Raw genomic sequence first — 123,499 nt, 5'->3', positions numbered from 1 at the left:
TCTGGGGCTTGTGGAATTTTCAGTAAGGACTAGGAATGCGGGTATCTCTTGATGGATTGTGGGAGAATGCTTGTAAATGTGATGTAATTCAATGCCTTAATTTCCAAAAACACAAAACAAATGCAAATAATATGCACGAGAAAGAATTTGGGCAAAATTCGGAAGAGAATACCCGAAAAAATTAAACGTGGGAAAATATGAAAATATATTTTTTCGCTTGTAATCCTTCTTATAAGCCGGGGAATAGTGGACAATGAACCAGGGACAATGGAGCAGTGTGAAAATATTTATTCCCCAGATGTAAGCCCATTAACAGAACAGCAAGACCCACACCTGACCTCAACTCATTTGACCCGACCTGCGTTTGTTTGGACAGATTAGTGAGCCAAGCTACTTAGCCAGCAATCGGGAGATCACTTGTCCAGGCGATTGGGTATTGTATTTAGTCCCGAATTTCGGTGAGTGTTTCGAGCTGAGCCTTAACATTTCAATTTCCCATTTTCCGGACCCACTGGCCGCTGTCCGCTATCGAGGGCCTGCGATCTCCCCTGTTTTTAGGGCCCCATGCGGAGTGTGAAAGGTATTATCGCTTTGACTCGATCTATAGTTGTTGTCGTTTATGTTTTCAGTTTCATTTATCAGTTTGTGGAAATGCCCGGCGAACAATGAGAAATTATGAGACTTGCTTTAAATCATTTACCATTTAACATTGCCATGATCCGATCCTGGGACTGGTACACAGGACTCGCATAGGGTTGTTCTAAGTTCCTCATTGGCCATCTTATCGCATCGTTGGGATCTGGCATTAGGATTTTCTCGTCGTTAGTTGCCAATTGAATGATTTCCTATATGCGGTTTTAATTGCGGCAGTACCAAGTTGACTTTTTCTATCCTCCAACTTTCCAAAGGGAAGTTCCACTTAATTAGCTTCGAATTGTTGTACGACTGCGAGACCGAGATGTCCGATGGTTGATAAGCTTCCGGACTGAAGGAAAGCGGAAAACTTTCTCTGCTCCCGGCGAGAGAGGGGTTGTGTTGAAATAAAACTGCGTAATGATCTGCCAGATCGATGACTACCAGTCTTTATGATGGGTATTCGAAAGTATCCCCTAAAACATAGCTTATATACATAAAATGTATATTCATAATATCTTGGTTGGAGGGTTTCTAGAAAAATTATTTAAGTTTTCGAAAGTAGTAGTAAAATGTAGATATCGAAATAAAAAAATGTTTGGGAAGATACAGTATATAGAGGTCTTCAAATGTTGATCCTAAAATGTAAACTTATCTTTAATAATATTGTCATAAAAATTAGAAAATAAAACGACTGTGTTCTGAATTTCACTCAGTCAACAAATCTTTTGAGCACTCACATATTGTGACTAACCAGCCATGTGTTTGGCAATCGTGATAATCCATGCCCAAATCCCTTCAGACCAGAAGATCCAAGATTCTAACTGCCAGGGGCGTAACTTCCCACGACACCGCAGACGGACAGGGTAGATGCCGAATTTACGATGACATTTATGCGTAATTTTTGCTTCAATTTTATGGCCGCAATTGGACTGGGAAGAGAAAAGAGTTTGCCACCGGCCCCCGCGGAGAAAGTGTCAAATAAATTTGTTGGAAAGTGATCTCTCGTAATTGAAGCGGAACAGTTAATTCCGGGCATCATTAAAGGGCCACACCCACCTTGATCCAAGGGAAATCTGGAACCAGGTAGGATTCAATATTCATCCGCCTCATAATATGCAACGTCATGACTTTCTTCCGTGTCAACGCCCCTCGATCCTCAGTCGGCGCACCCTTTCCCATTGTCCATCGTAATCCTTTGAGTTCCTATCGCGTGCTACGATCCTGATCTTTGGGCGACTCCTTGGCAGAAAGGCGCCGCGGGTTGCTCGCTCAGTTCGTGTCATAATTGCATGGCTTTCGGGTCGTCGTGGAAGTGTGAAAATTATGGAGTTTCCTCCTCACCCTTTCGGCATTTTAATGATTATGTTTGTTTCCTTTATCTCTGACTTGAGATCGCCGAGGGGCCCAAGGAATTTGTTTGCCAACTTTGCTTCATTCATATGCGTGAGTTATGGCATTCGATTTTGGGTTTCTAGGGGTTGGTTTTCCTCTAAGGGATTTCATCTTTTAGATTTCCGTTTTTTGCGTGCTAAATTGTGTTTTACGATCACCGTTTTCCCTGATCTCATCTCGGAGATATCGCAGGGAGCTCGACATGTCGGTTTCTTTTTTTTGCAATCGCTTAATTTTTTATCGCTTTCGAGATCGTGAGAAGTAGTTCCGTTAGTAATACTTTGCCAAGTAGGAAGTCTATAAGCATATAATAAATGTTTCCATTCTATACACCAAAAATGTTCAACTTAAAATTATTATAGTACAGGACGAATTTCCAATATTTGAAATTAGTACCAAAATGAATAACAATAGTTTAAATTTCTTTAAGAATGTCAAATTTAGGAATTTATTTTATTGAAATCACCATCTTATCTTATAATGAAATGTATCTTAAGATCTAACAGCATGCGTAGATATTATATCAGAAAACTGTAGACCTATTTAAAAAAAAAATTTTAAAGGAATGTTCAATAAAAGACTGTTTAAAGCTTCTATGTTTGTTTCGAATTTGTATTAAAGTCTTTGATTGGGGTTTTGTCAATGCTTTTTCATATCCAACTCCATTTTGTTTCGAGCTCATGTTTGCCCTCCAACCATTTCACTTTGGTCCCCATTCCGACGTTCCCCATTCCAGTACGAGAGTAAATAGGCCCGACCACTGCCATCTGCCGGCGATGGTCGCCAGGTGTACCCATCAGAACTCATGCCATCCAGCAGATCCCCATCCCCATCCCCATCATCATCCCCTTCCACCGATGTTGTAAACTTTTTTCAGAACTTAATTAGCTTTGACTGGGGTTGGGGGTCTTGTTCTTTGCCATCGAGTGCCCCGAACCCCTGGTTTTATATCGTACAATTACCCAGTGGAGCGCGTGCTGCAACCGCAGGTGCTAGAGCAGCACAGCACTCGGTTCTCTGCCCATTTGGCAGTCGCCAGTTTCCAGCTCCCAGTTTCCAGTTTCCAGTTCCCAGTTCACAGTTCACAGTTCCCTATTCCATTCTCCATCTCCAGCTGCCGGTACTACCAATCAAACCTGCTCGGTGGCTCTCCTCGTTTCCAAACTCGAGTGCCTCGGATAAGGCGGATAAAACACATACAAAGGCAACCGAAACTGGAAGTCGGCGAACCAATGGGCAGGCCGCATTTATCTCGAGCAACCCTCGTGCGATTCGACCGCTGGCAACTTAACAGTGCTGCGCAGAGCGGGCCCAGTTAGTCAGCCTTGCGCAGTCGATGCGAACGGACGCGTCGCTCCAGAGAAAAAAGAATAGTAGAGAAAAAAAAAGATAGTTAGGAAAACCCATAGAAAGGGAAAACGTGTACTAAAAGACACCGCGTGTGACAATCCAAAAAAGAAAACATTTAAAAACAAATCAAATATGGTCTTGAACGGCATGCCCATCAATATGCCTGTGGCCATACCAGTTCCCATGCCCGTGCCCAGTCCACCGGCCACCAAATCCCGCCTGGCCCTTGACTGGGACATCAACGACTCCAAGATGCCGTCGGTGGGGGAGTTCGACGACTTCAACGACTGGGCCAACGGACACTGCCGGCTCATCTATTCCATCCAGAGCGATGAGGCCAGGAAACATGCCAGCGGTTGGGCCATGCGCAACACCAACAATCACAATGTGAACATCCTGAAGAAGAGCTGCCTGGGAGTGCTCCTCTGCAGTGCCAAGTGCAAGTTGCCCAATGGAGCCAGTGTTCACCTGAGACCCGCCATTTGCGACAAGGCCAGAAGGAAGCAGCAGGGGAAACAGTGTCCCAATAGGTGGGTTGGCAACATAAAAATTGATCAATAGGATATTTTAAACTAACTCTGTGCTTTATTTATTTAACAGAAATTGCAATGGACGCTTGGAGATCCAAGCCTGCCGCGGCCACTGCGGCTATCCAGTCACACACTTCTGGCGAAGGGATGGAAATGGCATCTATTTCCAGGCCAAGGGAACCCATGATCACCCCAGACCCGAGGCAAAAGGATCAACGGAGGCCAGACGTCTCTTGGCCGGAGGAAGACGTGTGCGCAGCCTGGCCGTGATGTTGGCCAGGGAATCGGCTCTTAGCGATAAGTTGAGCAGCCTGAGACCCACAAAACGACAGGCCAAGATGCAGCCAATGCAGGAAAGCAAGCGCAGGAGAATGGGTGACCCAGAGGTGACCCAAACCAACCAGGAGTTGATGGGATCAACCGGCTATCTGCCCACATCGACGCCCACACACAGCACTAGCTATAATCAAACTCAGGGATCATATGCCTCGACGGGATCGGCACAAGGATCTGTGGCCAGTCAGTGGAACGGAGAGATCTACTACGAACCGGAGGAAACGTCCTATGCCAATGGAATGTACGCCTACGATATGCTCCACTCGCCCCTTTCCGCGCACAGCTCCACGGGCAGCTATTACCAGGAGAACCTCCCGCAGCAAGTGCCACATCCTCATCCGCAGCAGCAGCAACTATCCCCGCAGCAACATGTGCCAGCTAGCTACGATCAGACGATCCCCTCGAGCTTCCAGTGCGGAATGCCCCTGTACGAGAGCTGCGATGACACCTCCAGTTTGACCAGCAGTTCGGGCTACAGCTCCGAGGATTACAGCTACTTCAATGGATATCTGCCCAACTCCCTGGACGTGAGCAATGTGAGCCAGAGTCAAAATCCCAGCCAGGAGGCAGGTTTGTACACCACCAGCTCGGAGATCTTCAGTGTATTTGAATCGACACTGAACGGAGGAGGAGGAGGTGCCAGCGCAATGGATCTTCTCTATGAGGGAGCCACAGCCTACAGCCACAATCATCAGCCACAGGAACAGGCCAGCTTCCTGCCCCTCGCCAGCTACCAACAGGAGCCGCAGGATCAGCTCCAGTCCGCCGATTACTTCTACAGCAACTCGGGAGTGGACAACGGATGGAACATCCAAATGGACCCGACATATCCAGCCACCAGCACGGATCCCGTCTACTGCTAGGTGGTTTGGGGATAATAGGGGGTGTTGCCCCCGAAGGATCTCTCATCGCAACTACTATTACTGAGCCACTCAAGCGTTGTTCTAGTCCCTAGTTGATTTCCACTCATGTTCCCATTGCTTGTTGGTCCTATTATTATGTATGAAATATTGTATTGAACGTTTCTAGTTTGTACTCTTGTACTTGTTTCCCAGCTATTCCAAAGTTTTAGAGCATGTAAGAATAATAATAATAACTTTAATCTGTAAGCACATAGAGCGTTAAGTCACATTTCCCACCTATTTATGAATTTTTGTGTAGTAATAAACATTTTTCAACAAAAACTAAATCAAAGTAGCCTTTTTCGACTTGTGTCACACATGGAGAAGGGAGTCTGGAACAATAGTCAGTATACTTTCTGTAACGACACGAGTAACATCTAAAGTACTTCTAAAACAAGAAACAGTAAAATTTGCTGGTCAACCAAAGATTTTTAAAATGAGCCGTAGAGGAGGCAGAAACAATATACCTTTTTTTGTGAGTAATAAATGTGAGTTTTTTTTGAGCCCATTAAAACGCCTAAATTTTTTGAATAGCATCGGCAAGCAGCCGCTTTGATCAACAGTCGAGCCATGCAAAACTTTTTAAGTCGGCAGCGTTTTCAAATTGTTCCTCCGGGAGGATATCGCAGATCAAGGATAAATGGGTCCAGGCGATATGCGTCTGCTAGTCAACGCGGTCGGAATTCTACTAGTCGAAACAGGGGGAATTCGCGTAGAAGGAATGGTCGTCGTCGACGGGCCCGTAGATCCCAGGCGGAGTTGCCGGAAAGAAACATTACAATCAACATTGATCCTATGAATCTGCTCTCGGCTTTCGATGCAGTTATTTCATGGTGCCGTGAGCCAACTTCGGTGTCGCTACAGGTCGAAACAACAGAAGAGAACTGTGAGATCCATGTAGTTTTCAAAGGGAAATAAGTGTGTTAATAAACCTCTTACAGTGAATTTTATTTTTACCCCAGATGGGGTAGCTCAGAACGAAGATGACGAAGAACAGAACTCCAATGATGGTACTGATGATCAGGACACTGAAGATGCCAATGAACAAAATCCACGTCAGCAAGATCAGGACATCGGTGAAAGTGCCGATGATCAGGAGACTGATGAAGGTGCTAATGATCAAAATCCAGGACAGGAAGTTCGGGGCTCCAATGAAAATACTAATGATCAAAATCCACGTCGGGAATTAGGGCGCTCCAATGAAAATACTAATGATCGAAATTCACGTCAGGAAGGTCTGGGCTCCGATGAAAATGCCAATAATCAAGAAGACCACTAAGAAGATGAATATACCAATGATGAACATCGGGAAAGTACCTAAGAGTACAATTACCATTTATTAAATCAATATAGATCTGTTAAATTTGCAACGAAAGCACATGTATCGATTGTACATTGTAAACTTTTGTAACAATGTTGTCTCCCCAAGCATTACCCAAATTAACTCTCTGAAAGGAAGCTTTAACTAATACAATTTTTAAAATTGTTATAATTTAATTTTGTACGTTTTTATTTATTTTGCAAATGGTTTTTCTTTTGGGTACTTAGCTTTAGTATTCGTTAAGTTTTCTCTTATAAATTTTTATGAACCTCAAATAAAGGATTGTCAATTATATTTTTTCCTACCAAAGGGTGTATAAAATTAAATTTCATATTCAGTCGATTTAAGGGCTTACCTCCTGTCAGAGGCCACTCAAACATTTGGATATTGTTTCTGAATTTTTTTTAAACCGATTATAAATAATTAAAAATATAAAAAAGGTCGCTTCAGGGAAGGGGTTGCGTTTGGAATCGTTCAAGAAGTACTCGACCCTAATGGGGGTTTGAGATCGACCATAAACAAAACGCCCATTAGTTGTCATGTCGGATGGGAAGTGTGCCGCTGACGCGTGCGACCTTCAAGGATATTCGCACACTCGCAGAGCAGAAACAAAAATGAGGAATGACTTTGTTTCAAACGATATTTGCATACATAATTCGAGTCGAACCCCCTTGCCTAAATGAAAACATTTAAAATGTTTTGATTTCATTTATGTTAATTTCCAGCCATAAATCACAACAGAGCGTGTGCTTCCTGTCGAGCCAGCCTTCCTTCGTCCTGCAGCAGTATTTGTCCTTGCTGTTTGATTAGCCCTTAACCCGAACCCTCGCATGCAAATGAGAACTCTTTGGAGTCGCTGACTCTGATGCTCATTTTTTGTTATCCTTGGGTGCCGAGGGGAGGAAGCCGAGATCACAAAGGTATTATGCAAATTTGCTGATGCTGATCCCATTGTTGCCGGTGTAATTCAATATTCGCGTGAATAAATGTGCGAATCCTTTGCCCAAGTCCTCATAGGCTGAGGTTTCGCAAATTCACATTTGCAATTCCAGAAACTAATTTCAAATGCAGATACGATTCGGTGCCAATTTGTTAATGCAGATTTTCGCACACTAATGAAGGCATTAGAGGTCTCAATTTGGGGTTAGATACCATACATATATTGCAATATCCCTTCGGAAATCTGTATAAAATATTCTATGATCTTGTGTTTAAGGAAATATATTGAAATGTCTTATAATTTTACATAACTCATTAAAATTTTACTTACCTGTGAGTTATCACAGTTCTTTATATAAAGCAAACTACTATGTTCGTAAAAAAAATAAATAATTTCTATACCTTAAATAATTTATTTAAAATATAAGATGTTTGTCCGAACTGTCCTGTCCTTTTATATTATATTGTATTAATGCTTTCCATGATTATTCTCCACATTTGATAAGCCCGCTGATTGGAAGGTCAGGACAGTCATTCAGTCACTCAGCCGTCTACCAGCATTTGACTGACAGACTTTTGCAGTTGACATTAACCGACGAACTCGAGTGTGACTTTTTTGACTCTTCACACATCAGAGGCGGATCAACCTAGAAATCAAAACCGGCAGCTGCAGCTTCGGGGAAAAACGATTAACTATTTATTTTATAATACATGCCACATAAAACGGCTGCGTCAAAGGCCACAAAGGCGTGTTGCCACAATAAAGCGCACGGCAATGTGGCGAAATCTCATCCGAACCTATTTAGGAGTGGCCACTTGAAAGGACAATGGTATCAGAGCAAATGAGGCGCGTTTAATGCGTCCTCAATGAGTTCTGGATACGAGGAAGCGACCTGAAAAATTCGATTGACAAGCGTGTCCCACGGCCTGTTAATGGTCTAACCTCAAGCGGGGTGGGTCAGCGTGACAAATTCCCGAAAACAATGTCAGTGGAAGAGTCCTAGAATTCGGCACTAGTATATTGAAAAAATGTAAAGTAAGTTCTTTTTTTGTTTTTTAAACCAACACAGCTCCTCGGTTACCGGGAATATTAAAGATGATCTTAATATCCTTAGTATCCTAGTTCAGCCACAGAAAAAGTTTTTAATCGTATTTAACTTACCAAACTGGATAGTACACTCTGTACTCCCCAAAAGCATTACCCTTTGTAAATATTTATGATTAATTTTTTAACTTTGAGATAATAACAGACATCGTTTAGATGTTTAGTAAATTAATTGTTTTGCTGGTTATTTCAACACAATCAGATATAACAGATCATGTTCTCCTCGATAAAGTTTGAATTCCCAATTTATTTTTAAGATTTTACAGTCAGAGTTTAAGCCATAACCGCGGATCAGCGGAAACCAAACTTCAACCCATTGAATAGTACTTAACGATTCCGGTCACCGGGGGATTACTCATAGTCGATAACTAGGCATAGAACCGTAGCATTAGGATAAGTTGTGAAATCTTAATTTCCATCTGTACGCGTAGTGTTAAAGCGTTTTCTCATTGTTTTTCCCGGCAAATAAATTATGAATCATGTTGATTTGTGAAAGTAAATAAAATTTCAAAAATAACAATTTCAAACGGATTTTCAAGGGAGGTTCTGTAAACCAGATGTAGAGGTCGCCCTGTGTAAGACAGTTGTGTAAAATGTATGTAAGATACTGTAGATAACAAATGTTTGAAGTTGTTCCCAGCGGTTTTAAGAGGCGCCCCCTACCCATCCCGCACTGAACCACTGCAATTCACCATAGTCCGTTTACTTATGTTTAGGGTCATAACCATTATTAGCGCCACTTAGTTTTGAAGAGCCCTTTTTGGGCGACACCTAGTGAGTGTGTTTTAATTTATACAACCCTGACATGGATTGTTATAATATTGGTATTTTTCAGGCCGGGTGGTATTTTGAAAAGGCTTGGGCGCGGTCACACTGCCAATGTGCAACAAGTCGAATTGCCGCATCGTTTTTTATAGCGAATCGCGACCACATAACTAACGGTGCAAGATCAAAGTTTGATTCGTATAATCGTTAAATAGATAGCTAGTAAGCGAAAAGTGAAAACCCCATAGAATCGAACTGAGAGTGTGCAATGTCGGCAACGAGATTTCTGAGTGCCGTTGGCCAAATTTCACGACAGCAATTGCTGCACAATAAGTGCACGAGAGGTGGGTAAATTGATATCTTTTCCACGGAAAGGGAAAGTAAAGATTGCAATAGTAATACCAGAGTGGAATTTGGCCTCTTGGAAGTGGTACCGCTCTAGCGGTATCTCTCCCTCTCTCCAAAATTTCTTTGGTGAGCCTCCCCCGATGCCGCATAACTGGACTTTGCACTTTGTACTCTCTCTTGACGTATAGCCCCTGTCTCTCGCTTTCTGTTTTTTGTTTTCTGATTTCGAGGGCCCTGAGATAATGTCCACTAATCACGACAACCGATCTTTTAACCCCACGCAGCCCTGCCCATTTCGGCCCACCTCCTCCAGAGCCGCCGCCTGATGTCCACGAATCCGGCCCCGGTGGCCAGTGCCAACAAGCACCTCCACACCAAGGTGGTCAACGGTGTACTGGTGATCAAGATAGACTCCCCCAATGCCAAGGTCAATTCCCTGGGCTCCGAGGTGAGCGATGAGTTCGAGCGCGTCATCAGGGACCTGGAGACAAATCCTGCCGTCAGCTCCGCCGTCCTGATCTCTGGTAAACCGGGATGCTTTGTGGCCGGAGCTGATATCGGGATGCTGGAGGCCTGCCAAACGGCGGAGGAGGCCACCCTGATCTCCCACGGCGCCCAGCTGATGTTCGACCGAATGGAGCGCAGCAAGAAGCCCATTGTGGCCGCCATCAGTGGCGTCTGTCTGGGCGGAGGACTGGAACTTGCCCTTGCCTGCCACTACCGCATAGCCACCAAGGACAGCAAGACCAAGCTGGGTCTGCCGGAGGTCATGCTGGGTCTCCTGCCCGGCGGTGGCGGCACTGTGCGCCTGCCCAAGCTCACGTCCGTGCCCACGGCTCTGGATCTTGAGCTGACCGGCAAACAGGTGCGCGCCGATCGCGCCAAGCGACTGGGCATCGTGGATCTGCTGGTGGAACCCCTGGGTCCTGGACTCCAGCCTGCTGAGCAGAACACCATCGAGTACCTGGAGAAGACCGCCGTGCAGGTGGCCAACGACCTAGCCAGCGGCAAACTTCGCGTAAGACATTTTAGTTTACAACCATTAAATATTTACACATTGCATCAAATTGCTGACTTACTTATTCTTGTTTGTCCCGAACTCGATAGACACTCACTGCTTATATATTTAAGCGTTTTATATACATTTGTTTAAGGTTAACAAACCCAGCATTTGGAGTGTTTAAATATCTTATTATTATTGAAGAATTTAATTTGACTTTTTCGTTAAAAAACCGTATTTGCTTATGTTTCGCACAGGTAAATCGTGAAAAAGGAGGTCTGGTCAACAAGATCCAGTCCTTCGTCATGGACACCGACTTTGTGAAGAACAAGATCTTCGACACTGCCAGGAAGCAAGTGCTGAAGGCCTCAAATGGTCTCTATCCCGCTCCCCTGAAGGTTCGATATAAGGCGACTCTTCCCTAAATACTTACCTTACCCTTGTGTTCAAACAGATCCTCGATGTGATCCGTGCTGGCGTGGATAAGGGAACCGATGCAGGTTACGAGGCGGAACGCAAGGGCTTCGGCGAGCTGTCGGCCACCCCGGAGTCCAAGGGTCTGATTGCCCTCTTCCGTGGCCAAACGGAGTGCAAGAAGAACCGATTCGGCAAGCCAGAGCGTCCAGTTAAGACTGTGGGTGTTCTTGGAGCTGGTCTGATGGGCGCCGGCATTGTTCAGGTCTCCGTCGACAAGGGCTACCAGGTGGTGATGAAGGATGCCACTGATGCGGGTCTGGCTCGTGGTATTGGCCAGGTGCAGAAGGGACTGGAAACAGCTGTGAAGCGGAAGCGCATCTCTGGACTGGAACGCGATCAGACTCTTGCCAACCTGCGTCCCACTCTTGATTACAATGACTTCAAGAACGCCGACATCATCATCGAAGCGGTGTTCGAGGACATTAAGGTCAAGCACCGCGTTATTAAGGAGTTGGAGGCAGTTGTTCCCGAGCACTGCGTCATTGCCACCAACACCAGCGCCATCCCCATCACCAAGATCGCTGCGGGTAGCTCGCGTCCCGAGAAGGTGGTCGGCATGCACTACTTCTCACCCGTGGACAAGATGCAGCTCCTCGAGATCATCACCCACCCAGGCACCTCCAAGGACACCATCGCTCAGGCTGTGGCCGTCGGTCTTAAGCAAGGCAAGGTCGTCATCACAGTTGGTGATGGACCCGGCTTCTATACCACCCGCATTCTCTCCACCATGCTGTCGGAGGCCATAAGGTTGGTGCCGGCTTCAGAAAAGATTAAAGCCATACTAATAATTCCATTTAATTTTTAGACTGCTGCAGGAAGGCGTGGACCCCAAGGATCTGGACCAATACACGAAGAAGTTCGGTTTCCCTGTGGGCGCTGCAACCCTTGCCGATGAGGTTGGCATCGATGTTGGTTCCCACATTGCCGTGGACTTGGCGAAATCGTTCGGTGAACGCTTCAGCGGTGGAAATTTGGAAGTGATGAACGATCTGGTGCTGGCCGGTTTTCTCGGACGCAAATCCGGAAAGGGCATCTTCCTGTACGATGGCCAGAAGCGAGGCACTCGTCCAGTGAACAACGATGCCGTGGAGATCGTCAAGCAGAAGTACGCTCTGGTATCAAAGGGAGCCAATACGCCCGAGGATTTGACGCTGCGAATGGTGTCGCGTTTCATTAACGAAGCTGTGCTGTGCTTGGAGGAGAAGATTTTGGACAGTCCCCTGGAGGGCGATGTCGGCGCTGTATTCGGCCTGGGCTTCCCGCCATTCTCCGGTGGACCCTTCCGCTGGGTTGACCAGTACGGAGCAGGCAAGCTGGTCAGCAAGATGCAGTCCTTTGCCGAGTTGTACGGAGCTCCCTTCAAGCCCGCTCAGACTCTGCTGGACATGGCCAAGGACCCGGCGAAGAAGTTCTACCCCAAGACTGGCTCCTCGAAGTTGTAGATCCGATCCAATCCGATCCTAATCTCCGATAAAGCCGCAAACGAAATTTAGCTTTTAGTGCGAAGACAGGGACAACCTGTGTCCTTGTGCATTTCTCTCAGAAAGGATGCCTTTTGTAGAGCACCCGCTCCGTAGAAAGTGGGGCAAGGCCCTGCCAAAACACCCTCTGTTGAAGTTGTCGAGATTTAAATTAAAGTTTACCATGTAATTTTCCATACTCTCACTTGTTTATTATTTTACACAGCAATTTGATTTCCTTCCTTCTCTTTGTTTGACTTAACTGGGAACAGCTTTGTACATCGATTCTATAGTTTAAGCTTTAGCAGCAGCATATATACAGTTTCTTAAACCTAGTTCTTTTGCTCTATACGAAGCTGTCAGGAATACCCCAAAACAGTACGTGTCATTTTTGTAGTTTCGGGATAGTTAGACTACTTCTTATAGAGCTTAATGGCTTATCAGGAGACCTTATAATTCCAAGTTCGTTAAAATGTGTTCGATTTCGATATGAACAGTGCCGTTATTTGTAGAAAAACTTTTCAAATGAAACCCTCTAAAGTTTATCAACGTTTTTATAAAAACTATAATAGCGGACGACTTGTTCTTATCGATAAGGAACCCAAATCGTGAATGTAAAACCATTTAGGGACATTTACTTACTCATCTGATTGAGCGTACACAACACATGAACAGTGAGCAGACTGGAGTTAGCCTGGATACCGATTAGTAACCTCTCCAACTGCAGTTTCACCTTAGACTTCTAACTAAACTTATCATATTTCTAGTTAAGGATTAGTGACTTTCCGCTCCTCCTCCCATGCCTTCATTGTTTTCGCCAATCGCGTCCAGAGCTGCGCCTCTGATGCTTCACGGATCCCCCGTTGCTACTACTTCCTCCACTGCCATTGACCACGCCTGATACAGCTCCTCCGTTGCAGTGCTCCTGGGCGGGATAGCGGGTTACGACGTCGTCAATCAGCTCCAGGATGCCAATCTTGAACTTGCGACGCTGCTGGGGAGTCAGAGCCGCAAGATCTGGCAGGATGCTGCGGAAGAACTCCATGTCCGCCAGTTCCGAGGAGCTCAGACCGCCGTAGAAACTTCCTGCATTCGTCATCGTGCTGGTGGCCTCGCATTCCGTTTTGATTCTCTTGGTGCTGCCGGGTTCAAAGGAAGAATGATGCTCCATCGCCAAGGACAAAGGATGTGGATGCGAGTGCGGGTGGTAGTGCAGGGGCGGTGGTGTGCCATGTCCACCATCATTGTACATGAGTTGCGAACCGCTCTCGGCCAGCTGCACATCCGGAATGAAGTTCTTCATGCTGTCCGCACTGGCCGTATCGCTCCTGGCAGGCGAGTCACCTCCGCCCCTTTGGTGGGCGGAACCGTGAGTGGGCGTGGACGGAGGACGCTTCAGACCCAGCGAGTTGGTCACCGCCGGATCGAAGGCATCGATAGTTTCCTCATCGTCCTTCTCGGATATGGAGTACTTAAGCTCCGGGACCTCATCGCCGATATTGCTGATGCTATTGTTATTGTTAATGTTGGTGCTGGCGCAGTATTTGTGCTCCTCGTGCGCATGGATGGCTGGGTGGAGGAGATATGGCTGGTGGTGCTGCAGGTGCTGCTGGGACATCTGGTACAAGGTGGCCAGACTGTTGTTGCCTTCCAAGGAATTTCGACTGGACTTGAGGAAGGGCAGCAGGAAGGCCATGTGCTCGGTCAGGTAATACGGCTTATGCTGCGGTTCCGATCCGGATTGCTGCTTTATGTAGCGGGACAGGCAGGCGCGCAGGTTCCGCCATCGCTCCTTGCAGTGTATTACTAAAAGGGAGATAGAGTATCTTTAATAATAGCGGCTTATGTTTTTGTTACACCGATTTTAGCTTACCACTTTCACGCGTCTCCTTCGAAATAAGGACCCACGCCTTCTCTTGGTTGTCCCTGAAAAAAGAGTTAAACATAATTTTAAATATTTATGATAGATGATTTGATATTAGTATATGGTAAAAAGAATCTTTTAATCTATCAAAAATCTTGAATGTCTATTTTTGTAACTGATTAGTTCCGCAATCACTACATCTACTTGTATACTTCGACCCCGTTGTCTAATAATGATGACTATGATTTTTTGTTCTGTAGCCAAGAAGATACATCCCATATGGGATGACCATATTCTGACATATGAGCTGAAGAATTCGTGGTTTCATTTGTGTTTTTATATGAAAAGAAAGCAAGGTCCTTTGATTATTTTTAAAAGCTTTAGTTGACCCTGTGATTGTTAGAGAATACCATACAATCAGCAGATTCTCCAGAACACGATTGACAATTCAAGTTTTAACAAAGATATCGCGGTTTAGTTTTGGAGTACAGTATAGTACTGTACAGTGGGTAGTAAGTTTGAATAGATTCATGCAGGAGTCTAGTAACAATAGAGGAGAGGAGACTGTAACTTAGTTCGTGTGACTTTCAGAAATTGCTTATTTGATTTTCATTGAACACTATAATTCTTCGCCATAATATTGTTTTTATGGAGAAACCAGACAAGAACAGATATTCTTTAAATGAGTAATTAATGAGTATTTCTAGAGTTCATCTCGTGTATCCAAAGAAGTAATGTGTATTCCTTTATTATAAATAGTATGGTGTTTAACAAATTAAATATCGTAGGGCAATATTTCAGATGTTAAATACCACAATCAGGGGGATTTCCCACTCACCTGTTGCGGTATTCCGGCACCTTCTTGTCGTATAGACATTTGTGGGTGCGCACCAGGTTGACAAAACGAATGTTGAAGTCCTCGTCCGCCTGCATCACTCGATTCGTGGATGCGATGGTGGCTCCTGCGGTTCCGGATCCCGATCCTGTGGGGCTGTGGTGGTTGTAGGTGGTGGTGCTGCCGCTGTCGTTGTGGGGATTATTGGTGCTGTTCGTATTGCTACTGCTGCGCGTTGAGGTTGTCATATTCGAAGGTGGTTTCGTCCCTCACACAGCCTGTAAAAATAGATTTTAATAACTTTTAATTAGAAAGTAGAAAATTATGATAAAGCTAACCCATTAGAACCGAGACTTGCAAAGGAGTAATGTACATTGTATCTGCTGGCACATCTAGACTTTAAGAATTAGAAACTTGACGTTTCGTTAGCCACTCCAATATTTGATTTTTAGACTTTCCTATCCATATTCCTATTTATCTACGAGCAGGCAAACAAAGAGCCTTCTCTTCGACTCTTTTTTTAGCTTTTTCGCTTTTATTTTTCTGGGGTTTTGCGTTCGGTTTCTTTTCGCTTTGTCGTGTTGTTTGTTTGTGTTGGTTTCAGTTCTGTTCTGTTCTGTTTGCTGTCTCAGCAAACGACGAATAGAGCTTTTCGCTCATATATATTTCGTGAAACTTAATAAAACATTGCGGACGACTTTGTTGTTGTAGTTGTCGCTGTAGTTGCCATTATTTTCAGTACAGTTTTGCGAGCTGGAAAGCAGCGACATTTCGATGTTGTTGTAAACACAACGGCGAAACGACGACAGCAACTTTGTTTGCTTTTCATATTATTATAGCCACAGCAGCAACAATGGCAGCGGCCATAAAAACAACAGGCTGTCTTGTTGTCGCCGAAAGCTGAAAGCTTTTGCCTGCTCCACTGATAACAGCAACAGCAACAGCAACAGCAACTGCTGCAACGGCAAGCAGCAACACATTGCATTGCAAGGTAGTGCATCAGCAACATAGTGCAAATGCAACTGCAGCAATGTTGTGTTGCAATATCCGAAAACATGTTGGCCAAATGCCTCGAATAGTCACGAATGTGTGTGCGAGTACCCACCGCACTCACTCACTCACTCACTCATTCGCAAAACGATTCGCTCTCGCACCTGCGACTACCTGTTTCGATTCTAATCAGCCCACTCACCTGTCCTCTCACTCGGCAACCACCCCCCGCCACCACCCCCTCCCATCGCGGCGACACTCTTGGGCCGCTCTTAAATCTTCAACAGTTTTCCCGCCACTTTCAGCACCTTGCTAGGCCCACCAGTTTGGCACAGCGAAAACGTGCGCACAGTGGACTGAAAGTAGAGCAAAGTCTGTGCTTCCATTTTAAGCAGCCACTCATACAAATTTACAACAATTTTGTAAAAATTTAAATGACATTTTGTTTTCATTATCAATATCAATCTACATGCTAAAAATCGTTTAAATCGTATTATTCATTAAAAAGTTATAGGCAAATAAAGTGGGCAATATTAAGAACAGTCACTTTGCTACTTGCATATTTCCATCTCCCTCGCTCTTCCTTTACCTGAGTAACGGGTATCTGGCAGTCGATGACGAAGATATGCTTGTTTCACTTTACAGAAATTTTTTAAGCCGCTTTGAAAATTGTTAAATTTACTTTATCGGAATAAATTTTCTGGTTTTACAAATTCCTAGCAACATACCAAAATTATGAAAAATAAGTTTATTACCAAAGAAAATATTAACATAATTCATGACAAGAGGCATATGGTGGTCAATGACGTCAGTGCGAAACATCTAAGCTTATTATTGATTACTGAAGATTAAAGTGATTTGTATTTTAACGTGAGTTAGTTCTGGGTAATCCTTATCAGTAACATATTTTCAATGCATTGCTACAAAACACAATTTTGAAAACTTCGAAAGCATTCTAACAATCATGGTACAATACAATATGGTATCTACAAATATTTTTGCATAAGAAGAACCATATAATTGCCCATTCATCGTTTAAAATCATACATTTGGAAGATTTGTACATAAATATTCCGATAGTTCCTATGACAGTAGTAGATATACCCGTTACATTTTTAAATTGAATCATTTGTATGCGACCTATACGATATATTGGTCCAGTCCGCAACGTTCCGACTTATATAGGTACTCCGTGCAATAGAAGGAAGACTTTTAGGAAAGTGCCGAACCTTTAAAACTGATAAACTAGTTCGGGTAGAAACGGACAGACGGACGGACAGACGGACATGACTATATCAACTCGTCTAGTGATCCTGATCAAGAATAAATATACCTTTTGGGGTCGGAATGGTCTCCTTCACTGCGTTTTAAAATCTTACTGAGATCTTAATACCCTCTGCAAGGGTATATATATGAACCATTCTTATGAGCATTTTCGTGACATTTTCGTCCCACTGTGCGTTCGCAGCATTGTTGTGTTGTTTGGACAGTCATCATTATTATCAACGAACATCATTATCAAGGCGAACGTTGTTCGCGTGTTTCGCCCGTTGTTGTTTTCGTTAATGTTATTGTTGGACTGTTAGGTACCATGTGGGCGGGGAAATGGGAAGGTGCTGAAACCGAGCAAACCGAGCAGAAAAACAACTAACCTGGCTATGGCAATATTTATTGTATTACGTCTATTTAACATAAACATATCAGCCTGAGCGTTTCGATGTGTATTTGTACTTATTCTTTCGGAAATGTTCATGTTTATATATTAGCAGCGGGGCACAAAAAGTACAGCTACCGCCTCTGAGCAACGAACAAAATCGAAAAACACAAAAACAACACAGAACCCAACAAAAACCAAAAAACAAAAAAAAAAAGAATATATTTCTAAAGCTAACAAAACACACAGAAAACTTGCAGAAATCCCCGGCGCGCTCTTTGTTTCCCCTTCCAACAAATATACATATATTGTATTTTGCTCCGTGGCCCAATGACAACAAAAAAAGCAATAACTTTGTTAGATAGACTACAACAACAACAACCACAATAGACACACTCACACACAGACAATCCGCATACAAGGAAACAATATGGCATATAGAATTTTTCTTGCTACTGCTTATCGGGGGTATTATTTGTTGCTAACTTGTGATGTTGTGCGTAGAAGATTTCTTTACCTTTTCGAATTCTTGTCGGTTATTCGGTGGGCTGTTGATTCCGAAAACTCCTGGCTCGAATAGGCGAAGTCAAAACGAAGAAAAGTAGCCTGCTGTTAGCTGGCAGATATGGCGATTTCAAAACGCAACACACACGGCGCACAAATAAAACGGCGCCAAAAATATTTTTGTTGCTGCTGCAACTGACGTAACGTTCAAAAATGTTGAATTCGAAAAACTCGTGGTCGGCGGTGCACGGTGCTCGGGAATTGGCGGCGGACTGTTGGAATTGTTGGCAATGTCGTATGTTTCGCGTTCCAAGCGACGAAGGCGACTAAACACACAGCGATACAGGCACAGACACAGGCACAAATGCGACTGCCAGCCAGCAGATACGAGAGCGAGCGGTGCACTGAGAGAAAAGCTGCACAGCTGGCAAATTTAGTTCAGGAATTTAGAAATACATTTTGACCACGAGTCCCTTTACTTATTTGATAATAAGGTATAAGGAATTTCAAATCAAAAATTTAAAAATTAATTACTTTTAATCTAAATTATTTATGCGAAAATATATTAAATTGGGTGACAGTATGAATCGAACACAACACACAATTCAAACTCGCCAACAATATTGGTTTATAATAAGTTTTAACGGCATTTCACCAAACAATTTAATAGAAATTCAATAAATAATTAATACTGAAAATACAATTTTCGTACAATTTACTTTAATTTTGTAGTATGTTTCTTATTTACAATTTTAAACCATAACTTCGAAAAAAATTGGATGCGATTAGAACTCAGCACACACCTAAAGCGGCATTAAGCAAGTAGAGCTTTCTTCTTTTTCTTTGGAATAAACGGATTGTTTTAATAATTTTGATAAATAATTGGGGTGGTCTTTTCTAAATTTCCTCCCCCTGGAACATCGACGTATCTACTTGATCCGCAAAAAAACATTAAACTAAATAAACATCGAACTAATTTTTTTCCGTGTGCACCCAGTATCTATCGGCTACGTAGAACACTGAAGCAACAACACGACACGAGCGGACGGCGAGCAAACAGAGAACAACGCACTAAACCCCGCTCTCCGCCGCTCACACAGATACTCACACGGACATACACCAGTGCGACAATACAAACACACACAGCTGGCGTTGAGCAGCAGGCAACTTTTTATTGTTGTTGCTTCCAACGAACAACAAATAAGACAAACAATGCACACACACATGCCGAGTGTTTTTGAGTCAGAGAAACGGCAACTGCGCGGTACGAAATGCAAAGATACAGATACAAAGGGGGTGGGGTGAGGTGAGGAGGGTTGGACGAGGGGATTGAAACGGCACAGACCAACAAAATTTGTTGCACAGTGAGCCGAATGTTGCATGTCGACTAAGGCGGCAAAGTCACCCCAAAAGAATCGCACTAAAGATATTTTCCGAGTACCTGCAGGACTTTATTATACTACAGCGACAGGTTTAGTAAAAAGTTGAATCTTTCAAAAACATTTTGACTTTCTACCATTATGAATATTCCATTAAGAGACTTTCGTCTTTTTTTCTTATGATGACTATATATTTTTAAAAATCTTTTAGTGTTTTAAAACCATTTTTCACAAAAATATCTTTAATCGAATATTTATAAAAATTCTCAGTTATACTTTAGATATTTGGATTTAATGTTACTTGCCTCCAAGTAAATTGTTTCCATACTTTAAAAGTTTTTATCTTTAAAAGATATTTTTCTAACAGGTGGCTGTGTCAATCCATTATTTTTCCAAATCGTTCTTTGTATTTTTTCAGACAGTAATCCCCGGACCAAAAAAAAAACAAAGTAGCAATAAACCCGAGAACCGTCTTACCTGTAAATTTACCTGGGAATTACCTGCGATCTTCGTTTCAGTGTGCGCCTGCTTCTTCTTCTTCGTCGCTCTAACTCTCAGGAAACATTGAAACAACAACAGTTGCTTACTCAGCCACCTGCACACTTGCACACTGGCACACTGCTCTCACAATACAACAATACAACAGCTGCCGCAAAAAGAGCTTAACGATTTCTCGCTATTTTTGTTGTTGCTTCCCGTGTTTCCAACAAGCTTTCCAACAACATTTGTTTACCTTTTCAATTTATTAGGCGAGCTTTTGCCAAATGTTGAAAACGAACATTTGAAAAAGTTTCGTTGGCTGAACGCTAGGTGGCGCATGCTACTTCCGGTTTGGGTTTTCTAAAGTTTTAAAAAAGAAAACGTTGTTCAAGTAAATTTAAAAATTACAGGAAATTTATAAAATGTAATAATTAAAATAGGGTAAACTACACATACGAATTCAATTTAAATCAAAGATAATACAAATTATAAACAAACGCCATCTTTGGTGTTATTAAAATAACTTTCAAAGGCTCTTTGTTTTTTATTACCCGCTTTGAGGCTAAAGCAAATTTGAAGTGTTAAATGTGTTTTCAATTAAAATTTTTAAAATAGTTTTACATTTTTCTAAAAAATCATTACTTTTATTTTTATTATTTAAATGTAATTTTTTCACATTTTTACAATACCTCTACTTAAAAACTTGTCTTAAATAAAACATGATTGAATGAATAATTGTTCCTTAGAATGTACTGCCAAAATGTTGTCCTTTGATGAAAAATATGTATAAACTTTTACTATAACGATCATCTAAAATGGGATTATTTAAGCATTCGTTTATATGATTCATATTTGAAAAAGCTCTCCAGCTCAAAGGACCCACTCTTCAGGACGTTAATGTTCCCCCCAATAACCGACCGCCACCCTAGGTTTTCCAGCACGTTAATGATTTGTTTACAACTTTGTTGGCCTGCGATTTACCGCTAGCATACGGACCTGCCAGCACAGCTTTTCACCCCTTTTCCGCGCGCCTGGAAAAGCTTTTCGCGGCTGCCAGGATGTCGTGTCCTGCGTGTGTGCTCAAAAATTCAATAAAAAGGAGGCTCGTTTCTGTTGTGGCCTACATGCCACATCGGTTCGAAAGCCGAACGCGAGCCGAGGAAAACTTGGTCACCGGGTGGGAAATGGGAAATGGAAAAGGGGAAATGGGAGGCGGGAGGTCAGGCGACGAGAGAGCTTCCAAGTGCAATGGGGCTCAGTTGCCACAGGACAGTCGAGGCGAGTGCTCGTCCTTGGTCGCAACGGGCTCCCGGAAAAGCGGTCCTTCGGCCTTCGAGTGACAGGATTGTTTTGGTTACGCGACTGCCTCGGTGTTGGTGAACATCTGTGCGTGTGAGTGGTGGTGTGCGCTTAAAAGTATATTCGGCATGAATTATTTACCCAAAACGAGTGCTGGAAAGTTTTGAAAAGTGCGAGAAAGGACGGAGTTGAGTCAGCGGAAAGTTTGAACTCGAGCACTTTGACGGGCAATTTGCAGCGGCATCAAGGATGCAGGCTCCTTCTCACTGGGATGTGGAATGCATTTCCCAAAGCGCAGTATGTCACTCTGTCTCTTTTCAGTAAGAACCCACTCTCTCTTTCGCTCTGTCTCTCCCTCTCTCTTTCTCTCTCGCTCGCTCCCTATTGTTTTCCCTGGCCGAGTGTAGAGTTTCGATTTCGTTAGAAAATCGAAACAAAAGCGAGAAATTGTGGGTGTCGTTGCTGCGGCTACCTGTAGATGCCACATAAACACACAGATACGCGGCTCTGTATGCGAGTCCTTGAACGGGGCTTTCGGTCCCCCTTCGCCCATTGTCCCATCCCCACCCCCATCCAAACCCACATCCACATCCGTATCCGTATCCGTGGCCATGGTTGCCTTTCACTGCCCGCTTCCGACTCTAATTAATTTATAATTCAAGGTCCAATGCGCTGCCACTGAAGGTTAAACATGACGAACTGGCGATTTTTGTAATAGAGAGATTTTCGCGGAAGCTGCGAACAGCGAGAATTTCCCAAGGATTGGCAGGAGTTAAGTTTTCGCCGGGAACGCTGTAACTGGGGAAATCGTGTAATCCGATAAAGGGAAAACTTAACCAGGGATCATCTTGTAGTTAGGCGCACACAAGCTGTAATTTAATTTGCCAGTCCCCCAGCCCTCCAGAGAATCGTGGGCAATTAAGGCTGGCTAAACAATAGACCTCTGGGGGGAGAACACTTGACGCTCTATAGAGTGGAAAACCCGCATTACGCATACGCCACATCGGCAGTCTGGCAACTTTGAGGTGCGACCCCCTACCTCTTGGTGGGGGGGTGGAGTGGGTTGGAGTGGGTGGTGAGGGGGAAAAGCTCTTCACCGCTGACCACTGGCGGTGCCCATCATCCTCTCACCTCTCGGTAAGACGAAAAAAAATACCGCCCCAAAATGCAGCTGAGAGCGGCGACTGTCTAGCTTTTTTGGTTTTTTTTTTCGGTTCCTTTGCCGAAAAAACATTTTCATTTCTCGCCTGAGCGGAAATTTCAATGATTTCCCTTGCTCAGTGTGAAACGAACCAACAACTCAAACGAAACGAACGCGAACGCGCGCGCGAGAAAAACAAACTAGAATAGAATAGAACAAATTAACCTCTCCCCCCAACCAAAAAAAAAAAATAAAATAAAACGCGAAGCGCTGTGGCCGAGGGACCCTAACCCAAGCCCCATCCTAACAATAAACAATAATCGAATAAACGAAATTTAAATTAACAGCGAATGAGTAATACCTGAGCGATTTATTAATCCGACTGCACGACCACGTCAGAAGCTGAGCGAACCAACAAGAATCCACAAGTAGCTGGCACACGGAAAGATAAATAACTGCACAGATAATTGCCAGTCCTCGGTACTGGGCTCTAAAAATAACCCAACAATATACGCGGAGACAATTGCAGGGCACTGGTGCAATAAGTGGAGGAGCTGCTGGGGGCGGAGCCCCGAGGATCTGTGAGTAGATAGTATAGATAGTATATCCCCAACCTCCGTCGAATCCCGATCGGCTGGGTGGAAAATCGAAATAACAAACTTCAGTCACCTCGCGGTCTGCGTCACACACTCGGATACTTGGACCCGCGGAATGGGGGTCGTGTGGCATGTTAAGCCCTTGCCTTCTCCATCCTCGCACCTACAGTCAAGCCTCTATAAATCAAACAGCTAAAAAAATTAAAAATTTTAAGGAAGTTTGTTTATACAAAAAGATAAAACCTAAATATACAACACTTAGCTGTATTGTTTTGAAGAATTTCTGGTATTTTTTCTTGAAGAACAATACTTACATAAGTAGGATGATCTTTTCTTGTGCATATAGGGAAAATATTATGTCTTAAGAGAAAATCGCCTTTGTCTTTTAAAAAACTTATGTAAACAAAAATACATAAATATGGAATTCCAAGTAACGTTCTCATTTTGGTAATTAAAAATGGTTTGTGTTAGGGGTTATCGCCCTACAAGAGTTCTGAAGATTGTTAATATTTTCATCTTTTGAAAGAATAAACTGGGGTCAAGAAGATATTTTTTAACAAAAGCATATACCACTAGAAGTTAGAAGATCCACTGTGCTTGTCATTTGCCGTGTTATTACTGCTGGTACTGGTACCACACGGCGTATGGGGAATGGGAATGGGAATGGCGGCCGGCGGATGGATGAGTGGTGCACACTTTTTATAGCCAGCAACAGTCACACAAGCCGCACAATCAAGCGCTCGTCTCGGTGTTTATGTCAATTTGAATTTTGCATGCGGCCACTAAACTTGAATGTGCTGATGTGTCCTTTGTGCCCGTGTCGTTGTTGATGTCTTCGTCCTGAGTGGGCTGGGATACCGGAAGCCAGCTGAAACTGCGCTTCATTGCAACTTTGTGTGCGACCTTTTGGGTTTGGGGTGGCCAAAGTGGGCGTTGGGCGGAGCACTTGTCGGGCGGAAACGGATATCCGTGTGCTCTTTGCCTAGTTCGCCTTCGCCGCCAAGCGCGTCTCCTGTTTGTCTTTTCAGCAGCCTCGTCCTCGGCTCCTAGCTCCTTTGGCTCCTTTGGGCTCTCCTTATGGTGTCCTTGCACTGGCTGCACAGAAAATTTTAAATTGAATGTGCGCCCACTGGTTGTCTGTTTGCCGCTTCTGCGGGTTTGTTGTTTGCTCTGCCTTCAGATTGTGTCCTCTGGTTTTTCTATGATTTCCCATCCTGTTTGGACACCGGGTCACATTTGTTGGTTCAAAGAAGTCAAGAGGCGGAGTAGAACAGAAAATATACCAACATATGCATGGATACAGTGTTGTTCGTGGATTCTTGTATTTATTTACCCGGAAATTCTTCATTTTTTTAGTTACAAATGTTATTTATGCAGCCAAAGTTAATTTACTTTAAATATTTATTAAATGATAATAATAGTAATGATATGTAATAATGGGTATCTCATTTTCTTCTTCCCATGAACATTACAGAACGGAAAAAGCTTAAAGAAAGTAAATACAATTTTAAAACTCAAATTGTTAGCTTTTAAAATAAGACATCTGAGAATACATTTTTCATTAAATATAAGAGGCCCTAAAATGAAAATATTTTAAATATACTGAAATCATTGATTAAAGTAAAAACTATATAAAACGAATGCATTTTTTCGTATTAATGGTTTCCAAGAACTCATTAAAATATAGGTTTTAATAGTGTCCCTACCCCAGATATCTTTTTCTCCTTCAATTTTAAATTCAAAGGGCTTAGTTCCAAATGTATCTTTCTAGAAGGCAGCAGAACGAGGCAAGTCCGAGAGGCAAATAGGTCCAGAAAGTAGCAAATGGGGTGGGGTAGGGGAACTGTTTCTCCGGTGGCTGGACCACTCCTGTTGCATATCTTGTCTCCTGGCTCAACTTGCCACTCGGGGGCTCGTGCGCCCTCCTGCTGGGCTTAGCTGCTCTTTCTGGGCGGCCCAACTTGCATATTTGCCAAGATTTATGTCTGCTGTCAGCCACACGCACACTCGGTCACACAGGCCTTATGTAACAGCTCCCCGGAGCAACCTAATTTCCGTTGCTGTTGCTGGTTAAACAAATTTTCAGCCTCTCATTGCACATCCGCCGGCTCCTCGTGAGTTTTCTCAATCGGTGTCGCCTCACAGCAGGACTGCGAACCTTTCCGAACTCCGGCTTCCCCGATTTCAAATTCCAAGATGAATCTGTGAGAGCGCGTATCTGTGCCAAATGGCTGGCCTGACTGGCAGGATCCCTTGTTTTAGTGTTATTGTTATACCTAGTTGCTGTTGTAATCCTTCGGCCCTCACACACCCACAAACATCCCCCCACACATCCACACACAGGCTGCCACATCCCATAAACACTTAACGTCGATGCCGATGTCGATTGCTGTTGTCTCCCTCGGCTTTCTGGCTTATCGCGGCAATCCAGAAGCACCGGGATATAGGATAGCCATTGCCCTATCCCCACTAAATATTCATCTCGGTGTCCCCGCACACTTAAGGTTAACATAATAATGATGGTAGAAGTAGGCACTTTAATAAAAGTCATCATAATATGGTATCATAATATAAATAACATCTTATAGTCGTACTTTTAAAGATGTAAAGTCCTAAAAGTTTTTGACAAAATAAATTTAGTTCTAGAAAACAAACTAATACATTAGCATAAGGCTTCCCGATTAAGAGTCTAAATTAAAAAAAATCATAAGTTATAAAATATTTAACAAATATAAAAGTTGATTACTTTGAAAGTTGATTACTTGAATTCAATTTTGTGACATTTCTATAAGTTTTTGATAAGTTCTACACCACCGGTCCGTTTCGCCCCACCAGTTAAGGCAAACTAATACACAAGCATAATAAATGGCATCCCGTTTAATAGTCTATATCTAAAAAAATTTATAAATTACCAAAAATTAAACAATAATAAAGGTAACTTTGAAAGAGTCTTAAATTCAATCTTGTGACATTTCTATAGGTGTTTAATAAGTTCTACACCACCGGTCGGTTTCGCCCCCTAACCTATACAGCTTCGTTATAACTACTAAACTTTTTTAGATCCCACCACTAGTATTTTTACCGAAGCTGTAGATGTTTCGGTAGTGTGGGAACGGGGGAAAAGTTTCCTCTTGCCAGAGTGTTGGTTGACTTCAAGCAGCCTCAAGTTGCTGTCGCTCGTTGTTCTCGTTATTCTTATTATGTCAGCCACCCACCCACCACCACCCCCTCATAACAGCCATTTGCGTAAGTGTAAGTGCATATTCGTGTATGGGTGTGTGAGTGCATGTGTGTTGATTCTCAATCCTTTTGTATTTGGCACAACAATGAAAGTTGAGCATACGAGTGAAAGCGGGAGGGGGGGGGGGGGGGGGATGGAGGAACGGGAGACTCGCCACATGTGTATGAATATTTCATTATATATATCGGATTTCTAGGCGCCCCTGCCTCTTTCGATCCGGTTTCGCCATCAGCCAGCTCTGAGAACCCGTCAAGTCCTGCCCAAGTGCCTGTCGTTTGGCCTGATTTGAAGTGGATTTCAAGTGAAACGCATCAGAACATTTTCTCTAATTACTGAAGGGGTATTAAAATGTAAAGAAAATATAAAGAGATCTATGATTAAGAATTACTAAGAATTTCCAAAGGGAACTAATGTTAGGCGCAAAGAATGTGCTATCCTTGGAATTGAATAAAAGCGTTTATGCAAAGGATCTATAGTTCTATATTTATAATCCATATCCATTTTTATGTACATGGTATATGGATATTATTATTATATTATGGAAGTAACAGATCTGTATTTTGTATAAGGGCGGCCAATATAAAAATATATGCTAAAAGAAACTTTCCAAATACAACAGGATGTCTTGACATCACAAAAAGTCCCCATTTGATTCTCGTTTTCTCACCCATCAAATCATTGTACTTAAGCTGCCCATTAGCATGCCAGTATCCGCTCCATTGAAAGGCTCCTTCGGTGGGGGAAATGTAATCAATCAAAGCGGGTCGTGATGTGCATCATTTGCCTATCAGTGTCCGAGTTTCCCAACAATTTCCCACCAACTCCCCACCAACGCAGGATACCATCTCGGATTCGGACTGCCTGTGGTTTGTTTTCGGCTCGGGGAAATGTTTTCATGTTTCGATTTCCGTCATTCGTCAAACTTCTAGCGGAGGTCAAGGAGGGTCTGTGACTCACGCAAGTATTTTTGATGCTGATTTCCGCCATCGTTCCATATCCGATTTTTATCCAGAACGGAGAAGCAGCCACTGCCCGTAAAACACGCAAGATGAAAACAAATTAAATGTCTACGAAACGAAGGAGATACCGTAAATAATGGAATTCCAAAAACAAAAGCACAAATATGCCTGGCAATCAAAAGCGAATTAAAAAGAGCATTTTAAATTCATAATCTGCCAGCCAGGAAATTGAGATTGCTCTGGATCGGACAGCTGTCGAGAGGGGTATGGCGATGATTGTATTAAATTGAATTGCTTTTAGTTGGGAATTTCGCTAAGATTCAATGGCAAACGTTTAGGACAAATGAATCAGATTTCCCACGAATTTACTGCCACTTAAAGAAATACTATTTCTGCGATGGGCCAGGCACCTAAATATTTTACCATATTTGCTTTGCAGTAATTGCTGTATTTTTCCTATATAGAAACGTCTGTATTATGAGGAAACCACCACCTCATGGGGTGTGCTTAGAAACAATGAAAATGTTGAAGCTAAAAAGAAAATGTTAATCCGTCAGACAGAGAGATAGATACCCTAACATATTTACATAAAATAAAAATCCATCATTAGATTGCAAATACGAATATGACTCTGCTAAGATAAAATGGAAAAAGGGAAACTACGACAAAATCATTAAAGAAAAGAATATAAGCCCTGAGAATAGTATTTCAATATTATGTATTCAAAATGAGAATTTAAAGAATATTGGGTTGTTTAAAACTAAAGATATGAGATTGTTTTTAGGATTAATGTACACCGTTTCATTTGAGAGGAAGTAAAGCACGTTTCTTATGTTTTATCGCCTTGTTGATGATATTCAGCCCCTAAAGTATGATCATAATTAATTAAATTTGTTTGCTTTCTGGGTTGCATAGAGTATGCTAACTGCTGCTTGCGGGTGACATGATGTTCCATCCACTTGTTTGTTTTTTAATTTAGAAATTGTATAACCTGTTTACTTTGCAGCAGTTCCATCCACTCCCCGTGAAGGAGGGTGCGTGTCTATGTCTGTGTACTCCAGTTAATGGCCTGTGACGTGTACTGCAAATAGGGGAATAGAGCGAGTGAGGAAGGGCTCGAAAGGAGCTACTTTTGTGGCTGCGTTCTCCACATCCCTTGGGTCAGGGGAGGATTTCCCCAAGCTCCTTTCCAAAAGGGTGAAAAGCGAGAAGGGCCAGATGTGGGGTAATTGCATTTACAGGAAAGTGGGGCACATGTGACGGTCGACTGCATATTAAGTGGCCACTGGCCGGGGCACTTCAGCTAGTTGGACACTGGCCATAAAGTGCATGCCCTGCTATTAGCCGGCTTGGAATAGCCATGGCCGATATTATCCGCAAACCGTTGTCAATTATCACCTATAAGTACGGAACGCCCCCCTGTGAGATCTTTATAGAGGAGGTCGTCGTGAGTCAGCCGCAAATTAACCGGCTGTCATTCAGCCAATTACCTGGCCCAAGGCAAACAAAAGCATACCATATACAATATTGCGATCTATAGCTGCGATGGATGGATGCATGGCAACGATCACGATCCCGTCATTCCGTTCATTCATATTTCTTTATGCCCAAATATTGCTCATACTGGGTCTATAAGTATACGTATAGCCGGGTGTTTTGTAAGTGTGCGGTATGCAACAGCTGTTTCTGCCCGAGAGAAAAGCGACAGATTCGGATACGAATTCATTGTGGCAACTTGGTTCTCTCGACTTGTCGCTTTCCAGTCTCTCGAATGAATTCAGCGAGGGATCCCTGAAATGAATTCCCAACCAATTCCGCCGGAGAGGAAACTAAACCGAAAAAAAAAGAGCGAGTAAATTGGCTTGAATACGATGGGGATTTCTTTTCGCTTTGCAAGCGTTTGGCGTTTGGACGTGTCGCTCGAATGTCGCGTCGGACCCGCACAAGAAAGTTAGTTTAACTGGGCGTATACGCAACGGGGCAACCGTTCGCAGAGGTTTCTCATACGCCCTGTGGTGCGGGAAGCGAAATATCTTCCTCCGATTCTCCCGTCGTCGTGTGGCTGGGTTGTCGTTACTACGAGATCCCCACACACCGATACCGATACCGATCTCGATCTCGAACGACCGCCAGTCGCTGCCCGCCGCTCGTGCGTTCCGTTCCGTTCCGTTCGCTCTTCATATTCGCACATTCACATCCGCATCCGGAGCGGAATCCGCTGCTCCAAAAAATATAAAAGATAGAAATAAAAACAGCTGACCGGATGACCATTTCTTTGGAATAAGCTGCAATTTCAAGGCACGGAACGTCTAACTCAAAACTAAACTTTCGAACCTCAGTATTTTCAACTTTCTGCTATTTTTAACATGTGTGTTTGTGCGGCCAAACACACACATACAAACACTCGCACACTCTTTTTCCCATTTCACATATTTTTTTCTCAACAAATTTGCCCGAGTTTCGCTGCCTTTGTGCGTGTGTGAGTGGAAAAATTTCGTTGCGTTAAATAAGTTATAAAACAATATGGATTAACGAAGAAAAGTCAATGGAGAAATGAATAAATTACAAGCGGGAGTGCCAAATATTTGCCATCGGTTCAACGAATTTCCCTTGAACAAAGTGTGTAAATCCACAGAAAACACGGTCACCAAAACCGAAAGTAAAATCAATAGGCCAAGGAGTCGGCAGGATGTCAGTGGCAATTTTCAGCCTGCCACTTGCAATCTTCAAAGAAAACGCAGTGACCACAAAATAAATTCGTGTCAAGAGAAAAACCTCAAAGTGCAAGGGGCGAACTAACCAACTAAGTAACTAACTACAGTAGTCGGTGGCCTGTGGGGTGTTAATACTTAATTTATGTGAACCTATAAATAATTTCAATTTAGAGAATGTGCTGCTGTTGACTGGCTCGGCCATCTTCTATATAATATAGTGCGAGTTGTACGAAAAAATATGCTAAAAATACCGAAAACTGAACGCTGCGTGTTCGCTTTTATAGTATCTGTGTGTGTGTGGCTGTCAGAATGTGCCAATGTGTGTGTGCGAGTGGCAGTGTGTGCGTGAGAGAGTGCAGTGCGAATTGATTAAAGTGCAGGATGCCTAAACTAAACTGAGGCAAAGGCACAATGCAACTGGCTAAACGCATTCAACAAACAAACGCTCATCAACAACATCGACAACATCAGTCAGTGGACTATTATTTAATTTTCTATCCATCTAGCCCAAGGCAGAATTAAAGAAATGAAAAGAAAAGCTAAGGAATGAAAAGAAAATATAACCCAAAGAAAACGCGGGCGGGGACAGTTTTTGCCAGAAAATAAAATGAAAAGAAAAACAGGCAGCAGGCCGAGTGAAAATGAAATAGACTTTGGCAAGCACTAAAATACGGTTGAACAATATTACGAATATTTTCGTTGCTCGAATTCGGCGAGCGAATTTCAGTTCACTTGTTCTCGACTATATCCCATTTTGTTTGCCTTTCGGTTTTGGTTTTGGTTTTGGTTTTTTGCTTTCGCTTTAGCTTTGTTCGAAAATCTTTTAAAATAACAATGATACATGCCGCCCCGTCTTCTGCAATCTGTTTTCTGGCCGCTGGCCTGGGTATAAATAAATGCTCATACGTAAATGTTCTTTATCAGAGAGTGATAATATGGCCTGGGAAATATTTACTGAGGCTGCTGGGGATAGGTTGCTCTATTTGTTGACCGAGCGAAAGAGCTTGAATCAATGGTTTGCCCAGCAACGCAGTCTTCTATCACATTGTCTTGTCATTTTCAAATGGTGTGCATAGAATTGCAACTGAGATAAAAGTAATTCTACATGGAAACCACTCTTTAACTAGAAAAATATTTCACACTTTTTATTTTATAACAAGTTTTTGACAAAATAATTAAACAAATTTTAATATGTCATTTATTAAAAATGCATAGGAGTAGACTCCAGAAATACATTTTGAAATATATTTCCCTCTTTCCAACATAAATAATAATATCTTGGGAGTGATATTTAACTTAGGAAGTAATGAGACAGAAATATTTGTTAGTTCCAATCATAGATAATTTGCATTATAAGGCAGTTCATTAACCGAGAATAAAGTATTTGTGTATTTCCGCTGCTGAAAAATTAGATAAAATAGTGCCGTCAGTATAAAATATTTTATGCATAGAGGATAGACTTCTTATTAAATTACCAGTCTAGCAAACCAAATATGTCTTGTGGTGTTAAAGCAACTTAGGTGACTTCATCTTATACTCTAATCTACAATAAACAATGTTAAAATTGTCTTGTTTTGAAATAGTTTTAAAATTTTGCCAAACAGAAAGTTTTGTACATTATGTGGCACAATCTAAAGTATGGCATTATAGTTAGAAAAAGTGTACAGCTCTGCCACCAGTGGCACTTTCCAGCAGGTGTGCAAACATAACTCACCTGGCCATAAACACACTCCGCCTGTTGCTGCAATCCTCTGGCCAAATCTCTCCAGCTCGGCATCAATTTCGTTTTAAACAAGTCCCGGGAAGAGGGAAATTGTTGCCCTGGTTGCGTGTGTTTTCATCATCATTAATGTTTAAACAAAACAACATTGCCAGACTCCGAGAAGGAGAAAACGAGAGACACCCTTCTTTGTTGCTGCCCCCTTTCCCCGAACTTTTTTTTCTCGATTTCGCTCGGTGTGTGTACGCTGTCTATTAATAACAAAGCTTCTGAAGAATTCGCCTCTCCTGGCGTCTTGTCTCGACCCATCTCGTTTCGAAAAACCCAAATCGTTTTGGCGTCGACCGCAAAAGAACAATAAAAGCAAGAAGCAGTCAGTAGCTAATGCCGACACACAGACCAAAAAGCCAACAAGAATCTGAATGTTTGCCGAGTAAGTCGTGTTGCAAGATGATTAAAGTAAACAAGACCGGAGAGTCCAATAGTTCAAAACAGCAGTGATGTAGCACTCTTCATTCCAGTGAATTGCAATTCGTCTGACTTCTCGATTGAGTGAAGGGAATTTTCCAGTATTTAGCCCTTTGACCCTTTGCACTTAGGGTGGAATGCTGCAACATGGCGTATACGAGATTTCTGTTTCTTTGTTAAATGGATTGGTAGTCGCATTCCCTCTAAAATATACTGAAATTCACTTGAAAAAATAGACAGCCAGGAAAATCATACTTTTTTATTCGCGAAAATTAACGCAAAAAATGGATTGGCAGTCGCATTCCCTACAAAACATACCGAAATTTACTTTAAAAAAATAAATAAATAGAAAAATCATGAAATCATACTTTTGTGTTCCCGAAAATTAAAGCAAAAAAAGGATTGGTTGTCGAACTGTCCCGCATTCCTTATACAACATACCGAAGATCACTTGAAAAAATGAATAACCAGAAAAATCATTAAATCATACTTTTTTATTCCCGAAATTTAACGCAAAAATCTGTATTTCCATTCGTTTAGTTAAAGCTCGTTAAAGCAGAAATTCCACAAAAAAAACTACCAAAAATAATAACAAAATCTCTGCTGTGCAGAGATTACTCATCACAAAAAATTCCTCCGGCTCCAGTTGAAAAACACATGGCCCTGCCAGAAGATGGGAAAAACCCAAAAAACAAATTCGAAGTGACAACTGTGAGGGAACCAAAACCATGAAGACACTGAAAGTGCTTTTCGTGGCATTCGCCTGCTACTATGCACTTTTCGTAATTTTCTACTACTGCTATCGGGCGTACTTCTAAGCATATATACTTATATATCTAGAAATTTATATATATATGCCAGGGAAACAGCTGAGTGGAGCAGAGCAAACCACCACCCACTCGAGAGGTGGTCTGCCATTGAGAATTTCGGCCTTTGACGTGGCTCGTGCACACACCAAAATCCCCATATTCGAGTACACATGCACATCGGTCAGATATATATGTAGGATACGTATATATATCTATGATAAATTCGGTCGCTGCCAGTGCCAGGCAAAATAAAAACGAAACTCGCTGAGAGCGGCCGTTAAAACCGCAATCGAATGCAATTACACCGAATCCATAATGCATCGTCACCTCACATCGTCATCCTCTCGCCCTCGTTTTTCTCCAAGGTATTTTCCAACCCTATCCCCCAACAGCCCCCTGCATTCATCCCGCCCATTTCAGTCCATAAAAATCGCTTTTCGCAGAATCTTGGGGGAGGAGGGTACTTTAAAGACTTTGGCCAGATAAAAATCAATTAAACGCGCCTTATAAATCACCCGGAATATGCCTCATTTCCCCACTACGATAGTTCCGTTTCGCTGATTTATTCCCTAAAATCCAGTAAATGTTTATGCGTTTCACTTACAAGTGAGCAAGATTTTTATGGCCTCTGAATATGTGCTTAATATCTTTGTAAATTCTATTGCATAATGAAAAAAATTCCCTGGAAAATGAGTTCCTTGAGTTTGTATTATAAACTATCTACCTTAAATATCTCCCGGAATATGCGATATTTTCCCACTCCGGTAGTTTCAATGTGCTGATTTATCCATTAAAATACAGTAAATGTTGATGCATTTCACTTTAAACTAAGCAAAGATTTGTATGGCCCCTCAATATGTGCTTATTTTCTTTGTGAAAAGTTCGTTATAATTTATTTTTAAACTAATTTATTGTTTTACAGATCACTTGCCGACTTATTTTTGGTAAATGACCAAGAATGGCCTACGACATTAGCATAGAGAAACATAGCCGCAACTATCAGAGGACATTGACATCGGACGCTCGGTTTTTGCAACTTTGAAGTCGAGTCAAGGGAAAATCGAAGGAGAAGGCAACAAATTGCAACTTTCGCGTTTCAGTGAAAAACCCAACAATTTAACCACACACACACAAGATATATTAACTAGCCCTAAAGCACCACACTAGGTTAAGCAGAGCAAACGAAACCAAGCGAAACGAACAACTATAGAAACTAGATCGCAACCAGGATCAGATGAGGCAGCAGCCAGTGCAACCATCGAGCGGGAAATCAATGAGCAGCAGGCGGAGGCACAAAAAGCCGCAGGCAAAGTCATCAGCAGTATCCACAACATTAAACCGCTCTCAACTTTAGAACCCGAGGCTCGAGTATGCAACAGGCTGGCCAACTGACGCCGCAGCAGCAACAGCAACAGCAGCAGCAGCAGCAACAGCTACTGCAGCAGCAACAGCAGCAGCAGCAACTGCAACAGCAGCAGAATGGCGGTGACCTCGCCGCCTACGCCGCCTCCCAGGCAGCCGGCGGTAGGCGTGGCCCCATAAACGGCGGTCGCTTCGACTTCGAGGACGGCGGCACCTACTGCGGCGGCTGGGACGAGGGCAAGGCTCACGGGCATGGCGTCTGCACGGGCCCCAAGCACCAGGGCGCCTACGCCGGAGCCTGGAACTACGGCTTCGAGGTGTCCGGATCGTACATCTGGCCCAGGTGAGTGACTTAAGCGCTATGATATGACAGTTAAGGTACCACGGAGATACCACAACTTGCATTTTCTTACAAATTAATTCGAGTAAAGGCAAAGGAATCATTTTAAATAAATAATAGTTTAAATACTTATAAAGTTTTTACTAAGTAAATATAAAATATATTCAATAGAACCCCAAAATTAATCATTTTATTTAATAAACTCACCATTTCCTTGAAAGTAAGATTTCTAATTATATGTGACATCGTTTCCAATTCGATAGTATAAATATGAGATGCTAGAAAAAGAGATATAACTTATAAAGCACCTAAAGATTTAAAAGGTAACGTTTCCTTATGAAACGACAAATTAATATCAGTTAAAGCATTTTAAAAAAGGCAATTTAAAAATATTCAATTGAACTAATATATCTTTAACTTTAAAATTTTATTATTTATTATTAAACTTTATTAAAAATATTCAGCTCCATATTAGAACCTTAAATTAGAAATCTAACCGGAATTTAAAAAAATGTATTTCCCATTTTGTTATTGTCCGTATTCAAAACAATTAGGTTGGTAAAATTTACCAATGGAGATAGTAATTACAAAACATTTTACTTAACTATTAAAAATTATTGTATAATTATATGTTTTTGCTTTGTTTACAATATAATAGTTAATGTGTAGTTAATGTGATGTGTGTAATTTCTAGTTGCAATAGAAAGTAGTTGATTAACCATCAAAAATAGTTATCCTATAATTCCCAACTGGGTCTAAAGTCCCGTACCTATACTCCCAAGCCAAAATCTGAAAAGTAAAAACTTTACTTAAAAGTCTCATTCTCTAAAGTCTTTAACATACTTCCACACTAGATGGAAATCACATTTAAATAGTGCAATTTAAAAATTCCTTTTTTTATTTTGCTAATAAATTACTATAAGTTAGAAATTTACTATAAAAACAATTTTTGAATTATATTTTATGGGTTGGATAACCATGAAAAAAGATACTTAGCTACAATCCATGGATTGGGGTAATTTTACCCTTATAGTAATATAACTTTTTTTATAGTAACCCTTACATTTACGTGTTACATAAAAGTAACTATTTGATGGATAATATTAACAAATCGATGATTGGGGACCGCTACTATTATATTGGTCAATTTTACCAATCCATTTTTTTTGTGTGTGCCTTAGATTTAGTACAATGCCTGTTCGTCTGAATGGCAATGTCTTAATTGATAAGTTTTAGGGTACCCAAAATTATATTTAAGTAATAAGTTATTGCTAACAACCCCGATTAGTTAAAGTACAATATTGCTGACTGAGACATTGACCTTCTCCCCTCCCCACAGCGGTTCACACTACGAGGGTCAGTGGCAGAACGGACGCCGCCATGGACTGGGCGTGGAGCAGATCGGGCGGCAGATCTACCGCGGCGAGTGGTCGAAGGACGGGCACAAGGGGCGCTACGGGGTCCGCGAGAGCACCGTGTCGACGGCCAAGTACGAGGGCACCTGGAACGAGGGCTACCAGGACGGGTCCGGATGCGAGACCTACGCGGATGGCGGTAAGTGATGGACGTGATGGGACGTGGGGCGCCATGCGCTGCGTATACGTAATGTGCATGAGATCATTTTGCGTTTGGTTTTTGGCTTTTGGCTCACTTTCAAAACGGCGGGGCGAACATGAGTTCGTTCGTTCTCTCGCCGTTGTTTTACTTTTTGACGTTTCTGTAATCATTTCTGGGAACGCAGGGAGGTGTTTGTGTGCCCGGCCCACACATCCTTACACATCCACCGACCGACCCAGCCTGACGTCATATTTTATTTCCCCGCGCAGTTCAATGATATTTGGCTTTCCCGCTTCGGTTTTCGTACATATTTTCTGCATGAGTGCGGCTTTTTCTGCGGGAAATTCATAGTCAGGGGGAAAACACATGGCCAGGCAACCGAGTTCTGACCATATCCACCATTAGGGAATTGTTTTGCTGCGGTCGTATTGCAAATGCAAATGACGACCTTTTCCGAAACGAATTGGCGCATAACTATCAATTAGCATTAACCGGGGGCTAAGTGGCATTTCCTAATCAACTAACGTAAGTTCTAATTCCACAATTAACCTGCTGAACAGGAAGAGGAACACTGAAAGAAACATACAAAAAAAACATACAAAAAACATTGAAGTAAAATAAATAGTAAAATATTTATAACCGTCAAATGAAAAGTTCAGCTAATAAATAATATTATTTCCTCCTCATTACTGGACTTTTGTAAAATGTTTAGCTTGCTTCCGCCTTTGGGTACCTAAAATCAATAGTTCACTTAATTTTTTCTGTGTATATAAATGTGCTGTATTACTTAAGACCCAATGGCTTTGGGCAGAAGGGAAATGGCACGTGGAGCCATTAATAGAAACCCGCAGGAAAGGGCAAGTATTTCACTTTGGTCAACTCCGGGACAAAAAGGAGTGGAAAAGTGGAAAAGCTGGCACTGCGGTCTGCGGATGGGAGTTCCATTAGCATAACAATTGTTCGCAGTGGACTGCAGCAGTCGTTTTAACGCACTCTTTCGTATTGCAGGCAAATACCAGGGTCAGTGGCAGGAGGGAAAGCGCCATGGCTATGGCATCCGCACCTCGGCGCCCTTCGGATTGGCCTCCCACCATCGGCGCAAGAACCTCCATGCCTCGCTCAGTTCCCTGCGGAGTGGCGAGAACGGGAATGCGGCCAAGTTAGCGGAGAAGGCGGAGGAGATCCGGGGTGGATTCGTCCTGACGGCCAAGTCCGATAAGCTGCCGGTGCGACGCAACAGTTTGACGGACAAGACCGGCAAAAAGGGATTCCTGATGGTGAGTCTGGAGCGGGATTACTTTCTCATTTCATTTACTTACTTCCTAATATTTCCGAACAGGGCCTCAAGATGCGCAAACAGCGCAGCACGGGCGATCTGGAAAAGCGGGGCACCATTGCATCCGGCAGCATTCGCTCCACCATGTCCTCGGCCTCCTGGATCAGCACCGGATCCGAGCAGTCCAACCTGACCACAAAGTGAGTATCTCTAGGGATAAAATACACTTCATGACTATCAAAATATTATAATATTTTAGAGAGTTATGTTTCTTGGCTAATCTTTTGTTTAAATTCTTGATTTATTTCAAGCATGTACAAATTTCGAAGTTCTTCTATATCAAAAAAAGAAATCTTTAAGATAGTAAAATTATTATTTAGTTACATTCTACAAAGTAATCCATAATTACTCAAAATTAGGAAAATATTTTTTAAGTTTGCAGCATCATTCATTTCTTATTTGTTACTATTTTCTTATAGAAAAGATCAATTTTATAATTTTTGAGAAAAATTTTAATTTTAATTTATTAATTTAATTTACTTTTTAAACTTTACGATAAATATTTCTTTGAAAACGTAGATAGTTCTGCTTGGTCCTATATATTTGGAAAATGCTATGCCCCTTTTAACCACAAATTCTGAGTAGCATAGAAAAAAATTTAACTCCGTGAACCGCTAACTCCGGTTTAACTCCGGTTAAAATAAATTAATAATTGAAAAACCCGTTTCTTCCAAAATATTAAAGCCTTCACGTATGAATGACCCGAAATGCTTACTACTTCCTAAGTAAAGAGGCACTTAAGAACCCAACTGAATTCCGATAATCTCTCTCCCCAGGTCCAACCACACAGAGTCCAATGCCAGCTTCACCATGGAGGACGAGCAGCTGGACCCCACGGTGGTGGAGACGTACATGGGCGAGTGGAAGAAGGACAAGCGCTGTGGTCACGGCGTGGCGGAGCGCAGCGATGGACTCAAGTGAGTGGCCAACTAATAGATGTCTAACCAATTTGTTATTAACATTGTAATTTCCATTTGAAAAGGTACGAGGGCGAGTGGTACAACAACCGCAAGCACGGCTACGGGGTGACGACCTTTCGCGATGGAACCGTCGAGGAGGGCAAGTACAAGAACAACATCCTGATCACCAGCCAGAAGAAGAAGCATTTGTTCCTGGCGCGTTCGCGCAAGCTCCGCGATCGAATCGCGGCGGCCTTGAGCTCCGCCCAGCGCGCCCTCAAGATGGCCATGCAGCGATCCGACATGGCCATTTCCCGGATGGCCACCGCGGCGGCCAAGGCTCAGAATGCGGATGCGGCGGCGGAACAGGCCCGAATGGACTGTGAGAACGCGGTGCGGATGGCAAGGGAATTTGCGCCCGACTTCAAGCCCTCGGTGCTGGAGCGTTTCGAGAAGCTGCGCTTCCGGGAACGGGAGCGATTCCGTCCGGGACCAGCGGCTGTCTCGGATGCAGGTGTTAAGATGGGTGGGGGTGGGAACATGACCACGGCTCAGCAGCAACAGCAGCAGGGTCAGTTCTCACCCACGAGCAGCAGTGGTTCGGATGCCTATGCCACGCAGGCCCAGCGACAGCAGCAATATCTCAACATGCAGCAGCAACAGCAGCAGCAGCGTCGCATGTCGCAGCAGAAATCGGACTCGGAATGCCCCGTGCCGCCATCGATGTACTCGCAACAGCTGCCCGTCTCCCCGCAGACGGATCTCTCCGGGATGGTGAGCCAGGCCCAGCCCAGCCATGCCCAGGTGATCAGCGCCATCAATCAGATGTACCACCAGCAGCAGCACCAGCAGCAACACCAGCAGTTGAACCAGCAACAGAGCAATCCGCAAATGAATCCTGCATATCAGTTCCAGCAACAGCAGCCGCCCGGCCAGGCCAAGATCAATCCCAATCTGAATGCGAATCCCAATCTCAAGCAGAACCAGGCACCCAATCAGAACCAGACGCAGCTGCCCTTTGGCGCGGGCACCAATCAGGCGCAATCGCTGCAGCAGCAACAGCAACAGCAGCAGCAACTATTGCAGCAGCAGCAGCAGCAACAGCAACTTTTGCAACAGCAGCAACACCAACAGCAACTCTTGCATCAGCAGCAACTTCAGCAGCAGCAACATCAGCAACTCCAGCAGCAACCCTCGCTGCATGCCTCGCCCACCCACAATGCCTCCAATCTGCTGCGTCGCGCCTCCCAGATGCAACAACAGCAAATCCAGGAGACGGCTGCCGCTGCCGCAATGGCCGCCAATGCCGCCGCCATGGCCGCTGCCCAGCAGCAGCAGCGGAGCGGCAGACCGCCCATGTTGGGCCAGATGGGTCAGCAGTCATCCATCGACCACTTTGACCACTACAAGAGGCCACCTAGTCGCGACTCCTCCATCGATCGGTATGCCCGGGCAGCCAGTCGCTTGAGCGGTGCCTTCGCCGGATCGCGGCAGACATCCCTGGACCGTTCCGGAATCGCCGATCCGGTGACCAATGGCGGCGGTGGGACCAGCACTCCCGATGGACGCCCTCGGGCGGGCTCAGTATTCCGCGGATCCACCCCGCAACCTGGAGCCGGAACCTCGACGATGACTGGCAACGGATCGCTGCCCTCGGGAACGGGAGTGGGAGGCGTGGGAGGAGCAGGAGGACGACTGTCGCGGGCTGGAACACCCAGCTTGGGAGCCGGAGGACGAGCACCCAGCCTGGGCAAGACGGAGCCGCTCTTCTCGTCGCCCAACCAGCCGTTCGAGGACGTGCTGCTGCGCCAGCGGACCCTTGGCCAGGACATCATTCCCTCGCCCCTGCAGCCCAAGCGCACGGAGAGCCTCTACTTGCCGGCCAAGCCGGCCACGCCGGTGGGCATGGCCATGGGCGGAAAGGGGGGCGGAGGAGGCGGCGGCGGTGGAGGCGGCAAGAAAATGAAGGTGAGTGATAAAGAACTCAGAGATGGAAGTAGCGTTTCAGAAAATCACATTCCAAACATACTATAAACCCAATTCAGACTGACCATATGTTGCTTTAATCTTTTAAATGGAGGAAATAGAACTAAAGAGCAAAAGAAAACTATGTATTATCTAAAAAATCTTAATTATTTTGAAGTCTAAGGTATAATAGTAATAGCAGCTTAAACAAAATCTTGATAGATCTATTCTATATTAGCTTTCTAACAGTAAACTAATTTTCCAAAAGTACCTTATATATTTATGAAATCTTCGAGATAAAATTTGTATGTAATTCTGTTTATAAACAGGGAAATGAAAGTTATATGACAAAGTCGTCCCAAACAACAAACATATCGTACATTTCCATTACCTATCTGTTGTTTAAGATAGGGATATTAAGCTTTTAACGACAAGCTATATGATATTCCTATGTTTTTTTGTGGAAAACCTAAGTATCTTATTGTAAAACTCCCTTGATGAGTAACCAAAACTAAAGGTTAAAGTAATAGACTCTACTATATTTTGCTAAAATCTCTACTATATTTCGCTACAATCTGTCTCGTTTTTGAGAGACACTAAAGTATGTGAGAATCAGCTGAATTCCCGGGCCGGTCGTCTGAGATATTTCATAACACAGTTAATCCGAGCAATTAACTTAATTCGTACGCCATCGGTCTTGTGTGCGGGGGAGAAAGTGACTGTGGGAGCAAGTGAGAGTAGAATCGGCAAAGACTGGGTGTTCATTTTGAAACGTTTCTCGGCCATCTCATCTCATCTCGGGGCGAACATGTGCCCATTCTGGACTATTTATAGCCGGGCACGAATGCACGCCAGCCGGATCAGCCAGGTTGGAATGCATGCGTGCCATACCGCTGAATGTGAGTTCGAAATCTCTCTGATTCTCAGAATCTCGGAACTTCTCTCGGCCACGACTCTCTCCGGCGGAATGAAAATGAACGCTCCACAAGTGGCCGTTGGAAGGCCGGCGACATGGCAATAAATAAATCCTCTCGGGAAGTGTCGCTCGCTATGGGTCTTTTTTTTTCTGCGCTTTTTTTTGTGGCCCCCAGTGGCGACGGTTTTCCGAAATGATTTTCCTACTAGGCTAGTAGCAAACGACGCGTCGGCCTCAACGGATTACCAATTCGACACAGAGAAATTCGAAAAAAGCACCACAACGAGTGGCAATATAATTATATATGTAGAGATATGTGCGCCATTCAAAACAAGAAAAATACATAGAAATTCTGAAAGCAATTTTGTGCGAAGAGTCAGCGACAATATCCGTTGTTGTTTTGGCTCAGTGCCGTAGTGCCGCAGTTTTTGGGGACTATTTTTGGCTCCCCAACGGAGGCGGAGACGGATACGGAGACACACGGTGTTCAGTAAAGGCGGAACGCCATGTCCAACTCGTTTACAAGTTGGAAGCGCCTGTAGAGGAAAGATTACACAGAATTGTCCAACGTTATGCAAGCAGCTATTTAGCTGTAGAACTTTTCCCCTCATTAAATCTAAAAGTTAAGACCCGTGAGACAATGGACTGGTATCCGGAGGAGGATGAGGAGGACCTTATGTTCTCGCCGGCTCTCTTGGCCAGAAGAGCCAGTGAAAGCTGGATCGTTGAGCCGCCCGTGGAGGTGGAATATCCATAGTTTACCATCCATACTTTCTGGAATACATCTCTGTCCCATTCTTACAGTCGGTGCCCATCAATGTGACGCTGCAGCGGAAGAAGTCCATGCCCGATTTCCAGGAGCTGCCGCGGGCCACGGAGGCCATGAGCCGCGAGGAGGTGTCCGCCCTGGGTTCCGCCCGCCGGGAGGCAGTGCGTCGCCAGATCGAGGTCAACGAGCGCCTCAAGGCAAATCCCTTGCTGTATTTGGTCAGTCCACAGGTTAAGGTGAGTGATGGATCACTAATGGGGGTATACTATAAGCAGTTCGTTGGCCAAATGCCTCTTTTGATTTGTTTTCCCTGAAATGGTTTTACAATTGCTTCACTTACCTAAACCACTTTCTGTGTAAACATATAGTATTGCCCAGTATTTTGATGCTAATGGCGCATTCATCTATAGTTTATGAGGCTTTTATTTAGCCCTAATTTATGGCGATTTTAATAATGCTAAATACAACTAATGATTCCGTTTATTGAATTATGTGAGTCATAAAACGTTTCATTCGAAATCCATCTAATTAAATATTGGACTTTATTAAATCTATAAATTATCTTTGAAACTTTATTATATGTTTGAGCTTGACGAACCTTAAATAAAATAGAGTTTTCGAAGTCCGTTTTAAAAATAACTTTTTTTTAATAGATGTAAATTCAAGAATTTCAAATTAAAAAAAATTAACTTAATCAATTAGAATCAATATAAAATGTTCATTAGATAAATAAACCAAAAACTGTTTAACTCCAAAGAGGTTATGTTGTAAAAAAAAATTCTTAGAAAGCTAATAGATGGTCTAACACTAAATTGTGTTTATAACTGCTTTTCTTAAATTTAAAGTATAATAAATTTAAAGTATAATAATAAAGTATAATATAATTTAAAAGTAAAATTTTCTTAAAAAACGTAAAGTTAAATTGCTGAAATATTAAAGAGATTTTTAAATTTTATTTTTTACCAAAAAAAGAAAATTTTTCTAAAGATAAATACATTTTTTAAAGATTTTTGAACTCAAAATGAAATTTTTATATAATGAACGACACAAAATATATATAATCTGTGGGGAAGTCCCTTTATCTTAAAAATATATATAACATCGTACTGATCCTTGTTATCTCTCATCCAGGACTGGTTTGTGCGCCAGCAGCTGATGCTGCTCGTCCTGATTTTCAACGTCGCGCTGGCGCTGCTGTTTGTCTACATGCTCACCTAGCGCCGGAGGATGCACAGGACGACGCGGGACGACGGGAGCGGACTTGGACTTGGGTTGGGCGACTCGGGGCAGTGGCAGGGACAGGGGCAGGGGCAGCGGATGGCTCTGAGCCACTGTGGTTTTGGCTGCCACCGATAGTCCGAGATTCGCTGAGTTTCGTGGACTGTGCGGGGCCCACGGTGGCCCACAATTTGCGTTTGGGGGTGAGAGCTAATAGGTTTTTTAGCATTTGCAGTAACCAGTTTATAAACCAACTTAAGTATCTAAAGTACCATAAATGTATATCATATGTATAACATGAGGAAACACGCTAAAGATGGGAAAAAGAAATCGAATTACAAGTCTAGACTGCAGCCAAATAATGGATAATTAAATTAACTCATAGCGCAAAACTGCAATGCACAAATCGTAGCAAACTAAATACATACATACTTAGACCGCGTGGCTGTGCAGCCAATCATTTAATTTGTCGAGCCAATTTAACTTTGTATTTGTGGCTAACCAGGAGCTGGAGAGGAGATCGAATAACTATATGCAAATCAATTTAACGAATTTTTCTACACATTTAATGTAAAGATAAAGGCATAAAACAACAAAACAACAAAACAACAAACAACACTATAACCTAATCAATGTTTAATCATGATAAATAAACGCGTAATATATTTAAACTCTGGCTACTTAATATAATTCATAATACGAACGCAAACCTAGGCATATGCAAGGCAACCAAAATACCAAAAACCAAGAAACTTTTCCTATTTGCAATTAAAAATGCATTAGTCAGCAACTTAATCAAAACAAAAGGCAACCGAATAATACAAGTACTCATATTTATATATTAAAAGTGTAACGATGTGGCACCTATATTTGTATAATTAGCAAAATTTTGTGGGACCGAAAACAGCACCAACAAGAAAGGAGAAGCAGCTACAAGATACGAGTATCAAGTATCTTGAGCTCTGTTTTTGGTTAACCAGATAAAACATTTTCGAAACCAAATTGAATTCGAGAAGATCTGGGAAAGATTTACGGAATCTGAAAATGAAAAAAAAATTATATACTTTAAAGCAACGGATCGCGGTTGTTAATGAATGAAGCTGTATATATACATTTTAAAATTTTATCGTATAACTATAATTATTTTCTTCTCGATAATTTACGTTTAAATTCATAGCTGGGACGACGTCATTATTTCAAAGTGTTGCAATTTATCGTTTTTAGTTTCACTTCATTTACGATGTACGAATATGTTCTAAATATTATTATTTAATTTTTTATTTGTTATTTTATATGCATACATTATTGAAAATAAATAAAACCGCACATTCGCATCTTTGCAAGTGTACTCTGCAATTTGTTCTTATTACTCCGTTTGTTAAATAAATACTATCAAGTGCAATTATAGTGAACTATTAAACTTGCTGCTTTCCTCGGCTATTTTGTGTGTACCGAAAAAGAGCTAAAAGAGTATTCTTTCTAGGCCGTTTTATTCAAAAGATGGAGAATATAAATTGAACAAGTGTAGAACCTTACGAAATGAAAGACTTAAACTGAAAATCGTTGGCTGGTGCATACAATTTGAGATGGTAAAAAATTTGAAACAAAAACGATTTGCATTCGCCTGGATCAACGGTTATATGATCGTTGTTTAAAAATATTCATAATGCATAAACATATATATTTGCATACGAAATTTAATAAATCTAATTTGTGTATATATCTGTGTTTATCAGATTGGCAGGCATAACCAAAGAAACAAGCTGGCAAAATCAAGCGTAAGATAGAATCTTATTCAATGTTACCAACAACAAGAAAGTATATCAAAAATGAATGCATATGAATGAAACTTTTTAAATACGAATAATAAAATGCGTCAAAGCCTAAAAATGAAATTCTGTTTATTAACTGAGATGGAGTCAAGGGGGGAAAAAAGGTTTATCTATATTTTTATTCAAAATGTTTTTTAATTTCACTTATCAATTACTTAAATATATATTATTTTAGAAAACTAAAGTTTTGAAATTCATTTATTTTTAATTTTAGTATTCGAAATCTTTGTAGAGTCCAAATTGGTAACCAATTCCTATCGTTTACCTAAAGATTTGGTTTTGAATCTTGAATAGCTTAGCCCAAAAGTCTGCAATGTTTTTCGACTTCTATAATAATAATTATAAATCCAATTTTTGCAGTAAAACTACATTTTTTTGTAAAAAGTTTAATCATTATTAAACATAGTTTAATCATTATCAACAGGAAGGGAAAAGAACATAAATAAATAAGAGGACACCTAGAAAACATTTCTAGCCTAGTGATACGCCTAAACCTAACAACAACGAATGGCACTCAGTAGTCCGCATAGCCCCTTCCCTGGTTGCCATATCCAAAGTCCTTCAGGTAGTTATCAATGGCCAGGTCGAAGGTGGAGGATGGCTTATCAGGACCCGATTCGGGCCCACCATATGGCTTAACCTCCGGCTGGGGTTCCGGCACGGGATAAGACTCCGTGCGGGGTTGATAGGACTCGGTTTGGCTGGGATATGCCTCCGTGACGCTGGGATAGGAATCCTTGTGGCTGGGATAGGAATCCTTGTGGCTGGGATACGATTCCGTGGGACTCGAATAGATGGGGCTGTGGCTGGGATACGCTTCCGTCTGACTCTGCTCAACGGGATAGAGCTCCGTTTGGGGTGCTGAGTACTCCTTGGGTGCCTCAACAATGGGATAGGATGTGGTCCTATCGTAAATTGGAGGCGGGGTGGCCACCACAATCTTCTCCTCGTAGGGCGTCTTTATCTTGGCCACCGAAACACCCGACGATGAGGAAACCGCTGCGGCGGCATACTTAATGCCGGAGGAGATCTTGGGTGCGGGTGCCACTTTGCTGACGAGGGGAATGGGAACCGCCTGCTGTTTTCTATAAACTGGAATGGGGGAGTAGTAAACAGAGGGTGCTGGTGCCACTGGAGCTGGTTGGAGCTGACGTGGCTGAGCTGGCTCACTGGCGGCATAGCCCTTCTTGGTGCCATAGGCGGTGCTCAGGAGTTGGGCCAACTCCTCCAGCGTGTAGTTGGGAGCAGGTAAGTTGGTCCCCGCGGGGGAGGAGGCAACCGCGGAGATGGATGGCGGTGAGGCAGCCGAAGCTGCAGCCGCCTGTTCGTAGACCAAGGGATAGGGCTTATAGGCCTTGGGTCCGCCCACGGGTCCCACCAATCCTCCATAGCCATCGCCTCCGTACTTGGGGAAGTACTTGCGCTGATGCACATGCGTGAACTCCACCTGGCCACCTGGAGCATACTCGCCAATGGAGGAGATCTGGGTGAGGGGCTGCTTGGGACCGGAGGAGACCACCTTGCGGCAGAACTCCTTGCAGCCCAGCTTGCACTCGCAGTAGCACTTCTTGTAAGCCGATGGTGGTGTGGAATAGTCCGTTGGAGTAGGTGGAGCACTGGGCGTGGTGGTTGGATACACACGCTCCGTGGTGCTAAAGACCGCGGTGGTGGGTGCACTTGTGGTGGATCCACCTGTTGTGGTTGTGGGTGATGCCGTTGTCGGCACTTCGCTGCACGGCACCTGTTCCCACACCTCCTGCTCACACTCAGCACAATATTCCGGGAAATGGGCTTGGGTCAACAGTGCCGATGCCATCAGAATGGCCATCAATAATAAATTGCAGCGTTCGAACATCTGGAAAGGGGGAAATGCATATATGGGTTAAAAATCGTTCCCAATCGATTGTCCCACTTTTTTTTTTCTTACCTTTCCACTGAATTTCTACCCTACTCGCGATCACTTTCACTCTACTATTAGTGGAATTTCTGTCCCGGATCGCCGTTCAGATGACACTTGTTGGCTGTTCGTCGGTCGCGTGCGAAACTCTTTCATGCAAATTGCTGAATAGCTCTTAAATACGCTGCGCTGGCCGAGAGCTATTTCTTCTTCTTTCACCATAACACTTACAACGCCGAACAAATGGGTCGCGGAAGCGTTGACCGCATCACGTTCCAAATGTATCGGATAGGAACGGAGTGGGGAGGGGCGGGGGCTTGTCGGTCCGGAATGGGCCCGGGGGCCCCACAATCGACAGATTCCGGCGCTTCCGTAATACACATTCAAGCATTTCTACCCGCACTCGTCGATAGCATCAAGTGCTCGACAACAGTCATCCAATCCAAACATGAACATACATATGCTAACAAACATATCTTTTTTTTACCTCTGGTTCATGGCTTTATGGGTTTAACCTTTAAGACTTGATGGAAAGATCCCATGATCCAATGAAAATTCGGGACAAATGGTAGAAAGATATAATAATATATTAAATTTAATTAGGACATTTCTAAAACTTCCCCATCTGCACGGGTTGTATGTGTTGTAGAACCTCACAATTTTATTTAGTTTTTTTTTAGATTTTGCTATTTTTATTAAGTAATTCCTAGCTGTGCCCATTCCGCACTCGTCGACCTTTTTTTCGGTTCTGCACCATATTTGCCAGCAGTTTGGGGATTTATAATTTCTGGGTCTTGGCCCAGATCTGATAATATTGTCTGAGGTCGATTAACTTATCAATTTTTGGTTGTAATTTCGTGATCCTCACGTACACAACGGATAATCACATTTTTGTAAGTGATAAAGTGTATATAATCTGTTTACCTTTACTGATTTTAACGGATTATAAAATGCACTTACATATAACAACACAAAACATTGGATGTATATTGAAATTTATTTTATTAATTACAAATAACATGCTGAGAATCGCACCAAACACTTTACCTCTAAATCGATTTTAAAGTTATGAATAACTGAGTTAATAAGGTAAAAGGCCTTGCACCAACAGAAATTCACAGGAATAATATTTTGATAGTATTTACCAGACTAAGCACTGTTTTTTGTTTTAAAATTGGTAGCTGAGTATAGCGTTGTGTCTTCTTTTCTTTTTTTTTTTGATGGAGATCTAAATAACATACAGTTTTACAGAAACATATGTGTACACTTCGGGATACTTGAAACAACTTTTTGGAAATGCACTTTTCAAGCTAATAAAACCCAAAAAAGGAAAAAAAATTAACTGTTTGCAAATGCTTGCTATTTATTCATAGAATGGTTGATAAAATTTAATTTTAAACCGAAATTATGAATAAATGTTAGGATAACCAAAGCGAGTTTCGGATATCGTGCCCTAGTCTATGGTTAATTAAGATTGGCCACACGACTTTGGAACGGTTTGGCTCCGGAGTAAACCTTAATATCCGGAATAAAACTTCGCTCGTCATTTGCATCTTGCTCCACGGTTTCCGTCCTTTGGATGGAGCTGCGCTTCTTAATTTTATCCCAGCGCCTAGGTTCGAGTTGTGATTTTGGTTGGGCTGCTTCTTGGATTTCAGAAGATTTTTGGTTTGAACTCTGATCAGGAACCAGTCGAACGGTTTCCCTTCGACTTGCCATTTCCACATCGATGGTATCAGTTCCACTTTGAGCACTAGTCAGTCGCTTTAGCATCTCCTGGTAATGCGGTTGATCCGCAGTAATATACTCCGGTTCGTCTTCGGGATTTAGGATCCGGTAATTGGGGGTCCCCAGCTCGAAGGTGGTAAACTCTCCGTGCTCCACCTTGTTCTTCAGATGTTTTGCCGTGTATCCATACTGTTTGAGCGGAGCCATCCACTTGGCATCCGCATCCGCATCCTTTGAGCCTCCCAGGCAAAAGCCAAGGGCCATCAGCAATAAGACCAGTAGTCGCCGTGTCTCCAGCCAGCCAACCATTTTCGCACTGATGCTCCATTGATCTTTGGCCAGAAGCGTTAGCCAAACCCAATAGAATCGCCATCGGCGACGCCGACTGAGCCGGTAATTGGATACCCCCAAGTGGCAGCAGGTACGTGAGATTAGAGTCATCTATGGGACCATGTCGCGTCTGGCGGAGATAGCATTAGTTTGTGCTTATCAAAAATTCGAAGCCACCTGGGCCATGACACATCTTTTTGTGAGACTAGATTAATCAGACTTAGACTTACACATTCGAGTTGAACTAAGTTAAACATTTCCCATTCAAGTTTCATTCAGAATTTGTTTTCATTTTAAATCATTACCACTTTTTATACCCGTTACTCGTAAACTTAAAGGGTATACTAGATTCATCGGAAAGTATGTAACAGGTAGATGGAAGCGTTTCTGACCCTATAGAGTGTGTATATTTTTGATCAGGATCACTATCACTAGCCTGTATGAACGTATGATCTCGGAAACTATAAAAGCTAAAACGTTGAGATTTGATATGTAGATTATGCAGATTCTAGAGATTCCTGCGCAACGTATTTTGTTTCAGCAGGGTGCCAACGCCCACAAACGTCGATAACGCTAAAATATATCTAGCACCAACTTTCTTTATATATTTGAAAAATTTAAATAATATTTTGTTTTGATTACCAATGTCAATCTACATACCCAAAAAATGTTCAATTCGTTAAAAACGTAAAGGCAAATAAAGTGTGCAATCTTGGGAACAGACGCTTTGCTACTTGTAAATCTCTATCCTCTCACTCCCCTTAGCTGAGTAATGGGTATCTGATAGTCGATGGCATCGACTATAGCGTCCTCTCTTGTCTGTGATGTTTTAGTGAGTTTTTTTAATGCGATTAATCTGTACTCAGTGATGATTTTGATAATCATAAATTTGGTTTTTCCATATTTCGAAAAGAAATCCCTGACCCTTCCCAGTTTAAAAACTCTATGATTTTTGTGTTCCTCTGCGAACAGTTTGAATGTGATGCATCTTTATAGTTAGGTAAAATGTATGCTGTCTGTATGTACAATTAATGTGCTAATCGAAATTAAATTATGATGGTTGTATGACAGTGAAGCTTTCCCGGGTCGAGACGGGTATCCTAATGGGCTTGTGATGCTAATGTCAGTGGCTAGATCTTTTCAGTACTTGTACTGAGCTGTGGGTCCGGAAACAGAGACGTAGTTACCCGAGGACAGCTCCTGCTTGATGATGGCCTTGGGGGCGGCGTAGTGAACGAGTGGAGCCACCGGCAGCACTGGAGTCAGGAGTTTGGCGGCCAGGAGCTTCTTGGGCGGCTCAGGCAGCGGAATCTTGATGTCCGTGGGCTCCCGCTGGACAATCGCCTCGAAGCCGTTGTGATCGTCCGCCTTGTACTGGACAATGCGACGATAGCCATCGGAGTCGATCAGCTCATAGACGCCCTCGACCTTGTCGTCCTTGCGCGTCTCCTTCTGGCTCTTGATGTCGCCGGTGTGGGGATCGTTCACCGACCACTGGAACTCGTAGGCCACTGGTCCGTAGTCCGGCTCCGGCTGCAATTCCAAGGCCCACACGGCGCTGGCCAGGCACAGGCATAACAGATAGGTAGCCTAGAGAGGATATTATATTAAGATCCCAGGAAACGCACTCCTTTACGCCACTCACTTTTCCAATCATTTTGGTTTTTCTTTTTGGGTTCTCAGAACTCTTTGGGGTATTGAAATGCACTCGACAAAGATCGGAATCGAAGTAATTAATCTGGGTAGTCCTAGGCTGCTTATATACGAGCACTCCACTCTTAGATCCGACTCAGATGTGGCAATCCACCCAAGGTGTCGTGTCGCTTTTCGGCACGCGCCTCCCAAACAAGATCGCCGGCACAAGTGGAGCGCGCTCATTAAGTGAGCCCCGAAAAAGTTATAATTAAGCAAGAAATATGCAAAGTCTGGTTCGCACAAGTCTGAGGAAAATGCACAGCACAAAATATCAACCAAATAAGTATTAAGTTCTGTAAGGAAACTATGTTTTAAGTCGAGGGAAATAGATTGATTTTTGGATATCTTTGAATTGGCTGGAAAAGGTCGGTTTGAGATCCTTGTTAAAGAACTTGAGGCTATGATGGTCAATAAATAATTTAAAAGTCTTCCTAAAAGATTTTTTTAACATTGGCTTAAGGTTAATAATACAAATTAATAAATATTGTTAAATTAAGTTAACCTACTAAAAATTCGTAGAGGAAGGCCACAAAGCTAGTACTACTCCCCTATGTTAGTCTTAGTTTTGCAAACTTAACTATTATTTTTAATAAATAAATAAAGAATATACAGATTATTTTTAGTTTGTACAATTACGTTCAATTTCAAAAGCTCTAAGAAAAAGGTTTGATTTTAAACAAATTTATGATCCTATCAGATAAATGGTTTATAAAATTGAAAAACTCAAGAATTCATTTTGTATCCAAAGATTTATAGAAAATACTTCATTAATTCCTAAAGTTTAATAATACAAGTTATTGTTAAATTTAATTTTTTCAACTGCACCCCATTCGCATTGCATTAAACAGCCAAACGAATATGCCGCAAGTGGGAGAGCTTAGTGATCTTAGAGGTGTCGCGCTAGTTTGTCTGGTCTGACCAACAAATGTGCAGATTAATTTACTTTGTCAATAATTTGCAACATTAGGCATTGGGCAACAAGGCCTCCGACTGCATTAAGTCATAAAAATAATTGTCATGTTTTAATGGATGGCGCGCCAAAAACAGATTGCAGATGGGATAGGGGCAGGTGTTGGGGGTTGGAACCTTCATGGCATGGCTCAGAGGCCAGATCCTTTGGCCAGGTATCTGGCCACAACTCGTTCGATGGCATTAACAAATATTTTAATTAATCGCCATTAGACGAGTTTCCTTTGCGCCCGAAAAACCAGGTTACTCTATCTGAAAAGTTTTGATTTAACGCAGCCGCAGAGCGTGTTTGTCGAACCTTAAAAGCAATCTCTGGTATGTGCACTTGTTAGGCGTAGTTGGCTCTGAATCTGGGCTAACTAGTCAACTAGATATTGATAAAGCAGCTCTATGCGTAAGTTTAGTGGTCAATTTCATCAGCTTTAGTTCTTCTTACAATCTATTGTTTATTATTAGTTTGTGCGTTGGGATTTGGGTTTAACCGCTTTTTTTTAGTCAGCATCCTCACTTTCCTTTTCCAACTTGGCACGTATTGTTCTTTGGCAACGTGACCTCAGCAGTTCTCGTCGAAGGGCATTGCTCTCCGATTCAACAGTTTGAATAAGCTAAAAATTAAGGTTGGTAAGAACATAGTAAAATAAGATATGTTCTAGCATACGCTATGGGTTAGAGCAGCCCTTTCCATGGTTTCTGCATCGGCATCGTCATCCTTGGGTCCAGACTCACTGCTTGAAGAGCAACGACGAGCTTTGTAATGAGCCCCAGGATAGTCCTCTTCATATTTTGGAGGAGGATCATCATCGTTGGGTGCTGAAGCTGCAACACTGATTGCTCCTGATTCTGAGTTCAACTTCAGAGCAGCCAATTCATCTCGTAAACTTTGATTTTGCATTTCCAGTAAATCCACCTTAAAAGAGGGTAATATTAATTAAATTCCCTGATCCTTTTTAAATACCTTCTTACGCTTTCCAGTTCAAAATCCATTTCATCGATAATGTCGTAGGACTCATCTAGGGCTCTTTGGAGCTTCTCCACTTTGGCCTTCAGCTCTTGCAATTCATTGATATCGCTTTGGGCCGATTGCCGCTTCTCTTTCATTATTTGTTGCTCTAAAAAGAAAGATAAATATGGAGTACCCCTATGGTTAAACTACTGTATAACCCCACCTGCATTTCTTTGATCTAGAGAGGATTTCATTACCAAGCCTGTAAGTGTCTTCTGCCGCTTAAACATCTCCTCCAGGGCACGACATCGTTTTACCTTCTCCAAGTAAGCGTCATGGAGCTTGTTATACTTCTTCTTGTGCTGCTGCACTGTCTCCACCAGACGATCGCGCTCCTCCTCCAATTGAAAGGCCATGATCTTGGCCTCGACATTTATGGCCGCATTTGTGCTGTGGTTGGTGGAGGCGCGATTTAGTCGATGGCGCAGCAAAATGTTTTCCTCTTCCAGCTGGGCATTTCGAGATTTAGCTAGAAAGGAGTTTCACTACATTAAGTATACGCAGCGGCATTGCTTATACGCACCGGCTGCCAGTTCCGCATAGAGCACCTGCATCGTAGATGTGGAACGCTTCTCCATTAGTAAGATTTTTTCCTATTTTATAGTTTTGTAAGTGAAACAATTACTCAGCGACTGAAGAACCTTTTGTTGCTGAAAACAGTAAAGATAAGCTATCAGCGGGTTGGATTGAATGGTTATCGCTGCCAGAGTTACTTTGCTAAATTATTCGATTACTTAGGAATATAAAAACTAGATTAAACAAATTTGTTGCATTAAACCATAATATAACTACAGTCAAGCTTCCATAACATGTAACAACCTGGCAGTTAAACAAAATGTAGTAGCTTCGCATTCAATGACTAAATTTTATAAGTTTTACCTATAAATAAATAAATCGTTAAAAATTATTTGGCTCTACTTCTTTTGATTTACTAATTTTTAAATATTTTCTAATTTAAGAAAATGGAAAGTCAAATCATAATAAATAAAACATTTTTTATAGTTTGGAGGTACGAAAATTTCAGTATTTTCAACGCTTTAGATTATTTTTTTAATACTAATATATATATTTTATTATATTTTAACATTGTATTTTAAATAAACATTATATTGATATTTATTATAATTAAATTGTTTATCTACACACGTAGACGTAAAGTAACGTTGGGTTCGAGTCTTGGCTATAAGAAATTCTCATGGTCACACCTTTTTTATAGACTCGGAATCAAGAACCGATTTGTTTTGGCGCTACTTAGCCAACATTTCAAACCTTTTAGAAAATCAGTTTTCCACAACATGTTTTGTAAGTACAAACAAATATTCTTTTGTCTATTACAATATGGTTTTATTTTCTTTTTGTTTTCAGGAGTCTCATTGTTTTCATTTCATACATGTTCTTATGTAGTTTATTTGCAATATTTTCTCTAAGTAAAAATATGTATTCCTTAACATACTTTTCGCATATACATATTTATAGATATATATTGGTTTTTTGCACCTAAGTACCACAATTTTTGTTTGTGGTCTTTATTAAAATCGCTCTTCAATAATGTATAAGTTATGTTGTACAAACACATCCCGATACGAATTCTTAGCTACGCATAGGTACTTATTAACGTACAATTGTATACATATATTTATTAATATGGATGTATCTATTTAGTGCTCGGGGAGCTCCTCTCTGCCTCCGTTCCTACTGTATGTGGCTGGCTGGTGTAAACATAGAATTAGTTGGTACTAATTAACCTAGATTGCATCACTTAGTACTACTGGGGTCTTGCACTCGGGCAGTGCGTAGGAAAACAACCGGATGAAGCGGTTGCATTCCCATTTCAGTTGGGTTACTGATTTAATCCGCGTGTATATTTAATTGATATTTTTTAAGGCATTATCGCATTTAAAGTACATCATTCGGTTTTAAAATCTAGGCTAGACGTGCTCTTCTCGCTACGCTTAAAACAGGGAATTTAGTATTTTCAGTAAAACTAGTCCAGACCTATTCTTCATTCGAACCCTTCTATTGGATGCACAATGTGTGGCCGCTTGTCCACAAAGATTCTCTAAATAATGTATTGCATAAGAATTACATTCAGCGTACTTCCTTTCTATCCGACGTTTTCGTTAATTTTTGTTTTCTATACTCACACATTGTTTCACAGCACAATTTCCATTGACAATTGTTTACATGTTCGAATTATTAAAACATTGTAATTTGCTATTCGTTTCTCTTCCCTTCCGCCAACTGGTTCTCAGTCAATCGTCTCACTACGAAACCGAGATTGCCCAAAGTCGAGCTAAAGCGAAACATTTCGAGCAGTTCGAACGCTTAATCGACTTATCGCGGGTCTGCATTCCACTAAAAATACAATACAAAATATTCCTATCACAACGATCTACTCCTACCCTAAAGTATGCTAGTTGCTTACTAGGATTCCTATTCTACCGCCTGGTTACATAAATATTATCTGCAAGTATTCGTAATCGTATCGCATTCGGATTCGGATTCGGATTCGAATTCTGTTTGAATGTTGCATATATCAAAAGATTTCTATTTTCAGATGCCTTCTACTAGGAAAGTAGATTTGAACACTCGGTTGTAAGTACAATGAGCAGCTGAGAGTTGAGTCACTTCGTCGGGAAACGGGCGATGACCACACACACTCAAAACACGAGATGCGATTGCCGCCAGGAATGGAGCCGTTGCGGTTACTGCTTCCGAAAAACCAATAATCCTAGCTTAAAGCTACTTGACATAAAACTAAGCACAATTGGAGCGCTCTTCCTCTTCGTCATCATTGTCGTTGATGAGCTCGTTCCGATCGTCATCGATCTGTATCTTGTGGTGCGAGGTGTTCCGTGTGTGCTGTGGATGCGGGTGACCGGCCAGGGAGCTGGAGGTAGCAGCCTCCGGCAGCACTTGATAGTTAAGATCCTTGGAATTGGTACGCCGATGCCGCAGCACACTTAGACCCGTGTTGCTGGTATCCGATGCCACCTGTCCAGAGGCGTTGTTCACGGGAGTTCCACTGGAAATTTTGGTGTTCAAGTCCTTCGAGTTGTTGCGGGAATGACCACGAGATCCAGCTGCACCGGCTTCCATTTCGTTTGAGTTCTTTAGTTTGCCAACATCCGTAACCACGTTCTTCAGTACATTCACATTCTTCTTGGGATTGTGATGCGGATGGGGATGCCGAAGGAAGTCCGCATCGAAGCGTATGTTGTTGGGCATGTAGATTTGGTCGTAGCTGTGGTTTCGCGAGTGCTTCTTGACAAAGTGCCCACAGCCGGTGGTCAGCTCGTCGTCATCATCCTCTTCGGCACAGTCCTGCGGGCGAAGCTGGTTCTGAATATATCGAATGGGTTGGCTGGGGTTGTTCAGATCTGTCGAAAGATTGCGAGTGTGCGCCTGGAACTTCTTGAGATTCTTGTATTTGCTGCTCGCACCACCACTCGCATCCTGACCAGCTGCGTCCGCCGGCCCGCTGGAAGAGTTGTGATCCCGAGCAAAGCTTTTGATCATCTTCACATCACACGAGGCGCTTCGGAAGTGTTTCTTAGATTTCGTCTGCGGCTGGTTACAGGTGTTTGCAGGAGTCACCACATGACCGCACTTGTCGTAACTGCAAAAGATTCAATTTGGTTGGACAACAATCTTAGATATAAAAAGGCAGATAGACTCACCAGTAGTCCATCTGCATGGTTCGTGAATCGTTTCGGGAATGGCGAAGTATCTCTGTGGGTATGATCAGCTCTCCGCCACCTCCAACAAATGCAGTGGACGGCTCAGCGCCAGATAGTTTTTCCTCAAATACTGCAATAAAGAGAAGCCAGAGTTTATAGTGATAAATTAAATATAATTTTGTGTCACACCAAACTTACATTTGTCCAGGCTAATGATGGATCCGATGATTGGATCGCTTGCGTTTAGAGGCTTCATTTTCTCAAGCTGCTTGCGCCTACGCACCAACCACCAATCCACCATAAAGATAAACAAAGCCACCAGCTTCACAGACGCACAGAGACCAACATATCTAAGATATAATGATATCAGATTGAAAAAAGGTTCTATAGAGTAGTTATAATATTCATACTTGTATCGGAACTTTTCGATATCGTAGATGAGACAGCGACCGCCCTTCTCGCCGCAGGACGACTTCCAGAGCAAGCAAGTAGAATCGATGAGGTTTCCAAAGAGGATGGGAGCCGGTATGTAACCAAAGAGTCGAAAGATCACAAACTGCATGCCCAGCGCAAAGGAACGCTCCTCCTCGGACACCGATCGCAGTACGATCATGAGCAGCGGCATCTGTGTGGAGGCCACCACGAAGGTCATGAAGAACAGCAGTATGAGGAACGGAAAGATGGTGCGGCAAGGTGTGGCACATGGACCAGCGGTGGCCACCGGCACCACAGTCACCTCGGCGAAGTTCTCGTTGGCACTGAGCGCCTGAGCCTGGCTTCCTCCAGCGCCACGATAAATGCTGCTCGAGATGTTGGCGTGAACACCTAAAAATATAAATTATTACAAAATTAATTGTAATAAAAATCCAGATTTTAGAATGGTAACTTACATGCACAGTTAGTATAGTTGGTGCTGGATGTGGATGAGAAGGCCGTGCAGCCGGCGTGGCAGGGACTGAAGTAGGTGAGTCCATTGTTGCCACATACCGGTTCCACCTCGCTGGTCAGGCACTCGCAGCCAAAGTTGCACGCGGCCGTGAGATTCACCTGGAAGGGCTGCTCCAAGGTAGATCCATGCTTGTTACTCGTGTAATATGGAATTGTGGTGCCAGCCATCTTTAGGTTGTCGCAACCGAGGAAGAATAGCATCGCATAGCAGGCCAGGCAGATGACATTGGTGATCAGGACGAATTGGACGGCGCCCTTGGGCTTCAGTTGGAACCGTTTCAGGATGCAGCCTCCGAGGAAGATGCCGATGCAGGCTCCAGGCACGGCGATCGATCCGGTGAAGATGTTGGCCTGACTCTTGCCCAAGCTGAACTGCGTCTCCAGGTACTTGGGCAGGAAGACCACGAAGCCGGAGACGATCATCAGCTCCATGCAGGCTCCCAGGCAGGTCACGATGTAAACGGGATTCTTCACCAGGCGCAGCATTGACTGCGGAATATCCTTGATGTCCTTTCCGTACCCGGTGTCCACCTTGGGCGGCGGCTGGTCTTCCTTGCTGGTCACGGCCACTATCTCCAGTTTCTTCACCTTGCCCATCTCATCCGTGGTGGCAGTGGCCCCGGAGTTGTTTGGCAGAACTGGCTGCACTACGCTGCTCTTACGGATTTTCTTCTTTTCTCGGGCAAGAACCTTGGGGAAGGAAAAGAAGGGCACGGCCACCACCAGCAGGATGACTCCGCACAGCAGAAAGCCGCCCCACCACATTCCCACCCAACGTCTGTCGCCGGGAGCTGCAAGAAATCAATATGTTTAACAAAGTTCAGTTTTCATTACTGATGCTTTAAAAATTGCTATGAAATTTTAAAACAATTAAGGCTTTAAGAACTCTTTAAAAATCTCAAATTTTAGTTCTTGAAAAACTTTTCACATTTTTTTACATTTACATTTCTATAGAAGTTTTTCTGAATGGACGAAAACTAATTGATTTCGGAATTGGTTGGGTGTTACTTTAATTTATGGTACAATACTGCTTTACTGTTTTACTAATTTAAAAAAGAAGTTCTTTGGAAATATAAAATATTTTTCCATTTTATTAAAAGCTATTAGATTTAAAAATTTAGTTGCTTAAAAAATCGTTCTGGGCAATTTTTATTGATCTCAAAAGGCATTTTACTCACTGATCGATATGGTGGTGGAGGATAGTGAGTCCATGTGGAAGGACAGCAGGTAGGCGCCAAGCAGGAATCCCACCACGGGTCCAAACGCTCCCATGCTGTACATGCACCCGATGTACATCGAGGAGCTCTCCGTGCGCACGTGGTCGTCCACGTAGGTGGTGCCCAGGGTGAAGAGCGGACTGCCGCCGCAGCCGAGGAGCAGCTGGGCGAGCACGAAGAGCAGCACGGGCCCCGTGGTGGAGGCCTTGCCCTCCAGGCAGTTGTCCTCGCGCAGCGTGTGCGGCGCCAGTGGTTGGTTGGACAGACCGCTGGACAAACGACCCAGGTCCATGTCCTGGTTCCTAACCAAAGCACTCTTGCAAATATTATCGCTGGTTTTGTTGACGATCGCAATACCAGGATTGGGCTCGCCCGTGAAATGCGGCACCATGAACACCAGCGAACCAATGCCCATGATCACCGCTCCGATTCCGATCCACACGGGAATGTGCCGCCTGCTGCCCAGGTAGCTGACGAAGATCACCGTGATCACGTTGCCGATCTCATAGCTGGAGGCTATCAATCCCGAGTAGCTGGAGGGGATTTCGAAGCGCTTCTCGATCGTCGTAATCACCGAGTTGATGTAGCCCGAGCTGAGGGCCTGCTGCATCATCACCAGCAGCGAGAGCAGCAGCACGAAGATCTTGATGCGGGCGAAACGCTGTATTCCATAGGGTCGGCAGTTGAGGATGCCGCAATCGCCCGACCGAAACTGCTCCTCGTCGAAGTCCTCCTCCGGATCCGGAGCCGGGCATTTACCAGCCGACGCCTGACGACTGTGGCACTTGACCGTCACGCTGTCCACGCCCACTGACGCACCTGCAGCTCCTCCGCCCACCGCCGACGATAGCTGCTCCCCGGCCAAATAGGACGTGGCATGGGGCTGGTTGTCCTGGTCAAGGGCCGCATCTATACTGCTGTCGTCGCCGCTATTCGTCTCCGAGTAGAGGCCGGTCATCTGGTACATCGATTCCTGCCGCCTGCAAGTGAGAGTGTTTCTGTGGTCAGATCAACAAGAAGGATTTGACAATAGGCGCTGAATTTTTGCATTTTTTATTGGGTTTTTGCCATACCCCAAGCCAAAACTCGTTGAAAACGTTAAATTTTAACCTAATTTCCAAACATTTTATGACAAGCGAAAAATTGGGATATTGTTGGATAGGATTGGATTGATTGGTCCATTAAGCTAACCGTCCTGGGGTCGTTAAAAGATTAGAAATTCAGTTGGCAACTTGCCTTTTCGGTAGAACCACCTATGCTCTTTGTGTTCTAAACCAAAGTAATACATTTAACAACTAAGATTTTATTAATCTTATCAAAATGTTAATATTTATTGAATATCTAAGAATCTTTCTATTGGTTAATAAAGTATTTTATAAAAACTTTTCTCAAAATCTATGAAAAGACATGACCAATTCGCTGTTGTGGTATATATTATTAGCTTGAATATTTTATTGCTTCTTTATATTTTGCAGATTGTTTGATAATAAATTTAAAAAGAGTACGTTATTTGTAAGGACTATTTATAAGATGAAAATTGTTTTTATTGAGTATTATTATTATATTAAAATAAACGCTCTTGTTTGTAGTAGAGAGCTTATCTTATAGGCATACATTTATTTCCTTGCGAAGTATATTTTCACGGTTACGTCGATTCAATGTTATATAAAAAATGGATTTAGCTCGCCTTTGGCCAGGGTATTCAGAGTTTCAACCTTGCATCGGTATTTGGTGTCTTTTTTGTCAGCCTATCTAAAGGCGGCCTAGAACTTGGCGATGGACGGTCCAAGGACGCCCGAGGGCGAGGTTATTATGGCCCACTCAATGTCAAGCTCTTTGGGCTGTTGGCCAACACACTGCCCCATCCATCAGTCCACTGCCCATCCCTCCTCCTCCCCGCGGCTTACTTGGCTTGGCAGCTGCAACCACAAATGCTCCAATGGCTCACCCTTTGGCCGTTTTTTTCCTAGGACTTCAGGACTTCCCCGTTCGAGGACTCTTCCGGAGTTCCTTCGACTGGCAGTGCACGCGGATGACTGCGGTAGCTGGCGAATCGAGCCAGTCGCTAGTCGAGCCTTCAAGCTCACGTGCTCACCCTGGACTTGTTTGTCACGCTTTCCTTTTCCTGCTCGGGGGCCTTTGAATATTTCAAACTTGACCGACTCCTCGTAATCGACTGTTATCGATTGGTTTTGACGGGACCAAGGCGCTGCAGTCTTATGAATTATTAAACCAAACAAACCCACCCACCCAAGTGCCCACAAACGTGCCGAGAACTTCTGTTTTCCCCCATCCTCAGGCTAATTATTGATATAGGGTATTTGTATCGGCAAATAATAATTTTATTTATTTGCCCAAGGCAAGTGTCAATTTAGGTAAATAGGATTTCCATTTCCTTGGACCAAGGGGGAGGGCTAATATCTCCAAAACAAAAACAAAATAAAATCAGGAAACTAGAGAGTAGAAACTGGCAACTGCAGCGATTTCCTCACCTGTGACCTTTGCGATTTGCCGTGCCGGCATCGTTGGCATTGTTGCTGTTGCCACTGCTGGTGGTGCCTGCTCCCACATCTGCCACGCCCCCGGGGGGTGGGTCGGATTCCTGCTCGAAGGAGGGATTCGTATACTGCTCGATGTGCTTGGCTGACATTATGTAGCAGCGCAATCGTTCACTCGGTCAATCGATCAGCTTTGAGGCATATCCTGGAACGGAAGAGTAATATACTTTAGCACTGGAGTTGACTTTCAGAGTTCAGAGGTTGTGCCACGAAACTGTCATTAGGGAGCTCCACACACACTCACACCCACAATCCCCCATAGAGAAACAAGTCCCCAGTTGATGACGCCGACAATTACTTCCTGAAATGCTCGCCCCATTGCCACACTAATTGAGCTCAAACAGAAGAGTCGCTGCAACATGCGACCAAGATGGAGTGAAAAAAACGGGAAAAAGATAATTACGGAAGGCGGTAACCCTGCCACCACCCACCGTGCACCTCCCACCACCACCCCCCATTTAGCTTTCCCAGACTTCCGCAGGACATGAAGGATGCTCGCTGACGCCGTCTTCTATTAAAAAGCTTGCTCTACACTCAGGCACTTGTCCATGTGAGGATGTTGGCCATACATATATGGGGTCGTCGTGGGGTTAGCAGAGAATGTCCTCATTCGAGATGCAATCGTGACACCATCCTGACATTTTAAAGCTCAAGGAAACTAGCTCATTCAAAAGGATAAGGAATAAAATCGCCACATACAATTTCAGATTGAAAATATAGTATACATACTTCTCTCTAGAATAGCTCGGTTAAAAGAAATAGAAATAATATCAACCCTTGAAATAACAGAAAAAAGATATAGTATACCTACAATTTATCTATTCTATAAATGTTACAATGCATATTCGTTATTATAATACATATAAAATGGTTTGTATACTTTCAGAAGCGAATCAAAAGCCCTAAAAATGTTTGTTTCTAAGTCACAAAGGTAATTGTATTGCAAAATGTTGTAACTCCGATCGAGGTGATTTAAAAAGGTCCTTAAGAAATATAAAATTTAGTCAAACAAATTTATAAAATAAAGCTTAACATCGAATCACAATCCTGTATCGCCAAATGGTTCGACATCTTTTTGTTTTTTTTTAATTTATGGCCCATTGCTTTCTGAGATAAACGCGTGACAGGACCACACAACCCGCACGTTCAAGGAAGGGCTAATGAAAGTGCTATTCCCTCGTCAAGATACAAAAAAGATTCCAATGGCATCGTCATCGTCATTGTCATCGCCATAATCGTCGGGGGGTGAGAGCTAACAGTTGCTCACTTCGCCGGGCGATTTTCCTTTCATTAATATGCGATACTGCCAAAGACCAGCAGCTATAACAACAATCGAGGCAACGCCACTTGAACACGCCTCCTCGCACGCATTTCCAGGGGGCAAGAAAGGAAGAATTTTATCGATTGCCTCGCAGGGTCTCAAAAGAAATATGAAAATCAGCAAAAAGCTAATGCTGCTACTGCTTTCCGGCTCCTCTATAAGCCCACCACTCCGTCCATCTCCAAGGTGGGAACCCATGCAAATGGCAACTAATTGAGGATTTACTTGGGAGCTTACCCTTATGGTTGGATGGATGACCGCTTAAGTGTGATTTAGGGCTTCCATTAGTACTAGGTGCTGCACTTCTGGCTGCATTACTTCACCCACTGACCAGTTAATCAATTATCCCCATCCCCCCCAATCGAATTTTCCGCCCGGTGACCCACAATGGCTGCCCCTTATTGCTACCATGTTCCACATTTTCAATTTTTGTTTCTTTTCAGCTTTTCTAGGGGGTTTGTAGGGGGTTTTTTGGTGTCACAGATGCTGCAGCTGTCCCCGGATAAAAAAAGTATAATGAAAGAAGAGCAATCTTTTTTTTTAGGCTTACTTTTTTCTGCTTCTCTTCTGGCCAATTGCCAAACATAAATTGTACCCTGTTCTAGTTGAGGTAGTCGCCGAATGTAGCAGGAAATGTTTACTCTAGAGATCAGCAAATCGAGCAAGCTTTAATGATGCCACTGCTGAATTACATCTCTAATTGGAGCACAATCGGAAATGTTTTTATTAATCAGACCTATCACGGGAAATAAAAACATGGAGCAAAATATTTCCTCTTTGCACAATAATTTATATGGTAGAGGATGAATGTCACAACAAACTCTCCCATGAGTTGCACAATGTGAGTTAATTAAAGGGCAACATGGCAGGGACCATAAGGGGTATTACATAAATTTAGTTTGTACGGAATATTGACATCATTTATGAAATGTCAGGAGAGGATGTCCAGGGTTCGAGCGGTGAAAGCGACCACAGAAAACCATCAAATTGAGTTGAGTTCGCATATTTCGAATATTAAACATAATGCAGGACAGCAGAGTGGCAGTGACAGGTGGATTGTTGCATAAGCATTACCAAGGGAAGGGATAAATGAAGAGTTGGATTATGGAAAAGGCTTTTAAGGCCTCCTCTTCCTCACTTAATGGAAAAGTTACCGAAACCGAATTTCGTAGCAAATTTAAGTTCCAAATGGAAGGCAAACAAGTTAATTTTTATTCAGATGGCGTTGGTAATTTAAGAAAACCGTTTTTATAGAGCACCTTATGGCCTGATCTTGATCAATTGGCATTAGTTCCGTGCTCACGCCCTTTGTGGGATATTCCGCTGACTATTCACAGTCCATGAAGATGCGAATCACGCACGGGTTCTATCTCTCCCTCTCTAAGTATTCCCCCCAGTATTTTCTATATCTTTGTGTCTGGGGTAGGACATTGAACCCCCAAAACACTGCCCAGAGATGGCTGATGTAATTAAATAAGACAATAAGTAAGTCCGACGACATTCAACAAGTGCGAGAAAGAGGAAGATCGAGCAAGTGCAAACTGGAAGCAAGATTTATTTCGTGCGATTCTTGGCCAAAATGGTAAAGGTCAGACGGGCCGAGTTTCAGCCCGAAAGCCTGTCATAGCCAAATAAAGAAACTTGCTCAAGACGGGGAGATTTCGGCTTTGGGTGAGTCACCTCTCTCTTTTTCGCTTGTTGTTTAATTGTTAATTCATTGAGTACGTATTTAGAATCTTAATGGCACTTTTTGAAGAACAATCAAAAGTAAATGGAAAGTAAATACAATTGCATTGCCATATTCGATACCCAAACTGCATTTATCTGTATGCACAAACAACTCACAGATACAGATACGGATACATAAGCGATCTTATGCGATTCGCATACAGGAAGTTGAGTTTACAAAACAAGTTTTTTGAGCGCGGTTTCTTCTCTTGTTTTGTTTTGCTTCGCTTTGTTTTTATGTTTTTCTGCTGTTTCTTGCTTGGCCAATTTCTGTGCTAGTAGATAAAAAGATACAAATATACTTTCACGTGGAGTGTGAATTCCCTATAGTATAGAAGGCACAAAAACACTTCAATCGTTAGTAACTAATTACGGAAAAATTATTTCTTTGCTGATGCGAGTGCATGGGGATGTTGTTCAGTTGTTATACATATACATATGTGTTCGCTGATAAGAGTCTCTATATACTGCCGAAGATTTCCTTCATAGAAGTGGAACAAAGACAAGAGGCGAAAAAGAGACAAATGGGCATTTGCGCTTCTTTAGTTTGAAGTAATTATGGAGAAACACTATGAAAACAGTGCGATAAGACTGCGGACGTCTATCTCGGAACAAACAATTAGATTTCCCATGCCCGCCACCACAAAAACATCTTAAGGTTGATAAATACGGCACAGCGATCTTATAAGGCTCTAAGTGTATTTGCGCAACTGTTTCTGGTATAATTTAATTCAGATTATTTTCAAGGCTAATAAGCACTTCTAGCTCAACATTACTCATGGAACTAGAACATATCGTTTTTTTAAAGCAAATATAGTTGAAAACAATATTTGTTTGCTTTTATTTTAAAGCCCCAGGCTTTAAAAAAAAGTAAGTACTGAAACGACTCAATTAACCACAGTCACGGAGATTACAGACCCTAATACAGAACTAAAGCCTGTGTTCAGACCAGAGACTGATAGAGATAAGGAGTCTTGTTCCAAAGTATTACTTAGAGCTTGTGGATGAGAGATTATACATTTTTTGACCCTCCGACCTACATTTATACATTTTACGCAATACACTTTTGATTACTATTCTCATTTCATAGTCTTCAACATTTTGACGTATTTGCCGAATGGGGAATATCATTGCGAAATAATGGGAAAAAGTCCACTTCATTTTCCAGTTTGACATTAATGCTCATTTTATAAGTTCGTTATCAGTTGTTTTAAATTAACTAATGACTTTAACTGATAATATTTATAGATCATTTACTTTTCGTGCTCTTTTCTCTTATATGTTTTTATATCATTTTATTTTACTTTTCTTTCAACAATTACATTTAAGTTGAACCATAAAATGAATTATCCAGGATCAAGCCTTAGGTTCAATTTCAATCTGGTTAATATTTATGTTTTCGGAACCTCCAGCGGTTCCTCCAGAGCCATTCACAGTACTGCCACCAGGACCTCCTCCAGAGGGTCCTCCAGGACCTCCTCCAGAGGGTCCTCCAGGACCTCCTCCAGAGGGTCTTCCAGGACCTTCTCTAGAGGGTCCTCCAGGACTTCCTCCAGATCCTCCTTCAGAACTTCCTCCAGATCCTCCTCCAGGACTTACTCCAGATCCTCCTCCAGGATTTACTCCAGATCCTCCTCCAGGACTTACTCCAGATCCTCCTCCAGGACTTCCTCCAGGTCCTCCTCCAGGACTTACTCCTGATCCTCCTCCAGGACTTCCTCCAGGACTTCCTCCAGATCCTCCTCCAGTACTTACTCCAGATCCTCCTCCAGGACTTCCTCCAGATCCTCCTCCAGGACTTACTCCAGATCCCCCTCCAGGACTTACTCCAGATCCTTCTCCAGGACTTACTCCAGATCCTCCTCCAGTACTTACTCCAGATCCTCCTCCAGGACTTCCTCCAGGTCCTCCTCCAGGACTTACTCCAGATCCTCCTCCAGGACTTCCTCCAGATCCTCCTCCGGGACTTACTCCAAATCCTCCTCCAGGACTTCCTCCAGATCCTCCTCCAGGACTTACTCCAGATCCCCCTCCAGGACTTACTCCAGATCCTTCTCCAGGACTTACTCCAGATCCTCCTCCAGTACTTACTCCAGATCCTCCTCCAGGTCCTCCTCCAGGACTTACTCCAGATCCTCCTCCAGGACTTCCTCCAGATCCTCCTCCGGGACTTACTCCAGATCCCCCTCCAGGACTTCCTCCAGATCCTCCTCCAGTACTTACTCCAGATCCTCCTCCAGGACTTACTCCAGATCCTTCTCCAGGACTTACTCCAGATCCTCCTCCAGGACTTACTCCAGATCCCCCTCCAGGACTTACTCCAGATCCTCCTCCAGGACTTACTCCAGATCCTCCTCCAGGACTACCTCCAGAACCTCCTTCAGGACTTACTCCAGATCCTCCTCCAGGACTTCCTCCAGCTTCTCCTCCAGGACTTCCTCCAGAATCTCCTCCAGGATTTCCTCCACCTCCTCCTACAGGACTTCCTCCAGATCCCCCCCCAGGACTTCCTCCAGATCCTTCTCCAGGACTTACTCCAGATCCTCCTCCTGGACTTTCTCCAGATCCTCCTCCAGGACTTCCTCCAGATCCTCCCACAGGACTTCCTCCAGATCCTCCTCCAGGACTTACTCCAGATCCTACTCCAGGACTTACTCCAGATCCTCCTCCAGGATTTCCTGCAGCTCCTCCTCCAGGACTTACTACAGATCCTCCTCCCAGATCCGGAAAGATGGGATCATGAGGTCTGATAACCGCAGTCGGGAGACAAACGTGCGCAAAAGGGTTGTATATGAAATTTGGTCCACAATTCGGCCAAGGCCCAATTAGACCTCCAGGACTTCCTCCAGATCCTCCTCCAGATCCGCCTCCAGAACTTCCTCCAGATCCTCCTCCAGGATTTCCTCCAGCTCCTCCTCCAGGACTTACTACAGATCCTCCTCCCAGATCCGGAAAGATTGGATCCTGAGGTCTGATAACCCCAGTCGGGAGACAAACGTGCGCAAAAGGGTTGTATATGAAATTTGGTCCACAATTCGGCCAAGGCCCAATCAGACCTCCAGGACTTCCTCCAGATCCTCCTCCAAGACTTCCTCCAGATCCTCCTCCAGGACTTACTACAGATCCTCCTCCCAGATCCGGAAAGATTGGATCATGAGGTCTGATAACCCCAGTCGGGAGACAAACGTGCGCAAAAGGGTTGTATATGAAATTTGGTCCACAATTCGGCCAAGGCCCAATCAGACCTCCAGGACTTCCTCCAGATCCTCCTCCAGGACTTCCTCCAGATCCTCCTCCAGGACTTACTCCAGATCCTCCTCCTGGACCTAATCCAGATCCTCCTCCAGAACTTCCTCCAGATCCTCCTTCAGGACTTCCTGGAATTTTTATAACCCCAGTCGGGAGACAAACGTGCGCAAAAGGGTTGTATATGAAATTTGGTCCACAATTCGGCCAAGGCCCAATCAGACCTCCAGGACTTCCTCCAGATCCTCCTCCAGGACTTCCTCCAGATCCTCCTCCAGGACTTACTCCAGATCCTCCTCCTGGACCTAATCCAGATCCTCCTTCAGGACTTCCTGGAATTTTTATAACCCCAGTCGGGAGACAAACGTGCGCAAAAGGGTTGTATATGAAATTTGGTCCACAATTCGGCCAAGGCCCAATCAGACCTCCAGGACTTCCTCCAGATCCTCCTCCAGGACTTCCTCCAGATCCTCCTCCAGGACTTACTCCAGATCCTCCTCCTGGACCTAATCCAGATCCTCCTCCAAAACTTCCTCCAGATCCACCTTCAGGACTTCCTGGAATTTTTATAACCCCAGTCGGGAGACAAACGTGCGCAAAAGGGTTGTATATGAAATTTGGTCCACAATTCGGCCAAGGCCTTATCAGACCTCCAGGACTTTCTCCAGATCCTCCTCCAGGTCTTACTCCAGATCCTCCTTTTATTGGTTCCAGATCCAGAATGATTGGATCATAAGGTCTGTTAACCCCAGTTGGGAGACAAACACGCATAATAAAGTGATATAGGAAATTTGGTCCACAATTCGGCCAAGGCCTTATCAGACCTCCAGGACTTCCTCCAGATCCTCCTCCGGGACTTACTCCAGATCCTCCTCCAGAACTTACTCCAGATCCTCCTCCAGGACTTCCTACAGATCCTCCTCCAGGACTTACTCCAGATCCTCCACCAGGACTTCCTCCAGATCCTCCTCCAGAACTTCCTCCAGATCCTCCTCCAGGACTTCCTCCTGATCCTCCTCCAGGATATACTCCAGATCCTCCTCCAATATTTACTCCAGTATTTCCCACAGGTTTTCCACCAGGACCCCCTACTGCACTTCCTCCAGATCCTCCACCACAACTTCCTCCAGTATTTCCCTTAGGTTTTCCACCAGGACCCCCTACTGCACTTCCTCCAGATCCTCCTCCGAGCATACCTCCAAAATCTACTTCTGGAATTTTTATATGTCCCAGGTCCGGAATGATTGGATCATAAGGTCTGATAACCCCAGTCGGGAGACAAACACGCGCAATAGGGTGATATAGGAAATTTGGTCCACAATTCGGCCAAGGCCCAATCAGATTAGAAACTGGAAGTATACTCATTATATCTCTAGTCTTTAATAACGTCTGATTTGGATTGGCCCTTTCGTTGCTTTATATCCCGCAACAAGTGGAATAATTCGATTATTTTTCGATTTCATACATAATTGTAGTATAATTTTGTAATGGTGGAAATGTCATAATGCTAGGTTGTACTTATATATTAAAATATTATATAAATCAACAAGTAAGAACACTAGAGTCGGTTGCCTCGACTATCAGATACCCGTTACTTAGCTAAAGGGACCATAGGGAATTCTCAATATATTGATATGTGGTCGGTACACAAATTTAAGCGTTGTGGGCGTTAGAGTGGGGTTGCAAACTTTTATTGGGTCAATCGATAGGTATTGACGAGACTTATACATTTCAGTTAAAATTTCAGTTTCTAGTATGAAAATCAATCAATAGGTATTGATAAGAGCAATACATTTCAGTTCAAATTTGTATTCTAGCATTAAAACTGTAGAAGCCGCAGTTTTGGGAGGCTTGTGGGCGCTGCGCAGGATTCTCTAGAATCTGCAAACTTACACTGCGTAAAAAGCTACGGAACTTAAATCTTAAATTCCAAATCTTTATCTGTGATAGCTTCCGAGATATCCACGTTCATACTTACAATTTTTTTAAGTTTGTGGGCGTTAAAGTGGGCGTGCAAACTTTTTTGGGTTAATCGATAGGTATTGAAGATAACAATACATTTTAGTTAAAATTTGTATTCTAGCATGAAAACTATAGAAGCCACAGTTCTGGGCGACTTGTGGGCGTAAGAGTGGGCGGGGCACACTGAGGAAACAAACTTGCGCTGCGCAGGAATCTCTAAAATCTGCATGCCTAATCACAGTATTGCAGCTTTTATAGTTTCCGAGATCACAGAGTTCATACGGACGGACAGACGGACATGGCTAGATCGTATCGGCTAGTGAAACTAATCAAGAATATATACGCTTCCTGCTAACGGTTAAATACTTTCCGAGGAATCTAATATGCCCTTTTACTCTACGAGAAACTTACTTTTACGAGTTATTTAACATATTACTTAAACTTTAAGGTTCCAACGAAAAGGCTTCTTTAGAGCGTCATATATCTCCAAATGTTTCTTTGTTCCCGACTCTCCCAAACGTTATTCAACGGGTTCTTTTGGGCCACTCGAATGCAGCTCTCAAGTTTCCTAAGCCCCACAGGCTTAGCTTCGTGTCCCCCCGTTTTTGAGCACTCGTTGGTGCAACTCGAATGCGTTTCGTGTAATTATTTGGCTTTTGGAATTCGACAAACTCGTTTTAAGCTTTTTGTTTTAAATTACTTCGCATTGAGTTTGGCACGGATCGGCTTGCTGGTGTTTGGCTGGGTTTGAACCAAATGAAAGGGGCTTCCGCGAAGCATTTGAGCCACCCACCCAGTTGACTCGCCAAGCACAACAAAACACCCAAATCGGTGTGAGTTAGATGGAGTGGATCGGATTACAGGCCAGCCCAGATATTCAACAGTAACGGAGTGGCAAATAATCCTCTTAGTCAGCTCAGTTCGCTTGAGTTTTGGCTCGCAGAGTGAGTTTCAATGGAACAGGGCACTGTATCACTTTGAGTTACTGAGCTCGGGCCGCGACTGCGACACATTTGCTATTGTTGCTGCAGCTCTTAATTGCACAAGTCGCCAAAAGTCACATGTCACCGAGCGAGATGTACCAAGAGTGGCGGGAAATTGTGCATTAATTTATTGCCCAAGATCTCATCCCATCGCGAGTGCCTCATAAGGTGGCCCCCAGCTGAATCATCGCAGCATCCCACTCCACAAAAACCGCACGGAAAGTTCGCTGATCTTGCCGCTTTGTCCCATACTGAAAGTACTGACCTCGATTATCAGCCAGAGTACAGCTTGGCCTCTCTCACAGTAATTGATCGATTCACGATCCGGTCAAGAGCCAGACTCAGTCTTCAACAAAGACCGATTCTTTTTGTACAATTACGTTCCGGCCATTTACTGCATTGAAAAAAAATATATTTAATTTTCCATTTTTACTAAAATATGATACTTTTTAATGAAATAATTTTCGAAATAAAAGATTGTTTTCCTATATTTGCGTTTTTTGGAACACCCTGGGAACCATAAGTTGATAAAAAACATCAGAGGAATCGAAACAAATCGTTTCTCCGAATATAATGGTAAATACATAAATCAAGTCGACGATAATTTCTCTATGTGCTTCTTGTCTTGGACATTTCAGCACTGAATGACAGCATTTCAAGTGGGTGTGTTCTGCAAACCGGTATCTGAATCTTTGGCTACAGATACATTTAGATCTGCATCGCATTGGCCATTGGTACCCGTTCGACCGGCTGTGAAGGCCGTAACAAGAAAAGTGCTACCAACTCAAGCGGAGTGACACAGATAAATCCCAAGAATTAACTAAGCCAGATAAGAATGTTATTCAATCGTTTCTTGACATTACGGTAGCCAAAATGGCTTAACCTTGGGACAGCCAAAACTAAATGAATTAAACAATTGGCTTGAAGTTTTAAGAGCTGGTCCATATGTACCATACATATAGACCCGCTGCAGTTTGACGTCACAGGCGCTTGGTTGGATAATAATTCAAATTCGCAACAAAACAGAATATTCGAGACAGAAAAAGGTTCCCTTGTTTATTCAACTAAACTTTCTGCAGCTGATAAAACAAAAGACACTTGCCTGGGAAACGGGAAACTGCGATGGGAAAAGGGCGCTGCACGGGGAAAGGAAATGAATATATGGCTCTCTGGGAAGCCAGAAGCAAACAAAAACAGTTATTAAGCCAACATTTGGCTGAAATCATTTCACGTACCAGTTCCCAAAGCCTGGCCATATTCCTTTATTGTCGTATATCTGCTTGTGTTTGTATCTCGGGGGCATTTGACGCATGTTTGGGAATTATAAAGATGCGGAATAATTAAAATAGAAACAATGGGAGCCACAACAGGAGCCATGCGTCAATATATCTGAGATAAATAAGCTGCGTTACTTGAATGCGATATGCCCATCCATATACTTATAAATGACTAAACGAGCAGTAAAACCCAGCAAAATAGGTACAGTGATTTAAGAATGGTATTGCGGGAGTCATCAAATAACAAGTCTTGAATCTGTTACTAAAATTTAGAAATAATCCGAATAAGATAGGTATATTTTTGACCAAAACTGCTGTTTAGTATTTATAGTACAAAATAATCACAATAAAACTTGAATCAATTGTATTCATTTCAATGCAGTAAGAAACCACTGTGCATTGCTGTCAAAATATGACAAAAGTGTGCTGGTGCATCTAAGTTTATTGGAAAGGAGGCGGCTGTGGGGCCGTCAAAAGCATTCATAAAATGTAGTAAACGTCCGATCGACTTGAACCCATCGAACAAACGAAAATAACTCATACGCCGTGGTGGTTTCCGGGGGGACTGGCTGGGAAATGCCGTGGGAGGAGAGACTTGGCAACGCGCTGTGTGTGCTCGAAGATTAAAAATAAGTTTTACCACAAAAAGCAAACACTACAAACAATCACGGCCACGTCGTCTGCTCTATGTTTACTCGAGAATCAGAAGCAAACAGTCAACGAGCTGATAATGAAGACAAATCAACAGAGCACACACACCCCACAGATCGGGTCCGTTTACAGATTGGATAGATCGGATTATATTATGCTCGAGCTCGACCTCCCCATCCCCAAAACATCATCACTTGCCCCAATAGAGCTTTGCATTCGTTTGTTTGTTTGTTTCTCCGCCTGTTTGTTTAACTTCTTCTCGGCGGGATTTAATCTAGGAGCAGGATTAGCTAGGGGCGAACATCCGCCAAAAGAAAATCTTTGAAGAGTGCATTCTTCAGAAGAGCCCAACAATAAAATGGAAACAGCATTACTTTTGATCTCTGAATGTGTATAGCTTTTGTTGCGTATACTTAACTCCAAATAGCAGTTCATTAATTTCGCCCAAGAAGCTATCAAAAGGTCGGTTTTTTAATTTATAAATAAAATAGAAAGTATTCGGAGTTAAGCCCTAAATTAAAATTCAAATCACATAGGCAGAAGCACCAAAAATGCCTGAATGAAAATCCAAAATCCAAACTTTAAATGCCATTGCTTAAAAGTGAAAAAATAATAGAAACAAATCAGGAAAAGTGGAGAGGTGTATATTTGGGGTAAACTTTAATTTGCGTGTGCAGGCAGGGCAAAAACACAGATTGGAACTGACCTAAAAACGCCAACATGCGACACAGTCAGACTAATCAAAAAAAATTACAACAGGAAAAGTTGAAAAATACACACGAAAAATTAAATAAATAGGTGAATGGGTGAACAAATGAACGAGTGAGTGAGTGAGTGAATGAATGAATGAATGAATGGATGGGTGGCTCTGAATCGCTGTTCAAAGCAATTTGTGTGCAGTCGAGGAGGGAAAAATAAAGTAAACAAAAAGAAACAGTCTTTTTCCTTACTGATTTTTGGTGATTTTACTAAAATGGTTATCATTGTTATTGTGTTCACAACCAAAATGTGTATAATTTCTGACTGTTGTTGGCTTTTTGTTTTAAAATCCCGCTTTCTCCGCCTGAGAATGAGAAATGAAAACAAAAGTCAATGACGAATTTGAGAAATTTCGTGTGTTGTTTTTGTCTAGTAACCCTAAAACCGGAATCGCTTGCCGTGACTCTCTTCCAAATGGAGCAGTTCCCAAAATAAGAAACAATCATTATATTAAAGCATTTTAACACATCTGGACACATTTGTTCCCAGAAACGAAATAGCTGAGACGTAAACATTTTGCCAACTTATTTGTTAAGTACTTTGTGTGTTCGTTTTTTATCACTTTTTAATTGCTACTTTGAGATGGAAATTTTAAGTGCCTCCAGTAAACAATAATGGTCGTATTGAGGGTAAATTTCCACTCTGAAAAGCCCGCCTGAACAAACAACCCTCCTCAAAGGAGGGTCTAGTTGTGGCTATTATTAAGCTCGAACTTCATCTTCAAGTTTTCTGCCGACGTTATGGGAAAAGTTAATTAATATTTTCGTTTTCTTTGATCGCAGAACTATCCGCTCTCTGTCGTTCCACACAAACCTAATCAATTTTCAAGTACCTTAATGATGTAACAACGCACAACGCGCCCCCCAGATTATGAAAACATTTCCGCCGATGACTTTTTAATGAAATTATATTCAATGCTTGCTTAAAGGCGTAATTAAACAATATGTGAAAACTCACTCGACGCTTGCACAAAAGGCAGGGAAAAAGCAGAGCCAAAGGCGAAAACATTTTACTGACGAAGATAAATAAAATATAGACATAAAACCAACTGCATGGCGAATTGAACAGAGGCTATAAACGAATAAAACAATACAGAAAAGGATTGGAAAACAAAATGAAAAGTTTTAACGGCTTTGGAAACAATACACAAGAGAGCAGCTGTAGAAACGATTGAAGAAAAATACTACTCATATGATGGAGAATTCTAACAGAATGACAACTATCCTTTATAATAGTATTAATTAGAACAAAAATTAAAAGTTATGATGTAATTTTAAAGACATTGTCAAAAATTGTTTGACATGAACAGAGCAAGCAATAAAAAGGAACGCGAATTCTTCAGATCCAGAAAGACCAGTTTTGATAAAAATCTCGATATAAGTAGCAGTCAAGCAAATATCCTACCCATAAGTAACATCTCATCGAAAGGGCATACAAATCGTATAGCAAATCGAATGGAATGGGATCGTGGGTCCTGATTTTCGGCAAAGGTTGAATGCCCTCGTGGACAAAGTTTGACTACTAGGAAGTCCTTAAGTCGTACCAATCGCTGACGTTGAAATCGATTTTCCCACATTTTCAGCCAGTCGGAAAAGTTATCCCTTCGCCGTGCCTCGGTTTTCCTCGAATCGAACTGCAATTTCAGCTGTTGAAGCTTTGTTGCTAGTGACTTTGATTGATATTGTGTGACACACTCTGTGCGATTTGATTTCAATTTTCGTCACCGAAGCACTTACATTTCAGGGGTTTTTCGGTGAAAAAGAAGTCACGTAATATCCACACCATCTGGCCATCATCGCAATAATACTAACAACTTGATTGCGCAGGCCAAATGTGTGTGTGGGAAGTTCGCAGAGCAGCTGGCCAAACCCGTTGACAAGTTTTCAAAACGATAACAATCGCTAAATCAAAACAAACATTTTTCTGAGGACTTACCTTCAACTTTCAGCTTTCCTGGCGTTTTCCTCCTTTGCTTTCAATTTTCACTGAGACTTTTCATTCAATTTGACTGTTCATTGAGATTCCTTCGCACATTCATTTGTCGATTTATTTGTAAACACACAAATCAAAGAGATTCCTCTAATTATTTGGCAGCTTTAAAATTGCACATTTTTGTTTTGCTGAAATAATTGGATAAATTCTTTTACTTATTGAACAATAACAATCGCGGATTTGTCTCTCTCCCGGGAGAGAAAAGAGAGTGCAAGTCGAGCGGGACGAATTGAAGAGAGTGGGCTGTGTTTTGGTTAAACCGGTTTGGGGGTTTCTTAATCGAGGGAGAGAGAACGAGAGAGCGGGGGCCCAGCAGCACAAACACCGTTAGAAAGAGAGCACAACGTGATCACTCGATTATGTTGATGCCCCAATGTTGTTATTGCTTTTACCTGACTCTTTTTGTTACGTGCCAAGATTTGGCAAGAAAACCAGCTAATTGGGGCTACCAACAACAGCAAAAGGGAACGAGAGAGAGAGAGGAGAGGATAAGGGGGCCGAGAGGAGGAGAGAGCGCCAGCCAAGCGCAAGAAATGGAACAAGACATACGAATATTGGAATTGCACATCAAGGTGTAAGTACAGGGTAAATTGGTTCAAAACAAATCTGAATGAACATATTTAGGAAATAAAAACGAAACAAGAACTGGTATTTTCCTAAAGCACAGTACAACTTGCACTACTCGAAAATATCTTCAGGATAGCACATTAGAACGTGGTTAAAAAACAACCTTTTCAAAGACTTATTTTCCAGAACAGTACTTATAGCCTTGAGATGTTAGAAACCCATTATTTATTTTTTTACTTGATAATACAGCAGAGTAAAAATAGTAATATAATACATAATAGTAATTTTTACGATACTACCATTTTTTTTTTAACAAAAAGAAACATGCCGTGGCCCTAAAAGATTGGTTTACTTGATAAGAAACACAAAATTCCGTCATATCCGTAAAATCATTTAAATTCATGTTAAATTTATCGTGTTTTGTGGGTTTTTTTTTTTTTATTTTGAATGGTTAGTTTCTAGAAAAATATAACATTTCACATAGTCTTAAAAAAGTTTATGCCGACCTTCTCTCATTCAGATTCTTGTATAATAACCTTGTAGCAACATATCAACTTCAAATCGTTTTAAAGTATCTGATGCAATACCATTTCGGAGAAAGCAATAAACTAAATTATATGAACATGAATGTAATATTCCCTAAGGCAATCTATTTGAATGTATTTCCAATTCACTAATGTACATTTGTATAAAAGCTGACTGCAAGATAATTGGAAAATGTGCGATTCCTAAAGCTGTAATCGATATACACAGTAGAGGTAAATCAAACTTTATTGGGATTAAAACACTTGTGTTTATCAAGGCTTTTTTTTCATTTCCGGGTTTCTTTTCAAATTCCCAACACCACGGGCAGAAAGTTGCACTTCTTTGTTGAACTAATTTTAATACCAATTTCGTCACACTCTTTTATAGAACAGCTCTGAGGTGGGACACAAAAACCCGTTTCGACTTAATTTTCAGGTAATAATAGTTGATTTCGAACGGATCTGAATCACTACCGAGAAGTCGAAGTACTAAATGCACAGAATGCCATTGATCATTTATCGGCCAGCAATAGGAATATGATTTTTCCATTAGCAACGGTCTGCAAATTATTCGCCTTTTGTCAAAAATCACACAACCTCTAGATATAGAAGAAATGTAAGCATGTGCGAGTACAATGTATACCCACTAAAGTACACATGTGTCAATTGTACTTAGCGTGCGTTTTTATTTTTCCTTGCTTATGAGTTGCTTTGGTCTGGCACTGAACGATTATGCAAAAATAAATCAATTGAAAAGCAACAACGAAGAAAACGCAAGAAAACGCCACAAAGGAAAACTCAGTGGGGGAGCGAGGGAAAACAGAGAGCGGAAGGGGGAGGGGGAAAAGGGAATCTGTAACAAGTGCCTTCAAAAGAAAACAGGGTGTCTCTGTGTGAAGTAAACCAATCCATCACCTTGGTAGTATTTATTTTCGATGACATTGGAATTTTGAGTATTTTGTCACTTTTGTTGTAAAATTTTAAAAGAAAGAAATATAAATTCTGAAAATTAAAAGAATTTTTTTCGTTTCTTGGAGCTATTACATCCTTTTATCTTGTCAGAAATCACGACTTTAACACACTGTTTATGAAATCGGAGTTTGTTATATTAATCGTAATACTCGATTCCAGAAATCTCTATCAAACCAATTTTTACGGACTTTTGGATGAAAGAAATATCAGTAACAATTCGACAATCTTTTATAATATAATATTTTTTTAACTGCGTAATACTAGTATTATTGGATTGCCCAAATCTCACAAACTCGGGTTTCCCAACAAAATGTTGTATATTATTACATTTTGACCTTTAAAAAAGATATTGCTTTCGAAATCCAATAAATTATCAACAATTTTGACAAAGAAAAACCATTTTAGGCTCACTGGAAATATGATACACTTTTATCTAACATTTTGGATTCAACTTTTATTGACATTACTCATAACTCCACAGTTTTCAGTTAAACATTTGATCTGCAAATAAATTGTTTAACACTAAAAGTCACTTATGCACATTTGAATAGTTTTATTGTTGCATTATGAAAGAACAACAAATAGTTTACCACACACAAAGAGAGAGAGAGAGAAAGAGAGCAACCCTGTAAGCCCCACACACACACACCTTTACCTGGTGCTTATGTAGAGCGAGACGAGACGAGACGAGTCTGGGCCGCAGGAGGGCGAAAAGGGACAGAGGAGGTTGGGGAGACAAAGAGGCGGACGGACGGGATGGACGGCAGCATAAGACGAGACGGAACAGATGTCCACGCACACACACAGGTGAGGAGCAAAACAGCAGCGCACCCACACACTCGCACTGGGGGCGAATGGGACATTTCAGAGCAGACTTATCACTCTTTTCAAACACATATTCTTCAAGGACCCTCTGCACTCTTATCACTTCTTTGTTTGGGTTACTGACCCGTAATTGCACGTTATTTATGTTTGATCACACCCACACACACGCACGCTCGCCCGCCGGAGCGATGCTTTTCGCGAAAGTATAGCAAAATCAATTCAACACTTTTTCGTTTGGCTGCCACAAGAAAACAAAAAAGGTGGCTCAATTAATCCGACGTGAGTCCGTTTAGTTCAATCTTAACCGTCCGTCAAAACTTTACCATCCGTCGAATTTCGATTTCAAAAGTCGAATGCGATATTTTTGTTTCGGTGGGCTCGGTGGCGGATGATTTAACGTAACGTCGGCAAAACGTAAGTGTCAGTAAAAAAGCGAGATGCAAGATGGGCTCTCTTGCTCTCTGCTCTCAAAAGGCGAATGGTGACAAAACGAATGGAAAAAGACAGAGCGAATGTGCGCCTCTCCCGCTCTCAATCTAAAGATGGAAGAAATATCGATGTATCGGCCTTTCACGCAGCCTCCGATATAAATACTTTCCAATTTACAAAAAAATCTATAATATAATTTAATTAATAAATACAAGTTGGTAATGCAACATGTAAAAATTGGTATGTATGATGGTAGCTTAGCTACATTTCTTTTCAACTTGCATCACTATCTCAGCCTTAGCTTAGACACAAGCCAATTTTGTAGCGGTATTACTTTAGTGAGCGTACAAACCCTGTGGATACGGCGACTAATAGATAGCTTCCACTGGCACATATTTTCAAATTTAACCAGGGCCTCGATATTAGGAATTCGTTTATTAATTTCCTTTTAAATACATAAAGAATTTCTCTTAAAAAATTTTACGACAAAATCGAACAGTTAAGGACCTCGACAAAAGAGGGGAGGTCGATAAACGGGACATTAGGACCTGAATGGAATTAGCTGTCGATTTTATTCGGGGCAAAGTGCAGGAAAAAGATCTGCTTCAGCGGCTTATCGGTGAAACTGAGCTGTGTTTGGTCAAATCCCGATTCTTTAGAGAAGTAAGCGTCATGTACAGGGGGATCGACCGACATACGTCCCGAGGTCATCCAAAGTTCCTATCAACTCGTTGTATTTCTGGCAGCCGGTATGGGAAAACTTTGGGTATGGAAATAGAGCCGAAAGCATCTGTTCGGCTATAAAATAAACAACCAGGCTGACCTAGAAAGAATTATTTTATTTAAATTCTTTCCCTACAAACCTACATTGAAAACGTCGTGACCACGGACCGTGAAGAATGGCTCCTCCAGGATAGATAGGGATACCATGATGGATGTTCCATTTCCCACCAAAACGACTTCTTTCTCAAATCCAGGATACGGCTCAGTGAACTCCAATGTCCAATTTCTGCAGCCGAAGCTGGGTATGCAGCCTCAGGGCCTTCAGATGAATAGTGGAGAAATCATCTTCTAGGTTGATATGAGCATAGAATTCGTTTAAGTAGCGACGATAGCCTTGACTCCTAGCCACATTGCCTACACTAAAGGTAATGAAACTCAAGATCTCTTAGAGGGAAGATATTTGAGAGATCGTCAAATTTAAACGGTTTGCCTGTAGTCTCTGTGCAAATTGTTTCCGATCCGCTTAATAAACCTTCTGAACATCCGCTTCGTACTTTTTGACTTTCCTCGGACCTAGAACATGCTCTTCATAGAGCAGATAGCTGGCAGATTTTATCAAGTATTCTACAACATTGATGCAGACGAAATCATAGTCTGTAAGGGTGTGACGTTTTGTAAAATCGAAAAAGAGTTTCATCATTATGTTAGTTAGTTGAGCATCACCAGATTCTCCAGATAGTCCACTAGCACTACGAAATTGGGAGGAAATGAACGACGAAAGATAATCTCGTCGTATTTTCCGATGGAAACGCCATGTTCGCTTTCTAGCTTATGCAAAGTCAAATTTAATGGATTCATTCGCATTCAATGCATATCTCTGACCAAGTTCTCAGAACGGTTTCTATTAAAGCCCAGACCTTTTATCCAATCTTCAGCACCCCTTGCTTAATACTAATGTAATAAAAATAGAGAAGGTTCAATTATTATCATGTACCTCGAGATTCATGCGGAAGAACAGGTCCACCCCATAACGATTTAATCTTGCGAGAGTCACCAGCCATTCGAATTTCTCCTTGCGCCATTCGAAATTTCTGTACCTCAGTTACTCAAACAACGCAAGGAACTTCGGGTTTATCTTCTCGTGCACGTCCAGGTGCGAGTCAAATTGTAGGTACAAATCATAATTTTTTCCATGTTTACCACTGGCATAATTTACGAAATTAACACAGGGATCCTCGCTTTCGTCCATGACGCGAAGGGTTTGGTCCATTATTCTTTTATAAGCGGTAAATATACTTTTACTGTGCTCCAATGCCTCGGTAGATATTCCAAGGAGGAGCACGTAGAGAAAGACTGCCATCAATAAATGGCAGCTGTATTTATGGCAGTCATACAATGTCAATAAACTGGAAAATAATCTTTGTTATCTCAAGCAAAGCCCAAGATGTTATATTTTTATACCCATTACTCGTAGAGTAAATGTTGGGAGTTGACACGCAGATTCTTGGGCTTCCTGCTCAGCACAAGTTCCTTTCATCAGGGTGCCACGCCCACAAACCATAACACTAAAACCCGTCTATCTCCCATATTTTTTAATATTTTGTAATCGTTTAAATGAGATTTTGTTCTTATTATCAGTAAAAAGTTATAACCAAGCCGATAGGGGCGTTATAGGATAGTTGGCGTTATATCATAGGTGGCGCTAGCCACAACCAAGCATCGGCATCCATCTTCCCATAGCTGAGTAATGGGTATCTAATAGTCGAGGCCACCGACTTCTGCGTTTTCTCTGTTTATTATTTTACAGACTGTACCCCCTGCGAACGTAAAATTAACTTGAATAAATTATTGCTTGCCACTCGTCAATTCCATTTACCATAGTGAAAACAAAACACGTTAACGATTTAGGTAAATATACATTTATTTCATTTAATGATTTCTTGCTTTTCAACAATGTAAATATTCAGCTAACGATTTTTGCTCTCTGGTATTCATCCTGTTAACGTACTAAGTTTTTCGAATTGCATTTAGAGTTTGTCTTATTGTATTCTTTTTGAAGAGGACTACGAGTAGAGTAAATGGTTTAGTACAACTAATGGATTACAACAATCGATTATTACCACTTGTCATTGCATGGTCTCAATAAAAAAGTAAAAAATTCACTTGTTCACACAACAAACTAAGAAACAGAAGGTGAGAAACAATTCTGTCAATACTTGAATCAATGCAACTAACGTACAAGTCTAGGTCTATAGGTGTGTGTATAATAATCTTATAATCTTATAATTATATATCCTTCATGAGTGTAGAATCACAGCCTTTTCATCGAACTCGCAATGGAGTCCTGTTGTGTTTGAATTGTCAAGTATTTCTGTTAGGGTGATACATATATAAGTAGCTAGTTTAAATTATCGTACATTGTACCCACGTGAATTAGCATTGTATTTTCGGTTCTGTTTAACAATAGTCGGTTAGGTTGGGTTCGGTCCTAGAGCACTAGCTCTCTACTTATATACAAATAAATATGTAAACTATGACATGCGTGCAATTGTGCAATTGCTTTCCTTGCCTTAACATTTTAACTAAAACTCGGAACGATAACTCGGAAATCTAAGCGCGTCTGCAACAAATCATTCGCTAAACAAATCATTACAATTGATCACTAAGTACATTTAAGCTAAATGCTTTCGGAACCTACGGACCAAAGTGGATCAACTAAACTAAAGCAATATTATTAATAATCGGTGTCGAAGGCCACATATTTAGAGTGAAAGCACATGTGTACAAATTTGTGGATTGCTAGTCGTGTTTTCTTATTCTAGTTGCTGCTGAGATAGCCGAGGAATTGCATTTTGGCGCTCCATCAGGTAATCGTTGTTATAATCTGATTCTTAGACCCATAATCGGTGATTCTGGAAAGTTAAATTTACTTATTTAGATAGGGAGCGGCAGTAGATAGCGAATTTTTAAAGCAATGTACAAATAAAAAGACACAAAATCATAAAAATATACAATTGAAAAATTGCATGCGCAAAAAGGTGTAATTAAATCGTGCAAAGAAAAATTGCAGCTTGCTGTCAGGTCAAGTATTTTGTGCCTTTTTACCTATAGATTGATGAGGCTGACGTGGAGCGCGACCAAGTAACTAACAAACCCTCACCTCTGCTGCGCTCACGTTTGCTTTGCAGGATAACTTTGGTGCTGTCGTCGGGACACAGCGAGATGCGCACAGTGGTCAGTAGCAGGCTGCAAAAATAGTTTATATTAATAAAAATCTGTAGAGCTGACTGCATATTCCATACTAACCGTGGCAGAACAGCCACCACTGTGGAGAGCAATATCACCAGCCAGTGGACTGCAGAGCCGAAGCACACAAAGATCACCCAGTACGAGGAGCGCACTCCAAAGCAGTTCAAGCACATCGAATCGTACACAATCGAAAAGAGGTAGAAGGAACCTAAGCTAACCACTATGGATAAGACATGCAGCACAGTCTGGAAAGAAATATAACATTTATAATATATATGGTAATACATATAATATATATGATTAACAGTAACAACATCCACACATCATTATTCTCTAACGAAACTTAAGAAGAAATTTGCCGATTTAATTTATAAGACTTGGGACACTCAAACATTATACACAATCACCTCCTTGATCTCAACATTATATTATATATAATTATATTAATAATAATAAAAATTAACTAAGAACTAACTAACTCACCCAGGAACGTATTTCAATGGCACAGTGCACGAGATTGGCGAACAGGCAGGACGCCGTTATCGTCGTGCCGAACTCCCAGATCCCCACATCGTTCTCCGCATAGGCGCACAGCGCCACAAAGAATATGACCAGACTCTGATAGAGGGAATCCAGTAATATCAGCCAGAAGTCATGCGGTCTATAAGCTACGCCCAGTCGACCCTGAAACGACAAATGTTAATGGTTAATCACATAGCCGGTTTAATGGATAATTTGAAACATTCAACAGGTCTCGTTAAGATTAACACAACTTGTTTGGCAACTCACATTTTTATAGAGATATGGATTTTTTAGTAAGAGATCTTCGGGCACACGCTTATCGTACACTCCAATGGCCAAGGGCGGCAGCGAAGTGAATATCAAATTGTACAGCATCAAGTACATCTGATCCATCATCACTTGGCCGGAGAATCCGCAATACAACTGGTACCAGAATATCAGAAAGACAAAGGCCTAAAAGAATGCAATTTGGTTAGAATTTTTATTGGAACATTTTGGCTTTAGACTTACCGCATTCTTATAGAAGAAATACAAGATCATGCGCGACAATCGATCGTAGCACCAATAGCCATGTGCCAGCAGCAGGCGCTCCAGGTAACGAAAGCGGGGCAGAGTGAAATCGGCGGCCATCACGGCCTGCATGCCCTCCTGACCTGAGATTCCAACGCCCACATCAGCCATCTGGATCATGGACACATCGTTGGCGCCATCCCCGATGGCCAGTGTGCGCAGGTTTAGCTCCTCTTTGACCACTTTGACTAGGTACGCCTTCTGCAGCGGCGTGGAACGGCAACAGAGTACCGATGCGCACCGCTTGGACAACCGCAGAAACGGCATAATCAGCTTGGACCTGGTAAATATAATAAGGGTTATTAGGGAATGATAATAAAGTCTCAAATTAATCTTACTTTGGATCTAGAATAAAGGTTAGCGTCTTTCCATCCACTACCAATGCGCGCTGTTTCTTTCTTAGCGTCTGGCCATAGCCCAACGAGGATGTTGTCTTGTCATTCTCCATGTCAGTCAGATAGAAATTTATGGCTGTTTCCGCTGCATCGCGGGATCGTGCTGTCAACCTAGAAGCATAAAGAAATCAAGTTAGAAATATAACATACAATGTTATACAAGTTACTTGCCTAATGAGCTCCATTTGCTGGGTGAATAGTTTTGCAGAGTAGGCAATATTTATGGCCGTTTCGGGTTTGTCGCCAGTCAGAACCCAAACTGAGATCCCAGCGGAGAGTAGCGATGCTATCGTCTCCGGCACTCCATCCTGCAGGCGATCCTCGATTCCTGTTGCCCCCAACAGGGTCAGATTGCTTTCCAACTTCGCGAACGAGTCGCGTAATCTTCGCTCGCGGTTCTCCAGCGACATCTCGATTTCCTGATGACGCGCCCACCAATCCGTGTAGTCGGCGGAGTTTAGGGTCCGCTTGGCCATCACCAAGATGCGCAGACCCTCGCGGGCATAGCGATCCAGCTGTTGCTGGGTCTGTTCTCGCAGGATGCCTAAAATCAATAACGAATCGAATTAATAGGAATTTCTACTTTTCCCTGAGATTACAGTAAAGAAATCAACACTCACCCTCAGGACTGTTGTGCGAGCAGGGCACCAAGACGGGCATGATGGAGCTATCCGCACCCTTGGTGTATAGCACAATCTCCTGGGTGCCTATCTGCCGCACCACAATGGACATGCACTTGCGACTGGAGTCGAAGGGCAGTACCTTAAGGATCTCGTACTCCCTTGTGGCTCCTGTTGTGGGCATGCTGACCAAGATTTGGTTGGCACTGCGATTCAGCAGGCAGCATTCATAGCTATAGGCAGCATTCACCAGGGCCAACTCATCGGGACTCTCGGCTTCGTAAAGCGGCCGCCCATCGGCGGTTCTATAAATCGTCTCCGTTTTGGATGATCTAGAAATTAGAAAGGCAAACGGTTAAATTATATCTTTGGGAAAGTCAATAATAGGCACAGACTTACGGCAATTTCAACCGCTTTCCCTGAGTTTTGGCATTCAGGAAGGTTGCTATACTAGTGATCTTAGAGTTGATCACTGCCTTAGCCCTTCCTGTGGGCGAAATACTGTTGGAAAGCGCCTTGTTCTTCATCGGCGGTGATGGTGATTCAGACTCGGAGTTCGGTGACGATTCCGCCGAACTGCTGATGGGCGACAGAGTGGGCTGATGACTCTGGGCGGGCAGCGCAAATAGAAGATTGGGCGGCGGAGAAGGTGTCACCGATCGTGATTCCGCCAGACGGATATAACGATCCGCTGGAATGGATATGGCCTGTTGCTGTGTCACAGGTCCATTTATTATAGTTGTCCTTGTGGTCGTCGTTGTGGTGCCGGCCAATAGTTTCTGTCGTTGCTTGCCGTGTTTGAGGTTCGCCGGACTGTTGCCTATTTGCTGCACCTCGATAATACCACTGGCATTCATTAAATCTCGATGGGGAGCGGCACCCACGATAACCGTGTTGCAAATGGCCAGCACCACCAGGAACTCCTGGATGCGTTGCGCATGTGGTGTAAGATAGACTCCTTGTGTGAGTTGCGCCATGTCATTATTTAAGTTATCGTTCGGAATCAGAGGCGGAGCCGGAGCTCCTGGCTTCGAGTATATCTTTTCCAGCTCCGAGGGCGGATGATTGTAATCCGATCCGTTTACAACGCAGCGTCGAAAGATCATCTTGTTCTCAGTGAGAGTACCTGTTTTGTCAGTAAATATATGCTGGATCTGTCCCAACTCCTCTGTTATGTTCATCGCTCGACATTCCGTCTGCTTATTAGTCTCCTGATCGTATAGATCGACATTGTTGTGGATGTGAAACACTTGCAGGATCTTGCACAGCTCGATGGTCACGTAGAGGGAGAGAGGAATCATCACCTGCAGGATCACGATATATGTCCAGAAAATCCACATGCTCTCCATATTGGCAGTCAGTTTATTCGGCGGCAGATATGGCACCGGGAATTGGGTAAATGAGCTCAACCACATTCTGCAACCTACAGCGCCAACAACGCACAATATCAACAATATTATCACACACCTGAAAGTAATCAGACCAAACATATAGATTTAATATGTGAGTATCTATAAAGAACTCTTCAGGATAGTTATTAATAATATTATTGTATCCCGAATACCATCTATCAGCAAACTTACCATATCACATCAATATTCATTTGCTGTTCCACCTGGGATCGCTTGTACCTTGGACCACTATTATTTAGCATTGACTTGGTTTCATGTCCCGCATAGACCACGATACCCTCTATATAGTCCGTATTCTGAAACAAAGATTTAGTTTAGATTAAAGAAATCACATTAGAACACGGCAAAGGTTCACCCACCTTCAGTCTGCTCTCTCTCAGCAAAAGGCACTCGGTCGATATGGGCACACGCTCCCCAGTTGGATGTATTAAGGCCCCATGGAATCTATATAGCTTCGTTGTCGGCGCATCCGCCTCCACGCGACTCACAAATTTGCTGGGCACAAAAATGCTCTGCATCTCCTCAAAGCCACGTACAACCTGCGAAGAAATGCCAAATATCTGTAGTATCACGTAGCGTATCCGGGTTGGCTAATTGTTGGGAACTCACCTCGCGACGCTTCAGATTCGTTTCCCCGTCCAAATCGCAGGTGTCTATGTAGCAGACCCCTTGGGGGTCGCTTGTCCGCAACAGCAGAATGTCCGCCGGCACCGTCTCGTTGTTGGACAGATGGACAATGTCCCCCACACGCAGGTCCTGCCATTTCACCTTTTTGTACCGCTCCGTCTCTCTGAAACCCAAGAACAATAGTAGAAATTGTTATAGATTAACTGTCATGGATCAAAAAATTTACACTTAATCCTAGTCAAACTCGGGAAAAAAGGACAAAAGCTGCTGGCAACCAGACATCTTATTATATTTAATGACCTACATTAATAATAAATGATTGTATGTATAGAACAAAACATTTATAGAACGTTGATGGAACTACTAAATGTTCCCTGAACCTTCCCCCAAGGAAGTTTGAAAAAATGTAAGGATCTTTTCGGATATTACCATTAATAACTTTAATTTTGGTTTAATGGAGACTTTGGGAGAATTTCGGGAAATCTGGGAAAGAATATTGATTAACGAATGCCAAAATCTAATCCAGAATCAAATTTATAGAATTTCCTTAGCTATTACAATGCAACTTTTTTTTAAACAAATATTGGAAAATGCCAAAGAATCAAGCCCTAAAATGTCAGCCTATGGTCACGAAATGTCGCTCAGACTGTCATACCTATACAGATATACATTCCATGGAATATTCATGAAATGCTCGTCATAACCGAAACTCAATTATTGTCAAATGAACACATTGATGGTCCGCACGCCACGCAAGACAATTTACATGCGAGTTAAGTTGGACTGTTTGGATTGGTTTAGTCTGGTTTGGCTGGGTTATTTGGTTAGTGGTTTAGGGCGGGCTAAGGTCAGGGATTGGGATAAGTGCTTTGTTAATGGTGGGGATGTGCCAAGTGGGGGAGCTGTGGGCTGGCGGTCAGGGCTCGCATGTGGGTCGGTTATTAAAGTAACAAGTAAATTGCGAAATAATGTGCCACCACTTGGCCTCGACCTTGGCAAAAAGATGATGGCGATGAGGAGGAGGTGGAGGTGGAGGTGGTGAGTGGGGGCTGGAGTTTCCCCTGCGTCACTGTGAAAGTGCTCCTCTGTTATTTTCATGGTTTTTTGTAAAATTTCGTGCGTCGCATGTCTGTTTGGTCTGGAATCATGTAATGGCGTCATCTTTGCCCTGCTTAGATATTTATGAAAGAGAGTTTGCAAAGGGAGTGGGAAGTGCAAGGACAGGGACAATTCCATTTCATTCAAGTTCACTTCGTCCGCCGTGAAATTGTTATAGTTGGAAAATGTATTTTTTAACAGTCGCGTGTTCGACCCTCGACCAAAGCAATCCTCCTGCCTCCTTTCGCCTGCCCTGAACTTTTCATTGTGTGGTCGGCACTGTCCTTGCAATGCCTGAATCCAGATTGTGGTTCTGACATGTCCTGTCAGCCTGGCCGACACACAGAGTTACAGCAGAATAAAATAAGGAAAACAGGTCGGGTCGCAGTTCGGTGAAAGCTGTTTGGCCATCGTTCTAATTGGGTCATTAGCAAGATTGCACACTCTAACGCAATTTGCCAGCGTCCCCTTTCAGCCCCTTTGTGACCATATAATTATATTTGTTATTGTCGTTGTCGTCGTCTTCTGTTGCCATTTCTAGCGACCAACTCTTGTCTGTATCCAGGTAAATGCAATTCTCTAATTGACAGGTGCTTGCAATGGGTTGTCGTTCCCATATCACGTTCAAGAGCATGCCACCATACCACCAGGTTCTTCAAATGTAATCGCAATTTATTAAGCTTTTCCTTCGATAAGATATTGATTTGTTCACTTTGAAGTGCCTTATTCCTGTATATGACGAAAGCGGGCAATAAACCTTTATTGTCTTTAAGGTCTTTATTAGATCACCACAACCAGCGTTATTCTGATTTTATGTCATGCCTTTAGGTTTCTAGGAACTGTATTTTAAAGTTAATTGAATTAAGGTCGTGTCTTAATCAATCACTTCTGATAAAGTCAACGTTTTTGTTTTAACTTTATGTTATAGTATTCTTTTTATCGCAAATTTGTTATGAGTTTCGAAGTACTCCGATGGGAAATAATCTTTGATTTAAAATATCAATGTTTTTCAAACGTTCACATTGTTTTAAATAATTTATTGACCCACTTATCTTTTTGGGGCTCACCTCACTTTGTAATTTGATAACAATAACACCAATTTAGGTCGCAACGATCCCCATTTTTCAACCGGAACCTGATCAATTGTTTATAATTAATTGATGTTCTTTTTATGCCCATGCTTATTTGTTTTGATTTTGCTTTCCCTCTCACTTTCCTTGCAACTCTAAGTTCGCCATATTTTTATGTGGTCACTTTCACTGGCGATATATATATCGTTTCTGTTTTTAGGTCAAGCGTTACTCACCCGCTGACCGAAGAGCCCACGTCATTAATCATATTCCTATGGATACGAAACAAAAACTTCAATAGCCGGATCGAGCGGAACAACAAGTGCAAGTTGTGGCGAGAAGGTGGCAGCTGTTGGTCTTGTAATTATCATCATTATGGGCGTCGACTTGCGGCGCGTGACCAACTGTTGGCCAAGTGTCAAGTCCATTAACAAGCCCCAAGTAGTGCACCCACCACGCCAGTCGCGGTATCTTGTATCCCTCGGGGAGGACATGCGGCCAGGAGGAAACGAAGGCGTTGGTTTCACTCAGACAACTTTTTTGTACCAGTCCCTGCTTTATTGCATGTCACCTAATTGGGCCCTCCCCACTTTAGACGCGGATTCATATTTACCCCGAGGGCGTCTCGAGCCGTTGAATCTTTAATGGCGTTTTGGCGAAACGCAATTACCGGGTCTGACTCGATTTATTAGGCGTTTTCGAGAAATGCAAAATTAATGCGAGTTTAACTCGACGATGAGCACGTTGATTGCTGAATTATTGTTTGCCCAATACACGAAAAGAAGACACTCTAAATAAAAGTGAAACTCACGCAACTTCGCAACCCAAATCCAAGTTGTGTTTTCGATTTCGATTTGCATTTGGAGGGAGAAAATGTGGGTCGAGTTGGTTACGCCCCCTAGCGGCAATTAATTCTTTCTCTCGCCTCTCTCCGCGCTTCTCACACGCCCCTGCTATAGGGTGCAATGCGAGTTGTTTCTCCCCTTCAATGTGTCAATTAAAATGGTGATGGTATCGATCTAACTCAAAAACGAAATTACGTAGGTCTCTTAGAAATCAAATTTTATGGCATGTTCACTTTAGCTGAGTCATATCTATTTACCCGTATAGTTTATTATTGATCTACCACCCTTTTGGTGTTTCATTTAATTAATGAAGTTTTAACAATGACTGTCGAGTATGCCAAAGACAGATATATGATTCGATTTCATTAAAGTCGGATTTCATAAGTTTTGAAAACATTACCTCGATCATTTACCTCAATCAATGAGTAACGATAATGTTAGTAATGATTAGACGCTTTGCTTTGTAAAAAATCTAATGCAAAGATACCGATAAGATAAGTGCAACAGCGATTTCAGGCATTTATGTTATTCCAAAGAATCATGGGTTGCGATATTACCTAGTCAAGAAGATCATCATGGGCCCTGAGAAAATTGTGTTCAGTGTATTGAACCGTGCATTTCATTATTTAGTGGTCTCATCTGGCCGAACTGCCTTCCTCCTTGCCTTCGTGTACATGGAAATTTATGTGGCCAAAGTGGGTCATGCATGTTCGTTTGAGGTAGTTATGGACCTGGGAACAGTAGGGTAATTTTCCCAAAGTTCGCATAACTTGGCCGGCCAATAGAAGTGGGCAAATGCGCATGACTCCTCCGTCCGTCAGTGGAGTCAATAAAACGTTCTAGCATAAACAGGAAAAGGGGATGGGAACGGGGATTGGCGATGGAAATGGGAAGTCTGCTATCCGCTAATATGTAAGTTCATGTAGCGACAAGGTTGTTATTTAAAAGGCATTTTCCGTAGACCCAATGTAAACATGCGTGGGTCGGCTATTAGACAACTTACACTTGCCTAGACAACCATGGGAATGGGGAATGAAAAACACTGACTACCAACCTGAGAGAAGCAAATTAGGCAAAAGCCAACGAAGCATTAGCCAGGTTGTGTAAACATAACCTGAAGGACTCTAACGGCAGGATCATCCCCCGCACAGTTTTGTCATAAATAATTCAGCATTTAATAGGTCCCTATCCCCCGGAAATCCCATCCCATCCTGATGAGCCCACATAGATAAAGTTGGCCCCACAACGGACCTTGTACTCTGTACTTCACTGAAAGGTAGCTGTGATGACGGTGAACTTGGGCCTCGCTAAATGAACACATATTTACTCGTTTCTGATATGCACAAAATTGCCTGTAGGTTCGTTTAATTGCTCGGATCGATATCTTATATTTGGATTGCTCTCAACTCGCTGGGGAAATGCCGACAAATCATTAGGTTAATGTTTTTCCTTGACATATTGTAAAAGAGTTTCTTTGAAAGAACTCATTTAAAGAAAAAATTCTTAAAGGTAGAACGACATTTTTGACGTTGAAAATGTTTTCGTTTTGCTAGAGCCAAGTCGAATTGGCGGTATTTACATTGTATATCTCAACAAATAAACTATTAGTCCAGTATGTAGTGTATACTTACCAAAAAGCTGTTAAATAAACTCTATTTATTTTTTCTGCTCTCACCATTTTGTTCTAATATTGAGGACATTGATACCAAAATGTACTCACAATTCAAGAACAATGTACTTGAATATTTCTCTCTCTATAGAGAAAATTAAATTTTAAATATGGGCTTAATTAAATTAAGAACATTTCTAGACTTTGGGTGATATAAACGGCTCTCCTTTTTAAAAACTTTAACCACAACTATCACCGCCCACATCGTAAAGTCAGACCACTTTGAAGGTCGTCCTTGCAATGTCCGTCATGCTGTGCTTGGGTTTTCCGAGCTTTATTGGTCTGAGCTAATGCACTCGAGGCGCACCCAAAAGTCGACGTGGCGAACCCATTTCCTCAGCTGAGAACGAACAAACAAAAGCCAAGCAAACAGAGCACGAAAGTGATTTTTTTAAAGTTAACCCATTCAAGCGATAGAATCATGTGAGGTTTTTCTTTGGGGTGGTGGGAGGTGGAAAAGTAACGCCCACGCACACCGGCACTCAAAGAGAAACAGTGCCTCATTAACTTGACTAAGAGCCATCGCGCATGAATCAATCATGTAAACATTATTAAAGCACAAGTTGGGGGCGGTACGTAGAGCGGTTCAATGGAGCCCAAACTACCGCTATTGGGGTGTATACTTAACCCACCTTGGGCCAACTCCGTCGCGAAGAAATGAAAAGACAGTTTGGCCATGTAATTAGCTCGTTGCACGCAACCGAGGACTTTGAAATGAGAAGTTGGCCTAACCATATGTGTATAACTACATATGTAGTCTGTCGACCATCGCTCAATTGCCCGCCTAAATTAATTATTAATAAAGCTCTTTTCCCCAGGCGAAGGAATGTTGCCGCAGGCGGGCAAAACTCATATGACAATTATCGGCCAGCACTGCAAGTAAGGTCAATTATTGGGAAAGGCCAAACAAAAGTCAGTTTATTTGTTCAGCTATCCAACCAAACTGATGGCAAATGAATGCCCAGTATCTCATTCTCATATTTCATCCAACTATCGGCGTTTCAGTCTGTGGAGCTATTCGAGGTCCCTTGATAGATGGTAAAAGTAAATGTTTGCCTCCTAACTACTTTGGACTACCCAAAGCGTCATTTGATATCTGGCCAGGCATATTTATCTCTGAGATTCCTCTTGTATCTCAACAACGTTTTGCACTTGGCAATCGTTTTTTGATGGCAAAAAGTGGAATTACAGCGGGAAATGTTAAATTAGAAGGTGGAATTCAAGTGGAAGTAACATCTAGTCAGTTCTGAGCGTAAATATTGTACTGGGCATTTGTTGATTGCAAATTGTGTAACAGATACAAGGTAAATAAAGTCTTCCGCTCGGCCCTGCCAAATTAGGATCAAACAATCACGTTCTCTGTTGGCCTGCTCTCAGTTAACAACTAATGCCATTCAAATAAAATGTTGGAATTTCAGATAATGTTTGTTGAGGGCGGTCCCGGATATTCAGACTCTTGATATTTGCAAACTAATCAAAGGAAGTTAGATGTAACCAAGTAAATAGTTAAAAAGGGGACAAGATACATGACTTCCTGAGCAACTGAGTGAAACTATTCCACTTTTCATAATCTCCAAGTTCTTGTACGTGACATATCTATTTAATGTTCTATCTAGGTATGTATGTCATTGCCACTGATCAAATATTATCTCAAGTGTTTCGATTGCTTTGCAAAGAGCTGGCTTGGAATTTCTCTTGAAGGTTACGCTCCATCTTTTGTTATATTCAAGTTTTGTAGTTCTTGCAAACAAGACTTGTTTTGATTGTTCTGATATCTAACAATGATCATTTACGTAAGCTAACACTTATTTTTTGATTAAAGTAGTTTCAAAATAAATAATCGGTTATCGGTAGACAATTTGTAGATAAATAAATGTTTTTTAAGGTTTAACAATAGGTTTTAGCTAAATTTCTGATAAAATGGTTATCATAGATAAGATTGCCAAAGACCTCTCATTGCATTTGTCTATGTCTGAACGAAAAGCCATCACCTGCCTGACCATATTTTCCCCTTAACTTGTCCCTGAGCAAGACTCTACCCTGAGCTTTGGCTTTACTTGAACCCAACTCAGTTGGAAACGAGCCACCGGATCAGTGACACTGCAAGAAAACCAGTGAAGACAACAAATATGAAGAAAACAAATCGGAAAACTTGACCAACAGCAAACGGCAAACACAACTGACAATTGCAGCATGGTGTTAATGGTCTCTGGGGTTTGTTAACATGGCCATTAGACGGCGGGCTTGGGCTTTGCAGGGGCATCAGGTTTAGCCACCACCGAGATTGGGAATCCGGCGGAGATGGGGTTGTAGATGGAGAGTCGGTGGTTCTTGCTAGACGAACGCCGCTGTACCAGCACATACATGAGCCTCCCAGGCTGGGGAACTGAGATTTGAGATTGAGACCGAGTCTGAGGCAGTAAACGATGATTGCCAACCGGTTTGCTTGAATGGGGTATGAAAAACCCGTTTGTCTGTTGCTGTATTTTAGCATTTTCAATGTCATGAGTTCAGGCTTTACGATGTATGTGTTGCAGGCAAAAATTAAGCCTTTTACCAAACGAACAAACAATAAACTATCCATATAAACCAAATAAAAACCGGAGGAGATCAGCGCAATGGCACAAGAACAGATACGCCCCAGTAGAGCATAACTATCAGGGGTCTGTCATATTCTCATTCCGATGATCGTCACCATCATCGTCATCATCTAACTGGCTTTAGAACCACATCCGACAGATACATTCGGTTATACAGTTCTGCGGTCGTATCGCGATTGCTTTTCAAGGTTGGCGTTCTCTCTTTTTCGAACCCGCAACGTGCCCCACACAAATTCTTCCCACAACCTTGGTGGCCGTGTTTTATATTTAATGCAGAGACCTCAAAATCCGAACCAGAATCATAGAGCTCCGGCTGTGGTGTTTGACCCAACACTCGGAATATATTCATGCAGTTTCGGTGAAAGTGCACACTTGACAACTGAGAGAATCAGCAGCTGATTCACGCCCATCTCAGACAGACAATTAAATAAGGTTATTCAGTCTGTTCTGGCTATAAACTTTTCATAAGTTTAGCACACGTGCGGTTAGATGGAATTTAAAATGAGGATATTGATTATTTATAAAGTTATTCTATTAAGCCAAGGTAAGTCAAGTTCAGAAAGTGGAAACAAAGTTTCTTTATACTTGGTTTTCAACTTGATGGTAAAGTTGGTGTAACAAACTCAGAGCTTACGTTAACATTAACCTTGATCTAAAATTAGCATGAATCAACTATTTAATGGAATTCGTTTTACATGGCAATTAGGTATCATAAAATTGCTGATTTTATGGATCGCGTTTCTCCCTCATTAATAATTTGGGTATTTTAGTGGTGATTTCATCGAAATACCAAAATGCAATTGCAAATCCGCAAATCTTGGTCATTAATGTTTACAAGAGGCAATAAATAATCACAAAGAAACAAAATGAAAATTTAAATATTTCATTTATTGGCGAGTTGCAACGAGTGGAAAATGTTTACTGTTTCCGGCTCGTACTAGAAAAATCGTATATCGTTCAGATCGCCAGATGCGCTGGAGTGTTTCATAATGCCTTGCATAAGGCATTTTGTTCTGTAAGCAGAAAACTTTAACCATATAGGTGAAAATGCGATGGTGTGACCTCGTCTCCAATTTGATAAGCGTTAAGTAATTTTTTTCCGCTGACCACTGCATCTTTCGATTGTCGCCAAGATGCACAAAGTAACTTGATTGCAAATTTATTGCACTATTTCTGAGATGGGCATATCAATAACAAAATAACTGAATCCGTAAATCACTGAGAATTGACTCAAGTCAACATAATAAAGTGGAGCCCCGAATGAATCATCGGATGCTCAAGTTGGTGTATGTATTTATTTTTGAGTCATTCTAGATTTTTACATAAGTTTCGTACATTTTCTCAAGTTTGATAAACAGAAAAGTTAGTATATAGTAATTCATGATTCACACTATAAGACCCACATTCGCCGTTGATATATTTTCTTATAACAAATTTAGTAAACAATACCTTTAAATACTTCCCTAAGCTTCCTGATTACGTACCTGTGACTAATTTTGTTTGGAATTCTTTGTGTGAATTTAATTTCAAAATAATTAAACCCGCAGACTTTTCACACTTCAATTTGGGCTTAATCATCCGGTTAGCACATCAAAAACGATTCGATTGGGTTGCAATTAACACGACATTTAAAGTGAAATTGTGGCAAAAAAGAAGAGAAACCTTTTAAATAAAATCTAGATATCTTTCAATGGGAAATATTTTCAGTTCACCTTGATCCAATAATTTGTTCATTCGTAATCACAATGATAGTGAAAGATGGAGCGAAGAAACCTCGAGCAGTTCACACCGTCATTCGAGTTCGCAATCATGATTCATGCGGCGATCATTGCACATGGTCTTGAATTCGATTCGTGGACAAAAATCGGACAAGCGTGAGATGGTCAGGGCCGTTAAACTGGAAACACTGCCCCCACTGGTAAGTGTACGAGATCTGGTAGGCCTGTTTTTCAGTCCCGCTGCCTCACTGTACCGAGGTTTTCAGCCCCAACCGACTGTGAGTCAGTTGTCCAGTCGGTTGGCTCCGACTGCCATATTTAGTGGGCCTCGTATGCGTGTTATTTGCATGTAACGTGCGGCTTTTGTGAACGGCAACTTGGAAAAGGACGGGTGGTGGGCTAGAGTGGAATGTCATGGATCGAAGTTTTTGTCTGACTATCGGTTTAAGGTTTTAATAGTGCCACATATAATACCTAAAAATAAGTAAAAGTAAGGAACTCTTTTTCAAACATTCACATAAACATTGAATAAAGCTACTACTCGGAAAACCATTTTATTTTTTATATGCACAGAGAAAATTCTGACGTTCTCATCTGAGTTGAAAATGTTCTTAAAAAAAGAAAGACATTATTAAGTTGAAAATGTTTTTATTTTGCTCGAATCAAGTTGAATTGACGGTATTTAAGTACATTGTATGTACAAATGAACTATTAGTTCAGTCTTTAGTGTATACTTATAAAAAAGTTGTTAAATAAACTCAATTTAACTTGTTTCTTCTCACCATTTCGTTTTTAAGAACGAATGTTCTTAATTCAAGAACAATGTTCTCAATTCAAGAACAATGTTCTCAATTCAAGAACAATGTTCTCAATTCAAGAACAACGTTCTTAGATAGTTTTCTCTGTGTAAACTCATTTATCTATAAACTCATTATCTATAAACTCATTTATCTATTAAAACAAAAATTTCCTAAAAGAAAAAAATGCTAAAAAACATTTTTAAAGAAAATTACGCGTTTGTTATTGAAAACTTTACCTGATTTTATCAACGAAACTTTTAAAAATATTATGTATTGGAACCACAGTTCTTAAACCACTGTGCAGACACGTTTTGCGAACAACAGTGACCAACAACAAAATCGCTTTGGTTTATGACAATTGTGCAAAGAGCGACAAAGAGAATAGGGAAATGCAAATATAATTAGCAACAACAATGTGTAAGTTCATTGGTCAGCACATAGAGCAAAAAATAGGTTTTGCATGGTTTGATATGGAGAGCCAACATATTATTGTTTAGTTTTCTTGGGGCCATTGTCTTTTTGTCTTTGGTGGGTTTTTTGGCTACAAACGGGAAACCAACTCAACAATTGAATAACTAGCTGAGATAAAGCTAGGAAAAAACGATGGAAGAAAACAATTGAGGTTGAAGCACTTCAATGAAATCCTCATTCCCTTATGATTTTACATTTAATCTTGGGACTATAATATTTACCAGGTCTTATATAATTATGTAAATATATAGTTTAATGACAGCTGTATATATTTATAATATTATTGTATATTAAATAAATACTATCGAATTCCAAATTACATTAATGGTACAATTTTTTGAAATTTATTTGTATTTTATCATAGTCTCCATCATTTAGTGTAGCCCCAAATTAATTAGAATTTGTTTTCTGTGTATGTCTACGTGCAATGCAAGTAAATTGTCGCTTGGTTGGAAAGTCTGGCCATCGAAAGGTGAGGGCAGGTAGGTAAAAAGTATGCGTCAACCACGCGCAAATGTGGGACAAAAGCCCAAACCCCAAGATACGGCAGAAAAGAGACAGCCGAAGCGAAATGAAAAGAAAGGGGGGCCCGGGGAAAAGTTTAGTTCAAACAGTGAGGGAAAGTTTAACCAGCGTTATTGTTGCCGTGGTTGCTTCTGCTCTCCTGGCAGTTTATCGATTTCTAGATCACGTTTTAAAATATGTAGGTATACCAACAAATCGCAGACGGGACAAACAATTTACATCAGCAACCAGTGGTCGATGGGGTGGGATAGGAGCAACCACCCGAGGCAGACGTACATAAAACCAAAGCCAAGTGGCTCGTTAAAATCTGTCTTGCCCGGAGGGTTCGAAATCTGGCAAATGCTTTGGTTTACTTTTCACAAAAGACTTCTGGAAAGTTTTCCTAACGGGAAATTGACAAATTGTCGGGGAGATTGTAAGTATAATGGGCAAGTGTCGGGCTTGTGGCACTTGTCCCATTATTGACAATATTATTTGTGGGTTTAAACTGGTTTTGTGAATGAATTGGTCACATACATAATTCAATTACTTAAATTTTCGTTGGTTTAAACTAGTTTTGTGAATGAAGTCCTCCTTGGCAAGTGCATTGTTTGTTCAGCCAATTGAAATACAACGTCATTTAGAATTTCTTTATCACGCCCTGCCTTTATATGCCTTTAATACAAATTAATAACACAATTTTCAATCAACTTTGGGATTTAAGGATTTCATTATCTTTTATCAAATTTATGATTGTGGCAGAACCTAACCTTTCATATTTTCCTTTGTTTACTGTTATCAATCGATGAATCAAGATAGATATTTTTTTTAACTTATGGAAATATCGAACTACTTTAATGGTTTGGTCTAAGCTCACTCATTATTAAATTAAAAACAATTTCTGGTTATAAAAAAATCAATTGTTCTTTTAGAAACCAAGCTTTTCTAGAATATAATGTACTCACCCATCGTACACCCGACAGGTGGTGTTATTTATCCTCTTGTCGGACGCCCTTCTTCTCCGATCCTCGAAGAGATCCTTTACGGCCGTCACTCCCAGGACGAAGAGCACCGGTATCATGGCCACCTCCTTGCCAAAGGCACTGATTTCCGGCACCCAGTTGAGCAGGACGATGAAGATGAAGTACAAGTTGGCCACTCGATGGAACTGCTCCAGCAGGTTCTTCGGTATGAACGAGAGCAGCGTGTACTTTGTCGTCCGTATCTTGTTGCCCACAAACTGTCCATTGGGATGGTCCCTTTTGGGTGTCTTCGGTGGCACCGTGTGATTGGGCACCACCATCCGATAGCTCCGCTCCTCCAACTTATCGGCGGTGTTGTAATTGCACAGGCTGAGGCGTTTCCACCAGGGCGGTACTTCTGTACGCCGGAGTGTGTATATTGATTCGGATCTCGAGGCTTGCCGCGAATGGCCACGCCCCCCAGCCGCTGAGGTGGGCGCCGAGGGTTCCCGCGCCGGTTCCTCCTTGTGACCCGGTGGCAGGATGAAATCTGTTTTGGATCCCACGCGACTGTGACCTCTACCCGCCGGCGCAGCACTTCCTGGTGGTGAGTCTGTGATTTGACCCTGCGAAAAGGCCCGCTGGTGACCCTTCATGGCCGACTTTATGGGTCGTCCGTTGGCCCCGACAATGGCTCCTCCGCCATGGCTAATTGAGCGGGCATGGCCCCTCGAGGGAGCCGCCATGGCCACTCCGGGAATGCCCTGTCCTCCGCCAGGTGCGCTACCTACTAGCGGATTGCCGCCTGGAAAGACATAGGTTCGCTCGGGTTCTCCGGCGCCCATTGTCACTCCTACCAGACCCGTGGACGTCGTCATCATCAGGCTGGTGGTCGCGGAGTTGACACCGACATTGGGTATCGCCGAGGGCAGACTGTCGCCAGCCAGGTTGGGCGGTGCTGAGCGCTGCTGCTGCACTACTAGAAACTTTCGCCGCAAGTCTTCCGTGTTCGCTGAAGGCATCTTCGCAAGCCACAACCATCAGATTGAATTCTTCGGCCTGGCCACGATCTACCTCGGATATGTGTGGATTATCTGCGGCTTAACTCAGTGTAGGTGGGAGTTCGTATCCCGATTCGAATCTCCAAATGCTGTTGTTAAAGCGATGCAAAAGTGGATCCTAGCACCTGGACACGAAAGTTGGGGGATTCATCACTGACCCCTGAGTTGCAGAAGCCATCATCTGAAAATGAAAAAAGTCGCAATTAATTGAATGAAATGTATATATAAGGTAAATAATACATTATAATATAATAATATTAGTCCATTTCGACTTTGTCGTTTTCAATTTGATTTGTTTGGAATGACTGACATAATTATCGTTTCTAGGTACTTATTGAAATGTTTCGAGAACCAACGTTTAACTCATTAAATTTTGTAACCTTGATGATGAAATGAAAAATGTTTTTAGTTTAATTGAAAGCATGTACATATGTATATGTTGTACCTATTATGTACATTCATTTAACTTTTTGTTTCTTAGTATTTTTAAACGGAATATAAGTAGCTTCTTGATAAGGAATGTACATATTCATATTTCCATCATAAAGCTAGTCGTAAACGATGGATCAGCTTTAGCATTCGTGTCTCAACAAATTTCAAAAATTACTCAAAATACAGTTCTAAGTATAATCAAAAAGAAAGTCGGTTTTTGTAATGATTTAACAGAAGTAAGCCGATCAAGTGATACAAATTAAAGGCATATATCTTTTAAAGCAACTAGCGAACTGAATTGGTAAACGAAGAGAGATCGAAAGGTGGAAACAGATCAGTCCGATTACAAATTACATTCGGAGCCATAAAAACATAACGAGACTGTTTAATTGCTGCCCAAAAGTTTATCGAACCCGTCCGACTCACTTAACCACCAAAAATATGAAAACGAAATATAATAATAAAAACGCGCGCTTTTAAAGCTTGCCCTTGATTCAAGACTTGGGGGCTTCCGATAAGCCAAAGAGCCGACCCGAAAACATCACGAAAAGAGCAGAAGCGGGCACTCAGACCCACAAGGTCAAGCGTAACGCGGGTGCAGGGAATGGGGGCGTTTGCTACTCCAAAACCTGCATGTGGGTTGCCCTCTGTTGTTTTTAGGCTTCACAGCTGCTTTTCAAGATTTTTCAACTCAATCGATTGCCGCAGTGACAGAAAAAAAGTTCAAGGTGTCCGAAAAATAAAAAACAATTTTCACATTGGGCTTGAACTTTGATTTTTGAGCTGTCAAAAGTGTCGAAAGCAAGGTCAAATGTTATTGGAACCTTCTTTCAAATTGGCGAATGGCTGTAAGCCTAAGCAAAGTTTAGGCAAACTGGTATCTGAAAAAGAGCGCGTGCTGCACTTCCTGTTTAAAAAAAAAATCTTTGAATTTTTGATTAGGTTTTTGATATATTGAAATGACCATATAAAGCCTATCGGACTTCCGGTCAAAGAAATAGTTAATCATATTTCGCCTTGAACGATTCTGTTGATTCGAGAATGTTCAACTTCTTAAGAGAACAGTAATAATTCATTCATCATTCCATTCACTAAACAGATGCCACATAAAGAGGGGCCTTCTATTGTTCAAATGTCTTCACATTAAACGCGATCCGAAAAAGATAATAAAAATGCATAGAGACTGGTTGAATGTTAACATCCAATTGCACCACTCTTAGTTTTCCAAGCAAGTAACAACATTTTTCACATTTTCCTTTAAACATTACTTTATTATGTTCATATTTTTGTTGATCTCAGGGTCAAGCGCGTTTATTTAATAACAATAAAATATTTATTTTCAACTTTCCATGCTTCGCACTACTCAAAGATACATATCTTGTATGAATAATACTTGAATAAATTAAAATGTTTACTTTTCAGCTATTAGCGAAGTATTGCTTTATTTATTACACGAAGTCTTTCTCGAATACACATGTTTTAATTAAAGCAAGTAATTTTTGCCACTTTTATCAATGGAAAACAAATTAACTTAATTTTTCAATGGGCGATGAACTAATTTGGGAAGCCATTTCGAAGAGCAAACTTGCCCCATGGCGTAATACAATTGCCAAATATATAGATGTGCATATATGTACATCCGATTGCGGTTTCTATATATGTACGTTATATTTACGAACAGCCAAAGAATCTTTGGTGGGCATAAGAAAGCTAAAAATGAATTTGGCACACGACCGAGTTTAGCTATACATTTTCTATCTTATTTCCTTGGTTTTATATGATTTAAATTAGTAAAATCATTTCGGGCAATCATAAATCACACGGTGAAATAAAACTTTCTTTGCTAAAACATTTGTTATTACATTTACACACATTTTCTTGCTTTTTTTGTAGTTCTCCTAGTAGTATGCTTAGTCATTTAGCTTTCATTGGGTTTTTGACATTGTCATGGCTAAGAACCATAAAAAGACACAACAGACAAGAATGGAAAAAAATAAAATTAAAAAAGAAAAGTGCAATAGAGAAAAGAACGAAACTTTTACCAAGTCTGTCTGCGACTTTTAATTTTCCTTTCTTTCCACTTTACGAGCTACTAGAAAAGACTTTCGAGTGCCAAAACTTGATTTATTTTACTTGCCCCGATGGGTTAAACGACCTCAAGAAGGCGGCCAGACTGATAAGTTCGCTCCTGCCCCGGCTAATTAGTGGAAGCCCCTTCAATGGCCGACTTCAAAGTGCCTTCTGTATCTATATCTGCGTATGTGGAGGTATCCGTATCTGGCTTTTAGCTTTTGCGGTTGTCGATACTTTCAGCAGCAGCACCGGCAGCAGGAGCAATAACAAAATCGAAATTATTTTTAGCCACGCACATGCGAAATAAAACCGTGGAGATAAACATTTCCATCAGGCCAAGCCCAAAACCGGGTGCGATTACCACAATCGGTATCGAAACAAGCCAAAAAGCCAAAGAGAAACGGGAGCGGACCAAATATAAAAATAAATTGCGATTGTGCTGTAAAGTTCATTGCATTTTCAATAGCAACAAAACCAAAAATCAAACAGAACAGATGCCAGATGTCTAAGATGCCCATTTGTCATTGTTATTGAACTCGGGGAAAAACGATTGGAGCAGCAATTGACGAGGTGAAAAACTCACATATGTAAGAATCGCCTAGCCATTTATATTTAAAATTGCTTGGGCAATATTTTTCGTTTAAGTGTTCACTTCAGTTCAATAAATGCCCGACCTTGCATTGAAAACGCATTTATGGTCAGGCCAATTATAAATTAATTATATATATACATATAAAGCGGGCAAATAAAAGCAAACAATATGTTTAGTAATAATTATATTTTGAGGCGCATATCTTTTTTGAAAACAATGCTAGCCGAAACCTTTCAAATATTTAATGAGTAATATCTAAGATTACAAAATAATTTCAAAACAATTAAAATTGGATAATCAAAAGTTCAGTGGGTAAAGTACCTCAACTATAACCCTTTATTTTTTCAATGCGCAATTTTTAATTGTTTACCAATTGTTTCGCGTTGTACAATTATACAGATCTATCAAAACTTGAACTCAACCATTTGGTCAAAAGGTAAATTCCCGGCCATTGTATACAGCTCTTTATGAAATTTATTTATTGTTTTCAAGAACGATTCATCTTTTCAAAATCTTAGGCCAATAAATAATTTTTCAACAAAACAGAAATCCAACAAAAATTGGAACTTCTGCGTTTTAATTATACCCGTTACTCGTAGAGTAAAAGGGAAGGGTATACTAGATTCGTCGGAAAGTATGTAACAGGCAGAAGGAAGCGTTTCCGACCCCACAAAGTATATATATTCTTGATCAGGATCACTAGCCGAGTCGATCTAGCCATGTCCGTCTGTCCGTCTGTCCGTCTGTCCGTCTGTCGGTCTGTCTGTCCGTCCGGATGAACGCTGAGATCTCGGAAACTATGGGAGCTAGGCTATTGAGATTTGGCGTGCAGATTCCTGAGCTTTTTACGCAGCGCAAGTTTGTTTCAGCAATGTGCCACGCCCACTCCAACGCCCACAAACCGCCCAAAACTGTGGCTCCTACAGTTTTGATGCTAGAATAAAAATTTTAACTGAAATGTATTGTTCTCATCAATACCTATCGATTGATTCAAAAAAAAGTTTGCCACGCCCACTTTAACGCCCACAAACCGCAAAAACCTGTGACGCCCACAATTTTTAAGCTAGATAAAAAATTTTAACTGAAATGTATTGGTCTCGTCGATACCTATCGATTGATCCAAAAAAAAATTTGCCACGCCCACTCTAACGCCCATAACGCTTAAATCTGTATACCGCCGGTAGGTGGCGCATTTTAATCTCGCTTTGCTGCTTGCATATCTCCATTTAGCTGAGTAACGGGTATCTGATAGTCGAGGTACTCGACTATAGCGTTCTTCCTTGTTTTTTATTTTATTCAAGTTCCTATAAGAAGCACATTTTCTTTATCATAACTTCCACTTCCATATTTATCGTTCTTTTCCGTCATTAACTTAAAAGCTGAACAATTTATCGGGTTCAAAAGCACTGGGGTACCAGCTGTTGTGCCATTTTTCCAGTCGAGATATTAATGTCCGTACATCGGGGCGTATAATTGATATTGCAATCTGAGCGATGAATAATTATTTCCACCGATAACAATATACATATATAAGTACCAACAAATTAATGCAATTGCGCACCTTAAAACTTAGACTTCAACTCCCATAAATTATTTTAGGCAGTTCTGTAGCGAACTCGCTATTAGTATAAATCTTATCCCGTCAACGAGCACGACAAATAGCATACAAATCTCTACCTATACTCTCCATAAAATCGTTCGTATGCTAATTCTGTGGGCTGGTTAATTAAGGCATCTTTGTGAGTCTGAACAATGGAGTTCGAAATTTACGATGCTTTGGCATTTGACATGGGAAAACTTCCGACACTCTGAGAATATTCGCGGCGACCAGACAAATTTCAGACTAGCAAAAAAGAAAACACCCATCTCCACAATGGGCGGCGAAGGGGCCACAAAGTTTCACAACTAATTAGAAACTGTTGACGGGGGCGCCTCCACTCGCTGCTGCTATCTTTTCAATTACATCGTCACCACTGTTGACAGACAGGGCTAACTTTTGTGATGGAGAAGAGCTCGTGACAAGAAATCGAAGTATGGTTTAAAATAGGTTATTGTTTTGAATCGTTTAAGTTGTGCAAACTACACAACAAATGTGAAAATGGAACATAAATATGTTTTAAAGTATTTCTTCTTATAATTAGCTTTAGCATAGCTTAACGGTTGGACCATTGAAAAATTTTATTAGGATAATATCTATAGTTTGCGATGAATTTATTGAACATTTTTTTACTCTTTAAAAAAAATTCTATTGATGATTTCAAAAAAACTGTGTTTAATCTGTTTTTAACAGAATTATATTCCAAAGAGGAGTTGATATTGTGTAATTATTTTTTATATTTCGAGTGAAAGATTCTTCGATTACGACTCACGAAGCAGCCCGAACTCATCGCCAACTATTGAACAGCTGTGCACCTACACTTAGTATACGTCTGATTGAAGCTTTGACCTAAGCAAAGCGCTCGAAGCCAAATTAACATACTAATGTATTCAATTATTCGCATTCCTTCTTAATTTGCAACGGTGCCAGAGATCGATTGACTTTCGATACGAACTAAGTAAGTAATATAACAATAGGTGCCTAGTATCGGCACCCTCCATTTAGGACTGCTCAATTGCAAGTCATAAAAATTAATTGAATAATAGTTGGAGTAAGGGGAGTAAAAAGAAAACAAGCAAAATTTGTTTGTTTTCTATGAACCAGAAAGTGTAGGGCAGTAAAACTGCAAACAAGTTTTAGATCTCGCTTAACTTGTTTTAACAAGGTACAACAACTGAAAAACACACATTCAATTCCATATTTTGAAGTAAAATAGATAGTGTTTGTTTAAAACATATAGCAATGTTTAATATAGAAATGTTAAAAAAGGCTTATAACGAATACAAACTAAAAATGGAATCATAAATAAGGCACCCACAAAAACCCGACTAAATTGCACAGGATGCGATAACGAAAGCAGTAGCTCAAATAAAAATGAAATTAAATTTAGGTTGGTAGAGATTCTTTGTTTGTGGTCAGCAGAAATACACAGAATTATGTGAACGATTTCACTTTGATCTTGTTTTGTAAACACAAGTGATTTCCCTTAAGTTATTTTAGGAATTTGTCAGCGTCTGCTGTTGCGCAAAAAACTAAGCTAAACAATATGTTTAAATAAGAAAGTACTAAAACTTATTTGTAAAATGGTACCTATACCTAGATAGAAATACAAGCTTTTCTTGTCACAATGAAAAGACAAAGACACTTTGGAACGATAAGAAAGACGTTATAAATTAAGCGATAACCGAACGTTGGGCACAAATCATATTGACAGCAGTGAGTTTTATGAGCCCTATCCATGCGATTTGCCTATCCGCAATCGCAAATTCTATTATCCACACCATAAACAAAAACTAACACCAAATCGCCATAGAACCATAAGAACGCAATGTGTAATCAATTAAGTTAGGCCAGGAACAAATCGAAAACATTTTCCCTGGAGGGCCAGCGATTGCTTTAAATAAACCGAAAGTGTGACTGAACCACTTGAAAGCGTAGAATATGTAGTGTTTTGTACATATTAAAGACAAGGAATATACATATTTATATAGCAGCCAGCTGACGTAGTGATAAGACCCCGAAGCTAAAAGCCACGCGATGTGTCGAAGCCACGTACTCGTACACCCAGATACAAGTGGCATTTTCCCCGGAATTCGCTTATCATTTTACATGCCTTTCGACACAACAGTTAATGCTATAACCTTTTTCGAACTGCCAGGAACTTCCTGTACAAGTTTTGTATTGAAATTCCAAAAAACAAAACTTTTTGGAATTACCCAGGCATCTAAGAATGGGATGATAAGCTACTCCACACTCATATTTATAATGTACAACAGCGGGCAAACTGAATAATTATACATGTACATTGTGCAAATTGAAGCCTAGAATAAGCTTCAATAGTATTTGCTTTTGATAATCTTTGATAATTGCATACAAACATATTGTACTGGCTAGCAATTAGCTTTAACAACCATCTATTAGTGGATCTTATTATTTGATTATGTGGGCAGGCTCTGTTCGGGTTGGAAAATCCCTTGAATAGGGCAGTATCATTAACAGGTTTTAAAATAAATGCAATTTGAAGGGGAACATGTTGTAAAAATATTTTTTTAACTTTACAATTTCTAAAGGTTACGCTTGAAAAAGATTAAATAAGAATTCTATTTTACCCCTGGGAGAGAACGTGCAACTTCATAATATTGTCATATTTGGACAGAAAAAACTTTACATTTTCCAATTAAGTGATAAACCATGGAATATATTGAAATAAAATAAGTTTTAATTAAGATACATATGGATAGTTCTATTGTACTGGCGATAAGTGTAATTTGCTTATGAGACACGTCGCAAACAGTGGGTATATTTTGGTTATAAACATTAAATGAGCACTAAGCCAACCATAATCGGCGGCGTTAAACTGTAAAAACAGGAGATAAGTCGGTTGCTTCCGTTGTTTCTTCCTCTTTCTGTCTCTGCTTCGTCTTCTGCTGTTTTCGCTTCCACTGCATCGCGAATTGCGGATTGCGAATCGGAGTCAATTGCCTCCAAGCTCTGTCTTAACGGTACCTGGAGCAACAGAGAGCGACAGAGAGAGAGGGGGAGTGGGGGTGGGGGCGTGCGACGGAGAGCGACTAATAGATTGCATGAAGCAGAGACAAACGAGCAAACAACGCATCAAGTAACAGTTAAAAGTTGTTGTTTGCTCTCTTTCTTTCTTTCTCTTTCTCCCTCAACTGCAATTAGCAAGCGAGTAACGTCAACTACCGTTGAACTCAATTGAAAAGATGGTGAAAGAGGGAGGGGGACAGATGGAGAAGTACCCAAAGACATCGCACAGTGGTTGGCAAGAAAATACTACCCAGAGCGGTCTCAAAATTTCCATTTTCTAACCAAATTCAAGTAGCCCCTTTGCCTTTTACAGCATACGAAAATAGAGCAATAAAAAATACGCATTGATGGAATTTTAAGCATGTCACAGGTAAAAAGGGCTTTAGTTTGTTTTTCCGCTCAGGTAAATAACGGAAATTTTTGACAGCTGCTATTTGTATCAGCTGAAGTGTTGATCAGAAACAGTGGTTCTGTTTTAGATTCATTTTTAAAGAAAGCTGGTAACCTAAAAAATTAAATAATGTGGCAGAATTATATATTCCTAAAATATAAAATACGATTAAAATATAAAATATTTAAATAAAAAATTCAAGAAATTCAGTTTTTCAACAATTTCCAATGATTATAGGGGTCTTAAAAAGGGCTTTGTAGATAATAGATGATAAATTAATTCATTTTGTGACCTACAAGTAAAATTAGATTATGAGCGCCCTATTGGCCTATTCAATGTGGGGGGTCGGTTTCTTTCCACTCTACATTACCAATTTTAGATTATTATCCCACTGTGCACCGTGGGGCCAAGCATCTCAAATGCAGTGCTTGTGCAAAGAAATCCAAAGCCGCATAGAAGAAGAAGTTAAAACCGCGACTGTTTGAATCTGTTTGCCTTTTATTAAATGCCGGCGAGACAAAGATAGGTAGAGTCCAAGAGAGAGAGGGAAAAGCCAGAACGATCGGATGCTGTGTGCTAAAGAGGGAGCGAGAGGGATGATGCGGGCAGGTAAAAACCCGTCATCGGTTTTGGGGGACGGAGGGCGGGGGAAGGGGCAGTTGGTCTGCAACGCTTAACTGGTTCTTGGCAACCAACTTGTTTTTTCTGTAGATTGCCGCCGTCTGTGGTTTATTATGTTTTTTTTTCCCTCCGACTTTTGCCTTTGCAATTTTTAATATGGTAACTTGATTCAAACGAAAAAACTTACCCAATAAAACAATAGCAATAAAAGAGTAGACGTGGATTTATATGTTCCTTTTCTCGATCAATTGATTTGTTTGGGGAACTTTTTTCATTCCCTCCTTGGGGTTTTTTTTTTATTATATATATTTGAAACTATTTTTACGCAGGGATGAAAACAATTTTCAGCATGGCAACAAAACAAAATGTTGCAGCGCATTCGAAGCAACAACAAGAACATTAAACATATGATAACCGAGGTCAGGCAGAAAGTGCGAGCGGGACAGGAGACATTAATTACTTTTTATTATTATTCCGCGAAGCCGAATTTCCGATTAATATTTATTCAATTAAGACCTTTTCCACTTGGCCAGCACAGAAAAATCCCACCGCCGCTCACTTTTTCCACTTCTTAGCCTGAACCTTTTTTTCGTTATTTCTGTTTTGTTCGGTTTTTCTTTTCTTTTTCTTTTAATTTTATTTTTTTGCCACCAATTCGAGGTGTTGCTTTGTTGTTGCTAAGAATTTCAATACAATTATGGCCCAAATCGCATTTTCACTTTTCCACACAAACACGCAGCCAGCAAACACACACAAACACACTCACATACACAGTTGTTTGGCTCCGTTTTAAATGAAAATAATCAAACATTTACATTGCCGTGTGTTTTTTCTCCACGAAAATGTATGATTATGTATGATTAGTTTTGCCTGCCGCGCTGCACACGCGAAAATCCGACGAAACAAAGAAACAAGAAACGACCGCGGAGAACGTAACAACCCAAATAATAACCCGATACAAAATCGCGTCCGAATTCGCGTCCGAACCGCTCGCTGTTTCGACCAAAAATCACCTCTATTTTCTATAGAGGCTTCATCAGCTCGGTGTGGGGAAAACATCAGCTGTTCGAGTGTGTGCGAGGGACCAGCAATAGGACGCAAGCGCCGTAAGAGCTGCGTGGGCAAGAAGAGTGCCGATAGCCGTGTTGAATTCAAAAATACTTGGCGGGCTTTCATCATGTTTGTATTTAGAATGTTTAAGCACGTATATCATTTAAGTAAATTTTATATTAGTGTTTACTTTTGTATGGGATGCAAAAAATCGCCAACAATTTTAACATCTAGGGTGGCAACGCTTCCACGGTTCGCGTAACTTTTAGTACTATCGATAAAGCAGTATGCGATACATCGATCGAAAATCGAACCATTGTACTTGGCGCAAAATGAGTTACAAATAAAGTATTATTAAGCAAATTGATAACTTAATATATTGCCATCTTTCTTCCTTCCAAATTTTTAGTTATCTTTGTGGGCCAGGAGCTAGCTAACATATTGCTATAAACTTAAAGCAAAATTCGGGAAAAATAGAAGTAAGCATCAGTACAAGTTTCCCTCGAATTACGTCCAGAGTTTTTTATGAAGCACCGTATGTGTGATATAATGAAAATCATAATAAAATGAATAATTTTTATAATTTTACACAATCTATTAATGGAAAAAAAGATTATTTCTTATGTATGTACATTAGGGCGGTCCACATTTGTATGTACATTGTACAAAGGCAATCTAATTCGGACTGTATTAGAACTGTCCTAGTAGGTCTCATTCAAATACAACGTATTAATTTCTTGCTTTGCGCTTCGTAATAATGTAAAAGTAAAAGTTTGAAATGGCTTTCTTTAATTTTTGCGGCCCTAATGCAGCCCTGCAAACACCATAATTTAAGAGGTGGAACTTCCTAAGGCATTAAAATATAAGAAATTTTATAACTTTCAAAATATCAGCTGAATATTATTTAATATTTCCTTTTGTATTCCAAATTAAATGAAGTCTCCCCGTGTTCCGTGCAGAATTAATCGCCGATAACTCGCGGCAATGCAGCCCTGCGCTTGCCGAGAGAAACGTAACGTAACGTGACGTGACCAGCAAACGGCGTGACGACGGACGGGCGGCGCAAAGCGGACGAGCAAGAGGCGAGCGAGTAGAGAAAAATTATTGAGCGCAGAGAAAAGTCCACCAAATCGAACGTCGCAGCAAGTGAAAAAGGCGAAAAAAGCCCGGATAGAAACTAATAGAGAATACGATTGCCAGAAGACAAGTGTTAGCCCGAGCCTGAGCCAAAATGAATGAGGAATACGACGCGATTGTGCTGGGAACGGGCCTGAAGGAGTGCATCCTCAGCGGGATGCTGTCCGTGTCCGGCAAGAAGGTGCTGCATATTGATCGGAACAAGTACTATGGCGGCGAGTCGGCCTCCATAACGCCGCTGGAGGAGCTCTTCCAGCGCTATGGCCTGGAGCCGCCCGGCGAGCGTTTCGGGCGTGGCCGGGACTGGAACGTGGATTTGATTCCCAAGTTCCTGATGGCCAACGGACAGCTGGTCAAGCTGCTGATCCACACGGGCGTCACCCGCTACCTAGAGTTCAAGTCCATCGAGGGCAGTTACGTCTACAAGGGCGGCAAGATAGCCAAGGTGCCGGTGGACCAGAAGGAGGCCCTGGCATCCGATCTCATGGGTGAGTTTTTCATTATATCTCTTTTTTTTGTAACCCCCTTTCTTCGAAAATTGTGCAAATTACCAGCTGTGCGTGTGTGTGTGTGTATGTACTCGTATTCGACTGTTATCTGCTTCCCCTTCTTCCGCCCTCTCTTTCTCTTTTCTTCTTTGTCTCGGCTTTTTCACTCGCTGGCTACTCTCTTGTTGTTGTTGTTGTTGTTGATTTTTTAACTGTGACACGTATGTGTGTGAGCCGAAAAACGGTTGTTTTCGTCTGCTTGGCCAAGAATTTCTATAAAATTTCCCCACACATTTCCACACCTTGTTTGTTTTTTATTTGCCTAACTATTAACGCCCTAATACGTTTGGGGGTCTCAATTTAAATCGCTCTTCGGTGATTCATACACCTGCCGCTAATTGCTCGCTTCCATTTTACACCTTAATTTTGCTTTGCTTGAAATATAAGTTTTTTCTCTTCTCCACGGAAGCAAGCAATTGCAATTAGTTAAACACGCTCTATTTATTTATGATTGGGTCTTGAGTTGTTGCCATTTCAATTTTTAGTAGTTTTTGCAACCAACTTTTTGGCGAGGCGCATTGAACCCCTTCACTTTACAGTAGAGCTTGCCTAGCGAAGACTTTCAACCGTCATTCATCATGTAAAAATAATTTAAATTTTTCCTATTCTAGCTATTTAAAAAAAAAACAATTTGAATCTATTTTTTATCAACATTATTTTAGTAAATATTATTTGTTTGTTTCATATTTTTTACTGTTAATATCATACAAATTTAAACCTAGAACACGGATGGAAATTTTGAATTTAAAACCTACTGTTTGAAAAAAATGAGGACGAGAAAACAGCCCTTATGTTTTATGTGATAGAATGTTTTATATGATAGAAATAACAGTAAACTTTTTCTTAATATTAATTTAAATTTTTTAAAGTAATACAATAAATTCTAAAACATTATAAATATTCTTTAAAAATTGAGACCCTAAGGATCCTTTAATTTGAAAGTAAAGTGGTTGTCTGTCAAGGCCTTACTGTGGCCGCATTACACATATGCTCAGAATGACGTCACAGGGTGGCAAGTGGTTTCTGATTGTTGGTGGTGGCTCGACCGCCCCCAAAATTAATGGTTTCAAACTTAAGTTGCGTGCGGATATCCACATGAGTGTGTGTCTGTGGCATGCAAATGAAAATGAAACGGGGAAACTTGAAACCCTTGACTCTCGCACTCCCTTCTGTGCAGATCCTATTCCCAAAACTGACCAATATGGTACATGAGGTATACTAAAGTAAATATTTGTATATATTTGCAGGTATGTTCGAGAAGCGTCGCTTCCGGAACTTCCTCATCTACGTGCAGGACTTCCGGGAAGATGACCCCAAGACCTGGAAGGACTTTGACCCCACCAAGGCCAACATGCAGGGTCTGTACGACAAGTTCGGCCTGGACAGGAACACGCAGGACTTCACTGGCCACGCCCTGGCCCTTTTCCGCGACGACGAGTATCTGAACGAGCCGGCCGTTAACACCATCCGGCGCATTAAGCTCTACTCCGATTCGCTGGCGCGGTACGGCAAGTCGCCCTACCTCTATCCGATGTACGGCCTGGGCGAGCTGCCCCAGGGATTCGCCCGCCTGTCGGCCATCTACGGCGGCACCTACATGCTGGACAAGCCCATCGACGAGATCGTCCTCGGCGAGGGTGGCAAGGTGGTGGGCGTGCGCTCCGGTGACGAGGTCGCCAAGTGCAAGCAGGTCTATTGCGATCCCAGCTACGTGCCCGAAAAGGTGAGATATTCACAAGGTTTTTTTTTATAGTTGTAACAATTTGGCAACAATGATCAGTTGGTCAATATTATGTCGATAAACCTCTCCGAGTAAACATTAATGGAGTATTTTTTCTTTCTTTCCGTCTGACAGGTGCGCAAGCGTGGCAAGGTGATTCGCTGCATTTGCATTCTGGACCATCCGGTGGCCAGCACCAAGGATGGTCTTTCCACGCAGATAATCATTCCACAGAAGCAGGTGGGCCGCAAGTCGGACATCTACGTGTCGCTGGTGAGCTCCACTCACCAGGTGGCAGCCAAGGGCTGGTTCGTGGGCATGGTCTCGACCACCGTTGAGACCGAGAACCCGGAGGTGGAGATCAAGCCCGGCTTGGACTTGCTGGAGCCGATCGCACAAAAGTTTGTGACCATTTCGGACTACTTGGAGCCGATCGATGATGGATCCGAGTCGCAGATCTTCATTTCGGAGTCCTATGATGCGACCACGCACTTTGAGACCACTTGCCTGGATGTGTTGAACATATTCAAGCGCGGCACTGGCGAGACGTTCGACTTTTCCAAGATTAAGCACGAGCTGGGCGATGAGGAGCAGTAAGCGGGGAGCAGGGCTTCATCTGGTTATGGTGCATTTGGACAGCTCAACATCAGCCACAAACATCGTAGATCGTCTCAGCGTCGTGGCCAAACCTTAAAGAAATACCCAAGATAAAAAACACAAAATAAAAGCCCAAAAAAACTAAAGAAAAACGAAAATCCCGAAATTGTATTACCAAAATGCTTTTCCATCGAGAGATGAAGTTTTAGATGTGAATCGAATTGCTTGCTTCGCGCAATATTGGATATGCCTAGAAAATATATATATATACCAATATAACATAAATTATACAACATGCAGTCGCGTACATGTGTACGTCTATATATATATATATGTATCACTGAGTGAATGTTAGGCATCTAAATCAAATTCATGCAGATTCAGCTTGTTGTGACTCGAGCGAAGGTGCAAGACTCGACGTATACTCTCTACTCTTTCACCACCCGAACAGACAGTCAGTCACGCGATTATGCTTGGACTTTAGTTGTACGAGTATATAATAAAGTATATATATAAAATATGACATCGTATATATATATTGTCTATGTATATTGCCCTTTTGCTTGGTTTTCCTTTTTTGTGATCGACACAATTTGTGTGCCCCCGAAGGCCGCAAAAATTCATAATACATACCTATAAACACGACACACACTCACACATGCATAATGCAGCATTATAATTGTAATTGTAATCCCCAACAACAAATAGAAAGGAAGAAATCGATGGTATTGAAAATGTAAACAGTCGAAAAAGTTCATCGCAGCATACCGAAGATATTGCAACTGATCGAAGCGCGGCAGACAACAAAAATAAAAAGAAAACCTTAACAGATTGTCAATGGTATAGAGAACTATGGTATTCCGCATTTTCAGAATTTACATTTTTAATAAAAATAAAAAACAAAAAGTAATTTGGTTTTGTTGGTGGCAGAAATTTTGGATGTGAGAGGTAATGTTGGCAAGCAGAATGGGTTAAAAAATTTATTTTTACCATAAGAGCTAAAATTTAAACAGGAATATGACATTCATTAGACGCTTGTAATCCAGTTTATTTTAAAATCTGGTAATTTCCGCTTACTGCCCGCAAAACTCTTTCGCGCCAACCAGACTAAATATTTCAGGAAATATAAACTTTGTCCTTGAGCTTTTCACCACCACACTGCCTCATTTAATTCGAATTCTTTAGTTCATGGTTCCGGCCTAGTTATGAGCTGGGTTTTAACGTCTTTAGCTTTTGCCACACCGCAAATGGCGGTATATTTGAAGAGTACTCAACCTCTAAAGAGGATGGAAATATAGAATGTTTTTGCAATTCGAATCTAAAAAACAAATCATTATTTTTTAAGTATGAGTATAAATCACCTAGCAGTCCTTAAAGTAAAAATGTACCATTTTACAAAAATAGGTTTTAGTGCTGACTAGATGTGAAATCATTTCTCAAGCAACTCTTCGTGATCTTGAACTCGATACAAATTTTGTATTAAAACATAATTGGAAATTAAACATTTAAATTTTGTATAAAATCTACTATATTTTAATATTAATCCATTTAATTTAAATATTTAAATTATGTATGAAATCATACTATGTTTTAATATTAATTCATTTATGTTTAATACAATCAAGTATTACTAGACATCGGATATTTAAAATGATTTTTAACTATTTTTGGTTGTATGGGATTTCTTTGTCACCTGGGCTAGAAACCAATTAATATTTTTTTTATGTTTTCCTTCATGTACCACTTTAAAAATATCTTAGGAAACAAAATTGTAATAAAGCTTTTAAAGCCATAAATAATTAAAGATGTTATAAAATATATTTTTTTTTTATAAAACATTGTCTAAAGTTACTGCAATTTATTCTTTTAATGCGGCAAATAAACTGATAAAAATTCAAAAAAATAAATGTTTCCTCTGTAAGTTTGACACGAAAGAACCATTACTCATAAAAATATCGCAAACTGGATACAATTTATGTATTACATCATAAAAAGATATTTAAATATTAACTTCTTAATATTTCAATTAAGTATTACTAGACAACAGATGTTTAAAATTAATATAATTCTCCTAAACAAAATTCACCTAACTTTGGTGTCTTCTCCGGCTAAAACCTTTTTAATTTTTTAAAAATTCTTTTGTTTTAATGTTCCACTCTAAACAGACCTTTCTTAAAATTAAAAAAAAAACGTTTTATGCAAAAAAAAGGAAACATTTTTGAAGAATTAAAAAATGTATACATTTTCTTATAAAACATTGTTTAAGTTACTGCACGTTTTTCTTTGTTCCCATGCTGTAAAAAAAAGAAACGTTTCCCTCGCCATTCCGTCCCATCAGAATCATTCCTCATAAAAGCATAACTCATAACTTTAAAAAAATCTTGCTGCGCCACATCTGTAGATGTACCTACATTCTAAGTGCCAAGCAGGATAAGTGATATTTTACGAACCCCGAACTAAAGAGACACAGTTGTAAATGAAAATCTGTCCGGATTCTGCATCCATAAATGACAGTCTAGCCATTTTTTGGGTTTGTTAGCTTTTCGTCGCATTTGAATCACGTAGCCATAGGGTTATAGTTATGACCAGGACTCCTCGTTGGCTTTATGTGACACAATTACGAATTCCACAGCAAGTGTTTGGGATGCATTTGGAATAGTTACACCCCCTCCCCCCGTCTAAATCACCCCTTACATTGGTGGTAAGTGGGAAATTCTTATTGAATTGCATGTGGCATGCCACACGAGTCTGAGGCTAGTCCGCTAGTTCACTTTTGGGTCCTCGTCCTGGGTCCTGTCGATGCCCCAGGAATGTGCAAAATGCTGAGAATGCCGCTCTCCATTCCTGTTAGTTTTAATGCTGTCACTGACAGTTTGTGTTTTTTTTCCGCACTTCACAGTGCCTTGGTTTTATTTTCCTTGCCCGACAACGACGACGACGACCTGTCCAACAAAATGCCGCCAGTATTTTTCCAATTTCCGCTTCCTAGAAAAGGCAAAAGTGCAAAGACGTTTCGCATTATTTCGCTCTTGCCCAGTCACTGAGCATTGAACTCGTCTGAGGCCACAAGTGTTTCGGAATTCCTGAAGTAGGTTTAGGTCTAGGCATGAAATATTCAAGGCTTTTGAAACTCAAGCACACACTTATTAGCATTACCAATTATTAAATACATTTTGTACAATAAATAAATACAGAAAACTTTTTAATGTTAAAAAAGAATCCTTAGTGATTGTGTTTTTTAACCAAGTTAGAACAGTATTTCTTATCAATGATTCTTAACTTTACGATCTAGAAATGTATGCATTGTATTGATGATTTTCCTTGCAATATTTTTTTCCTGTCCTCGAATCACTGAACATTGAACTCGTCGGGGGCCACAAGTGTTTAGGAATTCCTGAAGTAGGTTTAACTCTTCAATGTTCAAGGCTTGAGTTTCAAGCACACACTTGTTAGCATTACCAATTTTTTATTCAATTTGTTACAATAAATAAATAAAGCAAACCTTTTAATGTTGAAAAAACCCTTAGCGCTTGTCTTTTTTAAACCAAGCTAAAACTTAATTTCATATTAATGACTCTTAACTTGACAGTATAGAAATGTATGTATTTTATTGATGATTTTGCTTGCAATATTATTAATTCCTCTCCTCCAGGCACTGAACATTAAACTCGTTTGAGGCCACAAGTGTTTAGGAATTTCTGAACTAGGTTTAACTCTTCAATATTCAAGGCTTGATTTTCAAGGACATTTTTGTTAGCATTACCAATTTGTTATTTAATTTATACAATACAAAAAAATAGTAATCTTTACTGCTTACAATTTATTAACCCAGTTAAAACAGTATTTCTTAAAAATAATTCCAAGCCGTACAATCTATAAATTGATGCATTATACTGATGATTTCCCTTGCAACATTTCCAATTCCTCTCCAAAATTCCTGTCACATTTGCCATCTGCAACTCTCTCATTGCGGCTGATTTGTCATGGCTCCAAGGAATGGGCTTAAAGTTCTATCTCCATCTAGCCCCTAACCATTAGGTTTGTTGTTCTCTGGTGATGATGATGATTTTGCCGCTGATGTGGCCAAAACACGTCGCCCCAATGCTGGTCAAGTCGTTCACCACATTTTTGCTCCTCTTGCTTCCGTCTTGGCTGTGGCTTACTTTTTTTTCTCTGCAAGATGGGTCGAAACCACAGAAAAAAAAACAAAAAAGAAGCGTAGAAAAAACCGCCGGAGAAGACCAAAATTTGTAACTGGGCAAATTGAAGTCAAAACTTTGGCGCTCAGCGCCGCATGCAAGTCACATACAACAGCGGAGAAAGGCGGGAGTGGGGATTGCCTGGATAATGGGCGTGGCAGGGCCAGAGAAAGGGAAAGGGGGGGGGGGATAAAGCTATGATGTCGACGCAGCACTGGCAGGCATGACTAAGCTGCCAGCCCTCTTCCATGCCTGCATCTATATTCGCGTCCTTGTTGTTACGTCTCCTGTTGGCCATGGTCAGGCTAACGAGCCCCGCTTCTACACGGAAAGAAATTACCCAATTGACCTTATAATGCAATGATATAGAGTCGAATTTAGATGAATATGTGGGCATTGTATTGGAAATTTGTAGGCAAGGGTTAACTTAAGATGTGTTTAAAACAAGTTCCTTTTCAGTAAAAACTTGTAAAAATAAAAATATTATAAACATCATTTCGTATCTATAACAAATATTTTTGCATTTTCTTTAAAAATAATATGTGTTTGACATTTAAAATATAATAATTACGAGCAATGGAATACATCAAACTTCGAATCTGACAGGATTAAACACTTGGGAGTTTCGTACTGCAGCATGAATGACATGAATAAATAAAATTTTCCAGACAATTTATGTTTCGAAACATTTTTGCAGTGAGATTCGAATGATTCGAAACATTTTAAACAGTGTGATTCGACTCTAACGTGACTTTTAAAATTAATTAAATCACCTACTTTAAATTAGTACACTTTTTAACAAACAAATGAAACTGCAATGTTTCGAATCACCTTAGAATGTTTCAACCGATATGTTTCTTATGTTTGGTATTATTGAAACTGACTGTTTATTCATTCAGGGCTCAATTTCGTACATATTTCTTATAACCCATAATATGTTAAAGGACTAATTTAGAAATTTCGATGCGTACAATTATCTTATAAGCAACAACATATCCATTTAGTTTTTGATTTATTATTATAGGCACTATAATCATATACTTTCATATCGATAAAGCATACTTTGTAAAAGGTGTAAACCTGATAAACTTTTTTCCTGGTCGTCCAGAGTAGGAACATATGTACATATATTATCGGAAGGGCTATTATCTTTTTTCAGGACAAATTTATTTCCTGTGCAAGCGGGGGGTGTAAATGAGTGCACAGAAAAAAAAGTATTAGGATCAATGGCGGATCCAGGTTTTGGTCGTGGGGGGCTTTCAAAACAACACTTTTTGCTGCATACTTTATGAACACCACATTTCTTTTTACCTTTCACGCGAGTGGGGGGATCTATCACCCATATCCGCACACCCGTTGATCCGCTTATGGCCAAGATTAACTTAATAGTCACAGGTAAATATATCATTTTTACCATTGAACAATTTAAAATAGATATGGAAAATATTAGTTTATATGGAACTTAATGGAAGTGAGCATAGTTTCTTATAATTTTTTGACCAGTGTGGCAATGTGGCACCGCGTTGGGCTCGTAATAACAGCCAACCGCAAAAGGCCACACACAGATACCAGCCAGCAAACAAACACACACACTTACCCCGAAAACAAAGCAACAAAATGATGCCTTTGGGGTCAGTTGACGGTGTTGGACCAATGATTTGGCGACTTAAGGACGACAAGCATGTGCATTGAGCTAAATTGACGCAGTGGACAGTAGTGGGGATAAATCTCACGCACAGATACAAGACCATTAGGTCAAATTGAATATAATTCTTGGGCTTTCCTTACAGCGTGATGTGATTAATTATACACGTTATGAATATAATGCAGCCGACATGTTGTCTGCTCCGCCGCTGCCATCATCCCATCATCGTCAGCCGTCTCATCATTATCCGCAACGACATCCTTGGCTGAAAAAGTCCAAAACAACAACAGAAAGACGCGGGCGTGACTGCACTGGGGAAAAATAGATGGGTACTTGGGATGGTTACTTGGTTTATTTCAATTTATTTATATTTAAAATAACTTTGAAGCAAATTATTTTAAATTTCTAAAAGTTAATAAATAATTTTAAGCAAATATTTTTTTTTCTCTCTTTTTTTTTCTTGCAGTGCACTGCTCCTTTTGGCTGCTTTTCAATTACTTGCATTTCCTATTCCCATTGTCATTGTTGCTGTTGCTTTGCATTTTCTTGCCATTGGGCCACGAGCTTGTCAACAACTTCATTATCGCTTGCGACACTGTGCAACATCATACCATACAAATACGCCCCCCCCCTTCCAGTTTGCCCCACTATCTCCTTACTAGACAAGCAAATTTAAATCAATTAAGTAATCTTATTGCCACTGCTGTTGCTTCTCGTGTTGCAGCTCTGAAGATGCTCTCTGGCTTTTGCCATTTCACCGTTGCCTGCTTTTGGGCACTGCGAAACCCCTGTACATGCACAGAAAAAATTGTGATTGTAAAAGGTAGGCGTGTTATTAATTTTAAAATGGAACGCAGCTTAAAAGCCAAATATGTTTTAAAGGGAAAACAGTTTGCAACGGTTTCAAAGAAGGATAAAAATTCATGGAATTTCAGTGATAATAACGAGGTGGCCATCAGTACACTTTTAAAATCAATTAAACATGTGCTTAAAAGCATGCAACAATATATTTTGAGGTTTTTAGTAATTTTCATATATTGGTATGTATACATGTGTTTCAGTCACTACAAAACAATTGTACATAAATAGAAAAATATAGGTTTTTTAAATGGGTCTAGTTGTTAAAACTAAACTATATTTCAAATGAAAAAAAACTCCAACAGTGTAATTCATGCCATTTCTGTGGTTTGAACAAGAATGCCACAAAAAATGGTAGAATTTAAAAGGTGTACAAAAGTATGCAACAATTTATTTTGACGCCCTCTGTGATTTCTGATTAAATATCTTTTGAAATAAAATTGGCAGAATTTTAAGAGGTGTATATAATTAAGCAACAATTTAATTTCACGCCTTTAGGGATTTCTGTAAAACTCCCATTATGTTAAAAAATTGGTAGAATTTTAAAAGGTGTATTAAAGTATGCAACAATATATTTTAACGCCTTAAGTGATTTCTGTTAAACTCCCAATAAATTGAATATCTTATTTGTAAATAAAATTGGTGGAATTTTAAAAGGTGTATATAAGTATGCAATAAAATATTTTGACGCCTTTAGTTATTTCTGTAAATCTCCCAATACACCGAATATCTTTTTAAATAAAATCCCTGGCTTGACTTTAAATCATGGCTAATAAAATCAGATGAAACAAGATTTACATTTTTTCTTGTGCACTGACAAAAACATTAACACACGCCCACACTTTTTATATGTCAAGCATTATAACTGCGGCCGTTTCTTCACATGTGTGAACGTCAGGCTTTATGTGTGTTTATGTGTCTGTCTGTGTTTGTTGGCTGGCAAACTTTTGCTGTGTTGCATATTTTGTGCAGATTAATTAAATTGCTGGCATGAAGCCGGTAACCAAAGGGGCATGGCGAGGGGCTGAAAATGAGCGCGGGGGCGGCCAGGAAAGGATGCTCTTTCGGCAACTCGGCTCGCAGATTGAAGTGCATTATTAAATGTTTTTTTCTTAATAATTCATGGCTGAGAAAACTAACAAATACTTTCTCCTTCCCTGTCCTCGCTCACATTTTAAGAAAAGTTCCGTTTCCGCAATTAGTTAAAAAGAGAAGCATGGGCAAAACTTTACTTTGTTTTGAATGAACTCTGGAAAATGCTTGTAAGTAATTGTGCTTCATTAGGTAATAAAATATTAAATAACTTCGTAATTCAAAGTCTTGTATGTGTGTGTTTGTTTTGAAAATAAACACATAATACTGTGGGGGTTAAAAAAAGGTTAATGGAACTGCATGAAAACAACATAAAGGCCTATTTTGTGTTATTTTCTGTGGCGGTATGCAGCGGGTTGGGTTATTTATTACTCATACACGGTAGAGTTAAACATTTGGGGGGCCGTTAAGCAAATTTCATCAAAAAATAACTATAAATAAGGGTGTGGCAAAAAATACACGGAGATACGTTAAAAAAAGTGGATTTACGGGGAACATCTAGCATACAACGATAACATAAGATTTAAAAAACATTGAAATTAATTTAAAACGTTTTGAGATAAAGAACATATATTTCATTGTTTTCGGGCTTTTTATTTTTGAAGACTTTTATTTAACTAACGTTTGCAAGAAATAAAATAAATAAAATATTATGTAAGAAAAAAAGAGGAATTACTTTCCAACCACTATTCTTGAAATTTAAGCACAAAAAAACTAGTGTTTTCTAAATTATCACTCAAGTATTTTGAAATTTAGTTTCTGCAGAAAATTGAAACCACTTCATATGCTATTTGTGCCTAACATTTTTGACACTTAACATGTTTATGTCAATGTTAGAACCATGCTGATTTTAACATTTGACACAATAACAGCTTTTAAACAGAAGGGAGAGTTTTCTCTTAACTCCCACGCTTACAGAAAATACCAGACAAAGGGGGAATTTCCCAAGTTATTAACTTACATTTAAAGAGAAATTCATGTTTAATTGTAACATAACAGAAATGATAATAGTATAACGACAGCAAACTGTAAGCAACTTAACACTGGTCTACCCAGTTATGTTATATTTATATTTAACATAACGCTTGATTACAAAATTTATCAGTTTCCGCAGAGCAAATGGTGCCTGTAAATAGTTTTTTTTTTACTCTATGGGTGAACTTGGATTTTGTAAACAGTTTTAGTTTAATTTAAAAATAGATTTTGTTTCTGGATATGTTTGAAGTGAGAAATTTGGGGAACTGATAACAAAAAATTTTCTTGAAAAACCGTTGCTTATGGCTTTCTTATTTGAAGTTTTTTTTTCCTACAAATGTGTTGCTATCAGAACTTATTTCAAATGGAATACTCACTTTTGAAAAATAACAGGCTCAATAGCAGCTCCACGAAGGGTGGCAACGTTGACCACACATCGATAGTCGAAATTAAAAAAAATATCGATAGTCCGAAATCGATTTCGGGATTCGTCAACAAAACGATCATTTTGCTTCTTCACCGCGAGTGGGTCTCTTGTTGTTTTGCTCTAAGGAACTAGAATTTTTTGTCTTGATGTACTGCTCACTTTCAGATTTCTTATTGTCCATTGAGGACAGATTTTTAGTATATTTAGGGAAATCATCTGCGTTTAATTTTTTTTAGTAACGTAGCTCAAAAAGTATTTTAGGGCATTACGTTGTCCCAACTTTTCGTCAGGGTAATTACATTCCGTTGGTTCTATAAGCAATTTAACAACTGTTTGGTCCTCGCAATTCATAGATCCTTGATCCCCTACCATAGCCGTCAGAGGATCTTTAAGGAGTTTTGGCATAAGGTTCACCTCGTATAAATTTATTTGCGAAGACGCCCAAAACGCCCAAGGTTTCACTTGACTACGGATCATAACCGCAAGCATTCCATCAGCTGGAGATTAATATTGGTCATTGGCAGAATATCCGTCTCCCGGTCAGACTTTGGGCCATACTCCAATCTAGATTTAGACTTCGGACCATTAAGTCGTTTTTGTTAGAAATGGCCAAGTTTCTATTTAAAGCCGCATCATTCTGCACTTCCAGATGGGAATTGACAGCTTCTAGTTTATTCATTTTAATATTTTTTCTTCAATTTTGTTTCTGCTTTGTTAAGGGAGGCCGCGTCTCGATCGACCGATTCAGGTCACTTTCCGCGAGCGTCGATGTTCCAGGAAATCTGAAAAAAATTTCCTTTTGAGAATCGAAACATTGTGCTTTCGGGCTTTTGTTGAATTTATAGGGGTTCAAAATACCCGAAAACACAATTTTCGACTCTCAAGGAGAAGTTTTCGAAATCCTTCTCTTAG

The 123,499-nt window shown here is 41.3% G+C and overlaps 13 protein-coding genes across 23 annotated transcripts; 5 read left to right on the top strand and 8 right to left on the bottom strand.

The window, feature by feature from the left end:
- Positions 1-3,358: 3,358 nt before the first annotated feature.
- gcm (glial cells missing) lies at positions 3,359-5,343 on the top strand. The gene is made up of 2 exons (XM_070997564.1): positions 3,359-3,908; positions 3,979-5,343. The coding sequence occupies exons 1-2, from the start codon at positions 3,511-3,513 to the stop codon at positions 5,105-5,107; spliced, it is 1,527 nt and encodes a 508-aa protein (XP_070853665.1). The 5' UTR covers positions 3,359-3,510; the 3' UTR covers positions 5,108-5,343.
- A 148-nt stretch (positions 5,344-5,491) lies between these two features.
- LOC108010894 (putative uncharacterized protein DDB_G0274535) lies at positions 5,492-6,643 on the top strand. Its single transcript, XM_017075886.4, has 3 exons — positions 5,492-5,621; positions 5,681-6,032; positions 6,088-6,643. The coding sequence occupies exons 1-3, from the start codon at positions 5,583-5,585 to the stop codon at positions 6,423-6,425; spliced, it is 729 nt and encodes a 242-aa protein (XP_016931375.3). The 5' UTR covers positions 5,492-5,582; the 3' UTR covers positions 6,426-6,643.
- A 2,738-nt stretch (positions 6,644-9,381) lies between these two features.
- Mtpalpha (monolysocardiolipin acyltransferase Mtpalpha) lies at positions 9,382-12,760 on the top strand. The gene is made up of 5 exons (XM_017089281.4): positions 9,382-9,620; positions 9,909-10,642; positions 10,882-11,022; positions 11,079-11,848; positions 11,907-12,760. The coding sequence occupies exons 1-5, from the start codon at positions 9,545-9,547 to the stop codon at positions 12,541-12,543; spliced, it is 2,358 nt and encodes a 785-aa protein (XP_016944770.3). The 5' UTR covers positions 9,382-9,544; the 3' UTR covers positions 12,544-12,760.
- Positions 12,749-18,732, bottom strand: brwl (brickwall). Of its 3 annotated transcripts, none has more exons than XM_017089282.4 (4): positions 18,422-18,732; positions 15,264-15,538; positions 14,435-14,487; positions 12,749-14,367 (listed from the first exon to the last, which is right to left on the bottom strand). In XM_017089282.4, exons 2-4 carry the CDS (start codon positions 15,506-15,508, stop codon positions 13,367-13,369), a joined length of 1,299 nt encoding a protein of 432 aa, XP_016944771.2. In that variant the 5' UTR covers positions 15,509-15,538; positions 18,422-18,732; the 3' UTR covers positions 12,749-13,366. The 3 variants fall into 3 exon arrangements, with proteins under 3 accessions (XP_016944771.2, XP_016944774.2, XP_016944772.2); XM_017089285.4 differs by lacking the exon at positions 18,422-18,732 and adding an exon at positions 16,453-16,586; XM_017089283.4 differs by lacking the exon at positions 18,422-18,732 and adding an exon at positions 15,599-16,060.
- A 2,981-nt stretch (positions 18,733-21,713) lies between these two features.
- On the top strand, positions 21,714-44,924 carry jp (junctophilin). 5 transcript variants are annotated; one of them, XM_017086291.4, is made up of 9 exons: positions 21,714-21,863; positions 34,137-34,919; positions 36,256-36,470; positions 37,482-37,750; positions 37,813-37,949; positions 38,586-38,726; positions 38,792-40,676; positions 42,394-42,594; positions 43,490-44,924. In XM_017086291.4, exons 2-9 carry the CDS (start codon positions 34,585-34,587, stop codon positions 43,574-43,576), a joined length of 3,270 nt encoding a protein of 1,089 aa, XP_016941780.3. In that variant the 5' UTR covers positions 21,714-21,863; positions 34,137-34,584; the 3' UTR covers positions 43,577-44,924. The 5 variants fall into 5 exon arrangements, with proteins under 5 accessions (XP_016941780.3, XP_016941773.3, XP_016941787.3 ...); XM_017086284.4 differs by lacking the exon at positions 21,714-21,863 and adding an exon at positions 22,845-23,288; XM_017086298.4 differs by lacking the exon at positions 21,714-21,863 and adding an exon at positions 29,381-29,453.
- Positions 44,925-45,796: 872 nt separating this feature from the next.
- LOC108008130 (adhesive plaque matrix protein) lies at positions 45,797-47,493 on the bottom strand. Its single transcript, XM_017071923.4, has 2 exons — positions 47,336-47,493; positions 45,797-47,263 (listed from the first exon to the last, which is right to left on the bottom strand). The coding sequence occupies exon 2, from the start codon at positions 47,261-47,263 to the stop codon at positions 45,923-45,925; it is 1,341 nt and encodes a 446-aa protein (XP_016927412.3). The 5' UTR covers positions 47,336-47,493; the 3' UTR covers positions 45,797-45,922.
- A 1,157-nt stretch (positions 47,494-48,650) lies between these two features.
- LOC108016786 (uncharacterized) lies at positions 48,651-49,489 on the bottom strand. Its single transcript, XM_017083596.4, has one exon. The coding sequence runs from the start codon at positions 49,472-49,474 to the stop codon at positions 48,770-48,772; it is 705 nt and encodes a 234-aa protein (XP_016939085.3). The 5' UTR covers positions 49,475-49,489; the 3' UTR covers positions 48,651-48,769.
- An 841-nt stretch (positions 49,490-50,330) lies between these two features.
- Positions 50,331-51,231, bottom strand: Cpr30B (Cuticular protein 30B). The gene is made up of 2 exons (XM_017079345.4): positions 51,009-51,231; positions 50,331-50,953 (listed from the first exon to the last, which is right to left on the bottom strand). Exons 1-2 carry the CDS (start codon positions 51,018-51,020, stop codon positions 50,504-50,506), a joined length of 462 nt encoding a protein of 153 aa, XP_016934834.3. The 5' UTR covers positions 51,021-51,231; the 3' UTR covers positions 50,331-50,503.
- Positions 51,232-51,788: 557 nt separating this feature from the next.
- On the bottom strand, positions 51,789-53,732 carry LOC108008974 (EF-hand calcium-binding domain-containing protein 4A). Its single transcript, XM_017072919.4, has 5 exons — positions 53,554-53,732; positions 53,194-53,499; positions 52,991-53,136; positions 52,686-52,934; positions 51,789-52,632 (listed from the first exon to the last, which is right to left on the bottom strand). Exons 1-5 carry the CDS (start codon positions 53,606-53,608, stop codon positions 52,519-52,521), a joined length of 870 nt encoding a protein of 289 aa, XP_016928408.3. The 5' UTR covers positions 53,609-53,732; the 3' UTR covers positions 51,789-52,518.
- A 689-nt stretch (positions 53,733-54,421) lies between these two features.
- Positions 54,422-78,626, bottom strand: Oatp30B (Organic anion transporting polypeptide 30B). Of its 2 annotated transcripts, none has more exons than XM_070997555.1 (9): positions 78,564-78,626; positions 75,296-75,480; positions 61,368-61,578; positions 58,837-59,855; positions 57,601-58,449; positions 57,121-57,535; positions 56,909-57,060; positions 56,711-56,840; positions 54,422-56,649 (listed from the first exon to the last, which is right to left on the bottom strand). In XM_070997555.1, exons 3-9 carry the CDS (start codon positions 61,523-61,525, stop codon positions 55,788-55,790), a joined length of 3,585 nt encoding a protein of 1,194 aa, XP_070853656.1. In that variant the 5' UTR covers positions 61,526-61,578; positions 75,296-75,480; positions 78,564-78,626; the 3' UTR covers positions 54,422-55,787. The 2 variants fall into 2 exon arrangements, with proteins under 2 accessions (XP_070853656.1, XP_016941807.3); XM_017086318.4 differs by having other exon boundaries at positions 78,365-78,611.
- Positions 65,839-68,922, bottom strand: LOC108016706 (uncharacterized PE-PGRS family protein PE_PGRS46). Its single transcript, XM_036813795.3, has one exon. The coding sequence runs from the start codon at positions 68,920-68,922 to the stop codon at positions 65,839-65,841; it is 3,084 nt and encodes a 1,027-aa protein (XP_036669690.3).
- A 2,669-nt stretch (positions 78,627-81,295) lies between the features above and the next one.
- LOC108020933 (phospholipid-transporting ATPase VD) lies at positions 81,296-109,346 on the bottom strand. Of its 4 annotated transcripts, none has more exons than XM_070997543.1 (16): positions 109,106-109,346; positions 108,527-108,654; positions 98,528-99,766; positions 86,770-86,950; positions 86,520-86,699; positions 86,332-86,456; positions 85,148-86,215; positions 84,749-85,080; positions 84,300-84,672; positions 84,072-84,239; positions 83,674-84,013; positions 83,431-83,616; positions 83,125-83,325; positions 82,699-82,886; positions 82,498-82,638; positions 81,296-82,304 (listed from the first exon to the last, which is right to left on the bottom strand). In XM_070997543.1, exons 3-16 carry the CDS (start codon positions 99,544-99,546, stop codon positions 82,256-82,258), a joined length of 4,551 nt encoding a protein of 1,516 aa, XP_070853644.1. In that variant the 5' UTR covers positions 99,547-99,766; positions 108,527-108,654; positions 109,106-109,346; the 3' UTR covers positions 81,296-82,255. The 4 variants fall into 4 exon arrangements, with proteins under 4 accessions (XP_070853644.1, XP_070853647.1, XP_070853648.1 ...); XM_070997546.1 differs by having other exon boundaries at positions 109,110-109,346; XM_070997547.1 differs by having other exon boundaries at positions 109,155-109,346.
- Positions 109,347-110,468: 1,122 nt separating this feature from the next.
- Gdi (GDP dissociation inhibitor) lies at positions 110,469-113,921 on the top strand. Its single transcript, XM_017090087.4, has 3 exons — positions 110,469-111,014; positions 112,322-112,797; positions 112,930-113,921. The coding sequence occupies exons 1-3, from the start codon at positions 110,621-110,623 to the stop codon at positions 113,389-113,391; spliced, it is 1,332 nt and encodes a 443-aa protein (XP_016945576.1). The 5' UTR covers positions 110,469-110,620; the 3' UTR covers positions 113,392-113,921.
- Positions 113,922-123,499: the final 9,578 nt, after the last annotated feature.

This window comes from Drosophila suzukii, chromosome 2L, assembly GCF_043229965.1.
Source record: "Drosophila suzukii chromosome 2L, CBGP_Dsuzu_IsoJpt1.0, whole genome shotgun sequence".
In the NCBI taxonomy this organism is placed as follows: Eukaryota; Metazoa; Arthropoda; class Insecta; order Diptera; family Drosophilidae; genus Drosophila; species Drosophila suzukii.
This window is presented reverse-complemented; position numbering and strand designations above follow the sequence as displayed.

Excerpts from the sequence above, each read along its gene's own strand:
- Gdi (XM_017090087.4), top strand. The coding sequence starts at position 110,621 with ATGAATGAGGAATACGACGCGATTGTGCTGGGAACGGGCCTGAAGGAG. Across the intron at positions 111,015-112,321 it reads CCTGGCATCCGATCTCATGG|GTATGTTCGAGAAGCGTCGC; the intron begins GTGAGTTTTTCA and ends ATATATTTGCAG. Across the intron at positions 112,798-112,929 it reads CCAGCTACGTGCCCGAAAAG|GTGCGCAAGCGTGGCAAGGT; the intron begins GTGAGATATTCA and ends TCCGTCTGACAG.
- Mtpalpha (XM_017089281.4), top strand. The coding sequence starts at position 9,545 with ATGTCGGCAACGAGATTTCTGAGTGCCGTTGGCCAAATTTCACGACAG. Across the intron at positions 11,023-11,078 it reads TCTATCCCGCTCCCCTGAAG|ATCCTCGATGTGATCCGTGC; the intron begins GTTCGATATAAG and ends GTGTTCAAACAG. Across the intron at positions 11,849-11,906 it reads ATGCTGTCGGAGGCCATAAG|ACTGCTGCAGGAAGGCGTGG; the intron begins GTTGGTGCCGGC and ends TTTAATTTTTAG.
- brwl (XM_017089282.4), bottom strand. The coding sequence starts at position 15,508 with ATGACAACCTCAACGCGCAGCAGTAGCAATACGAACAGCACCAATAAT. Across the intron at positions 14,488-15,263 it reads GTGCCGGAATACCGCAACAG|GGACAACCAAGAGAAGGCGT; the intron begins GTGAGTGGGAAA and ends CTCTTTTTTCAG. Across the intron at positions 14,368-14,434 it reads GAAGGAGACGCGTGAAAGTG|TAATACACTGCAAGGAGCGA; the intron begins GTAAGCTAAAAT and ends TCTCCCTTTTAG.
- LOC108020933 (XM_070997543.1), bottom strand. The coding sequence starts at position 99,546 with ATGCCTTCAGCGAACACGGAAGACTTGCGGCGAAAGTTTCTAGTAGTG. Across the intron at positions 83,326-83,430 it reads ATCCATATCTCTATAAAAAT|GGTCGACTGGGCGTAGCTTA; the intron begins GTGAGTTGCCAA and ends TTGTCGTTTCAG. Across the intron at positions 82,887-83,124 it reads CCATTGAAATACGTTCCTGG|ACTGTGCTGCATGTCTTATC; the intron begins GTGAGTTAGTTA and ends ATTTCTTTCCAG.
- LOC108008974 (XM_017072919.4), bottom strand. The coding sequence starts at position 53,608 with ATGGAGAAGCGTTCCACATCTACGATGCAGGTGCTCTATGCGGAACTG. Across the intron at positions 53,137-53,193 it reads TCTAGATCAAAGAAATGCAG|AGCAACAAATAATGAAAGAG; the intron begins GTGGGGTTATAC and ends CTTTCTTTTTAG. Across the intron at positions 52,633-52,685 it reads GGGCTGCTCTAACCCATAGC|CTTATTCAAACTGTTGAATC; the intron begins GTATGCTAGAAC and ends CTTAATTTTTAG.
- LOC108016706 (XM_036813795.3), bottom strand. The coding sequence starts at position 68,922 with ATGCTCGGAGGAGGATCTGGAGGAAGTGCAGTAGGGGGTCCTGGTGGA.
- gcm (XM_070997564.1), top strand. The coding sequence starts at position 3,511 with ATGGTCTTGAACGGCATGCCCATCAATATGCCTGTGGCCATACCAGTT. Across the intron at positions 3,909-3,978 it reads GGGAAACAGTGTCCCAATAG|AAATTGCAATGGACGCTTGG; the intron begins GTGGGTTGGCAA and ends TTTATTTAACAG.
- LOC108016786 (XM_017083596.4), bottom strand. The coding sequence starts at position 49,474 with ATGACTCTAATCTCACGTACCTGCTGCCACTTGGGGGTATCCAATTAC.
- LOC108008130 (XM_017071923.4), bottom strand. The coding sequence starts at position 47,263 with ATGTTCGAACGCTGCAATTTATTATTGATGGCCATTCTGATGGCATCG.
- LOC108010894 (XM_017075886.4), top strand. The coding sequence starts at position 5,583 with ATGAGCCGTAGAGGAGGCAGAAACAATATACCTTTTTTT. Across the intron at positions 5,622-5,680 it reads GAAACAATATACCTTTTTTT|CATCGGCAAGCAGCCGCTTT; the intron begins GTGAGTAATAAA and ends TTTTTTGAATAG. Across the intron at positions 6,033-6,087 it reads CGAAACAACAGAAGAGAACT|TGAATTTTATTTTTACCCCA; the intron begins GTGAGATCCATG and ends AACCTCTTACAG.
- Oatp30B (XM_070997555.1), bottom strand. The coding sequence starts at position 61,525 with ATGTCAGCCAAGCACATCGAGCAGTATACGAATCCCTCCTTCGAGCAG. Across the intron at positions 58,450-58,836 it reads CTCCACCACCATATCGATCA|CTCCCGGCGACAGACGTTGG; the intron begins GTGAGTAAAATG and ends GATTTCTTGCAG. Across the intron at positions 56,650-56,710 it reads ACCATGCAGATGGACTACTG|TTACGACAAGTGCGGTCATG; the intron begins GTGAGTCTATCT and ends AATCTTTTGCAG.
- jp (XM_017086291.4), top strand. The coding sequence starts at position 34,585 with ATGCAACAGGCTGGCCAACTGACGCCGCAGCAGCAACAGCAACAGCAG. Across the intron at positions 37,751-37,812 it reads GCAAAAAGGGATTCCTGATG|GGCCTCAAGATGCGCAAACA; the intron begins GTGAGTCTGGAG and ends ATTTCCGAACAG. Across the intron at positions 40,677-42,393 it reads GAGGCGGCAAGAAAATGAAG|TCGGTGCCCATCAATGTGAC; the intron begins GTGAGTGATAAA and ends CCATTCTTACAG.